The sequence below is a fragment of the Pseudorca crassidens genome, chromosome 8 (genome assembly GCF_039906515.1).
Source record: "Pseudorca crassidens isolate mPseCra1 chromosome 8, mPseCra1.hap1, whole genome shotgun sequence".
NCBI classification, from domain to species: Eukaryota; Metazoa; Chordata; class Mammalia; order Artiodactyla; family Delphinidae; genus Pseudorca; species Pseudorca crassidens.
In genome coordinates, this window is record NC_090303.1 from 24,783,402 (window position 1) to 24,927,580 (window position 144,179).

Below are 144,179 nucleotides of genomic sequence, written 5' to 3' on the forward strand. Positions count from 1 at the left end.
CTTCATTTCTTGTCATTCTTTTTTCTTCATGCTGTTCCATGGCAGTGAATTCCACCTTTCTGTCTTCCAGGTCACTTACCCTTTCTTCTACCTCAGTTATTCTGCTATTGATTCCTTCTAGTGTCTTTTTCATTTCAGGTGTTGTATTGTTCATCTGTTTGTTTGTTCTTTAATTCTTCTAGGTGTTCTTTAATTCTTCTAGGACTTTGTTAAACATTTCTTGCATCTTCTCAATATTTGCCTCCATTCTTTTTCCAAGGTCCTGGATCATCTTCACTATCATTATTCTGAATTTTTTTTTTCTGAAGCTTGCCTATCTCCACTTCATCTAGTTGTTTTTCTGGGCTTCTATCTTGTTCCTTCCTCTGGTACATAGCCCTCTGCCTCTTCATCTTGTCTATCTTTCTGGGAATGTGGTTTTTGTCCACAGGCTGCAAGATTGTAGTTCTTCTTGCTTCTGCTGTCTGCCCTCTGGTTGAAGAGGCTATCTAAGAGGCTTGTGCTAGTTCCCTGATGGGAGGGACTGGTGGTAGGTAGATCTGGGTGTTGCTCTGGTGGGCAGAGCTCAATAAAACTTATTCTGCTTGTCTGCTTATGGTTGGGGCTGGGTTCCCTCCCTGTTGGTTGTTTGGCTTAAGGCGACACAACACTGGAGCCTACCCGGCACTTTGCTGGGGCTAATGGCAGACTCTGAGAGGGCTCAGGCCAAGGACTACTTTCCAGAACTTCTGCTGCCAGTGTCCTTGTCCTCATGGTGAGCCACAGCCACCCTCTGTCTTTGCAGGAGATCCTCCAACACTAGCATGTAGGTCTGGTTCAGTCTCCTCTTGGGTCACTGTTCCTTCCCCTGGGTCCCAGTGTGCATACCACTTTGTGTGTGTCCTCCAAGAGTGGAGTCTCTGTTTACCCCAGTCCTCTCCAAGTCCTGGAATCGAATACTGCTAGCCTTTAAAGTTTGATTCTCTAGGAATTCCTCCTCCTGTTGCCTGACCTCCAGGTTGGGAAACCTGACGTGGAGCTCAGAACCTTTACTCCAGTGGGTGGACTTCTGTGGTATAAGTGTTCTCCAGTTTGTGAGTCACCCACCCAGTAGTTACGGGATTTGATTTTATTGTTATTGCACTCCTCCTACCATCTCACTGTGGTGTTTGCTTTGTTTTTGAATGTGGGGTATCTTTTTTGCTGAGTTTCAGTGTCTTGCTGTTGATTATTGTTCAGCAGTTAGTTGTGATTCCAGTGCTCTCACAAGAGGGAGTCCAAATTCACAAAGCTTTATACCTATGTTTTCTTCTAAGAGTTTTGAAGATGCAAGAAGCATTCTTATATTTGGACATTTGACCCTTTTTAAGTTAATTTTTTACATATGATGTGAAGGAGAGAGACCCCTTTATTCTTTTGGTTGTGGGTATTTCATTGTCCTGCCGCCTTTTGTTGAAAAGATTATTTTTCCTTATTTAATTTTCTTCTCTTCTTTGTCAAAAATTGAGTCTTTAGAAATTTGGAGGCATTGATATATTATTGTAGATTCTAGTATAAACCTTGAGAATTCCCACGCCACTTTTATATTTTATATTTGGTTATTTTTCCCCTTGCAGAAACTTCTGAAATATATATAAATATTAAATGTTTTGAAATTTTACTATCAGTGCTTTGGTGTAGGAAATTTTATATTCCTTATGCAAGGCCTTTATTCTGACATTCAAGCATGGGGCAGTTTTATCTGCAAATCTTTGACACACCTCCGGGAGAGAGGTAGGGCTCTGTGTCTCATCTGCGTGAATATGGGCTAGGTTTAGTCACTTGTTTATAACCAATAGCTGCATTGGAAATGATGTGTGACCTTCCAAGGTTATGCCACAAAAGGTGATGGATCTTCTGTATTTCATGCTGAAGCACTCAGACTGGTGGCTTAAGCCACCAGGTAAGAAATCTCATTACCTTGTTACTTCCATTGTGTGTGAGGCCTCTCCACCTGGAGAGGCCAGATGTAGTTCATATGGACTCAGCTGAGGTCACAGGTGTTAAGCCAGCACCAGTCGCCAGATATATGCATGAAAGTGGCTCCAAATGATTCCAGCACACCACCGTTCAGTCACCCCAAGCCATCAGGTGTTCCCCAGGAGAGGGTCCAGGAACTGTGGAAAAGAGACAGGCCATTCTCCCTGTTCCTGTCGAAACTCATAATCCCTGAAGCTATGAGCATGATTAAACGGTTATTTAAAGCAGCTAAATGCTAGGGTATTTTGTTGGCAATAGTATCCAGAACATAAATCTTTCAATTCTGGAGAATAATAATTTCTTCCCTTTCTTCTCTCTTTCTGAAACTCTTTTTAGTTGGACGTTGGCCCACCTGGAATGATCCTCTAATTTTCTTACCAGTTTTTCTCCAATGATATGTTGCTTTGTCTTTTTTTTTTTTTGGTGGTGGTGGTGGTGGTTTTCCATCTGTGTGCTTGTGTATAGGGAGATTTTCCCTATATTTGTCAGAACTTTTTGTTGAATTTTTAAAATATCTGCTATCTTACTAATTTGCAACAGCTTTTTCCTGTTCTTTTCTGCCTTTTTACTATGTCTTCATTTTTTTGCCTTCGTATATTATTCTATGTTCCTTTTCTGAGGATATTAATTTTGGAATTTTTATATCCTGTCTGGCTTCCTCAATTTCTTTTCTTCTGCTTGTTCAGTTTGGTCCTTTTTTTTTTTTTTTTTTCCCCCAGGTTGGAAGCATACTTCATTGTCCTGCTGACCCTTGGCTGTCTGTTTATATTTGAGTGAATTTGAAGCTACATGCGCATAGTAGTGTTTGCTGACTTCTGGGCTTCCAGTTAGATAATGTTTTTATTTGGGTACCACCTAATCCCTATATTCATATATCACATTTTCTGGGGCCATTCCATTTTCCTAGAGAAGAATCTATGACCTCCTGCCTATAGAACAGTTTCAGGTAGTGTCCACTTTGCTGGAGCTCATACTAGAAATGGTCTAGGAATGGGGCCCTTAACGGTTTCACCATTGAATTAGTTCCCCTAATTTTAGCCTCTTACCTCTTGTTACTCTCCTATTTCTCCTACACTAGTCGAGAAACTCTGATTCAGTTATTCTGTACAATGGAACCTTTGGGTCTTTGGGGGTCATTGGAGGAATGTAGTCATTTGAAGACCAGATCTGGAGACTACATTAATGTAGAATTTCAGTAAATCTCCTTTTATCTACTCCATATCTCACATTACCTTTTTCAATATGCACTCCTAGGATCTATGAAAAAATTACACCCTTTTTGCCAGGACGTTCCTCTAAAGGGGCCCAGGTTTTAGCTATCTCTGCTCTAAAATGTCAGTTTCCCACTTATCTGCATGCTTTCAATCTTCCAAGATGTGTTGAAATTTCTCATCTCTATTGTTGCCGTTTCTTCCCTCTTTCTGATAGTTGTGTTATATATATATATATATATATATATATAAAATATTTTTATTCTTGTTTTACTAGCATTTGGCAATAAATAGTTTTAGCCATGTTTAAAATTTTACAATTAAAAAAATAAATAAATTAGATTTTAGAACAGAGCACGTTATATAGTAGTAATGATTGTTTATAGTAATATAAATATATATTTAATATAATGGAACTTCTGTGACATCTAGAACTGTACTGTACCATCTGTAGGTGCTTTTATTTTCTTTGCACCATATTCTTTGGAAAAATATAATGTACATATTTCTCTAAATCACATTTCATGTTTTAAATCACATATTTATTACAGAATATGTGGAGGTAGGTTTTAATGTTTTCTAGAGAGGTTGGAATCTAGCAGTTGATAAAGGAGGAATTGGGCAGTTGTTTCAGCCACAGTGCTTTGCGCATGACTAGCCAATTAATTACATTATTTTCTTTCTACAGTACACTTGGGGAATTTATTTAGATCTACTCTCAGAGCTGACTTCCCAAGAGGATGCAAGTCAATTATGGTTCGAGTTCTTCCTGTCTCATTAGTTATTTGAATAATAATATATTTGAATGACGGCCCAGGAGACTAGAGTTAGGAACTGCTTGTTTCAGTCCCAAATGAGTTGCTTAGTCTGATAATCCTAAGTGTCCATTATTAGTTCAAGCTGTGCTATATGATTGACTCTGGGATATTCTACTGACTTCCAGAAAAACTGGTGGGGTATATAGCTTTATATGCTTTTTAATATATAAAGATCCAATTGTACTAGACATCTGTAGCTTGGCAAATTACTTTTCAAGTCACCAAAACTGCTTCTAAATCGAGATCTAAATAGTGTGTCAGTTTTGCTTATTTTCCACTTATTAAAAAAAGTAAGTTAGTATTGTGTTCTAAAAGAGTTAAGTTTTTAATATTTTTAAAAAATGGCTGTGTAACTGTAACCAAAAATAACACCCAGTGCAAAATTACGTTATTTTACTCTCATGGTCAGCCATCCCTTGATGCATAGAGTGTAAATAAGATGTGGACCGATCTATAAAATTCCACAAATGATCATAACCTTGGTCATTATTTAAGAAAAATTATTATTATGAACTCTTTTCCAAATGTTTAAAAAAATAAGAGCAAAGTATTATAAATACAGTATGATTGAAGTAAGAATATATAAAGGAAAAACATAAATCACGTGATAACAATGAACGACGGTCCCAGAAAAAATGATTGTTCTTTTACAAGTTTTATTTTTAAGTGTCTGTGTATGTGAAACTAAAAATATCGGTTAGCCTTTGAGCTAATCTTTATAACAATCTAGGGACCGTCAGATAGAAGGTCAAAACCCAGCACTGCTGCTCAGACCTGAAGGAAAAGGTATTTCCTGTGTGATTAGTGCTTCACTTTGATAATGTATTTAGCTGATCTGAAGTGTCATTCCTTACTTGTGGTAACAACTCATCTCTCATCCTATGAAAATACTGATCCTAACTATTTGGAACATTAATGTTTTTTTCTTAGAAACCTCAGAATTTACAGGTAACATGAGCATGATTGTTCTCTAATTCTATGGAAATTCTGTTTTATTATTAAACCCTTCCTCTTTTCTATTAATACAAAACCTTCTCTTACATAGACAGTAATACTAGAAAGGCCTGGATTTCTTACAAGGATTTCTTCTTACTTTTTGTCCACAGATTTCATACATGTTTTATATATGTTATGTACATTTTCTTACAGAGTATCTCATATTGACTGTATATTTGATTTTATGACTTGATAGATTGCTCCATGAACGTGAAATGACTACATTATAGGTGAGGCAAAAATTTATATTGGCTTCTCTGTAGATACGTAAGGATCACCACATAAGAGGTTACCTGTGGTGACTAACATTGATCAGCAAAAAACCAAGGAATTTAACATGCAGTTTTGCATATTCAGTGACCAAATGAAAACCTAACTTCAATGCACACATCTCATTTTAGGCATAAAGCTCCCAACTAAAATGGAGATAAGATTACTTAATAAAGGATTATCATCATCCTTCTATGATGAAATATATTTAACTCATCTTCCTGGTTGCCTGCCTTGGGGGATAATATATGTAAGCAAATTGGGCTTACTACAACTATTATTTAAAAATGAAGAAACTTTCCTAATAAATGTCTTAAGTAGATACCTAATAGTAAACATCCCAACATAGCAGATAGCCCTTCTCCACTAATCTGTTTCTTTTCATAGTTGGAAAACAAAGATCTTGATCTATGGAACTGAATGTGTTCTCATGTTAATATAAGGATCTAACTATTTTCATTAAGGAAAAAAAATTGCCTTATGTATTATTCCTGGACTTCTGCTCACTTGAGTACTCTGAAAGCATGCTGCATATTCTTCAAAGTATGATGACAATTCTTTTAAATTGGACTAGACAGTTGCTATGAACTGTCCCTGCAAAATTTATATGTTAAAGCCCTAACACGTAATGTGACTGTATTAAAGATAGGGTCTTTAGGACATAATTAAGGTTAAACGAGGTCATAAGAGTGAGGTATTGATCTGATAGGACTGTGGCCTTAGAAGGCAGCTGTCTGCAAGCCAGAAAGACAGTTGTCACCAGAAGCTGAACACTGTCAGACCTTGATTTTGGACTTTCCAGTGTCTTTAACTCTGAGAAAATAAATGTCTGTTTAAGGTACTCAGTCTACATTTTCTTTAGGTAGCCCAAGCTGACTAACACAGCAGTTTGTAATTAATGTGCTTTGATAGAAGGGCTCCTGGCATATTGAACAAGCTGCACCCCAGATTTTAAAACAAACTGATTACTTATGAATTGTATTTAATTGGACAATAGCCTCAGGCAAAAATCAACACATTTTCTTAGAATTATAAGACAAAAAAATATTTTATAATGTCACTGCTTATTTAACAAAGGCTCTAAAATACTACACTTACTTTATGTATGTCTACAAGAATCTTGTAATACTTGTAACAGCAGTTACAAATCCTAAGTTTGATAGTATATAATACTAAAGATACCTTCTATTTATTGAGCACTTATTATGTTGTAGGAGACATACTTACATTACATTATTTAAACCTCACAGTATACATTAGATACTGTTATTTTTCCCATTTCACAAATGATGAAATTGACCACAGGCCTGTAAATAATGAGAATACCGGGGTTTCACTGGATGCTGTTAATGTTTCATTAAACTTGGATGCTGTTAATGCTTCATTAAACCATGATACCCAATGGTACACTTTCACCATATATATATATATATATATATATATATATATGCCATGTAGAATGTCTATGGGACAAGGCACCCCTGAAAAGATGCTGGCAATATCATGCCGGTTTTCTCTTTTCTCTTTTTTGTAGATGCTTTTTAGAAAAATTTCCTTTCATGAGCACATTTCTTAATTCAGACAGAGAAAAAAATTGACCACGATAAGAGCTTCTTCATTTACAATCACTTTTCAGTCTTGCATCCTTGAGCTTATACTCAGGATTAGTTTTATTGAATTCTTATGTCATCTCTTGAAAAGGCTAAACCTACTTTTTACATGTTGAATCTTTCTAATTTATTCTCAGAGTAACCATATTTTCAATTTCGAAAGTACCTTATTCTTTACCTATAGAGAAAAAGCAAAAATAATAATAATTAAAAAAAAACAGGGAGAGGTCCATCTGTGTCTCCCTATTTCAGGCAATATACAGAATGAATCAAATATTTCCCCTTTTCTTAGATTCTATCTTTCTCCATTGGTCTAGGCCCACAGAAAGTTTCTGAAAAGTTATGGAAGCCACTGAATAGGTACACCAATGACCTATAGAAATGCTTATCAGGATAACCTCCTGTCTATCCAGGTTCCCCTAGACCATCAAAATGAAGGGAGGGAGATGAGTCACGCACCAAGAAAATTTTCCCATGGACCCAAGAAAAAGGAGGACCAACTTGCTAATAAATACATTAGCAGGTAGCAAATGTTGAAATGGTAGCACTTTCCTGTGCTTCCTGCCATGAACATCTACTAGGAGGATCAGTGCCACCTGATCCCTCTGTATCCAGACATCAGTGTCTTAATCAAAACAGGCTGTTAACACATTTCTCCAAGTCTAATATTTATGTATGTCATAGAACAGACATTAAACAAATAAAAACAAAAGCTCATTATATAAGGAAATAGATGTATAGCATCCAATGATAAAACATCTACGTCGAGGGAATAATTTTCTCTATGAGAAAAAGCCTGTTATTGTTAAGGGCTGGTTATTACAAGGACTTGTGGAAACCATTCCTTGAAAGGATAGGATATCCGTTTAGAGATTTAGAGCAGTAGCTGCATGGACAGCTGAGTCTGAGGAGGCTTCCCAGTTCCCTGACTTGTGGTGTGGACTTTATCCATATGCCTAACGCATGGCCATAATCACTGTGACTATCATAAAACAATTTATTTAAAACATTGGGAGAAAAAATAAATATGGAAAGTTGAAGTAAATTAACAAATGGAAAGCAGATAGTAAAAAGGGATGAAAACTGAGAAATAGGTACAAATAATAAAAGCGTATTTAAAGAAGTAATATGTGATTTAAAAATGAAAGAACTGGAATCAAAAAATAAAAATTTATTTGTAAAAAATAGAAATACATTAATACAATATAAAGAATGCTGGAAGATAAAAAGTTTATAATGTATAAAAATAAAACATCTCACAGAATGTTGTAAACATACAAATAGTTTGGATTGTAGAATGAGAGTAAAAATTAAGACCTAAAAATATTGAGTGTAGGTTAATTTTTAAAAAATTAAATTAGGACAATAAACATGGCCAAGAAAGACTGCAAGAAAAAAGTTAATGATGATTAGACAACTAGATAATGAAATTTAAAAGTTGTACAAAAACCAAATGAAATGTCATAAATCAAGAGAATAACTAAAGGCATATCAAGGTATTAATCTAAATTCCAGCAAAGTGTGGAGGCTTGCCAGTGTTCTGATATGGATCAACAAACACAATGGCATGAGTTTAGTTTGGCAGTCAAAAAATTACAGCAAAAATTAATCAGCCTATGAAGAGAGAAACAAGTCTACACCTGTCTCAGTACACTTAGCAGTCTATATTTGAGAGATTAGCATTTTGGACTACATAGAAAAACATTATGAACTGTTTCTAATAGGTGGAAGGGAAAACATTTCCATTTTAGTATAAGCTGAAGTACTTATGTATGATTATCCAAGTCAAGATAAGCTCTTAGTTTGGGCATATTTCTCTGTGAATCTGTTTTGGAATCCAAGAATAACCTTTAAGAAACAGAATAATGAACTCTATGAATCAGATAGTTCAGCAATTTTACTAAGCGGTGGCCTTTTAAAGTCTGTTTGGTGTTGATACTGGTGTGATGCCCTTTTCTGGATAAAGAATAAGTAGACCTGCTTGGTGATTTTTGAATTCCATATTTAGCCTTCCTTTGGTTTGGAGTTCACTAGTGGAGCATGATGTGGCAAATAGCCCTGAGACGGTAGGGTAATGAGGCTGCGTGAGCTAGTGATGCCTACGTTCGTTTCTCCATACAAAAGAGAGTTGAAACCAGAGAGAAAGCAAAGGGAACAGTAGGTTGAGTTACAGGGGAAGCAGCTTAGGGATATTGGGAAGGGCAGAAGATGAGAAGATGTCTGAAAGATGAGATGCCTAGATCTAAGAACTGTAATTGGGAAACTTTAATATTGTCCTATAAAAGTAGAAAGGTTGTAAATTAAGATGCTTTTTCTTACACCTTACTTGTCCCCTCAAAGACAAGTCCCTTAGAGAGACATCAGTGAGGACCGAGTTTGGCTCCGGCATCATCCTTGTTTCCCTTGGCTCAGGTCAGCTGAGGGTGCGCTCTCTCCTGTGCTCCTGGCTCAGTGTTCTCTTAGTGTCCAACACCCCTGAGGCACCAGGAACCCACACATGACCACCTTCTCTGCTCCCTTTAAAGCATCCTGTGCTAAACCTTTTAGCTCCATTCAGATTGGCAATCTCATATTGAATCTGACGTCAGCTGGATCTGAAAAGAAAGCAATTAGATTATACTATCTGATACCCAAAGTATGAATAGCTGATAACCCACACTCACTTCTAAATCCTTCGAGAAAAATTTGAATTTTAAAATAAGACACTTTAACCTCAATAAATATTCAGTTGATGATAATTCAGTCACTATGAGAAAGTGAAGAAAGGGAAGGAAATAAAGGGGACAGTGAGAAACCTTGGGGGGGAGGGGGCATATTTAATGATTTCTCTAAGACTTACGATATAATTTGGGGTTTGGACATAAAGTACATAACCATTCTTGAAACACTGGTATTTGCTAATTAGTGCCTGATCACGTTTCCTGTGATTGTGCCCACTTTTGCATATATTAATTCATGTAATGTTTTAGGCACAAGATTTGTCTTGGTTATTTACTTGATGAAATTTCTGGTGTTTATTTGGCAACACAAATTATAAGCATAATCCTTGTCATGCTCCAGTTTCTTTCCAGGCCATGATAATTGAATTTCTGTTCATTAGAGTAGTGAGTTTTTGTTTTTGGTAGAACACGTTCTATTTTGTTGAAAGGACAGCTATAAACAGAGGCGAAATGACCTCTGTAGATAAAAAAACAAAAATCAACAGAGCTACCAGCACAGTCAGAAAGAGATCTGCTTATATATCTTCCATTGACTAAAGGTTATGACGTACAGGTATTTAATACACGTATTTATTCCTTGTCTTTTCCATGACCTTGAACGTCTCCCATTAAATTATGAAGAAGCTGTGTGTAGGTAGCAGAACTGTGCTATGGAGCTTTGTATGTTTTTTGCTGGCATTTCTTGTCCTCCAAGTTTCTCTTCTTTTGCTGTCTGTAAAGGCACAGTCTAGAGTGTCAAGTCCAAGGAAAGTGCCAAAAAGTTGGGAAGTAGCCATTTTCTGAGTTTGAAGTACATTTGGGAAAAAATGCCCTGTAGAGAAAAAGTGAGACTGGGCAAACAGATAATGGAAGCAGTCTGAAGAGAGTCCCAGCAGCAGAGAGCTGTAGATTCAAAGTGAACAGTGCACATTTCCCACGTGGTTCTTTGTTTCTGCGAGTATATCAGAGAAAATAAAGAAGATGAATCGCTGACTCTGACAGACTTGGGCCTGAATTCTAATTCTGGTCCTTATTCAAATGTGAATTTGGATGAGTAATTTTTAACTCTCTATGGCTTGATTTCCTAATGTGTAAAAATAGGGTTAAATATGTCTACTCTGTTAATTTTACATTGTGTCTGGAAGAATCAAAAAGATAGTAGATGTGAAACTTCTTTATGCTATTAACCTATTTAAGACCAAGGTTGTCATTCCTTCGTAGAATTTCTCTCAAAAAACAAATTTTAATAGCAATAATATTTAAATTAATAAATGTTCATACTTGACAGTATAGTTTTCTATATCAATAGGAACTGCCAACTCAAGCATAAATGATACATAATAGAATATTCATTTTAGTAATAATTCAATAAATATGATTTACTGAATCCATTTGGTAGATTAATATATGGTCATTCAGTTAATGAAATAGCATGCTTTTACTAACAAGGAGTATTTTACAAATATAATTTATAAAAATAGTTTGCAGAAAAATACATGTTGTCATTATGGACTGAATGTTTGTGTCCCCCCAAAATTCATATGTCGAAGCCCTAACCCCCAATGTGGTGGAATTTGGAGATGGGGTCTTTGGGAGGTAATCAGGCTTAGATGAGGTCATGAGGGTGGGTGGGGTCCTCATGAGGGGATTCGTGCCCTTTAAGAAGAGATGTCAGAGAGCTTGCTCTCTCTCTCTCTCCCCATGGGTGCCGGAAGAGGAGGTCATGAGGAGCCCTTAGGGAGATGATGGCTACCTACAAGCCAAGAGAAGAGGCCTCAGAACAAAACCTAACTTGCAGGCACCTTGATCTTAGACTTTCCATCCTCCAGGTGTGAAAAATAAATTTCTATTGTTGAAGCCACCTAGTCCATGGTGTTTCGTTATGGCAGCCTGAGCTAAGATAGTTATATAAACCTATTTTGTTAAAAATCCTGATATGTGTATAAGGGAAGAAAATGAAAGAAGAGGCAGCAAACACTTAACAACAGTAAGCACTGGAATTTAAAATTCGGGGCTTCTCAGGTTTCACTGTATAAATTTGTACGTTATCTAACCGTTTTTTAATGTGTGTGTATTATACTTGTGATTTGAAAAAAAAAAACAAAGATTCTTTTATCTAAAAAGTAAATAATAATTAAAATTTTAGGAGGAACACTTGAGTTTAGCGTCAAAAGGACTGATATTATTCCTGATCATGGTACTTACTAAGCACAAACCTTAGGCAAGCTTTCTGCTTACTCAAGCTTTCTAAACCTCAATCTCTTCATTTGTAAACTATGTATAGCAATGTTTGCCCTACCCAAGATCTGGAAATTTTGTTGGGGGAAAATGGAGATAAAGCATAGGAAAACTTTGAGAAACCATAAAAATACTTTTCGTATGCACAGTATATCATAAGTAACTTTGTCATTAAATACATTAAGAAAATATATTTCTGAATAAGAAGGAAAGAGAAAAATATTTAGACATAAGAACTTCAAGAATCAGCAATATACAAAGATGCTTTTTAAAAAAAGTTAATCATATGAAAGGGAGTGAAAATTGAAACTGTTACCGTCACCAACCATATATGGGAAAAAAGAGCACTTCTCCTGTTACTCTGAGATGTCACATATTTCCAGTGATACGGTTCCTATCTTTTTTTTTTTAATTTTGGAATTTTATTTTATTTCACAGCAGGTTCTTATTAGTCATCCATTTTATACACATCAGTATATACATGTCAATCACAATCGCCCAATTCAGCACACCACGACCACCCCCCAGCCACTTCCCACCCTTGGTGTCCATATGTTTGTTCTCTACATCTCTCAACTTCTGCCCTGCAAACTGGTTCATCTGTACCATTTTTCTAGGTTCCACATACATGCTTTAATATACGATATTTGTTTTTCTCTTTCTGACTTACTTTACTCTGTATGACAGTCTCTAGATCCATCCACTTCTCAACAAATGACTCAGTTTCATTCCTTTTTGTGGCTGAGTAATATTCCATTGTATATATGTACCACATCTTCTTTATCCATTCGTCTGTCGATGTGCATTTAGGTTGCTTCCATGTCCTGGCTATTGTAAATAGTGCTGCAATGAACATTAGGGTGCATGTGTCTTTTTGAATTATGGTTTTCTCTGGGTATATGCCCAGTAGTGGGATGGCTGGATCATATGGTAATTCTATTTTTAGTTTTTTAAGGAACCCTCCATACTGTTCTCCATAGTGGCTGTATCAATTTACATTCCCACCAGCAGTGCAAGAGGGTTCCCTTTTCTCCACACCCTCTCCAGCATTTGTTGTTTGTAGATTTTCTGATGACGCCCATTCTAACTGGTGTGAGGTGATACCTCATTGTAGTTCTGATCTGCATTTCTCTAATAATCAGTGATGTTGAGCAGCTTTTCATGTGCTTCTTGGCCATCTGTATGTCTTCTTTGCAGAAATGTCTATTTAGGTCTTCTGCCCATTTTGGATTAGGTTGTTTGTTTCTTTAATATTGAGCTGCATGAGCTGTTTATATGTTTTGGAGATTAATCCTTTGTCCATTGATTCATTTGTGAATATTTCCTCCCATTGTGAAGGTTGTCTTTTCGTCTTGTTTATGGTTTACTTTGCTGTGCAAAAGCTTTTAAGTTTCATTAGGTCTCATTTGTTTGTTTTTATTTCCATTATTCTAGGAGGTGGAGAAAAAAGATCTCGCTGTGATTTATGTCAGAGTGTTCTTCCTGTGTTTTCCTCTAAGAGTTTTATAGTGTCTGGTCTTACATTTAGGTCTCTAATCCATTTTGAGTTTATTTTTGTGTATGGTGTTATGGAGTGTTCTAATTTCATTCTTTTACATGTAGCTGTCCAGTTTTCCCAGAACCACTTATTGAAGAGACTGTCTTTTCTCCACTGTATATCCTTGCCTCCTTTGTCATAGATTAGTTGACCATAGGTGCGTGGGTTTATCTCCGGGCTTTCTATCTTGTTCCATTGATCCATGTTTCTGTTTTTGTGCCAGTACCATATTGTCTTGATTACTGTAGCTTTATAGTATAGTCTGAAGTCAGGGAGCCTGATTCCTCCAGCTCCGTTTTTTTCCATCAAGACCGCGTTGGCTATTTGGGGTCTTTTGTGTCTCCATACAAATTTTAAGATTTTTTGTTCTAGTTCCATAAAAAATGCCATTGGTAATTTGAAAAGGATTGCATTGAATCTGTAGATTGCTTGGGTAGTATAGTCATTTTCACAATATTGACTCTTCCAATCCAAGAACATGGTATATCTCTCCATCTGTTGGTATCATCTTTAATTTCTTTCATCAGTGTTATACAGTTTTCTGCATACAGGTCTTTTGTCTCCCTAGGTAGGTTTATTCCTAGGTATTTTATTCTTTTCATTGCAGTGGTATATGAGTATTGCTATTCCAGCTTTCTTTTGATTTCCATTTTGCAAGGAATATCTTTTTCCATCTCCTCAGTTTCAGTCTGTATGTGTCCCTAGGTCTAAAGTGGGTCTCTTGTAGACAGCCTATATATATGGGTCTTGTTTTTGTATCCATTCACCAAGCCTGTGTCTTTTGGTTGGAGCATTTAATCCATTCACATTTAAAGTAATTATCAGCATGTAAGTTCCTATGAGCATTTTCTTAATTGTTTTGGGTTTATTTTTGGAGGTCCTTTTCTTCTCTTGTGTTTCCCACTTAGAGCATTTCCTTTAGCAATTTTTTGTAGAGCTGGTTTGGTGGTGCTGAATTCTCTTCACTTTTGCTTGTCTGTAAAGCTTTTGATTTCTCCATCGAATCTGAATGAGATCCTTGCCAGGTAGGGTAATCTTGGCTGTAGGTTCTTCCCTTTCATCACTTTAAGTATATCATGCCACTCCCTTCTGGCTTGTAGAGTTTCTGCTGAGAAATCAGCTGTTAACCCTATGGGTGTTCCTTTGTATATTATTTGTCATTTTTCCCTTGCTGCTTTCAATAATTTTTCTGTGTCTTTAATTTTTGCCAATTTGATTACTGTGTGTCTTGGCATGTTTCTCCTTGTGTTTATCCTGTATGGGACTTGCTGCACTTCCTGGACTTGGGTGGCTATTTCCTTTCCCATGCTAGGGAAGTTGTCGACTATAATCTCTTCAAATATTTTCTTGGGTCCTTTCTCTCTCTCTTCTCCTTCTGGGACCCCGATAATGCACATGTTGTTGCATTTAATGTTGTCCCAGAGGTCTCTTAGGCTGTCTTCATTTCTTTTCATTCTTTTTTCTTCATTCTGTTCCGCAGCAGTGAATTCCACCATTCTGTCTTCCAGGTCACTTATCCGTTCTTCTGCCTCAGTTATTCTGCTATTGTTTCCTTCTAGTGTAGTTTTCATTTCAGTTATTGTATTGTCCATCTCTGTTTGTTTGTTCTTTAATTCTTCTAGGTCTTTCTTGCATCTTCTAGATCTTTGCCTCCATTCTTTTTCCGAGGTCCTGGATCATCTTCACTATCATTATTCTGAATTCTTTTTCTGGAAGGTTGCTTATCTCCACTTCATTAATTGCCTATCTCCACTTCATTAATTAATTTGCTTAATTTAATTCATTTAACAGGGTTTATCCTGTTCCTTCATCTGGTATATAGCCCTCTGCCTTTTCATCTTGTCTATCTTTCTGTGAATGTGGTTTTTTTCCCCACAGGCTGCAGGATTGTAGTTCTTCTTGCTTCTGCTGTCTGCCCTCTGGTGGATGAAGCTATCTAAGAAGCTTGTGGAAGTTTCCTGATGGGAGGGACTGGTGGTGGGTAGAGGTGACTGTTTCTCTGGTGGGCACAGCTCAGTAAAACTTTAATCCGCTTGACCGCTGATGGGTGGAGCTGGTTTCCCTCCCTGGTGGTTGTTTGGCCTGAGGCAACCCAACACTGGAGCCTACCTGGGCTCTTTGGTGGGGCTAATGGCAGGCTCTGGGAGGGCTCATGCCAAGGAGTACCTCCCAGAACCTCTGCTGCCAGTGTCCCCATCCCCATGGTGAGCTACCGCCACCCAGCGCCTCCGCAGGAGACCCCCCAACACCGGCAGGTGCGTCTGGTTCAGTCGCCCCTGGGTTCACTGCTCCTTCCCCTGAGTCCAGATGCGCACACTACTTTCTCTGTGCCCTCCAAGAGTAGAGTCTCTGTTTCCCCCAGTCCAGTCGAAGTCCTGCAGTCAGAACCCACTAGGCTTCAACATCTGATTCTCTAAGAATTCCTCCTCCCGTTGCCAGACCCCCAGGTTTGGAAGCCTGACGTGGGGCTCAGAACCTTCCCTCCAGTGGGTGGACTTGCGTGGTAGAAGTGTTCTCCAGTCTGTGAGTCACCCACCCAGCAGTTATGGGATTTGATTTTACTGTGATTGCACCCCTCCTACTGTCTCATTGTGGCTTCTCCTTTGTCTTTGGATGTGGGGTATCTTTTTTGGTGAGTTCCAGTGTCTTCCTGTCGATGACTGTCCGGCAGCTAGTTGTGATTCTGGTGTTCTCACAAGAGGGAGTGAGAGCACGTCCTTCTACCCCACCATCTTATTGTTAATCTTTTTTTTTTTTTTTAAGATAAGTTATTCTCTGTCTGCTAAGCTTGTCTTACTTTCTCCTTTTGAATCTCTGTGCATTTCAGTCTTTCAATGTGTATTTCAAGAAACAGAGTTAACATTCTTAGTTCTAATCTGATTAGATTGATCAAGATCTGTGAATCCTCATCACATTCAATAATTCAATAGGATCAAGTAACAGAAAACAATACTCTCAATTTTCCTATGAAATGTAATATGTGCATTAAAAAATCCAGAAAACCCCAGACCTGTTCTCTCTATCTTGAGTGATGCTGAATTAACTTGGGCAGTGGGTATAGTAAGATACTAAAAACAAGCTAAGTTTGATGCCGATCAGCTTCACTGTGTGTTTGACAGATAATTCACTCTAAAAAAGTGGCCCCGTTTTCCTGTCACTTACCTTTATTTTATTGCAGGAGCAAAAAGCTTGGTGAAACAAAGGTCATACGTGGCATTAAAAAAAAAAAATCCTGACGTTGCTTCCTCAGAGGACAAATTCTTTGCAGAATAACTGGCATCCGCAGCTAAAAATAATCTGTCCTTGGTATCATCTTTTTCTCAACAACTAGATACATCACCTTGTTGGAAGACATATGGATACTCCATATGTATGTAGTCATAGACATCCAAAAAGTCATATTTTCCATTTGCAAATTAGAAGGATTGAAAATTTAGCAATAAAGAAAACTCAAGGTTACAGGCTTTGAGTTGTCACTGCAGATTGAAAAAAATTATGCAGTGTTTCCACATTAAGTAGAATGAATCTGGTATTCTATTAGTTTCCTTAGTCTGTGCTTTTTTAGAAAACAGTAAATAAAGATAGAATTCTCTCTCTAGGTTCAAAGACTGCCTAATTAACTAGATAAGAAGAAATAGATACATAAAACACAGGAAGATGTGATAATGGGATTAATTCAGAAACACTTTCAAAAGAAAAATGCTTTCTTCTAAGGAAAAACAAGGTTCTAAAAGGTCTCTTGGATACTTATTGGTGATTTATTTGTGTGTGTATTTAACTTCAGTAGCTTTATTGAGACATAATTCACATACCAAACAAGTCACCTATGTAAAGAATACACTACGGTATTTTTAGAATATTCACATGATTGTGCAGCCATTACCACGATCTAATTTTAGTATATTTTCTTCTCTCCTAAAAGAAGCTATGGACTCATTAGCAGTTAATCAGCTCTCGCATTCCCCAACCCTGATCAACTGTTAATGTGCATTCTGTCTCCATAGATTTGCTGAGTCTAGATATGTCATACGTAAGGAATGATGTGTGGTCTTTTGTGACTGACTTCTTTCACTTAGCGTAATGTTTTCAATGTGTGTCTATATTGTTGCATGTATCAGTACTTCCGTTCTTTTTATTGTGAAATAATACTCCATTGTATGGATTTCATATTTTATTTTCATATTACCATTATATGGTATCGTATTTTATTTATCCATTCATCAGTTGTTGGATATTTGGGTTGTTTATACTTTTCAGCTGTTATGAATAATGCTGGTGTGACCATATATGTTCCAGTTTTTGTGTGAATGCATGTTTTCTCTTGGGTATGCAAGTAGGAGTAGAATTGTTGAGTTATATGATATGTGTGATGAAATATTGCTGGGAATGATGGATTTGAGACGCATTCACGGAGGGATGATGAGTGATAAGAGAATATGAAAATAAAGATAAGATCATTCACATTACAGAGCAAAAAGGAAAGAGGCAAAATGCTGATCCAGGGGCACGTCCACAATTCAGCAGTCAATGGGTTGGCGAAATTGAAGAAGGGAGTAAAACAGAGCTGTGTCCTGAAACTGAAGAAGAAACCATGTCAGTGCTACAAATAGTTCATGCAGAGCAAGAATAGGGGTACGGATACTTGGATACTCCATGTGGCAAAAAGGAGATCAAACATTGGTGACCTTGCAGAGAAGAGTTTTGGTAGGTTGTGAAAAGTAGTACCGTACAACGAAGGTTTAAGGAGTAACAGGGAGGTGGCCAATGTAGAGTAAGATTTAGTAATTTTGATTTGAAAGGGAAGCCTGTGATAAGGTTATAGGTCAGAGTAGGAAAGCATGTTTATAATTGGAGAAGAAAACTCAGTGCAAAGAAAAGAAACGCTAAGAGAGGGAATTGTTAATGGAGAAAAGCAGCAAGTGAGGTGATAGAGCATAAGACAAAGAATACGAGTGTAGGGTGGAACCTTTGACAGAGGAAACACCTTTCTAATTGATAGATGCTGAGGTAGGGAGGGAAGTTGCTTTTGGAGAAACTTTTTAGTTGCAGAAAATGCGTAGGTCAGTAAATGATTGTCATTCTTCGGCATTTATTAAGCATGTATTTTTTCTCAGAAACTCTGTTAGGTGCTTTATGCGTGGAAGTTAATTCTCACAGCTATGTTATGCAGTAACATTATTAATCACAGTTTACAGATGATAAAACTGAGTTTTAGCATGTAGGATCAGATCACAGAACAATGAAGGTATGATTTAGACCCAGGCTTGTATAACTCTGCTTCTCACAAGTATATCAGTATATCTATTACGTTGGCCTTAATCTTTTCCATAAATTGGAAGACGCTATCAATTGCTGGCGTTTTGAGTGTGATGTGTGTTTGACTAGATACATGGCCTGTTTTACTGACTAGGAATATAAATCTAGAGTGGACATGAAATATGAAAGCTTAAGTAAGCGTTCTGATTCCTAAATGTCTATTGTTACCGAACCCAGGTTTGGCAGTTTGTTGCTCATAAGCCAGTAATTGGAGAGGCAAGTGTCAGTAGAAAAAGAAGAAGGTGCTTTAGTTAGGAAAGCTAGCAATCTGGGAGAAGGTGGACTCATGTCCAGAGGCCAACTCCAAAGGTTCTGCTCAACCAGGACAGTTTTTAAAGGGAAAAATGGGCGTTGGGGTGACAGAGAATCTCAGCGAATCATCAAGGCAGGAGGTTGGGTTCTGCATCATCCTCCAGTGAGTGCACACGGGCTGACTCTTTATTCAGATGTTACATTGCCCACATGATCTGCCTTCAGGATTACTAAAGGAGCTGTTGGGAGTAGAGAGCTAGTCATTTTTTAACGGCTTAATTCTTCGTTGTTCTTTTTATCTAGGAAAAGAATCAACAGGTTAGGCAAAGCGTGGTGTGCATTCAGGGGAGCGTAAGTCAGGAGTTAGTTTCAATTGCTTAGTGACCTCATTCCTATAATTAGGTTCTTTTAAAGTTAGAGGGGAACAGAAGTGGGCAAACAGGGAAGGAGCAAAAGATCTGCTTTCACTGTCTTTTTCAGAGGTGAGAAAACAATGATATGTAGGCTTCTTGAGGCAGTATGCCATTCCTGAATACACAGCTTTGCCCTTCTCCGGTAGGGGGCAGCACACAGCAACACACAGACATTCACTGTCCCGGCAAGCAAACATTACATGTAAGACAAAGAAAGACCTTTGAAGAGCCCACTGTACAAAGGTAGTGAAAAACTGAACCTATAACAATAAGGTCCTACTTGAGAAGGCAGTTTGTGACATACATAGATTAGCGTTTTGCTCCTTATTATATTATATATTCATGAGTTAAAAGAGCTGTGTTGTCCATTCTGTTTGAAAGTCATGAAAAAGCTTCTTAGAAATAGAACTGATTATAAATAATCTCAAGGTCAAAAAAATTTTAATTTAATATCGAACATAAACATAAATTCTTAAATCAGAATAATAACAGAAATTTTACAAAATAAATGCTTGGAAGTTGATGCATTTAAGATTTTCCAGCACCTAAAATTTTGGGTTATGAGTAAGAAAGTAATATCAGTTACTGCCTGTAAGAAAGAGAACATGATACTACTCCAAGATGGCATTTACTTCAGTATTTAGAAGGCCACCTGAATAGTTGGGTTTTTGTTATAAGTATGACATATCCTTTGTTTGCTATTTTATTAATTGGGTTCAAATCTGCTATTTCATCAGATGCTTTGTTTTAAAAAATTGTTTTTTGAGTTTGATGGTATAATTATTAAATGTACAGAAGAAAGATCGTGATTGTTTGCTTAGGACACAGACAGGAATTTTAGAAACAGAAGAGAAATTCAAACCACCTAGTGAGTAAGCTTTTTCATTAAAGATAAAGAAATACTATGTTTCAAGGCAATCTTTTATATTTACCTTAATAAACACACAATTTTATTTTATTTTTATTTGTTTGTTTTTTTTTGGCTGTGTTGGGTCTTTGTTGCTGCCTGCGGGCTTTCTCTAGTTGTGGTGAGCAGGGGCTACTCTTTGTTGCAGTGTGCGGGCTTCTCATTGCGGTGGCTTCTCTTGTTGTGGAGCACGGGCTCTAGGCGTGCAGGCTTCAGTTGTTGTGGCAGGAGGGCTCAGTAGTTGTGGCTCGCGGGCTCTAGAGCGCAGGCTCAGTAGTTGTGGCGCACGGGCTTAGTTGCTCTGCGGAATGTGGGATCTTCCCAGACCAGGGCTCGAACCTGTGTCCCCTGCTTAGGCAGGTGGATTCCCAACCACTGCGCTACCAGGGAAGTCCACAGAATTTTAAAATACATTAATTCTAGCTTTTGCTTGTTCAGAGAGCTAACTGTAGGAAATAAACTAAAATTTTCTGAGCAACCTAGTAGGAACTTTGTGTACATTATATCATTTAATTAATATTATTTTACAGCTGAAGAAAAAAAGAGGCTTTAATAGATTATGTACTTTACCCAGTGTCACATAGCTGGTAAAGCTAGGCTTCAAACACAGGCCTAACTCTAGATCTCATGATCTTTCCAAACACCACCTACCTCATTCCCAGGATCCCACAAATAAAAGTGTTTGAATCCACCGTATAGACTGATATCTCATGCGTTAATGGATCCTAAAAAGAATTGAGACCAAGATGGCTCGAAAGAAGCAATAACAAAGTAGATTGCCTTCCCAAAGTGTCCTTTTCTACTCTTGTATAAGTTTACTTCAGAAGACATTCCCCAAATCTACAAGTGAGGATGGGGTACGAGGAGGTCTATATACAGATAGTAAATATCACCCAGAAAAATGCTGAAAGAGCACTGCCCTGAAGGAAAAACCTCTTTTTTCTTTTTTTTTTTTTTTTTTGCGGTATGTGGGCCTCTCACTGTTGTGGCCTCTCCCATTGCGGAGCACAGGCTCTGGACGCGCAGGCTCAGCGGCCATGGCTCACGGGGCTAGCCGCTCCGCGGCATGGGGAATCTTCCCGGACCGGGGCACGAACCCGTGTCCCCTGCATCGGCAGGCAGACTCTCAACCACTGCGCCACCAGGGAAGCCCTGGGGTTACATTTTTGAAGGCACTGTTTGCCTTTGAGGGATTCTCAGTAAAGAAGAGAAAGGGAAAAGGGAGATCTGGCCTTAATTTAATCATCTGAAGATTTTTTTTTTTCCCCTTAAATATCCACATGAGATAGTTTCCTTGGAGTGTATCAGACAAGGTGTGGGGTTCAAGGTGGCGAGTGGAAGAGAATTTAAAATGTTAGCGACCCCTTTCCCTGTCTCCCCTGTTTTTCAGGGAAATTTCAAACATGATAATAGTATTGAACTTTCTTGGCATGTTCTTAGTCAAACTACATAGCCTCAGATTTTCTCAGGAAGAGTTAACTTCATTATCAACAGTGTGAAAATATCTGTCATTTTAAAGCCTTTCCCCCAAAAAACACAGGTATATGAGGAATGACAGACATATAAGGAAAGCCTCTGGAGCATTTAGATCTACTTGAGTTTCCAAGGCTCAGGTATAGACTTAGCAAAATCCTGAGAGCAAGGGTGCATTTTATTTGAGTAATACTACTTCAGATTTCTTCTACTTTGAAGAAGCACATCGTGAGTTAAAACATGCTACGAGCTATTTAAGAGGGTAGCATAATCACTCTATTCCTTTTAAGACTTACTTCCCCATAGCCTAATTTATTTTATAGTTTGTCAGCCGTTCATAAAGCTCTTCTCATTTGATAACCTCTTACTATGTATTCAGCCATAAGCTCTCTTTGTATTATTCATATTGAATCAAATGGCTGCTTTCCATGTTATGAAAAATTCTTCATTGTGGATTTGGGTATGGTCTGTTTGTCTAGAGGCTTCCAATTGGCTCATGGGTACTGGACATTTATTTGTTCTCTTAAGAGTAATCCCCTACTCCTCTCTTAGGTTTTCAATTAGAGCTGTTAAAAAAGCTTTGTTTTTTCTTTACCCTTTAATTTCTTTTGCTTTGTTCCAGTAGACAAACCATATGCTTATTTCTCAAGCTGTTAGAATGGTACATATTCAGTGAATCCCACGTCTCTATACATGACCCTGGCCAGGGTCACTTTGCTTCAAACTGATTTGTCACATTTGCATGCATCCTACATGTCCAGTTTCTGCATTTTTCTTTTCTCCGGTTTTGTAATTGCTCTCATCCTCTCTTGCACAGGAAGACCCCGTCATATTAATTGAAAGCAATCTTCTACTAGGATCAGCTATGCCAGTGTGTATAGGGAAAGTCTCCTAGATAAAAACGGAATCAGACTCTTCATCCAAAGTTAGAGAAGGTGGATGATTCGTAAAGCCTTGGTCGGCCTGCACCTGTCACAAACTGAAAGGCATGTTAGTAACTGTGAAATTTTTACTCAAAGTAAAGGGACGATAGACAACGTCACAAACTTTCCAATTGTTAGGAATATAATTACATCCTGCATTCTTTTTAATATGGTAAACATTTTTAATCTGATTGAGACTGTTTACTTCTGTTCAAACATACCCTCCCACAAAAATTGTAATTTAGAGTTCAAAACATAATCATTAAGTTTTTAAATATCTGTAATCAAATCAAATGTACTTCAGGTTAAAGAATTTAAATATGTTTCACATACAGTTTGTCTTAAACTGAGTTTCTCAGAGAGCAGACCCTCAAAGAAAGGATTCATTGTAGGTGATGAATTCGGGAAGTGGTCCTGGGGAGCAGGAATGAGAGATAGGAGAAGTGAGAACTTTTCTTTTTTTTTTTTTGGTGTATATATTCTCAGTCTTTTTATTGTTTTCTATAAATATATTTGTACACTTAGGGATTACAAAAATAGAATTGTAGTGTACTTGCTATTGCATATTCCTGCTTTTTTCACTTAATGAAGTATCGTGTAGTATTCCATCATATTGATGTCCCATAGTTTAATGAATTCTTTGCAATTAGATTTAGACAGTTTGCTTTTCCCTGTTACAGATTTTTGAGGAGCTCTCTCTCCAGAGAGGACAAATGCAGAAAGCATTATCAATAAGCTGCTGATGTCCTTTGATGGTACTTGGCCCTGTGGGTGTGTTAAGTGCCCTGACTTCCTGGTTGCACTTGTCTGAATGCCCATTGGGCTCCTGAGGGTGTCCCCACGCCACAGGATTGGAGGAGGCCCTGGTCGGGGAAAGCATGCTGCATGGCCCAGACTAGGCACTGTAGGGAATCACTGGAGTAACGCTGTTGAAACACGGGCTGAAGTAAGAGAGAAGGCCAAGAGATGTGGGGAGGGGTGATGCCTAGCCATTCATGTAAATGTCAGTATTAGTGTTAGCAGATAATAGAGTTTAATAGCTATTTGCCTAAAATGTAAATGCTAGAAGGTAGAATTGCTAGTGATTACAATATAAGCTAGTTTGTAGGAACTCCATAAATTCAATTAGTCGAATGCCAACAAACTCAAGGCCACCAGGTTCAGTCTCTGCCATTCTCCTGCTTTTTCTCAAAATGTGAGTCAAATGTCAGGTGGTTCAAAAAATACTGATTCCTTAACATTTAATTTATTATACAAGTAATATTGTAATGACGTTAGTGAGATTTCAGCTGGTGCAGAAATTGAACCACCTTACCAGATCTCCTAAATCGTTAGATATAGCCTTTTAGTCTTTATACTAGCACGTTTTACCATACTTGTATTAGTGTTAGGAGTTATTTTTAAATTGTTGTTGAATTAACAGCTGATACTAATTCTTGATATATTACACCTTGTTGCTTTACATTTCACACCTTTGAATATTACTGAAAAAAATTTGACTTTCCTCATTGTATTAGCTCCTTATTCCTAAAGATAACAACAAAATTAGTGACTTGAAACAGTACAATTTTATTATCTTAAAATTTCTCTGGATCAGGAGTCCAAGTATTGGTGAGATGGCTTTTCTACTCAGTGTCTCACCAGGTTGAAATCAAGGTACTGGTCAGGATTCCAATCTCATCTAAGGCTTGGGGTGTTGTATTGCAAACTCAGATAGTTTTGGGCAGAATTCAGTCCCTAATGGCTGTGTGACTGAGGTCCTTGATTTCTTGCTGGCTGTCAGCTCCTAGAGACCATAGATCCCTGACCCACCCATAGGTCCCCTCACAATGCTGTAATTCACTTCATCTTTGGGGCCCACAGGAGAGCTCACCTGATGAGGACAGGCCCACCCAGTATACTATCCTTTCTGATCAACTCAAAATCTAATCACAGGAGTGAGAGCCCATCATATTCACAGTCTTTCTCACACTTGAAGGGAGGAGATTTTACAAGATGTGTACACCAGTGGGCGGGAATCTTGGGGCCATCTTAGATTTCCACCTACTACACTGAGCTAACTTTGGGGCATAAAATAATGTATTGACTAGGCACAATATCTAGGTCAGTAGATTAATGTTTCAAGTAAGGTGGAAGACAAACAGAATTATATTAAAAATAAGCAAAGAAACATTCCAACCTGTTACATGAATGTTAAGGATAATTGCCTTATGTTTCACATAAACTTGAAATGTCTTAAAATGTTGAATAAAAGTTGCCAAAGAACTACCCATTTTCATTCACTGAAAACCATATTGATGTTAGATATGCTTGTCCAGATAATTACTTTAAAGTACAACTTAAAGTACAAGAGCAATAGCAACATTGTAAAAACTTCAGAAAAATGAGAAAAGAAAAAGAATTCCTCCTAACGTCAACCCCAGGCCCCTCCGCCTTGTCTTCCTGACCTCCCTGACTTGCCTGGATGACTTGCTCAGGATGTTCATCCTCACCTACTATCCCCATTGCTCCCCCGCCGCTGTCCTCTGCCAGCACATTCATTCACTTTTTCTCTAATAGCATCCCTTTGACTGCAGCTTATTACCCATATCAATTCCTGCCACTTCTCATTATGCTGCATGTATATGGAGTCCCTTCTGTCTTCCACCTGTTACCTTGTGTCATTTCAGAGGCTTTTCAATGTGTTTTTTTTTTCGATACGCGGGGCTCTCATTGCTGTGGCCTCTCCCGTTGCGGAACACAGGCTCCGGACGCGCAGGCTCAGCGGCCATGGCCCACGGGCCCAGCCGCTCCGCGGCGTGTGGGATCTTCCCAGACCGGGGCACGAACCCGTGTCCCCTGCATCGGCAGGCGGACTCTCAACCACTGTGCCACCAGGGAAGCCCTTCAATGTGGTTTTTATGTATGAATCCTCTAGGTCATGTCCATTGTGATTTTATATTGATATAAGTGAAAAAATCTTATATTACTTTTTCCTTGTGAATTAACTGAAGTAGACATAGGTCTTGGTGGCTTCTGATACAACTTGGATACTTTCTTTTGATTAACAAAGTCACCACTTCTGTGTTTCTTAGAAGGCTACAATCAGAATAGTAACAACCAGCATTTATCTGTTTAATATTCCCTAGGCGCTGTGCTATGTGCCTTATATACATTACTTACTTCTTACATCAACTCATTGAATTAGGAAATCATTATCATCACCACCTTTATAGACTAAATGCTTGTGTCTGCCTAAAATCCACATGTTGAAATCCGATCCCCCAATGTGATGGTAGTAGGAGGTGAGGTGGTTGGTAGGTGATTAGGTCATGATCCTCCTCTTGGAACACTCAAGACTGGTATTAGCGCTGCTTCCTGCTGACGTGTGAGGACTCAGTGAGAAGACAAGCTTCTAGGAACTAGGAAATTTGCTCTCATGGGACGCCAAGTTTGCTGGCACCTTGATCCTGGATGTCCCAGCCTCCAGGACTATGAGAATAAATTCTGTTCCTTATAAGCCACCCAATTTGTGGTATTCTTTTATAGAAGCATGACAGGACTAACACCTTAAGGACAGAATCTGAAGCTCAGAGTTGAAGTCACATAGCAAATAGCAGCGCTGGAGTTTGTACTCAGATTCTGAGTCTTTCATTTGAACTTGAGCTCTTACAGTCCTAAGCACTAGGCTGAGTTGGCTACAGTCACTTGGCATGTTGCCTTCAAAAGCTGCGGTCTGGGAGTGTGAGGGAGGGAGTAGGTAACAGGGTTTCTCTCACTCCCAGACCGCAGGCGTCTATGGTTCCCTCTCAGCGTTCCAGTGAATGTAGGTGCCTCTCCTGCAGAAAGTTGTGATTTATTCACTGGAAGCACAATCTCATTAAAGTTTTTCTCCTTTTCTTATTTATGTCATGTTCTATTAATCAATAGTGTATTAAAATCCTGTGCCTTTATAGTGCTGCTGTCAATTTTTTTCTTCTGGAATCATTGCTTCCACCTTAGAAACTTTCTAATTTTATATCAGAAAATAAATGAGAGTGTGTAGAGCCATTCCTTTTGCTCCTACGTACTTTGTTAGATCACCTGCTTCTAGTTTAGGTTTGTTTGAGACCTCAAAGGTGTATTACTCACACAAAGGAAAGCAAATACATGCATGTTAAATCCATGATTTTCCATCATCCTTTGGTAAATTGGCTCTAAGATTTTTTTCTCCCTTGCCATTCTTCTCCTCCTCCAGATATGTATGCTTATTTTTCCTTTTTGATTTACAAGCTCAAGGGTGTGAGTGGAAATTATATCTCCACTCCCACATGTGGAATGTGTTTGCCCATCCCTCCTATTAACATGGGAAGTCATGAAAGTAAATTATAAATGTATAGTTTTTTCACATGTATAAATTTATAAGGAGTTATTTAACTTAACTCCTTAAGTTAAAAAGATTATAAGGTACAGTATGAGAAAAATTATTTAAAAACCAACCTTTTACTCTCTCAGTAAATAATGATAGGCATGTTGTTGTACATCACTTGAACTAACCTACCTTCAGTTTGTAGGTTTTTATAAATGCTTGGAATGAAGTAGCACATTAAGTATCTATTTTAAAGTAATGTGATGATAATGATTATGAAGTTTAGAGGAATATGTCTTCATGATTCAACCTAATCTGAATTGCTATTTAAATGTTGATTTTCTCAACAATATTTTGTAAGATTCCTGTTCATTTTTACATGTAGTTTCTGAGTGAAAACTGGTGTTAAAAACAAAATTCAACTGAGTAAATTTTAAAGATCTTATTGGCTTTATTCAGTGATTCATGACTCAGGCAGCATTCAATCTAGCACAGAGAAAGTTGTACAAAATGAAAGACTTTCACAGGCAGAAAGTAGGAGGAACAAGGAAGTTATAGTAGGCAAAAAAGCAGGTTGCTTATTACAAGGTTACTTTCCCTTAGGGTATGGTTGGGTGTACCAGGCAGATGACTTCACTAGTGCTGGCCAGGTGATTTCTGATTGACTAGTTTAAGGTTCCATTTCTGGGGAAGCTGAAACTGTAACTAAGTTAAGTCCCAGTTTGGTGAAATGGGGCTTAACATAAGTGACTCCATTTTGAGCCTATAGTCTTCTTTTTAACACTGGATAAAAGACATCATGAACATGAGTCAAATTCAGCTGATAATCATTGAGATCTACAGTGATCAGGAAATGTAATAAGCAATTTGGACTCACTATCTCATTCCACTTTCATTGACACCTTCACATAAGGATGAGTCTTCCCTTTCAGTTGAGCAAACTAAGTTTTAAAAAGTTATATTATTTACTGAAGTTTAGATTAGCTAAATAATAGAACTAGGGTGGATCTTCTCCTGAAATTAAGTCACGTGTTCATCTGGGCAGAGGGGAAAGAGGTTCAGAGTACTAGAGACCGTTTCAACCTGCTGAAGGATGAGATGGGATCACTGAAGTCTTGGTAGAGGGTGTGTGTTAGAACAACATTACTAGCTTTGGTGATAGAGAGGTGCATGGTTTATTTAATAGAAAAGAAATGTGAAAGGAAATTAAAAGAGTGAGTAAGAAAGTAAACATGATGTTTTTATTGGGCAATATTGTATTTGAAATCAGCATTGCCTTATCTTTCCTCTTTATGGTCAAACATCTAAAAAAAAAAAAAAAGACTCATTACTTACTGTCACCATCTATGCGTGCATTCCCTAACCCATAACTATCTGACTTTGCCAAATGTCACTTTGCCAAAATGTCATCAGTCACACCAGCGTCCCTAAATGCAATGGATACTTACAACTATTGATTGTTTTTTTCCATTTTTGAAAAATTCTCCCACGTTGTCTTATTCCTGCACACTCCCTGGTCTGAATCCTACTTCTTTTATTTTCCTTTCCTTTTCAGTGTCCTTCACAATCTCCTCCTCTTTGCCAAAAAGCTTCTGCAGTTCTTGAAGGCTATATCCCAAGCTCTTTTTTCTGCCTACTCCATATTCTTAATCTCATTCGTACTCACAGTTTCTATTACTACCTTTTCCTTGATGATTCACAAATGACTCTCTCTAGTCCATAGTTCTCCTCTATCCTCTGGATCAGAATTTCTAATTACCTACTCTACAGGGATATCTTCAGCGCCCCTCAAATTCATCATGTTCAAAATCATTTTCATCTATTCCCTCTTCCTTCCTCAAACCTGGTGGTCTTCTACTGTTCCCTACCTCAGTAAGTCACCACCATCCCTGAAATTTCCTCCCCTTTCCTACCCACTAGCCCCTACCATATCTGACGGTGATGAATTAATCACCAAGGTCTGTTGGTTTGGCCTCCAGAATACATGATAACTCTGTCTGTCCTTTTATTCTCCATCTCTGTTGTCTGAGTTTAGGTTGTTGTTATCTCCTTCTGGAACATTTTGAATAGCTGCCCACTCACCTGTACAAATCGAGTCTTCCTTCCTCTAGTCATTTTTCCAGAGCACAACCAAGTTGGTCTTTTCAAATTGCAAATCTTATCATGCCGTTCTATTTCTGAACACTTGTGTTTAAAATAAAGACAAAAATCCTTGACGTATCTTATCATCCTGTGTAGTCTGATCTTTTTAGCCTTTTCCCCCCTTCCTCTTAGACCTCCAGCCACCACAGTCTTTTACATGCACATGATTTCTCTTACCCCAGGGCCTTTCCAGTGGCCTGGAAGAGTTTTCTTCCTCCCTTCGTCTCATTACTGCTTCCTTATCCTCAGTTCAAGTTTATTTAGTAAGCAAAAACTTCCCGGCCCCTCTGACTAGATCACTATTTGCATGCTATGTGCCAATGAGGTCTTATTCACTGCTTTCATAACATATGCTGCATTTTATACTTACAATGTTATTAGTTTGTGTAGTGGCATTCTCCCTCCTAAAGTAGAAGTTCCATGAAGGCAGGACTCGTGCTTGTTTTTGCTCACTATTGTAGCTCCCTAATTTGACACAATGCCTATTCTTTAATAGGTGGATAATATATATTTACTAAGTAAATGAATGAGTAACTGAATGAGTTAGTAAATGCAAGATTGGAGATCCTACCTTTGTTATCTGATTCTTCTTGAGATACATAGCTTATCTGCCTTACTAGAATAGTCTGTTTGAAAGTGGACACTAATCTTATCCACTCACACTTCCCTCATATGTCTAAGTTGGAATATAGTAAGTGCTTCATTACCATTTAAATTGAAAAAATACAAGTGACAATAAAACTAAATTCAAATCAGTGTTGTATTTTTGATGTTTTAAGCCATGTTTCCCCTACTGCCTATTCATAACTATCACAAATGCTTGGGTGTTTTTCAAAGCAACAGAATCAGAATATGAATCCGTGAATCTATATTTTTAAAGGATCAAGTTTGGTGTTAGCAAGAAGAGTTTGTGAAACATCAATTTAATACAGGTAATATATTTATATTTATAATAGACAAAGTGATAAGGAAAAACCAATGACATCATGCAGACATGTCTTAAGGAAAAACTATATTCTTCCTATTTCCCTTTCTTTCTTCCATCTATATGTTAATATTGATGTAGTCCAAAATCAGAGTCAAGTTTATTTACAATAGACTTAAAAATCTTTCCTTTTTTCTTTTCCTGCCTCATAAGGACACTTTGGATTTCTGACCAGTTTTTTGCTAAGGGCAGGAACATCTTTGTCCTGTGTGATAAAGAAATTGTTACTTGTGTCTTGACGTCAGAGATAGGCTAGTTAAAGTTAGATGCTGAACATGTGGTTGTACCTAATAATGTGTAATTTATCCTAATTTACAATGATGTCTCATACATTTTACTGTGTATTGGGAAGTCTCAACCTACCTGTTAACATTTTTCTAGGTTCAACTGTGTGGGCTAAATCATCTGGAAAATAGCTAGGTTGAGAAAGCCATGTTAAGATTATTCCAACGGTGTTTTAGTGAAAAATTAGTGTCAAGGAAGAGTTGTATTCAGATGAATGACCTCATATTGATTTTATGCAAAGGAACAAGTGGTTTCCTAGGGAAGAGAGAGAGGATCTTCTCTTTGATTCATCATTTTACAATGGTAACAAATAAGATTAATGACATTCTAATGGTTCCAATTTTGGAACAATTAAGATTTCTGCCAGGGTAGGATTTGTGTTTCAGCATTACAATTTCATAACTTAAAAGACGGTGCTCAATTCACTTTGGAGAGTCAGGATGAAAGTCAAGTCCCTGGAGAACTCCCAGGGCTTCTCCTTATCCAGTTCTTTTTGTTTTTTAAAGAAAATTACTGCACCAAATAGTACCTGAGCTCCATTCAGAAAAAAGCAGTGCTGGCTCCTAGCATAAAACCATTATCCACAAGATGACCTCACCAGGCACAGGACATTGCTCCCTCTCCTGCAACCTGGACTTTGTCAGTCATCAAAACTGCCTTTTACTGTGCTGAATTCCGTTTTCCATGTGCATGATCTAAAGGCATACAAATAGCACCCTTGTTTCATTGAAACTGAATGTGTACTCTCATCACCGTATGCTGAACAGAACTGAAAACCAGGAAGTAAGGAGAAAAGGCTTTTGTCCCAAAAACCTATCACAAAGTCTGTGCAGTAATGCTATCTCTGTAAATTTATAACCCAATATTTCCCAAAACGCTAGTAGCTGCAGAAATAAGGGTTCCAAAAAGGAGTTCTTATACTGTGTCTCCATCTCAAAGATATACAGCGTTAAAGAAATGTTTAACTTAATTTAACTTTTGTCGACTGAAAGGAAAACACACAATGTCAGAGCTGTGTTTTGAGTGTCAGTTTCATTCAGGGAGCTTACTGAGGACTATAGCTGGGGAAACAGTCTCTCGGATAGCTCTGATGAACTGCTCAGAAGAGATAAGAGAGGAGCCAATATCTGATTAAATTTTGGGCTAGGAAATACATGCAGTCAAGCATACATCTTGGTTAAATAAATGACTGCCAATAACAAAGAACAGATAGCTCAGCTTAATAATTGTAGTGCTTTTCTGTGATGTATGGGAAGATGGAAGAATCCAGGGTCATTGAAATACTTCTGGAGATACGCATCTTAACTATCTGGGGGGCCCGTTTATCCAAAGCACAGGGTACTTCCTCCTGTTTTCTTCATCCTGAAATCTGCAGTGGGTTGCAGCTTAACCCTTGTGTAGCTGGATGATGAGTGATACTCTATGTGCTTTTTGTTTACACCTTGTATGTCAAAAATGTGTTTGACAAAGCTAATCCCTCACTTTTGCTGAAGTTGTCCAATGTGGGAAATTCTGTTCTGTTAATTTGCAAGTATCTTGGTGACAGAGGCCTCATATTGAACTTTAAGGATTCTGCAGTAACTTTCAAATTTCCTATGCATGGTAGATGTTTGTTGAAAAATTGAATAAATAAATGAATAGGTTAGTGTAGGGATGGACATATAGATGGAAGGATGAACAAGTAAATAAATTAATAAAAATAATTCTTAGGCCTAACACAATGAATGCAATTATTAAAAATAGTTTTTTTTTTTTTTTTTTTTTTTTTGCGGTACACGGGCCTCTCACTGTTGTGGCCTCTCCCGTTGCGGAGCATAGGCTCCGGACGCGCAGGCTCAGCGGCCATGGCTCATGGGCCCAGCCACTCCGCGGCATGTGGGATCTTCCCGTACCGGGGCACGAACCCGTGTCCTCTGCATCGGCAGGTGGACTCTCAACCACTGCGCCACCAGGGAAGCCCCCGTGAATACTCTTGATATTTCTCTATACAACTTCACAACTGCGTGTTAACTTTTCTGCTCCCTCTGCTAATAACCAGTCATCTCTAACATCTATCAGGCACTCTTGTGAGCACTCCACACATACTATCTCGTTTATTCCTGGGATCTGGCCTGTAGCTGTTGTTATTTTCCTCACCGTATGGACGTGGATACTGAGGAGTTAACGACCTTACTCCAGCTGTGCAGCTAATCAGTGGCAGAACCAAGATATCAGCCCAGATGACTAAGAATCCTTAGGCGGCGTTGTTCTTCTCTGTTTATATTCTGTCACACTAGAGAGCAGGCTTCTCTTGCATGTTTTTCTTTAAAGGCAAGCACTTTTTATCCTGGTGACTCATATCATCTTCTCACATATATGAGTCCCTACGATAATGAATAACATGAAACCCACATGCCTACATTGTAATTCAGAGTATCATTGCATTACAATATAGTAATTACTGTTCATCATAATGGTTATGGGACATTAAGGAAAGGGTAAAATATGTTGAATATAGTCTACCTCAGAAGACAAATAGTTTATAATACACTTGAACTATTCATTATGGTTTAAAATACCAGGGTTTGAAAGGAGCAAATCCTTTACTAGTTGGAAAGCATCCTGTTTAGTAAGAAGTCTCCCATGTAGACAGATGATCAGAAATAAATGCCCTTTGAGTTCTAGACTGCACAGTTTTATCGTATACTGCTTACACAACTTAGGTAACAGAACACTTTTCTTCAAAATTCATGCTCAGCTATACTATTCTTCTTGCCACTCCTTGTTGGTATAGTAATAAGATATGACACCACGTGGGTTACTTGATGCAGTGATTGAGAACTGCAGCATGTTTTTAATACAGCTCTAACATCCTTAGTCAGCTGATGGCTGGAGATTAATGTCACAATTAGTATGTGGATGCTTGATATGCCAACCTCCTGGGTTTAGAATACTTGTAAAATGCTGTGGGCTCAGCTGGGCATTTTGTTGTCAGAGCTCACAAAGGTAATGTAAACAGACATCTGACGGGCCTCTGCTGAGATGGGGTTTGAAGGTAGGCATCCCATGGAGTAAGACGTGGTTTAATTTAGAAAAGAAAAAAGACTTTCAACGTGAAAATATTATTTTCAGAACGTAGGTATCACGACACGTTTTGTACACTGTTACGTGATCATCAGAAAGTCAAATTGTGTGTATTCACCATTCACATGGTGTGAGTGTAATAGATTGCAAGCTGGTTGTAATTTCATCTGGTCATTATGCATGAGGGAAAATTTGCCTCTTCAGATCTTTTTAAAAATTGACACTGTCGCTAGTTATATTTTTAGAATTGAAACACAACTGAGAGATAGCACAGACTAGTCCATGGACGGTAGAAATTCGTTGAATCTTTAAGCTTTTTCAATGTTGTCATCAAAGTGTCACGAATTGTATAGGAAAAATGTACAGTCCCCATCTGGTGGACTTAAATTTCTGAGTTCAAGAAGGACTGGTAGGTTTCATTAGTTTAAAAAACACTTTAAAACCTGTATTTAGGGCTTCCCTGGTAGAGCAGTGGTTAAGAATATGCCTGCCAATGCAGGGGACACGGGTTCAAGCCCTGGCCCGGGAAGATCCCACATGCCGCGGAGCAACTAAGCCCGTGCGCCTAGAGCCCACGCTCCACAACAAGAGAAGCCACCACAATGAGAAGCCCACACACTGCAATGAAGAGTAGCCCCCGCTCGCCACAACTAGACAAAGCCCACGCACAGCAACAAAGACCAATGCAGCCAAAAATAAATAAATTTATAAAAAGAAACAAAAACTATATTTAGCAAATGTATGTTAGGTCTTCATGAAGCATGAGGTGTTGAGGGCAATTGTATTCAGCAACTTGACTCCGTAATTTACAGCCAAAAAAAAAAAAGATTTGAGACTTGCTAGATTTGCTGGGTTTATAAATTTAAGGAAGGTTATTAGAAGAAATCTAAAAACTTTATGATTTTCCCTGTTATACATACACACATATACACCCATGTGATTAATGGAAATTACCTAATACCTAAATCTGTATCAAAGATCACAATTACCTCATCAAGATTGTGTTTATTGCCTTCCCACTGAAATCTATCACCAATATTCTTATACATCTCAATGAAGGTAATATTTTTTATGTAAACATATTTTAAAATGTGAGAAATTTTAAAGAAAACAATATATTCAGATTATGGAAAACATACAAATAAGAGTTCCACTATTATCTACTTACATTTATAGGCATTAAAGGGTCATTAATTTATTGACTAATTCTCCAAGTTACATTGCAAGTTTTGAAGTGTAAGCATTTTGAAGAGCTGTAATAGAACTTTGATCAAGTATGTTTTGTAATCTTCTGGAGTGTTCCAGGTAGGGGTTATTTGTAGTACAGAGGGAACTGGCTTTAAAAGGTACTGATACTTCGATGAAAATATGATTTGTTGGTGAAGTGGTGGCGTACAGAGAAAGTTCAGAGTCTGTCCTGTTAAGGGGATAAAAGTTGCTTTTGAAAGACTTGAAGAGACTTAACAACAAAAAAGAATATCAAAATATCAGCAGTAAATTTAAACCTTCTAATTATTGTAAAAAAAATCATAAAAAGTTATGAAGCAAAATGTTTAAAGATTCTGAACCTTAATCCTTTTATTGTTGGGTGTTGCTCTTCTAAGGGTAGTGCTTTGTAGGATGTAATTCTACCTTTACAAAAATTAGATAAAAGAAATGCTCACATTTTAGGCTTATTTTTTTATACAAATGGACTAATTATTACAGGCCTTTGTGATGTGCTGCTGTTCATTATCCAAAACCTCAAAAAAATCCATATGACTTGTATATCTGCCCTGGATCAAAAATCTCATTTCAAACCTCTGGGACATTTAAATGCGTCTCTGTTTACAGAGGCATCAGGCTGGCAGCAAAGCCAAGACTGGTGTTGTTTTCTTTCAGACGTCTTTAGGGTTGGACTAGCTATAACTTCTTCGAATAGTGGTGGGTTTGAGTTCTTCTCCAGAAGCTTGTTTATTCCTATTGATACTAATAGGATGTGGCAAATGGCTTTGGGGAAACAGATTGCTGACATACTTATGTAGCCTTATTTGGAATATAATATTAGTGTATAAGATTTACCAATTGGAAATTTTGCCAAATGCATTCAAGATTTTTTGCAAGTCTGAATTGAGTAGAAACAAATGATGTCCTTTTATTCATGTTACATCATTTTCTTTAGACATTTTTATTATTTCTTTCTATCCTACTAGGAACATTTAGAGTTGGAAACTTTAAAACACACACACACACACACACACACACACACACACACACAGAGTAATAGAGCATACACACAACTATCCCTATCCTAAAGTAGATTGTCTGCTTTTTGTAGTCTTCCCAGGGGCTGAAATGAATTTACTTGACTTCCTTATCATGATAAGGTTTACAAAGAAGGAGGTGCAGGGTGGTCAATAGGACAGACAGGTAACCAAGACGTGGCAGGTGAGGAGAGAATTTCCGAAAATAATCAAAGTCTAAAGGTTGATTTAATCAGTCAATGAATCAGAAGGAAGAATGTTCTAAGAGGGAGCACATTTGCAAGTGGATTGAGATAGAAGAATGGCAAAAGACGGGCCAGAGAGGTAAAAAGGTACCAGATCATGGAGAACATGTAAACAGGCAGGTGGACTTCATGACACTGGAGAGCCATGGCAGCCTTTGAAGTCATGTAATGTAATTGTTCTGCATTTCAGAAAGGTCATCCTGTCAGTTGGATGGAAAACAGATGGGAAGTGGCAAGAATGGATGGTGGGCGGACAGTTTAAGGAGCTGTGCCAGGAATCTCTGCAAGAGAGAGACTTGAAGTAGACAAGGGGTAGTGATGATGGAAAAAAAGCAAATAGTTAAAGAAATATTTAGGATGCAGCCCCATAGGCCTTGTTGAATAATTTGAGATGGGTAACAGGTGAAAGAAAAGAAGGGTAAAACCTGAGGTCTGGACTAAACAACTGAGAGATCACAGGAGGGGGGATAGATTTTTTGAGATTAGTTAAACTTATTAAATCATGAGTTTAATTTTTTAATGTTATTTTATTAGTCTGTATATGTCCCCAGAGGCAGTTAAAATGTACATCCAGGGATCAGGAGACTGAAGCTGCCTAAAGAAAAATGAAGATGTGTAAGTACTTTGGATTTCTAATAGAGGATATGTGGAGTAAGAAGACAAGATGGTCTAGATAAGTGTCTTCAGTAAAAGTAACGTTTACAGGAAAATCAGAGGAGTTTGAGAAGAAGCAAGAGAGAAGGGAGAAGGATCAGGGAAATATGGCATTCTGGAAGCTGAAAGAAAAGCAACTTTCTAGGAGAACCCGGTGAACAATCATTGGTGTATTGGTTTAATTCACAAATATTCTTTAAGTTCCCACTTTGCATCAAACACAACTATGGAAAACCCACATATGGGCTCCACCCTCAGGGAACTAACGGTAAAGTGCAGAAACAAATACACATCAAACAAGCACACACATAAATATTTCATTGTAAATGTCAGTAAGTTATAAAGAGTAAATTTATTATAAACAGCTATAAAAGGATGTAGCCTGTGATCTTGTGTCTGTAAGGTCTGGGAAACCCCTGTCTCAAGACATGAACACAGACTTAAAATTTGAAGAATAGGGCTTCCCTGGTGGCACAGTGGTTGAGAGTCCGCCTGCCGATGCAGGGGACACGGGTTCGTGCCCCGGTCCGGGAAGATCCCACACGCCACGGAGCGGCTGCGCCCGTGAGCCATGGCCACTGAGCCTGCGCGTCTGGAGCCTGTGCTCCGCAACGGGAGAGGCCACAACAGTGAGAGGCCTGCGTACCACAAAAAAAAAAAAAAAAAAAATTTGAAGAATACGTAGGAGCCAGTAGGGCCTGGAGTGGGAGAGGGGCAGTCCTGACAATAAAACAGCGAGAGCAAAGGACGTACTGAGTGAGGGACCAGGGCCATGTGCCCTGAGCACTAGGACTTATCCTGAAACTATATTTTAGCATGAGAATGATCTAAGCTTTTAGGAACTTTAAAAAAGTAAAACTTAGGCAACCAACCATGCAGGGAGGGCAGACCTAGCTAGACAGCAATATTGGAGTTTAGAACTTGTCTGTTTCAGGTAGAGAGGTCATTGTGGGGAATGTGACCTTATTGCTTATTAATTTATTAAATACTTATTAATTCCATTACATGTGTGAGATACTATTGGGAAGGATGGGTGCCATATTATTTTTAAAAATTATCTTTATCATTATTATTGTTTTGATTTGAGGTATAATTTATATGTTCGTCCATTTCAAGTATGTAATTCAATGTGTGGTAACTTTATAAGTTGTTACATTAGTCTTTAATAATTTTTTTACGTTAATCAGTGCAGTTTTCCTCCCTTGGATGGCAAGGGATGATCTACCTGACTGCACTAGGAAATGTTCTTGTGAATCCTTAACTAGGGGCAGTGCTAGGTGCTAGATTCTTCTTCCCAGGAATAAATAACACTTCTGGCCCTCAACTGAACACTGAAAAGAGAAAGAAGTCACAGGTTTTACTAAGTCACATTTTAAGTGTTAATTAAAAATCCTTTACACATCATTCCTCTTCCTGTTTTCATTTTCTTTTAATTCTCAGTTAAGACAGGCTTACTCTGGTATCAGGATTCAAAGATGTGGCTGACTCAGAAGCTCAGGCCGGATTGGCTCGTGGGAATTGTTTACTCTGTTCATCTATAGATAAGAAAAGTAGCCACCTGGAAAAAATTCAGTGTTCGATGTCGCACACAGGGACAATTGGTGATAGAACTGAGATTTAAATGCAAGTTCTCAAGCACAGCCCAGGGTTTCCTACAGTGACCGTGTCACCTTTCTTGGGGGAAAATGTAGTTCAGGGGGACTCGTGCCACAGATTCACAGTGAAATACCTGACGAGGAAGTTGCTGTTGGAATCTCTGAGTTTAATGAAGAGAGGCCACAACAGTGAGAGGCCCGTGTACCACAAAAAAACCCCCAAAAAACCCCCCAAAAAACAAACAAAAAACAATTGTACTATTACTAACGAAAAACGTGTTGGCAGTGGCAGTGCTGATGATAGCAAAATGTCACAGAGCACTCCTGTTCCTCTTGATGTGGTGGAGTGGCGGTTACAGAAAAAGGTGCAATAAACAGAATAATGGAATGGCTAATATTATAGCAGAATGGAATTTTACTCTGATTTACTGAAAAGATACACATTAATAGGCATCTACTTGATAACTATTCACAGAACATAAATGGTAGGCATCAAATTATTCTTTCACTGTAAGCTAATCAAGATTTTAGACACAATGCAGATGAATGGAAAACACACACTTTACAAAATTAATGGTTACTTAGATTTCAATAACAGTTTCAAAATGGCAGACAATAAAAGCACGCAGAGACTAAATATCTGTATAATATCAAACAAATTTGGAGCTGTTTTAGTAGTGGTTTCTCACAAATTTGACTAAGATAGTGCAATTATAATTATCATGTTGTACTGAGCTGGAAGCACAAAATGAGCTATGATTCTTAATAGGATTTTATTATCTGTTTCATTAATGTTATCGATCATCCAAATTCATTATGTTTGCAACATTTGTGTAGGAAAAAACACATGATGTAAGTGTGCCCCCAATGGCTATGGACTAGTTTGTAAAAATATAGAAAAGATCCAAATGTTTCAAATAAGGGCCTTAGCTGGTTATATTCTCCAGTGAATCCTGGCTCTATCTCAGGCAGAGGGTTCTCGCTCCTATTTTTAAAGTTATTCCAAATTAGAGGATTCACAATTTCTCCTATAGTTTTTACAAAGAATTTATTTTTAGCAGATACACGTTAACCAACGCTTCTACCTCTGATTCTGATGTAACAGTGAAAACACGTAAATCAACACAAAAGATTTATTTTTTCCTCATATACATGGTGTTTGATTATGTTAAGCCGGACTAATTCTCTGCAAGTACTTAAAAATACGTTTTGTGTTTAGAATAGGATATTGGATGAAGCAAGAAAATGTGTATTAGGACAGGCTCATAGCCTGAAAAAGTAGTTTGCCCATTTGTGTGATACACATGAAAACTATTTGTTTATAAATGTTGTTAATCAGTAGGATATTAGATATCTATAAGGTATGTTGTAGATTCCTCAGAATCTGAAACCCCCTTTCCATAGAGCATCTTCATAGAGTTGCCAACTTTTTGTATTTTGACACAAAGACATTGCCCAGTTAATACTCTTCTTCATTTAACTCTAGCCACTAGTCCCAAGATGCAAACACTTAACTTGATCAGTTCATGCTTCTGGAAAAACTCTGCAAGAACTAGTTGTTAGTGACCCCATTAGATGTAAGTCTGCACTAGATCTCTGAGGTAGTTCAGTGTGTCTACAATTGGGCAAATCTTAGAAAATAATGAGTTAGGATTAAAAATCTAAGGCAAGGATTGTGAAACATTCTCAGTCAGGAAGAGAAGCTTCAAATAAGAGAAAAGGAAAATATCAGTATCATCACATTTGACCTTTGAATGACAAAGACTATTTCCTTGAGATACTATGAAAGAACACCACTAACTGTATAGTAAAAAGGTTGAATTTTCAATTGAAACAGATATATATAGATATATATATATATATATATATATATATATATTTTTTTTTTTTTTTGCGGTACTCGGGCCTCTCACTGTTGGGGCCTCTCCCGTTGCAGAGCACAGGCTCCGGACGTGCAGGCTCAGCGGCCATGGCTCACGGGCCCAGCCGCTCCGCGGCATGTGGGATCTTCCCGGACCAGGGCACGAACCCGTGTCCCCTGCATAAGCAGACAGACTCTCAACCACTGCACCACCAGGGAAGCCCTGAAACAGATTTTTTTTTTAACATCTTTATTGGAGTATAATTGCTTTACTACACTTTTGTGTTACTTTCTGGTGTATAACGAAGTGAATCAGTTATACATATACATATATCCCCATATCCCCTCCCTCTTGCGTCTCCCTCCCACCCTCCCTATCCCACTCCTCAAGGTGGTCGCAAAGCACTGAGCTGATCTCCCTGTGCTATGCGACTGCTTCCCACTAGCTATTTTACATTTGGTAGTGTATATATGTCCATGCCATTCTCTCACTTCATCCCAGCTTACCCATCCCCCTCCCCGTGTCCTCAGGTCCATTCACTACGTCTGTGTCTTTATTCCTGTCCTGCCCCGAGGTTCATTAGAACCTCTTTTTTTTTTTTTTTTTTTTAGATTCCATATATATGTGTTAGCATACGGTATTTGTTTTTTCTCTTTCTGACTTACTTCACTCTGTAGGACAGGCTCTAGGTCCCTCCACCTCACTACAAATAACTCAATTTCGTTTCTTTTTATGGCTAAGTATATCCCATTGTATATATATGCCACATCTTTTTTATCCATTCATCTGTGGATGGACGTGTAGGTTGGTTCCATGATCTGGCTATTGTAAATAGTGCTGCAATGAATACTGTGGTACGTAATTCTTTTTGAATTATGGTTTTCTCAGGGTATATGACCAGTACGAGGATTGCTGGGTCATATGGTAATTCTATTTTTAGTTTCTTAAGGAACCTCCATACTGTTCTCCATAGTGGCTGTATCAATTTACATTCCCACCAACAGGGCAAGAGGGTTCCCTTTTCTCCACATGCTCTCCAGCATTTATTGTTTTTGGATTTTTTGATGATGGCCATTCTGACCGATGTGAGGTGCTACCTCATTGTAGTTTTGATTTGCATTTCTCTAATGATTAGTGATGTTGAGTGTCCTTCCTGTGTTTGTTGGCAATCTGTATATCTGCTTTGGAGAAATGTCTATTTAGATCTTCTGCCCATTTTTGGATTGGGTTGTTTGTTTTTTTTGATATTGAGCTGCATGAGCTGCTTGTATATTTTGGAGATTAATCCTTTGTCAGTTGCTTCGTTGGCAAATATTTTCTCCCATTCTGAGGGTTGTCTTTTCATTTTTTATGGTTTCCTTTGCTGTGCAAAAGCTATTAAGTTTCATTAGGTCCCATTTGTTTATTTTTGTTTTTACTTCCATTTCTCTAGGAGGTGGGTCAGAAAGGATCTTGCTGTGATTTATGTCACAGAGTATTCTACCTATCTTTTCCTCTAAGAGTTTCATAGTGTCTGGCCTAACATTTAGGTCTTTAATCCATTTTTGTGTATGGTGTTAGGTAGTGTTTTAATTTCATTCTTTTACACATAGCTGTCCAGTTGTCCCAGTACCACTTATAGAAGAGGCTGTTTTTTCTCCATTGTATACTCTTGCCTCCTTTGTCAAAGATAAATTGACCATAGGTGCGTGGGTTTATCTCTGGGCTTTCTATCCTGTTCCATTGATCTATATTTCTGGTTTTGTGCCAGTACCATACTGTCTGGATTACTGTAGTTTTGTAGTATAGTCTGAAGTCTAGGAGCCTGATTCCTCCAGCTCCATTTTTCTTTCCCAAGATTGCTTTGACTATTTGGGGTCTTTTGTTTTTCCATACAAATTGTGAAATTTTTTGTTCTAATTCTGTGAAAAATGTTATTAGTAATTAGATAGGGATTGCATTGAATCTGTAGATTGCTTTGTGTGCTATAGTCATTTTCACAATGTTGATTCTTCCAATCCAAGAACATGGTATATCTCTCCATCTGCTTGTATCATGTTTAATTTCTTTCATCAGTGTCTTATAGTTTTCTGCATACAGGTCTTTTGTCTCCTTGGGTAGGTTTATTCCTAGGTATTTTATTATTTTAGTTGCAGTGGTAAATGGGAGTGTTTCCTTAATTTCTCTTTCACATTTTCATCATTAGTGGATAGGAATGCAAGAGATTTCTGTACATTTTGTATCCTGCTGTCTACCAAATTTGTTTCATCTAGTAGTTTTCTAGTGGCATCTTTAGTATTCTCTATGTATAGTATTATGTCATCTGCAAACAGTGAAAGTTTTAATTCTTTTCTGATTTGGATTCCTTTTATTTCTTTTTCTTTTGTGATTGCTGTGGCTAAAACTTCCAAAACTATGTTGAATAAAAGGGGTGAGAGTGGGCAACCATGTCTTTTTCCTGATCTTAGAGGAAATGGTTTCAGTTTTTCACCATTGAGAACAATGTTGGCTGTGGTTTTGTCATATATGGACTTGATTACGTTGAGGTAGATTCCGTCTATGCCTATTTTATGGAGAGTTTTTATCATAAATGCGTGTTGAATTTGGTCAAAAGCTTTTTCTGCATCTATTGAGATTATCATATGGTTTTTCTCCTTCAATTTGTTAATATGGTTTATCACATTGATTGATTTGTGTATATTGAAGAATCCTTGCATTCCTGGGATAAACCCCACTTGATCACAGTGTATGATCCTTTTAATGTGCTGTTGGATTCTGTTTGCTAGTATTGTGTTGAGGATTTTTGCATCTGTATTCATCAGTGATACTGGTCTCTAATTTTCTTTTTTAGTAGTATAGTTGTTTGGTTTTGGTATCAGGGTGAAGGTGAGCTCGTAGAATGAGTTTGGGAGTGTTCTTTCCTCTGAAATTTCTTGGAAGAGTTTGAGAAGGATGGGTGTTAGTTCTTCTCTAAATGTTTGACGGAATTCACCTGTGAAGCCATCTGGTCCTGGACTTTCGTTTTTTGGAAAGATTTTTAATCACACTTTCAATTTCATTATTTGTGATTGGTCTGTTCATATTTTCTGTTTCTTCCTGGTTCAATCTTGGAAGGTTATATCTTTCTAAGAATTTGTCCATTTCTTCCAGGTTGTCCATTTTATTGGCATACAGTTGCTTGTAATAATCTCTCATGATTTTTGTATTTCTGCAGTGTCAGTTACTTCTCCTTTTTCATTTCTAATTCTGTTGTTTTGAGTCTTCTCCCTTTTTTTCTTGATGAGTCTGACTAATGGTTTATCAATTTGGTTTGTCTTCTCAAAGAAGCAGTTTTTAGTTTTATATTGATCTTTGCTACTGTTTCTTTAATTTCTTTTTCATTTATTTCTTATCTGATCTTTATTTCCTTCTGCAAACTTTGGGGTTATTTTGTTCTTTCTCTAATTGCTTTAGGTGTAAGGTTAGCTTGTTTATTTGAGATGTTTCTTGTTTCTTGAGGTAGGATTGTATTGCTATAAACTTCCCTTTTAGAACTGCTCTTGCTGCATCCCATAGGTTTTGGGTCGTCATGTTTTCATTGTCATTGGTTTCTAGGTTATTTTTGATTTCCTCTTTGATTTATTCAGTGATCTCTTGGTTATTAAGTAATGTATTGTTTAGCCTCCATGTGTTTGTATTTTGTACAGTTTTTTTCCTGTAATTGATACCTAGTCTCACAGTGTTGTGGTCGGAGAAGATACTTGATATGATTTAAATTTTGTTAAACTTACCGAGGCTTGATTTGTGACCAAAGATATGGTCTATCCTGTAGAATGTTCCATGAGCACTTGACAGGAAAGTGTATTCTGTCCTATAAATATCAATTAAGTCCATCTTGTTTAATGTGTCATTTAAAGCTTGTGTTTTATTTGTTTTCATTTTGGATGATCTGTCCATTGGTGAAAGTGGGGTGTTAAAGTTCCTTACTATGATTGTGTTACTGTCGATTCCCCCTTTTGTCGCTGTTAGCATTTGCCTTATGTATTGAGGTGCTCCTATGTTGGGTGCATATTTACAATTGTCCTGTCTTCTTCTTGGATTGATCCCTTCATCATTATATAGTGTCCTTCTTTGTCTCTTGTAATAGTCTCTATTTTAAAGTCTATTTTCTCTGATATGAGTATTGCTACTCCAGCTTTCTTTTGATTTCCATTTTCATGTAATATCTTTTTCCATCCCCTCGCTTTCAGTCTGTATGTGTCCCTAGGTCTGAAGTGGTTCTCTTGTAGACAGCATATGTATGGGTCTTGTTTTTGTAGGCATTCAGCCAGTCTGTGTCTTTTGGTTGGAGCATTTAATCCATGTACATTTAAGGTAGTTATTGATATGTATGTTCCTATTACCATTTTCTTAATTGTTTTGGTTTTGTTATTGTAGGTCTTTTCCTTCCCTTGTGTTTCCTGCCTAGAGAATTTCCTTTAGCGTTTGTTGTAAAGCTGGTTTGGTGGTGCTGAATTCTCTTAGCTTTTACTTGTCTGTAAAGGTTTTAATTTCGCTGTTGAATCTGAATAGATCCTTGCTGGGTAGAGTAATCTTGGTTTTAAGTTTTTCCCTTTCATCACTTTAAATATGTCCTGCCACTACCTTCTAGCTTGCAGAGTTTCTGCTGAAAAATCAGCTGTTAACCTTATGGGGATTCCCTTGTATGTTATTTGTTGCTTTTCTCTTGCTGCTTTTAATATTTTTTCTTTGTATTTAATTTTTGACAGTTTGACTAATATGTGGCTCAGCGTGTTTCTCTTTGGGTTTATCCTGTATGGTACTCTCTGTCCTTCCTGGACTTGATCGACTATTTCCTTTCCCATGTTAGGAAAGTTCAACTATAATCTCTTCAGATATTTTCTCAGAGCCTTTCTTTTTCTCTTCTTCTTCTTGGACCCCTATAATTTGAATATCTTGGTGCATTTAGTGTTGTCCCAGAGGTCTCTGAGACTGTCTTTAATTCTTTTCATTCTTCTTTCTTTATTCTGCTCCCTGGCAGTTATTTCCACCATTTTATCTTCCAGGTCACTTATCTGTTCTTCTGCCTCAGTTATTCTGTTATTGATTTCTTCCAGAGTATTTTTAATTTCAGTAATTGTGTTGTTCATCACTGTTTGTTTGCTCTTTAGTCCTTGTAGATCCTTGTTAAATGTTTCTTGTATTTTCTGCATTCTCTTTCTAAGATTTTGGATCATCTTTACTGTCATTACTCTGAATTCTTTTTCAGGTAGGTTGCCTATTTCATCTTCATTTATTTGGTCTTGTAGGTTTTTACCTTGCTCCTTCATCTGTAACAAATTTTTTTGTCACTTTATTTTGATGTGTGGTGCTGTATTTCTGTCTTACTGGTTGTTTGGCCTGAGATATGCAGCACTGGAGTTTGCAGGCAGTTGGATAGAGCTGGGTCCTTGGTGCTGAGATGAGGACCTCTGGGAGGCCTCACTCTGATTGATATTCCCTGGGGTCTGAGTTTTTTTTTAGTCCAGTGGTTTGGACTCAGAGTTCCCACCACAGGAGCTTGGGCCTGACCTACAACCTGGGAACCAAGATCCTTCAAACTTTGTGGCACAGTAAAAAACAAAACAAAAAAACGAAAAGCAGTACAGTATCAAAGAATAAAAAACAAAAAATAAAATTAGAAAGATAAAGAATATATTAGGAAAAATAAAACTATAATTGAAACAACTGCAACAAGGTCAAATAAAGCTACGACAGAAAAAAGAAAAGAAAAAAAGGGTGGGAAGAGAGCAAGCCAAAAGGAGAGATCACTAACAAAGTATAAAGAATAAAATAAACTTAGAAAAATATTTGTTAGGAAAAATAAAAATATAAAAGAATCAGCAACACTGAATCAGCAAAGTAAAACAGACTGCCAATCTAAAAGAGGAAAAAAGAAAAAAAAAAGCCTTGGCTGTGGGTTGGGGGGCAGCGTAACTTAGGCAGGAGTGGGGTTTGATGTGGTGTGGGACCTAGGTGAGTTGGGGGGGTGATGTTTGAGCATAGTGCGGGGCCTAGGCGGGGCCACGTGGAAGCATGGGGTGGGGCCTCTGCTTAGGACCTGCGCAGATGGGGAAAGGAGGGCCTCTGGAGTGTGGGGTTCCAGAGTTTGGAGGTAGGGCCCTGAGTGAGGGTGTGTGGGCGGGGTTTAGGCCCGCTCATTGGAGGGGGTCTCTGAGTGTAGAGGTAGGGCTCTGGGTGGGGGTGTAGGGGTGGGGCTTGGGGTCTGCGCAGCAGGAGGGAGGCTCCAGGGCAGAGGATTAGGCCTGGGAGCCCAACAGGCTCCCTGATGCCTATGTGGACAGGGAAAGCGCTGGCCCCGTTCCCTTCCGTTCCTTCATGCGTCTCCCCCAGGGTCTCCCCTGTCGCTGCTGCCACTGGACTGCTAACCGTGGATGGGTCTGGGTGTAGAAACTCTTTCCCTTCCCCAGCCACCCCTCAGCGGTGCTGGTCCCAGAGGTCCGGCCTTTACTTTTGCTCCCCCTTCCCTCCCTCCCACTCCCTCAGGACCTGCTGGCTGGAGGGGGCCTAGGTGGGCAGAGGCTCAGGCCTGGGATCTCAACAAGTTCCTGGGGGTCCAAGTGGGCAGGGGAAACCTGGCCATGCTCCCGTTTGAGCCTCTGCCCTCCCAATGGTCCCCCCACCATCCCCCTTTGGGGGTGGGATCCCTTCCCCTCCCCCTCCCCCAGCTGCCCCTCAGGGGTGCCAGTCCCGTCCCACCTCCACTTCTCCTCCCCCCTCACTCCCCATGCCCCACATACTATCTGGTCACTGGGGGTTCCTCCCATCCCCTTAGGTGCCCTAGTTGTGAGGAGACGCACATTTTGCGTCCTCCTAGTACGCCATCTTGACTCCACCCCCAGAAACAGATGCTTTGATTCTCACCAACTTTAACGTTTCTGGTCTCAGGGTGAGTTTCTTCCAGCTGAAGTGTATCTTCCCATATTTCCCATTTTGCTGCTTTCTTTAATTAACCCAAAATGCTGTGTATCCACTCCAACCCCTTTTTTATTAAAACATTTAAAAAGTAAAATCAGAAATAGACTCAATTTTTAAGGAGTGCAATCATTAAAGAAATAATGGAAACATTTATTTTATATTTTCCAACTAAAAATTTCTCTTAAAGTTGTCGTTTAGCATAGCAACTATTTTTGATTGTGAAGAAAAGTTTTTTAAAGTTCAATTTTAGGATTGGAAGGAATTGAACAGGTTTTTTTAAAATAAATAATCCAAACTGATCTCTAAATTTAGTTTGGTAATTTAACATTGTTTAAAGTTCTCAGAGAACAATATTCATAAATACATACTGATGCCTGTTAATTTTTGCAAAGATTGAAATGAGTTATATTTTTTTAAAAGACCATTTCTGACCTCACCCTTTCTACCTATGTTATCTAAAAGAGGAACCCTAAAGGTAAGTCAGAGTCAAAATCTAAGTTATAATAGTAGTATTTCAAAAAATATTCTTTTCTGGAACATTCTTTTCACACTGTTAGAGAAAACAGATTAAAGTAAAGCAGGAGAACAAAAACAAAGCAATGGATGAAAGGACAGAATTTCTAATCTTAATTTAAGGTCTCAAAGCATTGACTAGCTCCTAGCAAAATGTTGGGTTGTTGTCCTATAGATAATGGATCTTAGCCAGAAAAATTTACTGAATACCTGAACTAAATATTTTCTCATACACTTTTTGTCTCTGCTATCTTAGGCTCCTTAATAACTTATATTTTGCAAAGAAATTTCAAATTAATTGTTCTTACTATAGTAACGTTTTTATTTGATTGTATTTGTTAATAACTCCTCGTGTTTTTGAAAATAAAGCCAGAAACACTCTAGTCAAGGTTACTGATCGAATAATGATCATTCTTGCATGATTAGAATGGAAATGTGTTACAGAACAGTGAAGTAGTGACACTGAGACAGGGCTACCTAAATCCGCCTGAGCTACAGATTCGCAAATTGCTTAATTTATGTTCCTTTCTTCTCATCTAGTTACACTAACCTAATTAGCTCTCTTTTCAAAGAAGTTACAGATCTTAAGCACTGATCTCCTATTCTGATCTATATATCACCTTCTGCAAGTGGAGAGAGTAAATGATATCACACATGCTTAACAAGTATATGTTGTAAATAGTGCACACTTTAAAAAAGAAAAAGTCATCTTTTCTGTTTATAAATAATGATTTTGTTTGTAAAGCACCAAATTAGCTTTTAAAGAGTAGGCTTTGACCACTAGCATCTGGTGTAACGTTTAGACAGCACAATACACTACTAACAAGAGGTTCAATGTTTCTCTTTTAAAAAAGTCTCCTAATTACTCACTCTTACTTCCTACTTCTTATTCACAAAGCTAAAACACACTAGTGCTAAGACATTGAATTATTTTTTTCTCTTGAGGTCTCGATTTATTGTCCCCAAACCATCAATTACAATAACGTTCCATGCTGCTCTGGAACAAAATGTAGGAAACAAGTACTCCATTGAGGACTTCGTTCAGCCTGAGCAGCCTTACACTGTGTTCTTGACCACACGTGGTCCCCTGTTTTCAGTCAGATTGGTACAAAAATATATCATTGGAATCCTCAATTCTAAAGGTAAATTCAGCATTAATGAGTTTTTTCTAAGGAAAAGTAGCAAATAAAAATTGGATGCATATGAAATTTCCATCAACAGATACATGTATAGTGAACATTGCATTTGCAGGTGGCTGAATAGGAGCAGTCAATAAAATAAACACCAGTAAAACACCACATGTATCATCTTTGAATAGTTTCTACAGTTACAGGCATGGTTACATTATCAGCAAAAATGAAGGCCTCTCAATGTCTGGCCAGTGGAAGTAATATGGAACACCTTGCTTTTTTTCCATTGCTCTGTCATTAAAAATAGGCCACAGTGCAGAATTTACTTCCAAGCAAATTCAGTGTCACTGATACGTACAGTTATAGTGTTACCAAAATGTATCAGTTTTCAGAACTGAGGACATCAAAGACACCCCAATCCTCAATATTTCAGAGAAATCAAAACTCATCCACACGCAGGTGACAATACATTAAAATTTTTGTGTGAAAAATGTTGCCTTACAACACTAGTTATACAAGTTAATATCTGTTAAAACTAAACACACAGCACCTTTTATATGTTGAAGAGTATACATCAGCAAGAGTGGAAGAAAAAAGGATTGATTAGAAGAGCACACAGTCTTTCAGATTCTCTTTATTATATCTGTAACAGCGTCAAACACGAACTTGACATTTTGAGTATCTGTAGCACAGGTCATGTGGGAATAAATTTCCTTATCTTTTTTTAAATCCAGGTCTAGAAACTGGTTCTTGATGTAGTTCCTTGCCTCTTCAAATGTATTTGGACCTTGTTAAAAAAAAATTAAAGAAGTAAACTTTAACTGCATTTAAAAAGCATCAAATTATAAGTAATATCAATAAGTTTTAGGATTTTCCTTTGCTATTTGATGTTCTCAGGATTGAAAAATCAAAATGGCAGTGTTAATTATCAGAGGTTTACACAACAAGTTCCTGGGAACTATGTGCTGGGAACTATGTGCTGGGAACTATGCTTACCTCCCTGGGGGCTTCAGGTGGCTAAAATGTAACCTCTGCGTCAGAAAGCTCACAGTAGAGTAGAAACACTAATATATTTATATAACAAAGTGAGTGAGTAAAAAAACCCATATGTATGTCAAAGATTATGCATGTAAATGTGTGCATGGGTTGGGTGCATGGGTATTAATATGAACTAAAAGAAGAAAAGAATGGAAATTATAGATGCATGGACTACATAATGAGGTGTTATTTGAGCTGGACCTTGAGGGATAGCTAGGAGAGACGAAAAACTGTGTGAATGAAAGCCAAAAAGTGAGAGGCACTTATTGTATGATTTCAGCTCTTTGACATTCTCGGAAGGGCAAAACTACAGAAACAGTAAAAAGATAATGGTTTCAAGGGTTGAGGGCAGCGAAGACGTGGACCACAGGCATTTTTTAGGGCAGTGAAACTATTTTGTATAATGCTGTAATGGTGGGTACATTGACATGACTTTGGCATAACCCATTGAATTGTGGAACACAAAGAGTTAACCCTAACCTGAAATACAGACTTCAGTTAAATGTATCAATATCTGTTCATCAGTTGTAGCAAATGTACCACACCCCTTCCAGATGTTTATAATAGGGGAAATTGTGAGAGCTGGCCAGAGAGGGAGTATGTAGAAACTTTTTTCTGTTTATTATTTTCATAAACTAAAAATTGCTCTGAGAAATAAAGATGATTACTTAAAAGAAAACATACAGCCCTGAATTATGATTCTATATTTAATCGGTAACTTTCAGTACAGAAGCATGATTATATTCAATCATATAATAAATATGTAAACATAATGTTTACAAATAAGAAAAATATAAGTACTCATTATAGATGAGCACAAACAGCTACTTTGACACAATTCAACACCCCTGGCACATCTGGGCTAGCCACATATCTAAGTGGTGAAATTGGGTTTATATTTGTGTTTAAATCATAAATATTTCCATCTTACACAATTTCATTAACAACAGGGCATATAACTATTTACCAAAAAAAAAAAAAAAAGTCTCCAAAAGAAACACAACCCTTTTAGAGAAACTGACATTTATATTCATTGGCTAAGAGGGTCAGTACTAAAACTCTAGGAGTTAGGAAAATTGGAAAAATAGATGTCACTCTTCTCATTCATTCAAGCTATTCCTCCGGAAACTTAATTCTGACTTTGAAGAGCCACTGAGGTCTAGTACAACATTACAAGGTTTCATTAGGAAATGTATTAAAAAACGCCAATTTGGAATATAATGTACACTCCTATTATAATGTTTAAGATAATATGGTTTGCAATGTCATTATACATTACACAGAGTAACAGCCCTGGTCTATCTAACGACCTCCCCTTCATTCATTAGAGCTTTGCTTTAATGCAGGCAGTGTAGAGAGGGTTTCCTCTTTATTTGTAAGATTCTTCCCAGGTTGGATCATATACATGACTCAGAAAAGTATCATAAGCCTCAATCTCCTAAATATTACACATCAAAATCCAGATAGAAAAAATGTATCTCTATACACAATTTTACTACTATGGAAGTAAAAGGAAAGTATCTTACCAGTGTACTCTGGAAAGCAGATACCAAGATGCCCTTTGGTTACTTTTTCTTGAAAGAGATCTTTTTTATTGAGAAACAGGACAATGGAGGTGGTTGCAAAGTACTTGTGATTACAGATACTGTTGAACAGGTGAAGGCTTTCATGCATTCTGTTCTGTTAGGTATAAAAGATGAAAATGTGTAGGATTGTTATTTGCAAGAAATTAATGGTGGGCATTATGAACAAGGATGTAGAAGTAACATCTGTCTTTGGAAGGTCTTAACTGCGTTGGGAAATGGGGTATTCATATTGGAAAGCGCAACTGCTTATTTTTTACCTTGACCGTGTTTTCCTTTTAGACTTACCACTTCTTCATCTTCCACCAAGAGCATATCATAGGCACTGACTGCAGCACAAAATATAATTCATGTAACTCCTTCAAGGAGGGAATCCATTTCTTTCTCTCAGATCTCTGTCCACCTGCATCAAGCATTCTTTAAAAAAACAAAAATAACAGAATAAAGAATCATACAAATATCTTCCAAAATTTACATTAAGATGAACATTTGGACTTATAACTGAATGCTCCCATCTGTTTAAAAGGTAGTCTTTCAGTTTTGACTGTTTATAAAGTAAGGCTTGTTTGACCAATTTGCAGCTCAAGGACTAGAGAAAAAGAGAACATTTATTTACTGGTTTTGGTATTCATGCAGCCTGGAGCAAAATAATTCACATACTGACTTTGAGCAACTGGAAAATTTACAGCAGTTTAGAGTTTTAGTAAGACATCTATTGGTCTTAGGGATTTTGATCAAAGTCTATGCATATTCTTAAATATCCAGAGCCCACAAGAAGATTGGAAGCTACCATAGTTCTGATACTATGATTCTTCCCTCGTCTCTTAGCTCCTCTTACCTCCATTCATTCATTCAGTTATCATTTGTGTTCTATGTACTAGACACTGTGCTAGGCCTACCAACACAAGGATAAAAGGACATGGTCACTCTGTCCCCTATAAGCTGGGTAACCTTGGGCAAGTTACTTAACCTCTCTGTACCTTAGGTTCCTGATGAATAAATGATAATTGCAGTACCTATATTGTGAGGTTGCTTTAATGATTGAGTAAATACAGCATTTGTCTCAAGTGTTAAAAGCTTACAACATCATTTGAACTCCTTTCTGTAAGGTTCTTGGACTTTTCCTAACATAAAGTAAGGGAATTAACTTTTTGTCCATGTTTTCACAATTTATCTATGTATTCCCTGTGTGTTGTCACTTGCTATTGTGTATGGTGGTTTTTTTCCATATACTTTTATTTTTCTATAATTTTATTTATAAATGTTCTTTTCTCCTTTACGGCTTCTGAAGTTTGAATTGTTACTAAAATTGCCTTTCCCACTTAAAAAAAAAGGACTGGTCAGTATCTTCAAAGAGCTTGCAGTCTTGTAAAGAGAAAAATACATTATTACAATATTATGTAATATTCTAATATATAAGGTAAAATGTGAGCCCAGAGGAAGATTTACATCAGCCTGAGGGACCGTGTAACAGTTCCTTTAATATAAATCTACCTTTTTGCTATCTCAGGACTTTTGCGTAATCCATCTCCTTTCCACGTGACACAGTTCCTTTCTTCCTTCCATAAGGCTGCTGCTTTCCCAACTTTCAGGTCTTAATGTCAATATCTCCTTCACAAGTAACCACCTTGAATGTCCATGTAAATTCTTAACTCTTTTTATTGCCCATTTCCTTTCTATTGTATCACTCTCTTTATTTCTTTTATAGTAACTGCCACAATCAATAAATAAGTGGTTTATTTTTTCACATGTTTAATAGCTATCATCGCCCTAATAGAATAGTAGCCTCATGAGGGCAGGGACCTTATCTATATTAGTGATGCCTATATTCCCAGTACCAGGCACCGTGCCTGACACATAATAGACATTCAATAAATACTTGCAAATAAATGAATAGAATCCATGTTAATGGAATGGAGGGAGGAGTTTTACATAAAGTGCATGTACAAGTCATCAAGGAACATGGCATGCTTGGGGCAAATAATTATATTTTTGGAAATGTGAAGATTAAGGTAAAAACACTGAGGTATATGGCCTGATACTTATTCATTTATTCAGCAAATATTTGTTTATTGAGCATTTATTATATTTCAGGTACCAGAGATGATTCAGTCTTGAGAACCTTGTAAGTGGATGATGGTGGTGTTTATGTGTGTGTGTGTTTGCGTGTGGTGTGTGAATACACTTTAGGATATCAGTATCTGATAGGAAGTGTGGAGGGTGGGTTGTAATTTGAAATGGAGTGATCAGAAACTGCAGAAGATGATAGTTGTGTAAAAAGAATAGAGGCAGCAAGGGCAAAAGTTTTGAGCAGGCAGGAGTAAGCCTGAGGTTTTAGGCCAGAAATAGATTTACTATGTCTTTTACATTACATGAGAAGATTAGTTTTTATATTGTAGTCAATGGGGATCTATAGGAGATTTGGGGGTAGAGAATTAACGTTTGTTTGTTTTTGTTTGCTTATTGTTATGGTAAGTCACTTTGATCTGAGTTCAGAAGATAGATTTGATGAGGAAGAGACCAGAGGCAAAGGAAAAATTATGGGGCTTTCATAATAGCTTAATCCTAAGATATTAAGTACCAGGGAACATCCTAGCTGTACAGAGATTTCAAAGGTAATAACTATATTGGGATATTAAATGTCAACCAGCTGATTTACTGAAGATAATGAAAAGTACAACACATTGTAGTGTTAGTACTTTACCTTTCACATACCCAAATGGAGAACAGATACATAGAACTAAAATTCCTCAAATATATATGTGTACCAATGCAAAATCACTCCATTCAATAGTAGATTGAAAGAGCAGTTGCTCACAATATTGAAAACAACCTTTAGGAATTCAGTCGTTGTGTGGTTTGGAAATTTAAATTCAGTGACAATAAAGCCTATTTTAAGTGCTGCTAATTACCAAATCCTCTGCAGTTTCAGACTTGTGATAAAAGTGGAGGAAGAGGACGGTATTGACTTTAGGTTATATTATATAAAAATTAGCCAACAAATTTAATTTTTAAAATTCAGTAAGCATTCTTATGGAAGCAAGGATAATAAATATGCATTCAGACTTTTAAACTTTTAGCCAACAATTATTTAAACTTCACCCTAAACTTATAAGATAGGTACAATTATTATTCCTGTTTTTTCATGAGCCCTTTAAGCAACTTGCCCGAGGTTTATTAATTCAACTGATATTTGAGGCTGCTGTGTACCAGGTGCCGTGATAGCTTCTTTGTGTATGATAGTGACTCTGTGAACGTTGTTAAGCTTTGTTGTGAAGCTTGTTAAGTCTACTTAATTAGATTAGAGGTGTCTAACTAGTACTACATAGTGTCTACTGTTAGCTCTCAAACCCTCACCAAGTAGATTGGAATTATCTTTGTTAGGGAGTCTTCTTTCCCCAGGTCAGATAGTAACTCTTTGTGTTATCGAACAGGTGACTGGGCAAAAGTTGAGAACTTTCCCCTTCCCAATGGTTTTGTTGCATTCTTTATTTATTTTTTTGGAGTTTTTAAACTTTTTATTTTATTTTTAAAATTTTTTTAAACATCTTTATTGGGATATAATTGCTTTACAATGGTGCGTTAGTTTCTGCTTTATAACAAAGTGAATCATTGTTGCATTCCTTAAGTGGACCATCTAGCTATCTCCTGAGTTTGATAATTCAGCTTCTCTGTAGCCTGCTGTTGATATTAACACCTATGTGTAAGAGATGGCTATTCTCCTCTTCAGTCAAATATACACAGTTGGTAAGGGGTATAAGTTATGTAATATGACCTTTAGCTTACTGTTCTGTCAACACATCTTACAGCCTCTAATAAACATGTTTAAATATGCTTAGCTCTCTCCCAAGGAAGGGAGGACAAAGTTTACTCAGTCTTTGGGTTTTATTCATGTTGGTAAAACGGCTTCTGAAAGTCTATCTTAGATTGCATGCTAATAATCCTCTCATTTTATGACTCACTTGATAAATAGTTTTTTTTTCTTTATTTTCTGTGCAGATTGACGTTAGGACATAGGTCCAGGGAGCATTGACCAGGTTTCTCTAATGCCGTCTGCTATTATTGAACTGAAATGCTCATTAGCAAATCAGACCAGTGGCTGGAGTTTTGCTTTTATATTGATTCTCCTGGATATTACGTTAGGTCTAAGAAAGGTTACATTTTGTCTTGCTGCTGTTGTAGTAATTTGTTTTTTATACTTCTCTTTTCATGTTTAGCTCTTCATCTAAATTTTAATTTGGGGCTTATTTTAGAGGCGTTAAGGCATTATAACGACTGAAAAAATTTGGAGATTCCCAAAGTGGAGCATGGAAGAAATGCAAATATACACTCCACCATAACTATTCTGAGAAAAACAGTAATAGAAATCAGAGGAAAGCCTGTATACTTGCTGACTGAATATCTGGATTGGTCAAATCTACTGGGATAATTAATGAGGTGAATGGATATGTGATATAGCTTGAATAACCTTAATTCCCTGAGTAGTTAAGATAACTAGAGCTTTAGAGACTTTAAATGGAACTTGTAATTCTCATTTTGGAAAGGTTTTATTTATTTATTTACTTATGTATGTATGTAATACATGTTTCCTTAAGTCTGATATTTAAGTAAGGATTCTTAAATAGTAAAGAAAACGGGTTTAAATGCCTGAAATGTATGATGTAACTAAAAATTCACAGGCTAGGCTTTTAAGCGACAAATGAACATCAATTATTTGTTAAACTGCCCATGATATTTATATATTGCAAGCCATCAGAGTTTTATGGATTTATATTAAACAGTTGACTAAACAGTTGGGTTTTATAGTCCATTTTAAACAGTTGGGAAAGTTACTGAGTTTTATTAGTTTACGTTAAACAGTTGGCTAAATATTTGGCCACACCAGATTATTTACATTTCATATCAGAAGAGACTATTATGGAATAATATGCCCTTTATAGTGTTGGCAAACTCATTGAATAGTCTAGGATACCTAAAAATTAATAATGTTACTGCAGCTAATTTATTTGTGAGATGTCTTTGCTCATCCTATAAGCATGTGACTCTCTTGGAAAATAACGATTTCTGACATCATTTATATATTTGAGCACAGAAAAATAGGATCTAATCTGAGTAGAAATTTATTTTAAACTATTCTGTTGAATGGGATTTATTCAACATATTTGACTATATCAGCAATGGTATAACTTTTTAATTTTTTTATTGAAGTATAGTTGACATATAAAATTATATTATTTCAGGTGTACAGCACAGTGATTCAACTTTTATATGCATTATAAATTGATCAGCACAATAAGTCTAGGTATAAAATCCTAAGGTGGCTACGTATGTCAGGGCCAACAGGTAGATCTGTGTCACCACTACACAGCCACAGCAAAATGGCTTAACCAAGTCTTGCCCTGGTACCCAGTTCTGAAAATAGATTAGGGCAGATGCTTGCAGATAAAAAGTATATGCACAGAGGTCATTCTAAATCCCTTAATTGCTTTTTATTAAAAACAGAATCAAAAGGATTTACAACCACAAGGGAAGCTGGGTCTCTAGACTCCCGTAATTGTTAATACCATCATATATTTCCTACTAAATGTGTGTGTGTAACTTAAAATACCCACTAGATAATTCTCTGATTATTGAATAATATAATTTTTAAAGTCATCAAAGTAAATTCTATCATGAGAATAAATTAGACATCATCTTATATAGCTTATAATTTTGGTAATATTAACCATGAACATACCTGAAACAAAGGTATAGTTATACATGAGTTACTGCTCTGTGAGATCTAATAGAGAACAACAAAGCTAAGTTGGGATATAGCTGCTGGGTAGACAACCAGACTCACTGCTAAGCTGTCTCATACTCCCACAGGAATGAACATAGTGCACATGATTCAACTTGAAATTCAAAACAATTATGATTCATTTCATATCATGGATCCACTAAACACTGTTGCAAATAGTTATATAACAGGTACAAAACCTAAAGCTCTATGTTGTAATGGTTGCTGACCTCTTTTCCCTAGCTTCCGTATAGTTTTATGTCCTTTCAGTTCTATTTTTTAATCATAAAGCAATTAGGAAGAAAGGACTTCTCTATAACTGATAAATCCTTGTAAATATGTAAGTTCCTTGCCCTGCAGAATTATTTTATAGCAATAAAAGGGCTCACGTTTGCTTTGCATTTTCTGTTTACTTAGTAACTTCTGTAAGGAGAATTAATTTTACCAGTTTGACAGTTGGAGTTCTGGTTTGATAAGAGCTCTAAGGAAATTTGCATTAAATTAGGTGATACATGAGGATGATACAGTACTTGGACAGAGAGCATTTTTTCATTTCGATGTTCCTGTTTAAAATTCTATAGTTCTTGAATTTAATATGTAAATTAAGTCTTTAGTTTTAAATAGTCTTAGGATGATTTATGCTATGTGAATACAAATCAGTGCTAATGTGAGTACCTGGGCACTTACTGAAACGAAGTTGGAAGGTACCTTATTTTTTTACAATTCCTATTTTGAAATACTATGAAATGTTACACTGCAAAAGCCTGTGTGCTTTAGGATAAACCTATTTAACACTTGAAAAAAAGTGATTTAGCTGTGAGAATTTATTAAGGGATTAATATATCTCAATTGCTGTGACTGAACTTAAAAATGTATTTAAATGATTAAAATAGTTCCTTAAAAGTACGTATAGCTGTGTTTTTTGTTTTATAGTAAAATTTAAGTATTTTCAAAATTTTATTGTTTAAATATTTGTTTTTAGAGAAATTCTCCACATTCTCTTCCTCATAGACAGTGCCTTTAATAACACACCCTCTTAAGCCAGAGAGAAAGCAAAACCTATTAAGAAAACAAAAGAGCTCAAAACCTGTTTTAGTGGGTGCGAAAGAGGTAATAGTTGCATAGTATAGAAAATGTTATGTCAAAATAAGTCTTAACTGAGCTTCACAATCCAATTCACAAGCATCTTACATTTTAGCATCAATACTGTAATAGAGAATTAGCAAGACCTTTCTCATTCCTTCATAAGGGCCGGTGATACATGAAAGTAGAATAGATCACTTATACAACTTAAAATGCTTTACAAAATTAACCAAAGACTTATAAAAGGACAGGAAAATGATGATACACCAATGAAAGTCTAGCATCCTAATGCAAATGCTGTATAATATTCAAAAAATTGTTTTAAAAAATGTATGAATATGATATTGGTACTGAGTGAACTTGATGTTTCAGGAAATGAACATGATTTTCTGAGGTTTTGTGTGTTCATTGGCAATCGTCGCATCTAGCCTCGTTTTAGAAGCACAGAGTGGTGAAGTACCACAGAGCCCTGCCAACTGAGAGATACCTCCCCAGTAGACTGTCCTTTTATTCCCCCTTCCCTCTTCTCTTTGAAAGGAATTGTGAATGACCAACAACACTGGAGGAAGCACTTACTGTACAGAAAAGGAATGGTTTCCAGCCCAATTTACCTTACAGCCCATCAGTGATAAGCAGTGTAAGAAGTGTGATATTTGAAGTTAGGAAGATATGCATTTTAATCACATTTCTAGCACTTCTGTGTATGGTCTTGGGGAAACCTTTTACTTTGTTTTAGCCTCCATTTCTTGACCGTTTATCCTACGTAAGGATAGCAATGCCCATTCATCGTGTTACAGTAAGGGTGTGAAGGTAGTGTTCATAGGTGCCTGGCATAGTACATTTATTCCTCCAGCCAGGATTGACTGTGTGCCTGCTCTGGGTTGGTCAGTGTGATAATCACAGGAGTTGTAAGCAAATACGGCCCCTGGCCTTCTGGAGCTCAGAGCACATGACGCAGAAACAGAATCAAAAAGAACAAACTGATAAAGAAACAAGGCAATTTCATATATTGGTATGTTTAAAAAGAGAAAAATAGTGTGATATTATCAATTGTGTAATGAATGGTACTGGCTCACATTGGCGAGGCTAGAAAGAACTGCTTGTTCGTATTTCTTCCCAGCTCTACATTTAGTGACATAATGTTGGTAGGTTGAAATTGGCTATTGTCAGGGTGTTTGCACCTGGGGACTCATCAAGGGCCAAAAATCAGGCTGCCCTCCCTCCCCCCACTCCTGAGAGCTTGTTCTTATGTGCTTACCCACACTTCACAGGGTATAGTAGTGACAGGGATATTAAGGGATGGTTAGTAGATAGGATGGTCAAGGCTCCATGAGGAGACAGCCTTTGATTTGGAAGCTTAATGGTAAGAAGAGGCCAGTCTTTGCAGAGATCCAGGGTCAGAGCATTTTAGGCAAGGAGAGCAGTAGGTGTGAAGACTCTAAGGCTTGGAATGTTCAAGGAATAGATGGATTAAAAAGATAATTCATGCTAGTGACTATTTCTGACAAGATACTAAATTGGTTGATGTTGTAGAGAATGACCAGGATTGGGTCATTCTAGGTGTTCAGTGTACGGCATTAAGTGTTAAAATTGGCTTATTATGATCCAGACAGTCTAGGATCCAGAAAATTCCATTAACTTATGTAAGGTAAGCGAACACCAAGTTATAACTCTGTGCTGGTACTTCATTTCAAATAATCTTCACAACAACCTCATGAGGCAAGTAAAGAAAAAGTAGCTTTATTCCTCAAAAACTGCTGCTAATTAATGGAGAACCTGGGATTGGGACCTTGGTAGGATTAGCCCCAAGGCCTACACTCAGCTTCTAGTCTGTGTTTCAGTGAGAAATTTGGAGAGGAGAAAGGAGAGTAAGAGAGAAAAGTGAGTGTGCCACAAATGCATGGACAGGCTTAGGAGGGGCAGAGAGGAGGAATTGGACTTGGGTTCTCAAAGGAAAACTCTGAAAACTGGACCAAAGATCACGAGTCTGGAGAAAGTAGTTGCTAAAGAGGAACTGTACCACAGTGATGACAAGCCCAAAGACAAACAGCTTACATTTGCCAAGAGAGATGTCCATCCCAGTCTTTGCAGTTCCTTTATCCTGGTTTGATCTTTGGTTCATCTTTCAGAAAATTAACTATTTGTGGGCCTGAAAATGAGGGGTAAATTTTGAAGGGCTTTGTTCCATATTAACTTGAAAATATCCTGGCCATCCATGTAATAACTATTCTAATGAGATATTATGTGTCAGTAGTTTTAATACTTAAAAAATATTAAACTTTGATCCCAGTGAAACAAATTTCCCTCATAAATGGATACAAATAATTCATATCACATTTTTTTCATTTTTTATACTTTAAAAAAATATTCCCATTATCTCATACATGAATGACTGAACTATGTTCTTACTGACTTTTTTCATTACCAAGGGGTACATCTAAAACATGGTTTTAATGTTGAATATTCCATCTCATCCGCAATCATAGGGAGAAGTACTTAAGTGTCAAGGGACATTTTCTAACACTATTGTATGGATTTCGACTTCTCGGTATAGTAAATGAGTAATTTTACAATAGAATTTCTAGGAGTGTCTTGATAATGCAACAGCAATGAAAATAATGGACTCATCTTTATACCCAAACCGTGCTTATAAAATAGGCTTTGTTATTCCAATAAATAGCGTCACATTCAAATAATTCTCAATTATTTTCATTTTTTTTAAACTAAGAAAACAAATTAAGAATATTTCAAGCAAATGGGAGAGTAGGAAGGCACAGGAAATATGATCCCTGGCACCTCTTGGTTAAATGTTATTTTAAATATATTTCCTTTTTTTTTCAAAGTAGGATATCAGTTTCAACTACGAGGAAAATAAAATCTAGCTCCCACCTAGTCAAGACAGAGTCTTTTTTTTTTTTTTTTTGCGGTACGCGGGCCTCTCACTGCTGCGGCCTCTCCCGTTGAGGAGCACAGGCTCCGGACGCGCAGGCTCAGCAGCCATGGCTCATGGGCCCAGCCGCTCCGCGGCATGTGGGATCTTCCCGGACCGGGGTGCGAACCCCTGTCCCCTGCATCGGCAGGCGGACTCCCAACCGCTGCGCCACCAGGGAAGCCTGACAGGCATTTTTACTGGAGGGAAAGGATGAGGCTCAGGGTGAGGGTTGGCATGTAGAGCTACAGGAGGGCAATGAAAGATAGTGGTACTGAAAGTACCTGAGGCCTAGTGAGCATGCCCAAGGACTCACTGCACTTGACCATGGGTTAGAGTTCTTCTCCATGAAGAAATATTGTGTCTGATGCATATTTCTGTTGAGAGTTCAAAGAGACATTGGATCATACCTGAAATGCAAGTCTTTAACAGGAGAATTGAGTTCCAGTGATTCTAGTTGTTTTCACTTGAGAATGTGGAACATCTTGCTCATTTGGGACATAGCCAGGAACTGCTCTTCTGTCCAAATCGTTCAGGTAGCTAATAAGAAAAACAAACAAAATAGCATATATAATTTTAACTTTGTACTAGAAGATATCAGTATTGAGTACAAATGAATTTTTAGTTTAGAGCCCATTAAAATTATGAAACTCCAGACTGGTGCTTTTCCAACGCTGCTCCTCAGAATTACAAGAACATGGTGGCTGGAGTGTTGCAGAGCACTGGGTGTGACACACAGCTGACCTGTGGGACCTTTTTTTTTTAAAGGCAACTGGATGAATGCTGCCTTAGCTTGTATTTTATAAGGACGATGTGATGGATTCACTGGCGTCTGAATAGACATTTGAGAAGAAAGCTCTCCTTATAGGACTTAGATCATCCCCCAGAATGCTACCTTGTAATGATGGTTACTAGACTAGTCTCAAAAGGCTGTTGTTTGTATGTAGACACTTCAAATTTTAAGAGAGAGACTAGTTTTAATATCATAATTTGATGGTGGTTGTGTTGTGTCTCCTGGATTGTTTAGTTTAAGAACCGGAATGGTTTTCATTAAGAACCATGACTATATCTGGTTAGCTCAGTAACAGAAGAAACTTTTGACTTTCTTGCTGGTTCATGCTGGAACTAGTTCATGAAATTGCTGACCCGCTCCCAAATCACACTCCTGGGGATAGAAAGCTGAATTTCCACACTGTATCCTCTCCAACCTCTTTGCTTCCATCAGTGCCTCAGTGTGTCCTTCACTCTTCACCGGAGGCCATACTTAAAAACCCTACTGTTACCAGGAGAAATACTGTCCTCCTCCTGCCCACAGGATCTCTCACAGGTGGTGAGAGGCAGGAGTGAATCCGATTAAGCTGTGTGGTCTAGAAAAGTCTGTTAGATTAGAGGAAACAAACTGTTCTTAGCGTCATCCTTCAAACCAGATCATGTCTTTGGACTAAAACAAACTATCACTGCTTTAAAAAGTTGAAAATCACTTATTATACACTTTTGATACTAAGGCTTTAGGAGCTTAGCAATATGGCTATTTCTATAAAATTGTTAAATAGAGATAGCAATAGCCTGGTAAGGTTTTTATGACAAAATTGCCCATTATACTGAACCAAGTTTATACATATAACCTAAATAGGAAGATCATAATGGGCATGTATCCATCTAGACAGAATTTGAGAGGTATAATCTAACTGAATATTAGTTATTGCTCAACAGTTGACGTTTTCAGGGAATAAGCTTAAGGGCTGTTATGCGTGAGCGCCTAGCACAATGCCTTGAAAGCCAATGCTACTTTATTTTATTTTTTTAATAAATTCAACAGCAATATAGATAATTTATTCTTGGAGGAACTTTCTGATTTTAAGCTGAAATAAACTAAGAATTGCCAAGTGCCTCAAAGGGATTTTGGCCAAGGACCAATAGACAGTCACATTTCAGAAACACATATATGTATAATGTGAAAATTTATCACCATATTTTATTCTAATAAAGTTTAATTTTATTAAAAAAGACAAAGATAGAAATATCAGAAGAAAGTATTGGAAAAATGTTCTAGTTTATCTCTTTTCGATTTTTGAAGCCAGGTCCTTGGTGAATTTCCTGTTAACTCAGGGCTGCATATGTGGTAGTATACTACTGGTTAGCTCATGCAGGAGCAAAAACCAAACCAAACCGAACCAAACAAAAACATACCTGCCATGATAGAGATTAAATTCATTTTAATGATAGCTGAATGAATGCTTTGGTAAAGACACATTTTAATGTACTTTTATTTGCATGCATAAATGATCTCAAGCAAAGCAGAAGCAGTAGCAGAGTGACAAATTTGCATTTAAGATGTTCATTTTAATAAACAAATATAGAATTTGGGTGCTCAAGCCTGTGGTCTAAAACAAACCAGAGGCCCTGAATACATCCAGCTCAAATCACTTAAAAAATATCTGATTCTTTTTCTAATCATATAAAAATAGTATTCTCCTAGTAAAGTCCATGTTGAATCTTAAAACGTGGAGTTTAAGTCACACACTGGACAGCCCAATCAGCAAACCATGAAGTATTAATTAAAATTTTTCCCACTCTCATGACCCTTTTCTTTCAGTTTGCTAGTACTGATTAGGGGAGAGGTGTTACGTAGCCAACAAACAACATTCTCTGATTAGGACTCACCTCTTTGCTGGCCTCAACTTAAAGGGATGCTAGGTTTGAGAGAATAACAGATATCTCACTTTCACACAAAAAAATGGATGGATGGATGGACGGGTGGATGAATAAATAGAAGGAAGGAAAGAAAGGAAAAGGAGGGGAGGTAGAAAGGAAGAGAGGAGAAGGAAAAGAAAGACCCCTGCCCTATATAATGCATATGAAATAAAATGGATGTGTTATCAATCTGATAGTGTATTTAGTTTTAAAACGTGAATGTAATTAAGTATTTGAAAGAAAAAAATCGGCTGTTAATTTTTGGAAGAAAGCAATGGCCATTTAACTATTTTTCTTAGCAGGCTTTTACTTAATCTTCCTTTTAAGAATCGCTAAGGGAAAAGAAAGTTAACATTTAAATTTTTAAATTTTAAATGAAAACTTTCTTTTTCCTGTCGTTATTCTACAGCTCTTTGCAAATCGATGTGGGTGGTTAAAAATCATTACATTACTGGCGAGGTTCACAAAAATGGATGCAGATAGATACTGTGTAGATTTGTTAAACTTGAAGAACAGACAGATGCTTCTAATATGAATCTGAAATGTGATAGTCCCAGTGTAAAATATATTTTATGTGTCAAAACAAAGAAAAAAGCTAAAATTAAAGATTAGAAAGTCTAGGAAAAACAATAAAATGTCATTCTATTTGCCCATTTTGGGTATACAATGTGTAAAATTTTTTGTTATCAAAGAGCAAAGAATTTGGTAAACATAATGATAATATAATTGCAAATACAAGTTACATTATTTTAAGGGAAAATGTTTAACCAGTAATGTGTATCTGAAACTAAATGTATGAATTACAAGTGTTGAACTATCCTTCTCTTCTTCTCTCCCCAGAACATTGCTAAGCAACATTTTATGAGAATATTCCATAATTCAGTTTCTGATGCCTTTATCAATGATTCATATCAAAAAGCAATGTTTTATACTATAGCTTAGTATTAAAACATTGTTGATGTAATCACAGGACGATATCCATTCTCTAGGTCATCAGAGAGATAAGAGCAGGACTTTCCTCCAAGGGCAACATGTCCATTGGATTTTGGAATTTAAAATGAAAACGAATGAGCAATCACAGAAGACTGTTGTTATGTTTTCCTAGAACTTATATGGTTTGTTTTCTCTCCATAATCCTCCTACTCGTTATGCTTAAAAATCTGAAGCATCATGCACGTCTTACTGTTCTGTCCTCAAATAATCTTCCATTTGTTTAACTTTTACTTAACTGCTTTTTAAAGTACTGCTAGCATGTTCTGTTGGGAGCCTCAGAAGAACTGCTATTTTTACCCTTTTACACATTCATATGCATGGACAGAAATATAGAATAAGTATTTACATTATATTTACATGCATGTGCACATGTGCTTATAAGCATGTAACCATGGGACAGGTCAAGGACCACTTACTAAAATGGAAATTTAAAATCATTTTGATAATGAAATTATAAACATTGTTACAACATCCTAATTTCCTTATGGCTAAAAGTTGTGAAAATTATATAATCTTGCTTGAGACTCAAAAAGAATCCCACAATATACAAATGTTTTTCAAATCAATACATAACTTTCTTCTAAAATGCTATATCATGCCCATCGAACCAATGGAGCCAAAGCATGTATCATTAATAAGGTTATTTTAGAAGATGATTTTAGTAACTTGAATAGAGATGAAGTGAATAGCCCAAGACCTCAGTGTGCATGTTACCAGTCTGTGTTCATGCTGAACTTAGTGTGTAAGGATTAAATCTTTTTATTTGGGAGAAAATATTTACAACATATATCTTCTCAGACATATAGGTTCAAAATTAGTTATTTAAAATGCTCCTGTGGTTATGTTTTTTACATCTTATTTACATCATCATGATCTTTTTTTCTTTCTCTTCACTTGCTTTTTAGTATGATAAAATGTAAAGCCATTTACTTTCATCATTTGTGATTACAAATGTAGAGCATACAGAGTTATACAATTCTTAAATGTAAATGTTTCAGCTACAGTTCCTATCAAACCGCATTCACTTGCTAAGCTGCTGAGTCATTGACCTGATATTCAGATGCCCTTTCAAAGCAGGCCTGAATTCCTGGATCTCTCCACAGTCGTTTTATTACCTCAGCCAATGCAGGCATCATGCTGCCATCTTCCAGGGTATTTGTTATCGCATAAAGTTGTCTTTGGTCTTTCTATAGCATTGTTTTTGTGAGAAGGATAAAAATACGTTGTTATTTGGGATCACATATTCATTTTCTTCCAATAGAGCATTTCAATTTGTTGATTCTTATTTCATTCAGTAATAATTTTATTGAGCATCTAGTCACTATATTTTCAGGTTAATACATTAGAACTCAAGTTCCGTATAAGGATTGGCTCATGTCCAGAAAAGTTTTTCATTGCAAAAACTGTGAACTATTACGTGGAGAAATTAGGATATTTTGGTATATATCACTGACTTCTAAATGTGATGTAAAAAGGGATAACAATATTTTAGTGTGAGTCCACTGAGCTTCTAGACAACCAAAATGCTAGTGTCAAAGGGTAATGAACCTGATCTCGTCAGACACATTGTCTTCCTTTGATTATGGCCATATATTTTCCAGGAAACAAAAATACCAAGTAAGAATTAGAGTAAAAAAGGAAATTAAAACTCAGTACTCTAAAATTATAGTTTAAAAAATGTATTGATGTATAGTATTATTTGCGATCATGTACCTCTTTGTAATCATAAAAATTAGCAATGGTAAACTTTTTTAAAAAATTAATTTTATTTTTGACTGCGTTGAGTCTTCGTTGCTGCAAGCGGGCTTTCTCTAGTTTCAGCGAGTGGGGGCTACTCTTCGTTGCGATGCGCGGGCTTCTCATTGCGGTGGCTTCTTCTGTTGCAGAGCGCAGCCTCTAGGCGAGCAGGCTTCAGTAGTTGCAGCGCACGGGCTCAGAAGTTGTGGTGCATGGGCTTAGTTGCTCTGTGACATGTGGGATCTTCCCGGACCAGGGCTCAAAGCTGTGTCCCCTGCACCTGCATTAGCAGGCAGATTCTCAGCCACTGTGTCACCAGGGAAGCCCAGCAATGGTAAACATTTTGATCCACCCAGTTTTTGAACATCCTTGTGTGTTGTCACTTGCGTGCCTTTGGGGCAAATCGATAGGGCAGAGTTGAGACTTCATTAGGAAAAGAGATGGGATGGAAGTAAAGTAAAAAGAGGAAAAGGAGAAAAGAAAAAGCAAGCATTGTGTTACTCCTGATGGGATATTTGGAAGTGACAAGGGCAGAAGGAAATAAAAGTTTGAGTAAATAATGTAGTCCACAGTTTACTTAAACTAATAATCAAAAACTGGTTTATGACAAAAATTTTTGTTTAAGAATCTGGATTTCAGACTAATTCAGTTATTGACCATGATGCTAGACCAAGCAAATGAAGAAATCTGGGCTCAAATCTTGGTTGTCAGACTCCAAAGCTCATGCTCTTTCTTGCTCAAACTCTTTTGAGTGCATATTATTATAACGACTCACATGACATTTAGCACTTGTAATATTTTAAATAATCCTGACAACAGTAGTCACATAGACACAATATTTTCTCCGTCTTACAAATGACGAATCTAAAACTTGGAGGTAAATTTGCCAAATCAATGAAGACAATAAGCATTGAAGAGTCAAACCCAAACGTATTTTCTGCAAAATCAGGTGGATACCAGTGAAGTATGTCCAATAAGAACCTGATGACTTTCTGATATAATTCAGTTTATTATTATTTGAAATCTATGACAGGTTTCTGTCACCATTTTACTAAAAATCTGCTCTTTGCATGAAGAACTAAGGGTATAGCTCTCATTGTTAAAGAGAGGCTCTGTTGAGACTAAAAACCTTACTTCATCTTTCTTCAATCGGATTTTATTGCCAAACCAAACTGATCAGATGACCACTAGGCCCCAAACTTTAACTGGCCCAAATCAAGGGCTTTGATCCTATTTTATTGCATCAACAAAAGGTGAACTTTAAAATCCTTCTTCCCGATTAGTTTGATGTGATAGGAAAGTGCAAATTAGTGAAATATGATCCAGTCACTTTGCTGGCATCATCCTATTTGCTTCCTTCCACACTAAAGTGTGATTTAGGACAAACGATGCAGCGCAACAGCTGCTCAAACAGTATTGTCCCTAAAGGGAAAAAAATCACATGCCTTGTAAGCTTTACAAAACAAGCTATTATATACTCTTTCATTCTTTTAAATAGTCACCATTTTTAATTTACATATACTTTATTCGTCGAGGTATCAAGAATATAGTCTCACCATGAGCATTTAAATGTCCTGAAGTCCTCTTTGATCATCATTTATTATTAGCTTCCCCAAGGGCAAGCCATCCTGTCAGTTTGGTTTTGTCTTTCAAGACCTTTTATATTTTAGTGCACTGCATGCACAGGTAAAGTTGACGGTAGTGATTTTCAAACCAGGCTGCACATTGTAAACATGTGGGGTACTTTTAAAAAAATGTCAATACCAGGACCCCAACCCAAACAAAATGAGTGAATCTCCAGGTGTCACGGTCTGCAAAGGTAGCTTTAAAAATCTCCCAGGTGTCTCAGATGTGCAGCCTGAGTTGAGAATACCTGGCAACGTATTTTTTTTAACCATAAATAATATCGTATTAGACATACTGCAATTCAATGCTTGAAGTTCTTCTACAGTTATCAAAGGGTTGATGATAATTAAAGAGTCCAAATTGATATTGTTTAAGGGATTGGGCCCACCAATGAAATTTGAATTTTTGAAATACATCACACCAAAATTAACAGCTATTATGAACAGTCTTCTATATAACAGCCAAGTTGATTGAACATCAAACTCCTACCTATTATCTTCCAGAGTTAAAAAAAAAAAACAAAAAAACTCCAGTAATTTCCCGTCAAACTCAGAATAAAGTTCCAAATTCCTTACTGTGGCTCACAAGGCTCTACATTTTTAGCCACGTCTTCCTTTCTAATTTTATTTCCTGCCTCCCCCTTACCCCTGCACTTTTGTCCCTCTTTCCTCAAGACACACTGGACTCCTTACTATTCCTTGAACTCTCCAAGCCCCCATTTCAGAGATTTTGAGAATGGCTAATCTCTTCGTGTGTTTGCTGTGGCTCACTTCCTACTTCATTGAAATCTTCCCAAATCTTCATCTCTTCCCAAATACCACCTCCTCAAGAATGCCTTCCCTACCACCCTTTCTTTCATTCTTTTATCACTTTCTAGCCCCTTAACCTCCTTGATTTTTCTTCATAGCACTTATTGCTACCTATATAGTACACAGTACTTTATATCTTTTATATTACACTATAAGCATATGAAGGCAGAGATTTTATTGTTTTGTTCATTTCTATATCCTTAAAACCAAGAACAGAACCTAACACATAGTACATGTCCCTGAAATATTGTTGAATGGATGAATCAGTAAAATGAATATACTAATTAGCTCAGACCTTATGTTCTAGAGAAATTTTAAGGAATGTCTAATAATTTTCCAAAAGTTTCAAATAATTCACAGTGGGTATGAGTGGCATCCTAAAGAAATTTTTTTTCCCTATCATGTATTTGGAAAAGCTTGGGAATTATGGTGGTTCTAGAATAGCTCATTCTCTTAATGTTGGATAGTTCTAGAATTATGTTGCATAGAAAGTGAAATACATGTTTCCTCAACAAGTTACTCAGACTTTCTTCATCAACATTAGTGACCTCAGATGATCCTAGAACCTTGTGGAACTCATTCTGAACCCTAGAATCATATTTCAAAATGTTGCAGAAAAAAATATTGATATATCAATGGAAGGAAAGGATATCATAGCCTAATAATTTGCAGAACTGTCAGGTTCAGAATACCAAGTTTTAACTATAGAATTTTCAGAGCCTTTGCTTACAAATACTGTTGGTAAATTTCCAGTAAGTTGTTATAGTACATATGTATCCCAAACTTATTTGATTACAGAACTTTTATCATAGAACATCTTGAGGAATCAGTGTTCTTTAGTTGAAATTATAGGATTCACTTCATAGCGTGCTATGTCAAAGATGGTCACAACACCCAAAATGTGTAATTAAAGTGTTGTTAATTTTCAGCATCCTTTTATGTTGGTCTAGTGATCGCTTTAGATGCTCTAAAATAGGATATAGGAATATTCAGAGAGAGTAAATGCCTTTATTATTTCCCCCTCTTGTTTCTTCAACTTTACCCTCTTTAAAGTTATATACTCATGAAATGAGTTTATCAAACATTAAACCAAAAGAAACAAGAATGACCCCCCTTTAGCTGTATTCCCCTTCAACTACAGATTCTCTCTCTCTCATACTCTTCAGCGATAGTTCTTTAAACTCTGTTCTCATATCTGCTCATTTCTGAACACACTTCATTGGAGTCTGCATTCACAACTTTTCTGAAACCTCTCCCATAATCTCTACATTATCAAATCCATTAGATTCTTTTAAATATACTACCTTCTGGACCTCTTCAGACCTTTCAATTTAGATCACCTTCCTTTGGAGCACTTCACTCAGATTCCATGATTCCATATTCTCCTGGTTTTCTTCTTACTGTTCCATCATTTTCTCCAAAGTTCCCTATTCCTCTCAAATGACCGGAAACTGTTGGAGTTTTTCAACATTGTTACCTAAGTCTCCATTCTCCTTAGTGCCCTTCTCTTCTCAATCTGAGCACTTGATCTCTTCCATCCCATCCCCTTCCTTAATGTAAATTATATGCCTTAGTGTAAGCGTATGGCAGTAACACTGAGACTTAAGTCTCTAACCAAATATCCCCTTTGAACTTCAAATGCACATTTTCAACTGTTCATACATGTGGATAGCTCGCAGAATTACAAACTCAACATTTCCAAAGGGAAATTTATTAGTTCTGCCCCATCCTCATTAGTACAATCTTCCCTTTCTCAGTAATTCTCTCTGCACATGACGAGGATTTAGCTCCATAGCCAGCTGTGCTGCTCTTTTGAAATAGCTCATGCTTTGTAATTACTTGTTCAACACCAGACTTTCTTCTCTAGAGGGCAAATACTATTTCCATCTCATTTACTGCCGATTCCTCAGTATATTCCTAGTGTCCAGTCAGATGTCTGCCATATCAATAATAGTTTGATGAAAAAAAACTTTTTCAAATGGTATTGGATGTGTAGACTTCAATACATAAGTGTTAATGAGCCTCCATTCAATGCGATTATTGGAAAGTAAAAATACCTAATATTTACTGGGAGCTTAACGTTCTTCAATACTTTGTGTTTATGTGGGTTTCTTATGGTTTTGCTTCCTCCTGTAATAGTCATGGTAATTTAATGATGAAAGCACTAACACTGTGTGGATGAAAAATCTGAAACCTAAGTAACTTGTCCAGACTTACAGAACCAGTGACTAATAAAGCTCATGTATATTTTCGGTTAGGATACTTTCTGTCTTTGAATGGCAAACTGTGTGATGATGTACAAACTGTATAAAATAAATTGAAATATATAAACTGTATAAGTAAATTGAAAGCTAAATTGAAAGCCATAGGACACCAGATCTCTGAAAGCCACACATAAGCAAAGTGCTTAGCAATGATCTGTTGAATTAAACAGTTTAAGCCAGGTAGAGAGTGTATTAATCTTAAAATCAAATACTGAAGAATGTGATTGAAACTGCTATCATCTACGTTAATTGAAATCAAAATATGAGCTATATAGTACCTGCCAACTGTGATGCTTGAGGACATAAGTACTGCTAAGGAGTTATGTCAATTACTTAGTGCTGCTTAAGTTACTCTGTTGACACCATTTAATGTAGGGTTTGAATAAATGACATTCATTTCTATTTTCTAGTTAGCATAATGGCAGCCATGTACAGAGTCTATTTCCACTCCACCTGCGTGCCAGATCATTAAGACTCTTAACCAACACATTTCAGGTATTTAGTGATGACTGGCATCACTGATTTGCAAACATTGGGCTGCATGAAACAAAAAATATATTTAAGTAGCAGTGGGCAAGGTAGTGATGCAAATAAATGCAATATTACACATGCAAATTCAAACATTGCTAAATCATCCTCAAAGGATTGCAGAAGGAAAACCTGTTTGAGGAACTATTATTGCTTAGAAGGGAGAAAATAAAAGAAATAATCCTAATTGTTAAAAATCCTTGTATAGGGAAAAGCACTATAGCGGAAGCCGGGAGAAGCGGGTTTTGCCCTAAACTCTGCCTATTTAATGCAGGTCAACTTCCTAATCTTCTCTGGCCCTTCGTTTTTGTTTACATCTTTAAATAAGGGGATTATACTTGGTTGTCTCTTAAGGGTCAGTCATTAGCTTTTTACTTAGCAAGGTTATTTCTTTTCAAGAGAAAGATTTCAATATTCCGAGGACAAAGATATACACAGAGTTCTGAAACTTTTTGTGGTGTTTATAACATGACGTCTAGAGGAGATGAAGTAATTTAACATAACATTCACATCTTGTCCTATCACTTAAGACACACTGGAAAATAGGAGTGCCTACTTTCTATTTATAACAGTAACGAAGGCATCCTCTTTAATGGCGGTAATTACCCTCTGTTAAATCCATTGTCGCTGTTCCATGGTGTGTACCTGCCGCTGAGTTCTCAAAGTTGAAATGCCTAGACATTTAATTTGGCTGAACTCTTCTTTCCCTTCCACTCATTCAAACAGAACTCAAAGTTTTACCACTAGTTTTGGAATACACACCTATTGAAAGTTAAGGTCTTTGTGTATGCTAATTACTTTTTTGCATAATATGTTCTTGTTGCTTTCTGTTTTTTTTCTTACTGCTTTCAAAAGTGCTTGTGTGTTCATTAGGCATCATTTGAATGACATATTACTAAGGATTTGCGTTGCATCCATACACATAGAGGCTTTAGCATAGGGGGAAAAAACAACACAAATGCCTCCCAAGATATTAGAACCTTCAAATACAAGAACTCTTAGTGAAAGGAGTAAAGGCAGTACCTATACCTATTATTTATTGTTTTTAATATTTGATTGCCAATAATGGCTGTATTTCCACTTCAAAAATGGCCATGTTTGTCCTGCTGTAGCAAGCAATTAAATAAATAAGTGAATAAAATAGTCAATTAAAGGCTGTAGAAAAAAAATAGTAAAATGTCTTTATGGATAGATCAGGAATAAGTTCATTAAAGAAATCCCAGTTCTCTGTCAAAAATTGAAATTAGAATATTACTTTAATTAGTAAATTTAAATGGCAATTATAAATAAACCTGGCATCTAGGTTTTCTTCCTGGAACAGATTCTGATCGCTATACTTTTCTCATAGGATGAGGAAATACCTTTCACCAAGCAAATTGACAAAAGCACAGTTAACAAAATCCAGTTGTAGTGGGACTTAAGCAATATTGCTTTTTAAGGGCTGCAATTGATGTGAGACAGAGCTCTCTACCTGGAAGTTCATTCCTAGATCTGTTCAAATTAATAAGTATTTACTGGGCATTTTCAGTAACATATTTCATGCACTGAAGAGAATGAATGAATTATAAAAGTCCCTCCTCCCTAAAAACAGACTAGTGCACCATTGCCCCATACAGTAGCCACCAGATACGTCAATTAAAATTAAGTAAAATTAAAAGTTTAGTTCCTCAATCACACTAGCCACATATGGAGAGCACAGGTGTAACATTCCTGTCACCACAGAAAGTTCTACTGGAGAGTAGTAGATTACAGGAAGATAGGGCATGAAATTCTATTTTTGTACAGTGTGATAATGTTTAGCAAAAATACTGGCAGGTGGTATGATGAACTAGAAAAAGTGATCAACTCTATTGGGAGTGGTTGTAAGCGATCAGGGAGACTGCCTGGCAGCAGTGATGATCAGCTGATTTTTCAAGGATAAATAGTTATTTCCAGAGAGTCAAAAGGAAAATGAACATTTTAGGCAGAAGGATCTGTGTGACCAAATAGATGCTGACAATTATCAAGCTTTCAGTATGTGCCAAACATTGTTTTAAGTGCTTTCTATGTCTTATTTCTTACAGTAAGCCTTCATTTAAAGTAGGTAAAATTATCACCTACATTTTACAGGTAAGAAACATAGGCATAGATATCCTATGACTTAAGTCACTATCCCTGACTTAAAATGTTAGTGTGTAGTACAGCTGTTCAACAAACACAGTCTGCTTTTAGAGCCTGTGATCTTAGCCACTAAGCTGTATTGCCACCCATAGCATGCTAGTGCACAGAACTATTTTAGTCCAACATTTCTGAAGCAGGAAGTAGGAAGGGGGAAATTGTGGGATGTTAGGATGAAGAGATAGGCAAGAGCTGGATTCTGAACTGTTGATTTACCACGTCGAGGAGCTTCATCTTGATAGTGTAGGTGAACCATTCAATTTATGAAGGAGATACAATCATTTTTTCAGGGATCGGTTGGTGGCAGTGTGGATAATGCAGTGGAAGGAAGAGACGGGGAAGTAGAAACAGCACAGCAAGATGCCGTTATTAATCCAGGTCAGAAATGCTGAGGTTTTGAACTCAGGCAGTGACAGTAGAGTTAAGTGACATGTTGGGAAACATACCTTACGCAGATGTAGCATAACTTGGTAAGAGAGTGAGGGGTCAATATAACTACACCTAGATTTATTTCTTTAGAGGCTGTGATTTCTTTAGTTGCTGTGATTCATTGTAGGGGACTACAGGCCAGATGGGCAGGTAAGTTTAATGTTGTTTATTCTGATTTAGACCTATCCACAGAATATAGAGCTAGATATTATCTGCTTCCCTAGTTCAGACAAAGTGTCTGAGTTTGGAAGAAATATTCTGGTACAGTCCCCTTGAAGATGATTGTGAAAATCAGTGGACTTCGGCGATTTTCATGTGATGAAGCCGTAGAGTAAGCAGACAAGAGGGCCTGATACAGTAGAGACACCAACAATGAAGATGTAGTCAAAGAATCGCGGAGGATAGTAGAGTTTGGAGGTGAACTGGGAAAGGGAGTGAACCTAGAAGCCAGGGTAAAGTTTTAGGAGGGAAAAACTCAATGAAGTCAAGTGGAATTAAAATAAGGACTCATCACTTCCTAAAAAATGGCAATTAGGAAATCATAACTGACATTTATAAGGGCAATTTCTGTGACGTGCCAGAGGCAAGAGCAATGGAAATGGTTGAAGGACAGATGGAAAGTGGAAGAAGAGAGCTAGTGTTCACTGTGCTTTTTTTTTTTAACATCTTTATTGGAGTATAATTGCTTTAAAATGGTGTGTTAGTTTGTGCTTTATAACAAAGTGAATCAGTTATACATATACATATGTTCCCATATCTCTTCCCTCTTGCATCTCCCTCCTTCTGACCCTCCCTATCCCACCCCTCTAGGTGTTCACAAAGCACCGAGCTGATTTCCCTGTGCTATGCTGCTGCTTCCCACTAGCTATCTATTTTACGTTGGGTAGTGTATATATGTCCATGCCACTCTCTCACTTTGTCACAGCTTACCCTTCCCCCTCCCCATATCCTCAAGTCCATTCTCTACTAGGTCTGTGTCTTACCCCTAGGTTCTTCATGACATTTTTTTTTTCTTAAATTCCATATATATGTGTTAGCATACGGTATTTGTCTTTCTCTTTCTGACTTACTTCACTCTGTATGACAGACTCTAGGTCCATCCACCTCATTACAAATAGCTCAATTTCATTTCTTTTTATGGCTGAGTAATATTCCATTGTATATATGTGCCACATCTTCTTTATCCATTCATCCGATGATGGACACTTAGGTTGTTTCCATCTCCGGGCTATTGTAAATAGAGCTGCAATGAACATTTTGGTACATGACTCTTTTTGAATTATGGTTTTCTCAGGGTATATGCCCAGTAGTGGGATTGCTGGGTCATATGGTAGTTCTATTTGTAGTTTTTTAAGGAGCCTCCATACTGTTCTCCATAGTGGCTGTACCAATTCACATTCCCACCAGCAGTGCAAGAGTGTTCCCTTTTCTTCACACCCTCTCCAGCATTTATTGTTTCTAGATTTTTTTGATGATGGCCATTCTGACTGGTGTGAGATATTATCTCATTGTAGTTTTGATTTGCATTTCTCTAATGATTAATGATGTTGAGCATTCTTTCATGTGTTTGTTGGCAGTCTGTAGATCTTCTTTGGAGAAATGTCTATTTAGGTCTTCTGCCCGTTTTTGGATTGGGTTGTTTGTTTTTTTGTTATTGAGCTGCATGAGCTGCTTATAAATTTTGGAGATTAATCCTTTGTCAGTTGCTTCATTTGCAAATATTTTCTCCCATTCTAAGGGTTGTCTTTTGGTCTTCTTTATGGTTTCCTTTGCTGTGCGAAAGCTTTGGAGTTTCATTAGGTCCCATTTGTTTATTTTTGTTTTTATTTCCATTTCTCTAGGAGGTGGGTCAAAAAGGATCTTGCTGTGATTTATGTCATAGAGTGTTCTGCCTATGTTTTCCTCTAAGAGTTTGATACTTTCTGGCCTTACACTTAGGTCTTTAATCCATTTTGAGCTTATTTTTGTGTATGGTGTTAGGGAGTGATCTAATCTCATACTTTTACATGTAGCTGTCCAGTTTTCCTAGCACCACTTATTGAAGAGGCTGTCCTTTCTGCACTATACATTCCTGCCTCCTTTAACAAAGATAAGGTGACGATAGGTGTGTGGGTTTATCTCTGGGCTTTCTATCCTGTTTCATTGATCTATCTGTTTTTGTGCCAGTACCATACTGTGTTGATTACTGTAGCTTTGTAGTATAGTCTGAAGTCAGGGAACCTGATTCCTTCAGCTCCGTTTTTCATTCTCAAGATTGCTTTGGCTATTCGGGGTCTTTTGTGTTTCCATACAAATTGTGAACATTTTTGTTCTAGTTCTGTGAAAAATGCCATTGGTAGTTTGATAGGGATTGCATTGAATCTGTAGATTGCTTTGGGTAGTAGAGTCATTGTCACAATGTTGATTCTTCCAATCCAAGAACATGGTATATCTCTCCATCCATTTGTATCATCTTTAATTTCTTTCATCAGTGTCTTATAATTTTCTGCATACAGGTCTTTCATCTCCTTAGGTAGGTTTATTCCTAGATATTTTATTCTTTTTGTTGCAGTGGTAAATGGGAGTGTTTTCTTGATTTCACTTTCAGATTTTTCATCATTAGTGTATAAGAATGCAAGAGATTTCTGTGCATTAATTTTGTATCCTGCTACTTTACCAAATTCATTAATTAGCTCTAGTAGTTTTCTGGTAGCATCTTTAGGATTCTCTCTGTATAGTGTCATGTCATCTGCATACAGTGACAGCTTTACTTCTTCTTTTCCGATTTGGATTCCTTTTATTTCCTTTTCTTCTCTGATTGCTGTGGCTAAAACTTCCAAAACTATGTTGAATAAGAGTGGTGAGACTGGGCAACCTTATCTTGTTCCTGGTCTTAGTGGAAATGCTTTCAGTTTTTCACCATTGAGGATGATGTTGGCTGTGGGTTTGTCATATATGGCCTTTATTATGTTGAGGAAAGTTCCCTCTATGCCTACTTTCTGCAGGGTTTTTATCATAAATGGATGTTGAATTTTGTCAAATGCTTTCTCTGCATTTATTGAGATGATCATATGGTTTTTCTCCTTCAGTTTGTTAATATGGTGTATCACATTGATTGATTTGAGTATATTGAAGAATCCTTGCATTCCTGGAATAAACCCCACTTGATGATGGTGCATGATCCTTTTAACGTGCTGTTGGATTCTGTTTGCTAGTATTTTGTTGAGGATTTTTCATCTATGTTCATCAGTGATATTGGCCTGTAGTTTACTTTCTTGTGACATCTTTGTCTGCTTTTGGTATCAGGGTGATGCTGGCCTCGTAGAATGAGTTTTGGAGTGTTCCTCCCTCTGCTACATTTTCGAAGAGTTTGAGGATAGGTGTTAGCTCTTCTCTAAATGTTTGATAGAATTCGCCTGTGAAGCCATCTGGTCCTGGGCTTTTGTTTGTTGGAAGGTTTTTAATCACAGTTTCAATTTCAGTGCTTGTGATTGGTCTGTTCATATTTTCTATTTCTTCCTGATTCAGTCTTGGCACGTTGTGCATTTCTAAGAATTTGTCCATTTCTTCCAGGTTGTCCATTTTATTGGCATAGATTTGCTTGTAGTAATCTCTCATAATCTTTTGTATTTCTGCAGTGTCAGTTGTTACTTCTTTTTCATTTCTGATTCTATTGGTTTGAGTCTTCTCCCTTTTTTTCTTGATGAGTCTGGCTAATGGTTTATCAATTTTGTTTATCTTCTCAAAGAACCAGCTTTTAGTTTTATTGATCTTTGCTATCGTTTCCTTCTTTTCTTTTTCATTTATTTCTGATCTGATTTTTATGATTTCTTTCCTTCTAACTTTGGGGGTTTTTTGTTCTTCTTTCTCTAATTGCTTTAGGTGCAAGGTTAGGTTGTTTATTCGAGATGTTTCCTGTTTCTTAAGGTAGGATTGTATTGCTTTAAACTTCCCTCTTAGAACTGCTTTTTCTGCATCCCATAGGTTTTGGGTCGTCGTGTCTCCATTGTCATTTGTTTCTAGGTATTTTTTGATTTCCTCTTTGATTTCTTTGGTGATCACTTCGTCATTAAGTAGTGTCTTGTTTAGCCTCCATGTTTTTGTATTATGTACAGATCTTTTCCTGTAATTGATATCTAGTCTCATAGTATTGTGGTCAGAAAAGATAGTTGATAGAATTTAAATTTTCTTAAATTTACCAAGGCTTGATTTGTGACCCAAGATACGATCTATCCTGGAGAATATTCCCTGAACACTTGAGAAAAATATTTATTCTGTTGTTTTTGGATGGAATGTCCTATAAATATCAATTAAGTCCATCTTGTTTAATGTATCATTTAAAGCTTGTGTTTCCTTATTTATTTCCATTTTGGATGATCTGTCCATTGGTGAAAGTGGGGTGTTAAAGTCCCCTACTATGAATGCGTTACTGTCAATTTCCCCTTTTATGGCTGTTAGTATTTGCCTTATGTATTGAGGTTCTCCTATGTTGGGTGCATAAATATTTACAATTGTTATATCTTCTTTTGGGATCGATCCCTTGATCATTATGTAGTGTCCTTCTTTGTCTCTTCTAATAGTCTTTATTTTAAAGTCTCTTTTGTGTGATATGATAATTGCTACTCCAGCTTTCTTTTGATTTCCATTTTCATGGAATAACTTTTTCCATCCCCTCACTTTCAGTCTGTATGTGTCTCTAGGTCTGAAGTGGGTCTCTTGTAGACAACATATATATAGGTCTTGTTTTTGTATCCAATCAGCCAATCTGTGTCTTTTGGTGGAAGCATTTAGTCCATTTGTATTTAAGGTAATTATCGATATGTATGTTCCTATTACCATTTTCTTAATTGTTTTGGGTTCGTTATTGTAGGTCTTTTCCTTCTCTTGTGTTTCTTGCCTAGAGAATTTCCTTTAGCATTTGTTGTAAAGCTGGTTTGGTGGTGCTGAACTCTCTCAGCTTTTGCTTGTCTGTAAAGGTTTTAATTTCTCCATCAAATCCGAATGAGATCCTTGCTGGGTAGAGTAATCTTGGTTGCAGCTTTTTTCCTTCATCACTTTAAATATGTCCTGCCAGTCCCTTCTGGCTTGCAGAGTTTCTGCTGAAAGATCAGCTGTTAACCTTATGGGGATTCCCTTGTGTGTTATTTGTTGTTTTTCCCTTGCTGCTTTTAATATGTTTTCTTTGTATTTAATTTTTGACAGTTTGATTAATATGGGTCTTGGTGTATTTCTCCTTGGATTTATCCTGTATGGGACTCTCTGTGCTTCCTGGACTTGATTAACTATTTCCTTTCCCATATTAGGGAAGTTTTCAGCTATAATCTCTTCAAATATTTTCTCAGTCCCTTTCTTTTTCTCTTCTGGGACCCCGTACTTCGAATGTTGGTGCATTTAATGTTGTCCCAGAGGTCTCTGAGACTGTCCTCAGTTCTTTTCATTCTTTTTTCTTTATTGTGCTCTGCAGTAGTTATTTCAACTATTTTATCTTCCAGGTCACTTATCCGTTTTTCTGCCTCAGTTATTCTGCTATTGATCCCATCTAGAGTATTTTTAATTTCATTTTTTGTGTTGTTCATCGTTGCTTGTTTCATCTTTCATTCTTCTAGATCCTTGTTAAATGTTTCTTGCATTTTCTCTATTTCCAAGATTTTGGATCATCTTTACTAGCATTATTCTGAATTCTTTTTCAGGTAGACTGCCTATTTCCTCTTCATTTGTTAGGTCTGGTGGCTTTTTACCTTGCTTCTTCATCTGCTGTGTGCTTTTCTGTCTTCTCATTTTGCTTATCTTACTGTGTTTGGGGTCTCCTTTTTGCAGGCTGCAGGTTCGTAGTTCCTGTTGTTTTTGGTGTCTGTCCCCAGTGGCTAAAGTTGGTTCAGTGGGTTGTGTAGGCTTCCTGGTGGAGGGGACTAGTGCCTGTGTTCTGGTGAATGAAGGTGGATTTTGTCTTTCTGGTGGGCAGGTCCATGTCTGGTGGTGTGTTTTGGGGTGTCTGTGGCCTTATTATGATTTTAGGCAGCCTCTCTGCTAATGGGTGGGGTTGTGTTCCTGTCTTGCTAGTTGTTTGGCATAGGGTGTCCAGCACTGTAGCTTGCTGGTCGTTGAGTGAAGTTGGGTGCTGGTGTTGAGATGGAGATCTCTGGGAGATTTTCGCTGTTTGATATTATGTGGAACTGGGAGGTCTCTTGTGGAGCAGTGACCTAAAGTTGGTTCTCCCACCTCAGAGGCACAGCACTGACTCCTGGCTGCAGCACCAAGAGCCTTTCATCCACATGGCTCAGAATAAAGGAGAGAAAAAGTAGAAAGGAAAGAAAGCAAGAGAAAGAAACAGAGAAAGAAAGAAAAGAAGGAAGGAAGGAGGGAGGGACGCAGGAAGGAAAGAAAGAAAGAAGATAAAGTAAGATAAAATAAAATAAAGTTATTAAAATAAAAAATAATTGTTAAGAAAAAAAAATTTTTTTAAAGAAAAAAACCCAAAAAGTGGATGGATACAACCCTAGGACAAATGGTGGAAGCAAAGCTATACAGACAAAATCTCACACAGAAGCATACACATACACACTCACAAAAAGAGGAAAAGGGGAAAAAATCATAAATCTTGCTCCCAAAGTCCACCTCCTCAGTTTGGGATGATTCGTTGTCTATTCAGGTATTCCACAGATGCAGGGTACATCAAGTTGATTGTGGAGATTTAATCCGCTGTTCCTGAGGCTGCTGGGAGAGATTTCCCTTTCTCTTCTTTGTTTGCACAGTTCCAGGGGCTCAGCTTTGGATTTGGCCCTGCCTCTGCGTGTAGGTCGCTGGAGGGTGTCTGTTCGCTCAGACAGGACAGGGTTAAAGGAGCAGCTGCTTCGGGGCCTCTGACTCACTCAGGCCGGGGCGGGCGGGCGGGGGGTGGGGGGGGGGAGGGCGGGGCACGGAGTGCGGGGCAGGCCTGCGGCGGCGGAGGCCAGCGTGACGTTGCACCAGGCTGAGGCGCGCCGTGCGTTCTCCCGGGGAAGTTGTCCCTGGATCCCGGGACCCTGGCGGTGGTGGGCTGCACAGGCTCCCCGGAAGCGGTGTGTGGATAGTGACCTGTGCTCGCACACAGTCTTCTTGGTGGCGGCAGCAGCAGCCTTAGCGTCTCATGCCCGTCTCTGGGGTCCGCGCTGTTAGCCCCGGCTCGCGCCCGTCTCTGGAGCTCCTTTAAGCAGCGCTCTTAATCCCCTCTCCTCGCGCACCAGGAAACAAAGAGGGAAGAAAAAGTCTCTTGCCTCTGCGGCAGGTCCAGACTTTTCCCCAGACTCCCTCCCGGCTAGCCGTGGCGCACTAACCCCTTCAGGCTGTGTTCATGCCACCAACCCCAGTCCTCTCCTATCGCTCTGACCGAAGCCCAGCCTCAGCTCCCAGCCCCGCCCGTCCCTGCGGGTGAGTAGACAAGCCTCTCGGGCTGGTGAGTGCCGGTCGGCACCGATCCTCTGTGCGGGAATCTCTCTGCTTTGCCTTCTGCACCCCTGTTGCTGTGCTCTCCGCCGCGGCTCCGAAGCTTCCCCCTCCGCCACCCGCAGTCTCCGCCCGCGAAGGGGCTTCTTAGTGTGTGCAAACTTTTCCTCCTTCACAGCTCCCTCCCAGAGGTGCAGGTTCCGTCCCTATTCTTTTGTCTCTGTTTATTCTTTTTTCTTTTGCCCTACCCAGGTATGTGGGGACTTTCTTACCTTTTGGGAGGTCTGAGGTCTTCTGCCAGCGTTCAGTAGGTGTTCTGTAGGAGTTGTTCCACATGTAGATGTATTTCTGGTGTATCTGTGGGGAGAAAGGTGATCTCCGTGTCTTACTCTTCCGCCATCTTCCCCGGTGATCCCCAGACCTACTTTAAAACAAAGAGATTAAGTCTCCTGACTCGCATATTAATGCTATAATGTTGCTTTCTTTTTTTAAAAAATTATTTTATTTATTTATTTTTGGCTGTGTTGGGTCTTCACTGCTGCACATGGGCTTTCTCTAGTTGCGGCAAGCGGGGACTAGTCTTCGTTGCGGTGCGCGGGCTTCTCATTACAGTGGCTTCTCTTGTTGCGGACCATGGGCTCTAGGCATGTGGGCTTCAGTAATTATGACACATGAGCTCAGTAGTTGTGGCTCGTGGGCTCTAGAATGCAGGCTCAGTAGTTGTAGTGCATGGGCTTAGTTGCTCCACAGCATGTGGGATCTTCCTGGACCAGGGCTCGAACCCTTGTCCCCTCCATTGGCAGGTGGATTCTTAACCACTGCGCCACCAGGAAAGCCCTGTTGCTTTCTTTTTAGGTATGCACTGGTAATGTCAATATCAAAATGATATCAAGACATAAGTTATTTTAAAATCACTTACTTTAAATTAATATGGAAGAAGTGAACTTTCATAGACATATGGGTTTGCAGTGTCTGCTTGTCATCTGTTGGTGGACTGTTGGCATAAAAGATTTTTAGGGTAACCCTTTTTGAAGCAACTTGATTTTATTACATTCACTATTCCTCTTTCTCATTGAGCAACAACAAACTTACCTGTCTCTTCCACATTACAACCCTTCAAATAGGCTAGACAGAGAGTAGAAGAATGTAATAAGCAAACTCATGCTTTGGAATTAAATAAAAGTGAGCGTGTACTCATTGCTGACTTTGCATGTCTTGATCAAAATTAATTTCTGAGAGTATCCTCTTTCATAAACTTGGCTTATTAATATCTACCTCTTAGGGTTTGGGTAGATTATCATATAAAGTACCTGGTGCATACTCTAACTTACAGTGAGCTCTCAACATTCTCTATTATTTGAAGCATGCCGCACCTTTTTTCCAAGAGACTTTTCAAGTATAATATGTTCCACTCCTTTAACCCTTTCTGGTGGAACATGAGTTTTAGATTCCTTACCCTCTGAACCACACTCCATGCAAGAGCCTATGTCCTTTTGAAACACTGTCCTACTGAAAATGGTGCCATAGTATCAGGTGATTTTATTGAGAGCACTGATATTCTGATGTAGAAAGATAGGGGTGCAACATAGGACTGCCTCAATCCTGGTACTTATTTCTAAATAGAACACTTTTCTTAATAGAGACCATGATTAGTTTGCCTCTTTTCTTCTTCTTTTCTTTTTTGTTTGTTGGGGGTTTTTTGTAGCTTTATTACTTTTTTTTTTAACCTATATTGAGCTTGTAGCAGTTAATTTGTTGCTACGTTTTTCACATCACATCTTAGTAAACAGATTCTCCCACATACTACATGTGTATACTGCATGAGTATAGTTGATTTTGAGCCTCAGTTGAAGATATCTGTTAAATTCCATTTTGCTCATTTGGGCCAAGCATTTCTGCTAGTTGAGATCACTTGGAATATTGACTTTCCTGTCACTATATCCTTCCAAATCCTGAATCTTACTCAAGTGTGGAATGTTGCCTTATCTATCTTTACCCAAATCCCTGATAAGAGCATTGAAGAGGAGAAGGTCAAGGGCAGGAAATTGTCAGACCCATTCATCATCATAAGTCCTTGTTCACTATCTGTAGTTAATGATGCTAAATGTTCCCCATTAAATATGACAGTTACTGCAGGTTTTTGTACATACTATTTATCCTGTTTAAGGAATTGCCTTCTATTCCTAGTGTGATAAAAGTTTTTATCTGGAATGGATAAAAAGAAGTTTATTTAGTGTGTGTGTGTGTGTGTGTGTGTGTGCGCGCGCGCGTGCGTGTATCTCCTGTCATAATCGTCATCTTTCTACTTTGATAATATGAATATATTAATCTTCTAATAGTATTTCAACAAGGCATTCTTGAGATAACATCCTTCCCACCTCTAGCTCTTTTTTTTTTTTTTTTAGTACATCTTATACATTGTTGGAATCAGTTTGCTAATATTTTGGTTTGGTTTTTGGATCTCTGTCAAGGAGATTGGCCAAATTTTGTTGTCAAGGTTATCAAATAATGCATTGAGAAGAATTTCCTAAAAAAGTTTATGTGATTTTAAAGTGATATGCTCATGAGATATCTCATAGAATTCATTTGTAAGGAAATGTACATGAATTTACAGATACATTTGTATATTTCTTTTGCCAAAAAAATGCACTTATTTTTCCTAAATTTTAATTTTAATAATCTTATAAACCTATGGAAGTTTGAGAAAATATTAGAAACATATTTTATACCTTTTATACCCTTCACCTTACCAAACACTTTGTCATTTGTCTTGTTTCATATATATATAAAAATTTACACAACACATGTGTATGTGTGTATATAGCTATATATATACACATATTTATGCTTTGATTTGCTGAACCTCTTGAAAGCAGTCAGACACTTCACCCATAATACTTCAGAATGTGTCTCATAAGAATAGGCCATTTTCCCAGAAAACCAGAATACTATTTTCACGATTGAGATGTATAAATCCAAAATGTTATCTAATATATACTCCATATTCAAATTTATCTGATTGTTCCAAATATTCCACGCATTTCATATGTCTTGGGCCCATGATCCAATCAAGGCTTACACATTTCCTTTGGATATTATGCTGTAATATCTAAACTCTTAATTTAGAATATTTCCCTTGTTATATTGTTGTTGTTATTTTGTTTTCATGACATTGGCATTTTTCTAAAGCCTAGGACAATTTATTATAAAATGTTCAATATTCTACATTTGATGGTTAGATCTAGTGTAAATATTTTAGCATAAATATGATATAAGCAATATTGTCTTTTTTCAGTGAATCACATCAGTAGTCATATGGTGTCAGATATATTTCTATTACTATTAGTATGTCCAAGTACCTGTTTCTGTGATACAGTAATGATAAGCATTATGAAACTGTAAAATATGTCATCACCCAAACAAGCATATTTCATTTGTGAGAAAGAATGTTGTGGCTGTGTAATCTTTTCTTTCTAATGAAATTTTATTTAAATACTTTCAATTTTATACTTGCTCTAAAAATATCTGATAATATTATATTTAAAACATTATTTACATAAGCCTTCTTAGATTTTGAAGTATTTTAACAGATATGTGATCTTTCTTATCTTTTTAATATACTTTTTAGACTAAAAAAGGGGGAGAAAACCCTGAAATATAGAATTCTGTGATTTTTTTCCCACACAGGCCTGCTTTAAATAGAAACATAGATGATAGATAGATAGAAAGATGGATTGATAGATAGAATTTATCTAAGTGTTCCTTAATTGTGGGAGTGCTTATGCACACACATTTTGTATAAATTAATGCTTCAAAAAAAAGGCCTTGGTTAATTATACAGTGTGTAAAGGTTGGCCTTTACACACTGTATATCTGGGAAAGGGAGAACAGAGGATTGAATATATCAAATTGACAGCTCTCACTTGAGTTTATCCCTCCTGCTTTCCAGACCCATATATTCATCTATTTAATAGATATCTCAACTTGATTGTTCTAGAAACATCACAAATTTGAATGTCTCAAATTAGTACTCCTTTCATTTCTTCCCTAACCTAAACTTTGTCCTCTCTTTCACATACCGATGAATAAAATAATCACTATTCCCAATTCTGCTCTTAATCATTCCTCTTATTTAACAATCACAGGCAGTCAAGTCACCAAGTTCTATTGATTTTTGTCTTTTAATGTCCTTCAAATCTCACTTTCAAACTTATAATTTCTGCCTTAATTTACAGTCTCATCAAGTGTTTGCAAGGAAGTGACAATTTCCTAAATGGTCTACCTACCTTAACCACCCTCATGAAATCTTTGTTTTATAATAGAGCCAGGATAGTCTTTGACAAAAAATCCAAGTATTATTATTCTCATTTACATTATTAAAACCTATCAAAATCTTGATTGACTTAAAAAACAAACTCCTGTCATCCACCAGAGGGCAGACAGCAGAAACAAGAAGAACTACAGTCCTGCAGCCTGTGTAACAAAAACCACATTCACAGAAAGATAGACAAGATGAAAAGGCAGAGGGCTATATACCAGATGAAGGAACAAGATAAAACCGTAGAAAAACAACTAAATGAAGTGGAGATAGGCAACGTTCCAGAAAAAGAATTCAGAATAATGATAGTGAAGATGATCCAGGACCTTGGAAAAAGAATGGAGGCAAAGATTGAGAAGATGCAAGAAATGTTTAAAAAAGATCTAGAAGAATTAAAGAACAAAAATAGATGAACAATACAATAACTGAAATGAAAAATACACTAGAAGGAATCAATAGTGGTATAACTGAAGCAGAAGAACAGATAAGTGACCTGGAAGAAACAATGGTGGAATTCACTGCTGTGGAACAGAATAAAGAAAAAAGAATGAAAAGAAATGAAAACAGCCTAAGAGACCTCTGGGACAACATTAAATGCAACAACATTCGCAATATAGGGGCCCCAGAATGAGAAGAGAGAGAGAAAGGACCTGAGAAAATATTTGAAGAGACTGTAGTCGAAAAACTTCCCTAACATGGGAAAGGAAATAGCCACCCAAGTCCAGGAAGCACAGCGAGTCCCCTACAGGATAAATCCGAGGAGAAACATGCCAAGACATATAGTAATCAAATTGGCAAAAATTGAAGACAAAGAAAAATTATTGAAAGCAGCAAGGGAAAAACGACAAATAACACTCAAGGGAACTCCCATTAGGTTAACAGCAGATTTCTCAGCAGTAACTCTACAAACCAGGAGTGGCATGATAAACTTAAAATGATGAAAGGGAAGAACCTACAGCCAAGATTACTCTACCCAGCAAGGATCTAATTCAGATTTGATGGAGAAATCAGAAGCTTTACAGACAAGCAAAAGCTAAGAGAGTTCAGCACTACCACCAAACCAGCTCTACAACAAAAACTAAAGGAACTTCTCTAAGTGGGAAACACAAGAGAAGAAAAGGACCTACAAAAACAAACTGAAAACAATTAAGAAAATGGTAATAGGAACATACATATCAATAATTACCTTAAATGTGAATGGATTAAATGCTCCAATGAAAAGACAGAGGCTTGCTAAATGTATACAAAAACAAGACCCATATATATGCTGTCCACAAGAGACCCACTTCAGACCTAGGGACACATACAGACTGAAAGTGAGGGGATAGAAAAAGATATTCCATGCAAATGGAATTCAAAAGAAAGCTGGAGTAGCAATACTCAGATAAAATAGACTTTAAAATAAAAAATGTTACAAGAGACAAGGAAGGACACTACATAATGATCAAGGGATCAATCCAAGAAGAAGATATAACAATTATAGGTATATATGCACCCAACATAGGAGCACCTCAATACATAAGGCAACTGATAACAGCTATAAAAGAGGAAATCAACAGTAACACAATGATAGTGGGAGACTTTAACACCTCACTAACACCAATAGACAGATCATCCAAACAAGGAAACACAAGCTTTAAAAGGTACAGTAGATCAGATAGATTTAACTGATATTTATAGGACATTCCATCAAAAACAGCAGATTACACTTTCTTCTCCAGTGTACACAGAACATTCTCCATGAAGATCACATTTTGGGTCACAAATCAAGCCTTAGTAAATTTAAGAAAATTGAAATCATATCAAGCATCTTATCTGACCACAACACTATGAGATTAGAAATGAATTACAGGGGAAAAAACGTAAAAAACACAAACACATGGTGGCTAAACAATACATTACTAAATAACCAAGAGATCACTGAAGAAATCAAAGAGGAAATCAAAAAATAGCTAGAGACAAATGACAATGAAAACACGACGATCCAAAACCTATGGGATGCAGCAAAAGCAGTTCTAAGAGGGAAGTTTATAGCTATACAAGCCTACCTCAGGAGCAAGAAAAATTTCAAATAAACAATGTAACATTACACATAAAGGAACTAGAGAAAGAAGAACAGACAAAACCCGAAGTTAGCAGAAGGCAAGAAATCATAAAGATCAGAGCAGAAATAAATGAAATAGAAACAAAGATAACAATAGCAAAGATCAATAAAGCTAAAAGCTAGTTCTTTGAGAAGATAAACAAAATTGATAAAGCATTAGCCAGACTCATCAAGAAAAAGAGGGAGAGGACTCAAATCCATAAAATTAGAAATGAAAAAGGAGAAGTTATAACAGACGCCACAGAAATACAAAGTATCCTAAGAGACTACTAAAAGCAAATCTATGCCAATAAAATGGATAACCTGGAAGAAATGGACAAATTCTTAGAAAGATATAACCTTCTAAGACTGAACCAGGAAGAAATACAAAATATGAACAGAACAATCACAAGTAATGAAATTGAAACTGTGATTAAAAATCTTTCAACAAACAAAAGTCCAGGACCTGATGGCTTCACAGGTGAATACTATCAAACATTTAGAGAAGAGCTAACACCCATCCTTCTCAAACTCTTCCAGTAAATTGCAGGCGAACGAACACTCCCACCCTCATTCTATGAGGCCATCATTACCCTGATACCAAAACCAGAGAAAGATACTACAAAATAAGAAAATTACAGACCAATATCACTGACGAATATAGATGCAAAAATCCTCAACAAGATACTAGCAAACAGAATGCAACAACACATTAAAATGATCATCCACCATGATCAAGTGGGATTTATCCCAGGGATGCAAGGATTCTTCAATATATGCGAATCAATCAATGTGATACACCATATTAACAAATTGAAGAATAAAAACCATATGATCATCTCAACAGATGCAGAAAAAGCTTTTGACAAAATTCAACACCCATTTATGATAAAAAGTCTCTAGAAAGTGGGCATAGAGGAAACCTACCTCAAAATAATAAAGGCCAGATGTGACAAATCCACAGCAAACATCATTCTCCATGGTGAAAACTGAAAGCATTTGCTCTAAGATGAGGAACAAGACAAGAATGGCAACTCTCACCACTATTATTCAGCAGTTTTGGAAGTCCTAGCTGTGGCAATCAGAGAAGAAAAAGAAATAAAAGGAAGCCAAATTGGAAAGGAAGAAGTAAAACTGTCACTGTTTGCAGATGACATGATACTATACATACAGAATCCTAAAGTGGCCACCAGAAAACTACAAGAGCTAATCAATGAATATGGTAAAGTTGTAGGATACAAAATTAATGCACAGAAATCTCTTGCATTCCTATACACTAATGATGAAAAATCTGAAAGAGAAATTAAGGAAACGCTCCCATTTACCACTGCAACAAAAAGAATAAAATGCCTAGGAATAAACCTATCAGGGAGACAAAAGGCCTGTATGCAGAAAACTATAAGATACTGATGAAAGAAATCAAAGAAGATACCAACAGATGGAGAGATATACCATGTTCTTGGATTGCAAGAATCAATATTGTGAAAATGACTATACTACCCAAAGCAATCTACAGATTCAATGCAATCCCTATCAAATTACCAATGGCATTTTTTACAGAACTAGGACAAAAAAAATCTTAAAATTGTATGAAGACACAAAAGACCCTGAATAGCCAAAGCAGTCTTGCAGGGAAAAAATGGAGCTGTTGGAATCAGACTCCCTGACTACAGACTATACTATAAAGCAACAGTAATCAAGATAATATGGTACTGGCACAAAAACAGAAATATAGAGCAATGGAACAGGATAGAAAGCCCAGAGATAAACCCACACACCTGTGGTCAACTAACCTATGACAAAGGAGGCAAGGATATACAGTGGAGAAAGATAGCTTCTTCAATAAGTGTTGCTGGGAAAACTGGACAGCTATATGTAAAAGAATTAAATTAAAACACCCCTTAACACCATACACAGAAGTAAATTCAAAATGGATTAGAGACCTAAATATAAGACCAGGAACTGTAAAACTCTTAGAGGAAAACATAGGAAGAACACTCTTTGATAGCAAGGTATTTTTTGATCCACCTCCTAGAGTAATGGAAATAAAAATAAAAATAAACAAATGGGAGCTAATGAAACTTAAAAGCTTTTGCACAGCAAAGGAAACCATAAACAAGATGAAAAAGGCAACCTTCAGAATGGGGGAAAATATTTGCAAATCAATCATCGAACAAAGGATTAATCTCCAAAATATATAAACAGCTCAGGCAGCTCAATATTAAAAAAACAACCCAATCCAAAAATGGGCAGAGGACCTAAATAGATATTTCTCCAAAGAAGACATACAAATGGCCAAGAAGCCCATGAAAAGCTGCTCAACATCACTAATTATTAGAGAAATGCAAATCAAAACTACAATGAGGTATCACCTCACACCAGTTAGAATGGGCTTCATCAGAAAATCTACAAACAACAAATGCTGAAGAGGGTGTGGAGAAAAGGGAACCCTCTTACCCTGTTCTTGGGAATGTAAACTGATACAGCCACTATGGAGAACAGTATGGAGGTTCCTTAAAAAACTAAAAATAGAATTACCATATGATCCAGCAGTCCCACTACTGGGCATATACCCAGAGAAAACCATAATTCAAAAATACGCATGCACCCCAATGTTCATTGCAGCACTATTTACAGTAGCAGGTCATGGAAGCAACCTAAATGCCCATCGACGAATGAATAAAGAAGATGTGGTATATATATACAATGGAATATTACTCAGCCATAAAAAGTAACTAACTTGAGTCATTTGTGGAGACGTGGATGCACCTAGAGACTGTCATACAGAGTGGAGTAAGTCAAAAAGCAAATATCGTATATTAATGCATATATGTGGAACCTAGAAAATGGTACATATGAACTGGTTTGCAGAGCAGGAATTGAGACACAGATGTAGAAAACAAACGTATGGACACCAAGGGAGGAAAGAGGCGGGGTTAGAGGTGGTGGTGTGATGAACTGGGAGTTTGGTATTGACATGTATACACTGATGTGTATAAAATGGATGACTAATAAGAAAAAATAAATTAATGAAAAATAAATATTAAAAAAAAAAGAGGACTTCCGTGGTGGTGCAGTGGTTGAGAGTCAGCCTGCCGATGCAGGGGACATGAGTTCGTGCCCCGGTCTGGGAAGATCCCATATGCCGCGGAGTGGCTGGGCCCGTGAGCCATGGCTGCTGAGCCTGTGTGTCTGAAGCCTGTGCTCTGCAATGGGAGAGGCCACAACAGTGAGAGACCCGCGTACCGCAAAAAAAAAAGGAAATTGAATACAAGAAGAAAGAAAAGTGTAGATTTCCATGTTCAATGATCTAATATTATCCTTAGCTCTGGTTATATGTGAACATATATATGAATTAAAAAAAAAGACAACTCAAAAAAAACCCAAACTCCTTATGAGATGGCTCTTTTTCAGCTCTATTTTCAAATACCAAATGTATGTCTGTGGTTTAGTCACCATGACCAACATACAGAGATATTTTAGGTTCTGACTCTGTCATTCTTCCATGCATTATGCATGCATGCTTTCCCGTGCTAAGCTGTTGGAATTCAAGAAGAGCAAAAGCATACATGCTCTCTGTTTTCATAGAACTTAGAATGCAGAGAGTAATTTAAAACTGACAAAGATAAAAAGAAAAGGGTGGAAAGAGTGTGGAGAAAAGGGAACCCTCTTGCACTGTTGCTGGGAATGTAAATTGATACAGCCACTCTGGAGAACAGTATGGAGTTTCCTTTAAAAACTAAAAATAGGATTACCATATGACCCAGCAATCCCACTACTGGGCATATACCCTGAGAAATCCATAATTCAAAAAGAGGCATGTACCAAAATGTTCATTGCAGCTCTATTTACAATAGCCTGGAGATGGAAACAACCTAAGTGTCCATCATCGGATGAATGGATAAAGAAGATGTGGCACATATATACAATGGGATATTACTCAGCCATAAAAAGAAACAAAATTGAGTTATTTGCAGTGAAGTGAATGGACCTAGGGACTGTCATACAGAGTGAAGTAAGTCAGAAAGAGAAAAACAAATACTGTATGCTAATGCATATGTATATGGAATCTAAAAAAACAAAAAGGTTCTTAAGAACCTATGGGAAGGACAGGAATAAAGACACAGACGTAGAGAATGGACTTGAGGACACGGGTAGGGGGAAGGGTAAGCTGGGACGAAGTGAGAGAGTGGCATGGACATATATATACTACCAAATGTAAAATAGGTAGCTAATGGAAAGCAGCCGCATTGCACAGGGAGATCAGCTCAGTGCTTTGTGTTCACCTAGAGGGGTGGGATAGGGCGGGTGGGAGGAAGATGCAAGAGGGAGGAGAAATGGGGATAAATGTATATGTATAGCTGATTTACTTTGTTATAAAGCGGAAACTAACACACCATTGTAAAGCAGTTATACTCCAATAAAGATGTTTATAAAAAGAAAGGAAAGGTTCAGTTCTCCTGTAAACTCATTTGTCATCTTATAAATTGAATTACCTTAATTAGTTCTCATTTTCTTCTCTATATAATGAAAATACTATTTCATAGGGGTTCCTCATAGATTGAAAACAATAACAGAAGTAGTGGAGAAAAGAGAAATGTGAGACCCATTCTATCAGAGAAGAGCTAAAACTAAACTTTGTAACAGGCTTTGGACAATGGATAGAGAATGATTACAAAGAAAGGAGCTAAAGAAGATTGAAATATCATGTTGATCTAATGGGAAAGAATATAATGAGGGATCTCATTTAAAACATAAAAGTTTGAAGATGATTGGAAACAAGATAAACTTGGAAAATAATTTTGAGGTCTCCCAAAGTATACAATCAGGTTATTGATAAATAACGGAAATTTGCAAATATGGATCAAGAAATTGGACAAATTGTAGTCATTCTTGTAGAAGTGATAGTTAGGTCCTGATATGAGGTCCCTGAGAGAGTACAGATTGAAAAACACAAAGGCCCAAGGACAAATTTTGGTGAGTGAAACCACTCACAAATGGAGAGAAAGGAAGCAAGCTTCGGTGAAGTGGGGAGTAAAGGGATATAAAAAATGAGAAGGTATTTCAGTGTTACAGGAGTTAAAAAAGAAGAGAGATTCAGGTATTGAGGTCTCAGTTTTGTGAATTTGCAGGTTATCAGGAATCTGTGAGAGATCATTTTTTAGTAGAGAAAAGGATATACAAGTTGCTTTTCAGTTAACTGAAGGGAATGTAGAGAGTATAGAAATAGAAGCAGTGACCATAGACTATTTCTATAAGCATTTCAATATAATAACATTTTAAAAGATAACTCTATAAGGTGAATTCAAAGGGAGTCAAAGAAAAGAGTAAAAGCTTTTTAGGCAAATGGAGAGAAATATCATATGCCAAGGGGAAGGAGCTAGCAGAGAAGAATTTTGAAAATGGCAAAGAGATAAAATAATTCATAAAGCAAAATTCTTAATACAGAAGGGGATAGAATTTTTAGCATAAAGGCTGAAGTTAGCTTTAAATTAAAAATGGAATACCACCAATTCCTTAAAATTAGTTGAAGCAGAAGAGAATAAATGAAAGTTAATGAGTTTGGAGATGATGAGTTTGGAGAGATGAGTGATGTAAATTCTTACACACGGGTGGTCATCTAGGGTGAGGTGGGAAGAGAGGAAGTTCTAGAAGAAAATGATGTTGGAAATGTAGAAAGAGCTGCCTTTTGGAATATTTTAGTAGAAAAGTAGGAATAAGTAAAACAATTATTAGCCCAGCTAAAGCTAAAAACAGGAGGTTGTCAGCCAGGAAGCTGACAATGATAAATCGTTTTATTCTAAAACATCTGGGAATGAAGGAAATTAGGAGTTTACACTGGAACCAGGATGAGCACTGAGGGCTGAAAAGATGTTAAATAACATCACTTTGGAGGAAATCGGTTGGGAACAGTGTATTAAAACAATAATAAATGGAGAACATTGAGGAATTATCCCGGTTTGGGGTTGTGAATGCCAGTTAAGGTAGAAGATTAAGGGGACAGAATATTTCAGAGTTTTAGGAGGCGCACAGGTATAATGGCTGACTTTGAAGGAAAATATATGAAATTAAAGAACAAATTCAGTAACTGTGAACAAGTATGAGATAGTCAAGAATCCCATGCTGGTCAGAGAGTGAAATTTCCAGATACCTTAAAAGAGGAGCAATTCTAAATAGCAAATTTGTTCTATTTGAATATAAAATATTGAGGCAGGAATTAAACCTTCGAGTTCTACCTTATTAGCATCAGAATCTAGTAGAGAGAATGGAGATTTTCATATCTTGATTAATTTCACGCTCAGTTTCTCCTTGAATTCTGCTTCCTTAGGTGCAAATTCTACATTGATGTATTTGGAGGAAACTTAAATAAGGAGATGGATTCTGAATTTGAATCTAAATCTTAACTGTAAGTATATTTTATTTTATGTAAAATATATCATGGAGCCTTTACACCATCAAATGTTTCACTACCCTCTTTCCTTTCTAACACAATGGAGGGGTAAACGATTTTCGTTAACTGCTCATGTTGCTTATATGAATGTTTTTATAGGTACAGTATTGCTCTTGAGTCAATAATTCAGGTTTGAATAAAACGAATATGAAAATGTTCTGTGATATAACTAGAGAGGTTCTGTTAAATTATAGTTAATGAGAGCTATTCTCAGCAAGACAGGATGTTTAATCTCATTAACAAATACCATCATTTGGCTAAATATGAAGTGCCTTAATGAATGGTTTGCATCTTTTATGTGAGAGACTTATGAGCCTATGGTTAATGTGTCCTGATTATTTGAGATAAATTAATCTAAAACAAACAACCAAATATCTGCAAAACATTCGTCTAGGTGCTTTTTTCCTATTAGAAAAAAGAGACGTTGTAAAAAGCTATTTGATGCTGCCAGCTGCCTTCTTTATAAATAAATACAACTGCAACTATTTGGCTTTTCCTCTGGAACTTTCAAATTGTTATGGTGCAGATAGTTCATTGCTTTGAGACGATTTGAAATTCTCCAAGTAGACCTTTTCTTCCTGTTTTCTCTCCATTTACTCTAAAGCAATTTTAAACATTTGTATTAAAAATATTTGTGCACCTACAAGATTGATATCTTTAGAAACAAAATAAAATATTGTAAAATATTTTAAAACAAAAATGTATTGATATTACAGAAAGGAAAGAATGACTTTAATTTAAAGAAATGGAAACCTTATTCAGAAATAAGTTCTACATGTTGTTCACAAGGTTCTTATCACTAGTGATGAGAAAGAATTTTTTTTTCTTTCTAATTCTGCTAATTCTTCTTTGCAAGTTTTAAGTGTAACGTAATTATTCCAGGGGATCTGTGTATATGATCACATCCACAGACAGGCATTGACTCTACTGGTGTAATAGAAATTCAAAACAGAGCTTCTTACACTTGTTGAATTTATACTCTAGCCAGTGACTCAGGAACACCTCCAGTTTTCTGCATCCACTCATTCATATATAGAAATACTTCTTAAAAATAAAGACCTATTTAAACAAATACAATATAAATAACAACTTTGATATGAATCTTATGTCCTCTTTCTTCCTGATGTACATAAGAGGAAGAAAACCTGTATACATTTACTGACATTCAATTTATTTCAGATCTAGGAATCTGTTATACAGTAAGAGTAAACCACGTTTGTCTAGATTTTTACAGTTCAGCAAATGCTTTGACACCCATCATTTCTCTGAGGTTATGTGTCTAGCTGAGGTCATTCAGAGAAGTGAAAAAAGCATAACACTTGATGAAAATATTAACAAATCAATTTTACCTCAAATGGCTTAAAAACATATTCTACTCTATCAGAATTGTAAATTGTATTCTCTCCACTCTGCCAGGTGGATAAACCTATTTAGCAAATTCTGCTTTGCAAGTTTTATTTTATCAGTTATTTTCTAACAGGCTTTTACATAGTGTCAGAATTATTATAATTCTCCTACTGTCATACTAAAACAACGGAACATCTTCTAAAACATCCACTTGTTGAATAAGTGGGCCAATTTGGAAAATTTGATGTTGATTAGTAAGTAAATATAAACATATTTAAAGTAGATTGAGAAATTTTAGACTCTGTCCAGGTTCATGTTTCTAAGAGCCAGATGACTAGAATAATATTTTTAAATGATAAAACTCAGCTGGCACCATTAAAAAAATGATAGTGTGATGCTTACAAGATAGCACATAAAAAATAAAAAATAAATGGTTTTAGAACTAAAGGAATAGAACAGCAGTGATGAACAGTCCATGACAATGTTGGGGATCACTGGCTAAAAGCTCGTTACAATATCATAACTAAAAATTGTAGAGTGAATGAGGCAAGGTTTCAGATATGAAGAAAGAACGAAACTAATTTTTTCTCTATACTTCACAGCTTTGAATCTAACTAGCTCATGTGATAGAAATTTGTAAAAGTAAAAAAAAAAAGTAATGTAAATAAATAAATTTGAACTGAAATTTTTTCTTTTTTTTTTTCTTTTTTTTTTTTTGCGGTACGCGGGCCTCTCACTGTTGTGGCCTCTCCCGTTGCGGAGCACAGGCTCAGCAGCCATGGCTCACGGGCCCAGCCGCTCCGCAGCATGTGGGATCTTCCCAGACCGGGGCACGAACCCGTGTCCCCTGCATTGGCAGGCGGACTCTCAACCACTGCGCCACCAGGGAAGCCCTGAACTGAAATTTGAAATAATAAATATAAGGAAAGGGGACAGGAAAAACAGAAACATGATCCACATTGATTTCACAATGAAATGCCATGTATTTCTTTTGAGTAGAATACAAGTTTAATCAAACATTTGTAAATTAAGATTTTAAAAAAAGTAACATAGGAAGCTTACAAAAGAGAACAGCTTATTCATTAATATTTGTTTTTCTTATTAAAATGCACTCTTCCTGGGGCACCTTTACAGGCTAATTTTTTTTTTTTAAGTATGTGACATTATTGTCTTGATAGCAGTTATCAAATGAGCCAGGAATGTATGTCATCTCCAGTGTTTCCTAGAAGCCTGCTTCTAGGAACAGATTTTGCATCTCTTCTATAATTTTACTGAATGTCTGAAAGGTACAATAAAAGGGAATCTGTCTGCAAAGTGATCCTTTAGTTGTAAAGTGCACTTTGGTGTAGATAGCTCTTCAGATTAAGTGAAACCTTGTATTCAGTAATACCAAATGGTACATCTACTTTACAGCACATGTTAAATTTGGAAAGTTGTGTTAAAGCACCTAGAAATCTGTTGGTTAACAAGAGGATCAACATAAAGAATGAATTCTGTTGAAACTGTTTTTCAGATTTTTAATTTTTATAAAAATAGAGCTAGACTCAGGGACTGATTACTACCAACGCTTACCTGGTTAGTCCCACATGACGTCCGCTCACTGATAAACTTAAAAACAGTTGTTCAGACCAGACTGATGAGTGAGAATCATTGTCTCAATGATGGGAGAAGTTAGACAGATTTCATTAGTGAGGGGATTTGAGGGTAGGAAGGTTTTGTTTAGTTCCACTGAATGCTTTTATGATATCTTAATGACGCCAAATTGAATATAAAGATTATAGGTTAGAGAATTTGCTTTCAATTCAAAACATGAGAATTGAAGCAGAGTTGTTACAAAGCTTTATGGTTTTGAACTTGGACAACTTAATCATTAGATATAGAACTCATATAGAGTCCAGAAGGGAAAATATAGTCAAGTGTTTGGACATCGAAATGTGAAAAGCTAAAGAGAATTTGATTCATTTTCTGTAAATAAGATGTGACAGAAAAGTTCAGGGACATATTGTTGGAACCAGATGAATCCAAGCTTATTGTATGGTAACATTGGGAACGAATTTGTGCAATTGTCATTGTTTTAGGAAAGTTAAAGATGTAATAATACCATTAAGATTCTTTGATATCTTTTTTATTTTTTATTTAATTTATTTTTGGCTGTGTTGGGTCTTCATTGCTGCGCGTGGGCTCTCTCTAGTTGCGGTGAGCCGGGGGCTACTCTTACATTTCTTATAAAATGTTACCCTTTCCTCTTTATCTAGCCCACCACTTTAACCTAAAAATAATTGGTATATTGAAAATGTCTATTCTTTTGAAATTTTCTTCAAACATAGGGATTCTTAATGTAGTGTATCATTATTCCTGTGCCATTGTTCTTAGTACAAGAAGGACACAGAATGCATTTGCAGGAATGCTTGGTTTTCCCTCTCATCTTTTGTTTTCTCTGTGCCCCCGTATTACTTTGACTCTTGATCAAAGCCTCGGAGAATACTCTGGAGTGTTAGGGGAGGTCTGTTTTCTGGTTTCGTAAGGGCTGACCCCTACATCTTTCCAAATTATCAACCTTTCTTGGTGGTTACTTGCAAGTGCTGTGGGCAAGTGTGAGGCTTCAGGACTTGGGCATAAAGGGAGAAAACGTTTCCTTTCCTTGGAGGAGCAAGTGCTGGGAATGCTATAGTTCGTTTCTGAGATTCTCTTGCTACTGGGAGCAAATTAGACACAGTAAAGGGACACACAGACACACACACATACACACAAATGAGAGCATTTTGTTGTGTGAAAGATTCACAATTCTGAAATAAAATGAAGTCCTTTTGTGTATAACTAAGAGTAGGAGAAACATACAGCTATGATTAAAGCTGTTTTGTATTCTTTTCATAGGTCTTTATGTTATTTCAAAAATATATTTATCTTCTAGTGACTATAACATGTTAAAAATTTTTAGAAAAATGTGTGGCATCTAGATTATTTTCATTCTTTCAATTCATTAAACATTTATTAAGTTTATAGTTGTGGTAAAATATTGTGCTGAATTTTGAGGGAATAAAAGAGAGAAGAGATGTAACTCCTGACCTGAATGAATATTTAAATATCCCAAAAGGATTTAAATGGAGTATTTTTCAATCATACAGACAATATTACAGGCAGTATTCAGAAGCCTAAATAATATTATTAGTATAATTTAAAGTACTTTATCATTACTCTCCAAATAACTTGAGACTAATTGGTTTTAACAGTACAAGTAATTAAATAACATATTAGTGTAGATATCAAACAACTCAACATATTTTCAAACAAAATGACATAAATCTTTATAACTTGTAATTAAAGGGTTGTTTTCCATATAAAAAGTTGGTATTCACGAAATGACTAGGGTACAATAAAATAATAAATGTGTATGAGATTTTTAAAAAAATAATAAAAGATTATTGACATAGAGAAATTGAAACATCTAGTAAATATTTGTCTCTGTGCTTAACAAAAGACATGTAATAAAATGCTAAACAAACAAGTAAATATTTATAGAGCACACAGAGTCACGTTCCAAACACATTTTGATAATAAATCTCCCGTATGGTAATACCCTTGAAATTAAAGTTTGAGAAAAGTAAATAAATCACAATTGAAAAAAAATCAGGGTTTTAAAGGCAAAAGAAAAAAAAAGCTATTACCTAATAACAGCAACTTTACAGTTCTTGCATCTCGCTCAGCATCTTCCTGAAGCTTTTTCTCCAGTTCTTTTGATCTTTTGCCTAACTCCTTGCTCTCTGAACTAATTCCACTTCCCATCTTGTAGTGTTTGATACTTGTCAGTTTATTTGCTCAAAGTTTTTGAAACGTAGAGCACAGCTCTGGTTTGGACATAGGATGTAAAAGCAATGCTCTGCTGAAATACCCAATAGCCCATTCCCTCATTTTCTAAGACTCTGCTTTGACTAAGGAGATGCTTTCTAGCTGTCACCTGATCAAAGGGTAAAAACCATACAACGCTATGGCAGCTAAAGAGAAAATTCTTTATGCTTTCAGATTAAATGATTACTTCTGACGCATCTTCAAACCTACTCTTCTTCCTTACAGAATAGCATACAATAATGTAGAAAGTTGTCAAAATCTGTACACTAAAAATAATCTGAAATGAACAGTTCAAATAGAATGTTTCTCACTAATAAGCAATCTTTATTACATGATTTAAAGTTATAATTACTAATGAACAAGCTTGTGTCTTGTTTTTAGATATATGAGTCTTGAAATTCTTCATAATCACTCTAATATCACTATCAGAATATTTATATCGAATCACGCAAATTTATAGCCTTGCTACGCTTAGATTATGACTCAAAATGACTGAGACTTAGTATCTGTCAGCCAACTAGAAAACAGCTTTTTATTTAAAAAACGGAAATAAATACATGCAGTTCTTACATCTGTACACATTGCTGTGTTGCCAAACATAGAATTCAACACACAGTGCCCTTAAATTACTTATTTTCGTCTCTTAGGATCGATTTCTATAAATTGAGCTTTTACTGCTTGTGAGAAAGTCAATCCATCAACATTAATTGAGGATCCGCTTGGTGTAGACACTGAAATGTGTTTGATTCAAGCAATACATTAACTCTTTGGGGCCATTAAGCAACAGCTGCTGTGCTGGAAGGACTTTGATTGATTTGGTACTGAGGGAATAAAAAGCAATATTCTTTGTAACCGTAGGTCATTTGGTTTCTCCTGAAAAGTAAGAACAGTAAATACACCTAAATATGTTCCAAGCCTTTTGACTACCCCAATAGATGCCATGTCCTTCTTGATGAGCTGCAAGCTTGGGGACAGAGATTCTGTTGTATAATTTTTTGTTCATATGAAGCATAAAGTGCTTAGGTAGGCAAGTGATGTTTTCCTTATAAACAGAGTTGGCTACCTGTGGCAGCAGGCAAATCTCTCAGTGCACATTTTGGGACTTGTGAACACGCCTAACTGGGAAATGTTAGAATATAGTCAGTCCATCAGCATGTTGGTGCTGTTCTTGTGGTACCATGGGCAAAGTCTGAACAGGTGGATTTTTGCATATTCATAGAACAAGGAACTAGGCTGTCCAATTCAATACATAGTCCTGCTTTGTTTACTTTTTCACATACAATGTTAGGCTGTCAATACATAAGTGTAGTCAAAACTTTCTGGATTTCATCCATCCAAAGCCATTTTATGATAGTGTAAGGATGTGGAAAGGTAGGTATGTGAGGGTCCATGCAAATCATGTGGTGTTGCTTTTAGAATGCAAAGGGCCTGCCCCAAGGGAACAAGATTTGCAATGACTGCTTTATTTATACTCATCCACGAACACAGAGTCTATGCTAACTGCAACACAAGATCACAAACGTTAAAATCTTTTATTTATTTTTCTTATGAATTTATTTTATTTATTTATTTTTGGCTGCATTGGGTCTTCCTTGCTGCGCGCAGGCTTTCTCTAGTTGCGGCAGGCGGGGGCTACTCCTAGTTGCAGTGCGCAGGCTTCTCACTGCAGTGTCTTCTCTTGTTGCGGAGCACAGGTTCTAGGTACACGGGCTTCAGTAGTTGGAGCACACGGGCTCAGTAGTTGTGGCTCGCGGGCTCTAGAGTGCAGGCTCAGTAGTTGTGGCGCACGAGCTTAGTTGCTCTGCGGCGTGTGGGGTCTTCTTGGACCAGGGCTTGAACCCGTGTCCCTGGCATTGGCAGGCGGATTCTCAACCACTGCGCCACCAGGGAAGCCCCCGTTAAAATCTTTTTGCCTTTTGTTTTTACGTAAAAACTGAATGTAAAGTACCTTGAATATAAAAGACTCTTGTATGTTCCATAGCAATTATGAACGGATAAGGTACTTCGTATAATTGCATTCAGGTAAATATACCCCATAGCTTTTTGGTGGGGACATACCCTGGCTTTGAAAGGGTATGTGTTTTAGTAGGACTTCCTAAGTGGGTTACTGACGAAAACAGACCAGCTCTTTCAGGAGTAGAGTTGTGCATTTTCTGCACTGTATAAAATTATGAATTTCCACTTTTCTGTGTAACCCAGAATGTTTAGTCATCAACTTTATGAGATTATTATGTGATTTTTTTCATCAGTGACTAAAATAATTTTGACATAAAATTCAAGATGTGTCTATATTTAAGGGAGGGAGGCTGGAGAAAGCCAGAGAAAAGAGAAAGGCTTCTTTCCCATCCCTTTCTCCTGGGTGCCTGGGACACAACTTCAATAATGACTTGAGGTTAATACAGCTATTAATCCATGATGCTTCACTTGGGATTATGGCTTTCTGGACCCAAGAAAATGATGACAATAAAACAGTAAATTCTGCTAGAGTGAGCACAACATCTTATTAGCTTGCATGTCCTCCACAGTATTTGGCACAGTGCTAACCAGAGGAAATGTTCAAAAATTATTTCTTTTTAAAAAATTGATAGAGACCTGGGGCCTTTTTGGTATGTGCTCTGCTGAGGTGACAGTATGGTTAGCATTTCCTTCCAAGGTTCAACGTCATAGTGGGTCTATCTCAACAGCCTAGAAATTTTAGAGTGACTCAAAAAATCAACAAAAAAGCCCAGTTTTAGTCAGAAGTTATGTCAATATCTATTGATACAATGACAACTGTTAGCCCAATATTTACCCCCTTTTTTTTTTCTCAGCCTTAAAAATAACACCAGCACACTCCCTTTCTATTGTTCAACCTTGCTCCATAGTGAGGGAAAATTGATAGACAATGTCAATAGGAAAAGGTAACTAAATTCGATGTTTTTGTTCAAGGAAAACTGTGGCCATAAATTTTGTTCTTTAAAACAGAAACATAAAGCTATTCAAGACCATATCATGTTAGAGTTTTATATATTGACCAGCTAAAAAAGGCAGATTACTTTGTGTACACACATATACACACACAGATACACACGTATGTGCATGCCCAACCCAAACACACACACAAAGCAAAACACACTGTTGGAGCATCATGGTCTTTTAAAATAGTCATTCAAAAATGACTTCTAAGAACATTGTTGCCTTTAAAAAAAAAAATCACAAACCTGATCGTCAGCATCTTCTTTGGGCAACAGGCTGTGCAAGAAAGAAAATTGAGGAGGTAAAATACTAAGAGTGAGTCCTCAGTGCTAAAGGTCACTGAAATACTGCAAGTTTATATGGTGTCATAATTTTTCCTCTGTCTGTTTTGGATCAGGTTCTCTGAATCTTCAGACTGGGACATTAGCCTTTAAACAGTTTGAATAATCACCATTTTACATTTATATTTCAGCATCGAGCTTGAGATAACGTTGTGATTATTTACCATTTGCTTTTAGTATTGAGATGTCAACCTACGTTTTTAGAGATGTCTCTTTTGCCGGTATTACCAGATCTAAAATAGTCATCAAGCTGGATTTCCCCTGAGATTGTGACATGTGGCTGACATCAATAAGTGGCTTCAGTGGCTCAGCTCGTTCTGAAAATTGTCAAATCAGGTTGCCATCTGTATTATTTATTTATTTTCCATATCTAATAGGAGGTGTTGACTTCAGGCATTGGGTCCCTGGGTGGTTTGAGTCCTGGCTCCCTTAGCGATGACCTTTATCCTTGTGTATTCCCATGACATTTGAGGCAAACTATCCCTTCTTTGCTAATTGTACTCAGATGTGCACTTCCGGGAGCTCTGTGCATGGTATTTCCTCCAGAGAGCTCATGTCTTTGGGGACTTCCTGAGAGCAGTCTTTCCATCTTGAGGGAATAGGGCAAAACTTGGTGTTTCAAGTTAGCACATTCAGATGGTGCAATAAGTTTACAGTGCCAGCCTTAAGCAGCTCTTATATCTTAAGAGGTAGTGCAAATACATATTTTTATTCATTGCAGTTGATTTCTACCTTTATTTTGCTACATACTCCTCTTTATGGATTAGGATGTAATTATATACAATGATTATTGGAAATAAAAAATGTTACAAGCCTGACTGACAAAGTAGATAATTATTTCCTGTGGGACCTCTTCCTGTCCCAAATTCTGTCTTTTAAAAAAAAAAAAAACCTTTTATATTTCTTTAATGCAACATTTCCACTACATACTCGCTTAATCTTACTCCTCAGTAACTTCAGTCCTGATGATTTGCAACCACCTCTTATTTAGCTTTCCTGATTCTAGTCTCTACCCTATCCCAGTCTAACCTGTCTGCTTGTGCCATGTTAAATTACCTCAAACTCAAGTTTCATCATACTACTTTTCGTGTTGAAAAAGAACTTCTTATTTATCACTGTCTCCTATATTAATCCTACCACCATGCACTCAGTGATATAGTCAGCACCACCCAACTCTCCAAATGTACTTCCCATGACTTCTCATAACACATTCTCTATTAGAGCTGGGCTTTTACCTGCTTCCTAATTAGGTGTCCCAACTTAGCTTTCACTCATGCTTTTTTTTCTCACTAGGAATATCTTGATCTTCCATGGCTGACTTTTTCTCATATAATCATCCTTTAAGAGAGAACCTAATCTGTATATTCTCCAATATGCTTCACATCTACTGTCCCCCATTAGGTGATTCTTTACTTTTCAAATCCCTAAGAGGAATCTGTTGCCGATCAGTTTGTCCATCCTCATTAACTAGGCAGAGTATTTTGCAGTGACCATGCCCTCTGGTACCTCTCTTCTGTTTGTAAGCTCCAAACTGAGAGTACATAGAAGAAAATCTTGTTTATTGAAATAATTAGTAAATAGTGAGTGATCAGTAGATATATGCTGTTTGACAACTCTTTGCTCCATCTTGGAAATGCATGATTCTCCTTCCCAAATGATTGCAAATGTGAAATATTACCTCTAGAATGGCAGGGATTCATTTGTTCAACAATTGATATATTTAACATTGTTAAGTACCAGGCATGGGAGATTCAGCAGTAAACAAATTAGATGCCTCCTCTCACAGAGCTCAAATTCTAGTGTGTGAGTGCACAGGGGGGTTCACACAGACAATAAACACACTAAATATTTCAAGGATATAGAATTATAGATGGTGACAACTGTTTAAAAAAGAAAACAGAGAATGGACATAAGGACTATGGGGGTGGTGGTAAGGATGAGCGATTCGAATTTTATGTAATACATCCAAGAAAGACCAAACTGAAAAGGTAACTGTTTTAGGTCAAGTTCCATAAAAACTGACTTTTATATGAAAAAGGCATGCAGAAAGTTGACTGGAAAGTGTTCTTTGGAGTACTCCATGTAAGTGAGTGAAGGAAGCAATATTGGCAAAAGGAGAAATTGGAGTGCAGTGGAGTTGCAACAGGGAACTTAGCCAACCCTCTGGGGAACTTCAAAGCTGAGATGGTCCTTCATATTTATACTGAAATGGAGCACAAAGACTGGGGCACTCCACTCCATTTAAGGACCATGACAGCTGGGGACTGGGTGGGGCAGTAAAAGAGGCTCCCATCTGACGTTCCTCACCAAGCTAACTCTTACTGTACAAGCCAGAGAAAGCAAAATGGGGAGTCTGCCATGTATATTCATTCCAACTGTGATATACACTCATTACAATTATACATTCAGGGAATTGAGAAATAATTACTGGCTGGGTCTGTGAATCCACTGGGCCCACTGTGACATTTATGTGGTCCAGGATACACTTATTACCTGGTTCCCATATGTCTCCACTCTAACATGAGGGCCGCAATGCTACTGCTGGTCCCCACGTATCAAAGTCCAATCAGACCTCCTAGGATTTGTTTAGTGAATATTCATTCTATACATTTGTCATGGTGTTGAAGATTTCTCCTTCATGAGGATCTTTCAGTATCTGGGATCTAGCTCTGAGAAATAGCTCAGTTCTGGAAACAGAATAAGAGAGCAAGACATTTTTTGACATTATCCCTCTAATAATTATCCTTGACTCTTGGGGTTGTTTAAATTCAGCAGTACTCATATGGCCCGTTCACTTATTTTGGTCTTAAGAACACTCTGTTCTATTAACTATTTCCATAGGTCTCTGCATATCAGGCTCTGCTGGCTGCCACTCTGACCTTTACTCTCTTTATAATATTATACCTGCTTTAGTGCTCATAATTAAACGCTGGTACCTGGCTTCTATTATTTTGGGGTCTTATAATGCCCATTGCTTTGAGGAAACCTAGGTCTGTAATTGCATTTTCTTTCATCAATCCCTGCCTATAGAGAACCATCTCAATAATGCTGAAATTCCTCCTCCCACTAGTGCATTCCTTACTATTTTAATACATGGAAATCTGTTTGATCATTTCCTAAAGTCTGATTATTTTTCCAATCTAGGAAGCCAACTTCTCTGAGCCTTTTGTTGCCTTCCTCTACCATTTTCCCTGGGACAACACTATATCTAGGCTTCTAAGAGCCATCTTAGAAAATATGTTGGTACTGTTTCCTAGGGTGTCGGCATCCTGTATCATAGGAAAGTGCTTCTGTATGATACTTCTCCTTTATCCAACTTTATGTTCCACCTTCCTTTGATCTAGCACCCTTAACATCCAAATATATATAGGTATGTATATAAATATATACTCACCTAGCTCCTGCAAGTACATGTTGGATAGTTTCTGGAGCTCTTTTGGCTTGTGGGCTCTTTCTTCTGGTAGCAGGTCCAGAACTTCCCTGGTCAGATTATGTCATAAGTAGATTATAGTCATTAACCTGGTCTCCTGAAGCAGTGGGTATAGATCTTCATTAGATTGAATATTACCTTATAAGACAAAGGACTCTGCATTGTCTTCATGCAAGAGGGGGTGTTATTTTTAAAAGGGAATTGTGTGACACTTTCGCCAGCTCAGAAGGTCCAAGTAGAATCTAAGGATTCAAGACTTTTTGATGCATCAACTCAGGCATCACTATTCTAATTATCTAGGTCCCATTCCTTTCCATGAAGACCTTGACTTTGGTGTTACAGTCTCGCCAAGGTTGAAAATTCAATCTTCTGTTGTACTCTCCTGTCTTTATAATTAAGTCCTATGCCTGATCATTACTTTTTCCACCTTCATCTCTACAGGAGATCCTCTGACTTTTGGACTTTGCATTAAGTTTCTGATTAATCACCCTTGGCCTTCCATTGTCATTTTTCAGTGAATTAATAGCTCCCAGCAACAGCCATGATGCTACCATCCTTATAATTTCTACTTGCCCTAACTCTTTCAAACACTGAGATTTTTCTTACTTATATATCGTCTCTCACTGATCTCCAATCTCAGATTACTACCAGTGAAATTTTTTAAAAACTTAACTGCTATTGCAAGCCGGGGGCTATCAGTCATAAACCTACCACCAGTAATGGGGCCCTAATTGCCCAGCTGGCTGAAGGTTGAGAGTGGGTGGTGGGTAATCTAATTCCAATATCCATTTACAGTCTGCTTCTAAGGGACCACTCCTGGTGCCAACTCTCTCAGATTACGTTTCCTGGAAACAGAATCTGAGGCAGATTTGCATGAAGAAGAGGGGTGGAGAACACCTTTGGCAGATACACCTGTATGGAAGGAGGGAGGCAGAGCTTGGCAGTAGGAAAGGGTGAACTATATACAGTTGTAACAAGGGCTTCAACTGATCCTTTGGGGAGTCTGTAACTGGAATGATTCTTCAAAGTTGTACTTGAGAAGGGAGATTAACGTTTATACTCCAAAGTTGCCAGTCATTGGATGAGGGTTGCTTTCAGGTGAGAGTTATAGCCTTGGGCAAGGCAGCTCCTTTTGGTCAAGGACCCCTCCCTGGAGAGGTACTCAGCTGCCAACACTGCCGGTAGCTGGAAGAACAAGTGTCTCAGTCGTGAAAGGAGCTCTTAGTGGTGCAGCAGAATGTTCACTTCAGTAACATTTGGGCAAAGACATCAAAGAGATGAGGAATGAAAAACACAGACATCTAGAGAAAGACAAATGTGAGCGAAGGGAATAGTAATTGTGAAGGCTTTGAGGCAGGCATTGGCCTAGTGTGATTGAAGAATCACAGGGAACCAGGGTGGCTGGAGTAGAGTGAGTGCAGGGACAGTAGTAGAAGAAGAAAAGAGTGAGTGAGCATAGGGTCGGTCCTTCAGATTATTGAGGGACTCCTAAATTAGCTCAGGACTTAACCCTGTGAGAGTTTGGAAAACACTGCAGGGATTTGAGCAGGGGAATAAATGGATAGAACCAACATGTTCACGGGAGAATTATGGATGACATGTTGAAAATTAGGAAAATTTCGCAGTAGTCCGGGTAAAAGGCAATGTGATTTAGGCTGGATTGTTGCCATGGTAACAAATGGACAGATTTCAGACACATTTTACAGGTAGAACTGGCAGGGTTTGAGATGCAGTGTTTAAGAGAAAGAAAGGGGCTTGAGTAATTTTAAGAATGGAGTTTCTACATATTGAGATGAGGAATACTATGGAACAAGCAGATTCGGAGGAGAAAGATCAGGAGCTCAGTTTTGAATATCATATTTGAAAAATTATTAGCCGCATTAAGTGTTCAAGCAGGCTACCCATACATGCATTTCAGTGTCAGAATTTTGGCTAGAATATAACTTTTTAAATTGAGGTATAGTTAATTTACAATGTTGTGTTTGTTTCAAGTGTACAGCAAAGTGATACAATTATACATACATACATATATGCATGTATTCTTTTTCAGATAATTTTCCATGATAAGTTATTAGAAGATATTGAGTGTAGTTCCCTGTGCTATACAGTAGGTCTTTGCTGTTTACCTATTTTATATATAGTAGTGTGTATAGGTTAATCCCATACTCCTAATTTATCCCTCCCCCTATCCCCCTATAGCTTTCCCCATTGATAACCATAAGTTTGTTTTCTTTGTCTGGGAATCTGTTTCTGTTTTGAAAATAAGTTGGTTTGTATCATTTTTTTCAGATTCCACATATAAGTAATATCATATGAGGGCTAGAATGTAATTTGAAAGTCATCAGCAGATAATGACATTTAAAGCTACAAAAGTAGATGAAATAATCAAGGGAACATGTAAAGAGAGAAAAGAGGTTCAGGGACTGTGTCCAAGGTCATTTAAAGAAGTCTGAGAAGTTGCTGCTAATGTGGAAGGAGAAGAGTCTGGAGAATAGATTGTCCTCCTAGAAGCCACGGGAAGAAAGGGTCTTAAGAAAATGGAGTGACTAACTCTGTCAAAAGCTACTGACTGGTCAAGTAAAAAATATACTGAGAATTAATCATTGAGTCTGATAAGGCCTACATCTAACATTTCCAGGGCCAGAGTATCATTCAAAGCATGTGTACTAGACATCTAAATATTTGTGTTATAAATCAAGCTTACAAACTTAAAAATTCCTTCCTCTTACTTAAAAAAGTAACTTGATAATGCTGTGAAAAGACACGTTCAAATTTAACACAGTTTGCCTCCTTTTCATTAGTGAAATATGAAAGTGTAACGATCCTACCCCCCTTCTCTACCCACTATCCACTCAGTGCTCTGCCACGAGAATTCTTGCACAGGCAAGCCCTGGCCAAGCTCTGTTAACAGTCGACAGACAGGCTGCCTTTTGGCAATCCCTTTTGTCAAGCCCTCTGGCGTAGGGATAAGTATGTCAGTGGTGTTATCTACTCCCGAGTGGTCAGACTCACAGAAGAGGCCCATGCAGAACCTGAAGTGGGTTTAAGTGATCTTAGCAAGAAATTATGGGGTTCTGGTTGCCTGGAGTGTGGGCTACAAGAGGAGTGTAGGCTCCAGGTGGGCATTTCCCCTTGGCCCCTGAACTCCTTGCTCCACTGGGGAGAAGCTCAGCCTGTGAAGGGCCAGAGCAGGAATTTCCAAGTTGCAGGGCCCAGGGAAGTGTCCCCTGTTGACTGATTCTAGAGGTGATACAGAATTTAGAAACATTGTCCTGGATAATAGTGGTTTCAAGGCATTGTCAAGAGTGGAAAAACAACCCAAAAGAACAAAAAAAGGGGGGGAGGGGAGAAAGAGTAGAGACTGCAATGGACATTGCTTTCAAGGTGCTTTCCTGTACAGGAAATGAGAGGACTAGCATGGTAACTGGTAGGGGAAGTTGATCAAAAAAGGCTGCTTTAATCTTGAGAGAGAAAAATGGAGCTGGTGGAATCAGGCGCCCTGACTTCAGGCTATACTACAAAGCTACAGCAATAAAGACAGTATGGTACTGACACAAAAAAAGAAATATAGATCAATGGAACAGGATAGAAAGCCCAGAGATAAACCCATGCACGTATGGTCACCTTATCTTTGATAAAGGAGGCAAGAATATACAGTGGAGAAAAGACAGCCTCTTCAATAAGTGGTGCTGGGAAAACGGGACAGCCACATGTAAAATAATGAAATTAGAACACTTCCTAACACCATACACAAAAAAAACTCGAAATGGATTAAAGACCTAAATGTAAGGCCAGACACTATAAAACTCTTAGAGGAAAACATAGGAAGAACACTCTTTGACATAAATCACAGCAAGATCCTTTTTGACCCACCTCCTAGAGAAATGGGAATAAAAACAAAACTACAGTGGGACCTAATGAAACTTAAAAGCTTTTGCACAGCAAAGGAAACCATAAACACGATGAAAAGACAACCCTCAGAATGGGAGAAAATATTTGCCAATGAAGCAACTGGCAAAGGATTAATCCCTCAAATATACAAGGGACTCATGCAGCTCAATATCAAAAAAACAAAAAAAAACCCAATCCAAAAATGGGCAGAAGACCTAAATAGACATTTCTCCAAAGAAGATATACAGATTGCCAACAAACACATGAAAGAATGCTCCACATCACTAATCATTAGAGAAATGCAAATCGAAAGTACAATGAGGTATCACCTCACACCAGTCAGAATGGCCATCATCAAAAAATCTACAAACAATAAATGCTGGAGAGGGTGTGGAGAAAAGGGAACCCTCTTGCCCTGTTGGTGGGAATGTAAATTGATACAGCCACTATGGAGAACAGTATGGAGGTTCATTAAAAACTAAAAATAGAATTACCATATGACCCAGCAGTCCCACTACTGGGCATATACTGTGAGAAAACCATAATTCAAAAAGAGTCATGTACCACAATGTTCATTGCAGCTCTATTTACAATAGCCAGGACATGGAAGCAACCTAAGTGTCCATCAAGAGATGAATGGTTAAAGAAGATGTGGCACATATATACAATTGGAATATTAGCCATAAAAAGAAACGAAATTGAGTTATTTGTAATGAGGTGGATGAACCTAGAGTCTGTCATACAGAATGAAGTAAGTCAGAAAGAGAAAAACATACCGTATGCTAACACATATATATGGAATCTAAAAAAAAAAAAAAGGTTCTGAAGAACCTAGGGGCAGGACAGGGATAAAGACGCAGACGTAGAGAATGGACTTCAGGACATGGGGAGGGGGAAGGATAAGCTGGGATGAAGTGAGAGAGTAGCATTGACATATATACACTACCAAATGTAAACTAGATAGCTAGTGGGAAGCAGCCGCATAGCACAGGGAGAGTGGCTCAGTGCTTTGTGACCACCTAGAGGGGTAGGATAGGGAGGGTGGGAGGAAGACACAAGAGGAAGGGGATATGGGGATATATGTATATGTATAGCTAATTCACTTTGTCATACAGCAGAAACTAATACACCATTGTAAAGCAATCATACGCCAATAAAGATGTTTAAAAAAAAGAGGCTGGGGCTTCCCTGGTGGCGCAGTGGTTGAGAGTCCGCCTGCCGATGCAGGGGACGCGGGTTCGTGCCCTGGTCTGGAGCGGCTGGGCCCGTGAGCCATGGCCGCTGAGCCTGTGCGTCCGGAGCCTGTGCTCCACAACGGGAGAGGCCACAGCAGTGAGAGGCCCGCGTACTGCAAAAAAAAAAAAAAAAAAGGCTGCTTTTGGTCCATCTGTGTCGTACAGAGTGAAGTAGGTCAGAAAGAGAAAAATATCGTATATTAACGCATATATGTTGAATTTAGAAAAATGGTACAGATGAACCTATTCGCAGGGCAGGAATAGAGATGCAGATGTAGAGAAATGATGTGAGGACACAGGGCAGGGGGAAGGGAGGGATGAATTGGGACATTGGGATTGACGTATGTACACTACCATGTGTAAAACGGATAGCTTAGCTAGTGGGAACCTGCTGTATAGTGCAGGGAGCTCAGCTCGGTGCTCTTTGGTGACCTAGGTGGGAGGATTGGGGCAGAGGGGGTGGGAGGGAGGTCCAAGAGGGAGGGGATATAGGTATACATATAGCTGATTCACTTTGTTGTACAGTAGAAAATAACACAACATTATAAAGCAACTATACCCCAATTTAAAAAAAAGATGGTTTTGTATATGCTGATGAGAAAGACACAGTGGAGAGGAAAAATGTTAAAATTTGATAGCACATAATAGAGAAGGGATGGTATTGTTAAAGTGATATCCTTGAGTAGGTGATGAGGAATGGGATGTAGTGCACCGTGGATGGTTGTTTTCTATTAGAACACCAGACAGTTCATTCACAGTAACAAGAGAGAAGGAAAAGTAAAGAAATACAGAAGCAGTTAGAGGTTAGGTGTGATGGTGGAAGGGTTTAAATGTCTCCTCTGGTTGCTTCTATTTTCTCAGTGAAATAGCAAGAGTGGGAACATGTGTTGGAGATATAAGAAAAAAAGAAAAAGAATAAAATAGTGACCTACTTCCTTATCAGCTCTTATTTAAATAACTCCTTGTATCAGTCGTGCAACCCCACCCATCCGCCTCTACCAACGATGTCTCAACAGCCATTCACGTTCGCCAAATCATCCAATCCTTTTTCTCTTAGGAGTTGTCCTTGAATTCTTTGCAGATTTGGAGATTGCTAACCACTCATTCCTCTGAAGCCTCTCTCACTAGGGCTTTCATGCTAGGGCTATTCTCCTTTTCTACCATTGTCTTCGCTAAAGTCTTCCTCTCTTACTCATTTCTAAAGCCAGGTTTTTTTCATGTTTCTGTCTTTTAAATCCCCTGTTCCTTCTCCAGGCAATCGCGTTTCCTCTTTAGGGTTCCACGATCACGAGATGAAGCTGTTTACCCCAAATGTTTACCTCCACATAGACCACCCCCACTTCAGTTTGTGGCTAGTCCTACAGCACTTCAAAGTTAAAGTATTTGAAAGTGAACTCACTGTAGTTCCTGATGAGCCCTCCCCATTCCCCTGGGCAACAGCATAATTCTCTTCATCCCTCACACTTGAAATCTGAGCCATTTCTGATTCTTCCTTTCTTCCTATGTTTAATATAGTTCAATGGCACTCAAAAGCGCTTTCAAGGGCTTCCCTGATGGCGCAGTGGTTGAGAGTCTGCCTGCCGATGCAGGGGACACGGGTTCGTGTCCCGGTCCGGGAAGATCCCACATGCCGCGGAGCAGCTGGGCCCGTGAGCCATGGCCGCTGAGCCTGCGCGTCCAGAGCCTGTGCTCCGCAACGGGAGAGGCCACAGCAGTGAGAGGCCCGCGTACCACGGAAAAAAAAAAAAAAAAAAAAAAAAAAGATTATAAAAGCGCTTTCAAATCCTTTTCTCCCTTTCCACTTCCTTTGCCAACTCCCTTATCCAGACACATAGTTCCCTCTCTCTCCCTGATTATTGGAGCAGTCCCTTAAAGAATCTTACTTCCTCTTTTCTTTTAATGACACGCTTATTCAATCTGGCATCATGGGGCTGGAAGATTTATATTCCCAAGGAGCAAGTGGCAACGTCTCTTATGACACATCCATTGTTTAAATTTAAGACAAACTTTTAAGCCTACGCTAGTTGATCTCAATCCACCGTTCTCCTAAATTTTACATTTCTTTCCTATGTTTATTCTAAATCCGAATCAAAAGGAATCACGTCCTATTTCCCACACATTTTGTGAAACTTCATGCCTTTCATCATTAACCTTGGGCTGTTCTTGTTGCCACATAGCCCTTTCTCAACTTAAAAAATATGTTAATGCCGAATTCCAACACAACTGCATCGAGTACTTTCAACTCCATCCTAACTTGAAAGTAATATTCTGTGAAAAATACAAAAGTTTACTGGCACCACTTTTATAGTACTAATTGAACTTACTGCAATTTATTTAAATTAGCCAACTTCTTACTCATACTAATTGACGTGCTGTAGGCTTTGGAAACAGAAATCTGAAATACTGTATGTTATTGGTACTTTAGTCAGAACTCTTCTGCAGTGAAAGGAAATGTTCCGTATCTGCACAGCCCAGTTCAGCGTCCGCTAGCTGCGTGTGGCTAGTGAACACTTGAAGTGTGGCTAGTACAACTAAGGAACTAAGTTTTATATTTTATTTAATTTTAATCATTTTTATTTAAATAACTGCAAGTGGCTTTTCGATATTACATGTTTGGCCTGCATACGGACTCTAAGATTTCCTGGGGTACCTCCCTCTGCAAAATCCATTCATCCCACCCCGTGCAAACTCTTGCTGTGAACGCTGCTTTAAGATTCAGACGTCACCCAGCCATTGCAGAACTTCACTGTATGTACCAACTTTGGCCCCCTTTCTATGACTCACGCTACGTGAATCCTAATCTGGTTATTTCCTCCTTTTCCCATACCACGTGAAGCACGTGAAAGCCTGAAAGCAGTCACAAAAACGCTAACCCCGTTCCTGTATTTTCACTCTTGTTGTCATTTCTATATTCTACCCACATATGGGTTAGAGAGACATTACTGTCTGCTTGATGCGAGCAGGAAGAGAAATGAACCTGTTCCAATGACTGTGTATTTATCTCGCCCTTCATTGTGCTAGCTAAAGAATAAGTTCACGTCTTCATTGAATTATCCTTTCCCTGGCAAATCGTCAAGTGATTTCTCTGCCTATTCAACCCTACTTACATTTCTACCGAAGTTCTGAACTGTAGTCACAATGAAAAATGATACTCTTTAAGAATATAAAATATAGTTAGGGCAACACTACAGCTATACATGAAAAGAGAACTATGGTACATGAGGTTTATAGTTAATGTCAAAAGAATTGTACACACACACACACGATTTAAGGAGTTCAGAGGAGAGACCTATGGTTTTTACATGCTTTTATATATAAGAAATGTGATATGAAGAAGTTATGATTTTAGCTATACTTTTAATTATAGATAAAATTTAAAAGAAAAGGCATTCAGAACACAGTGTAGAATACTGAAAGGACATGTAATTTGTAGGCAGACATGCCATTTTCTTAGTAATTGTGTCATCTTGTATAAATTCCTTAGTATTTAAGGACTGAGAGGCTTAGAGTTGTTTTTCTTCAGTTTTAATTTTTTTATTGAAGTATAGTTGATTTACAGTGTTGTGTTAATTTCTGCTGTGAGGTGAAGTGATTCAGTTATACATATATATATACATTCTTTTTAAAAATATTCTTTCCTTTATGGTTTATCATAGGATACTGAATATAGTTCTCTGTGCTATACAGTAGGATCTTGTTGTTTATCCATTCTATATGTAAAAGCTTACATGTGCTAACCCCAAATTCCCACTCCATTCCTCTCCCAACCCCCTCCCCCTTGGCAACCGCCAGTCTGTTCTCTAGGTCCATGAGTCTGTTTCTGTTTCATGGGTAGGTTCATTTGTGTCAATTTTAGATTCCACATGTAAGTGATATACCATATGGTATTTGTCTTTCTCCTTCTGACTTACTTCACTTAGTATGATCATCTCTGTTTGCATCCTTGTTGCTGCAAATGGCATTCTTTCATTCTTTTTATGGCTGAGTAGTATTCCATTGTATACATATATACCACATCTTCTTTACCCATTCATCTGTCAGTGGACATTTAGGTTGTTTCCATGTTTGGGCTATTGGGAATAGTGCTGCTATGAATGTAGGAGTGCGTGCATCTTTTCAAATTATAGTTTTGTCTGGATGTATGTCCAAGAGTAGGATTGCTGGATAATGTGATAATTCTATTTTTACTTTTCTGAGGAACCTCCACACTGTTTTCCACAGTGGCTGCATTCCCACCAACAGTGTAGGAGATTTGCCTTTTCTCCACACCCTCTCCAGCATTTGTTATTTGTAGAATTTTTCATGATGGCCATTCTGACCAGTGTGAGGTGGTACCTCGTTGTAGTTTTGATTTGCATTTCTCTAATAATTAATGATGTTGAACATCTTTTTCATGTGCCTATTGGCCATCTGTATTTCTTCTTTGGAGAAATGTCTGTTTAGATCTTCTGCCCATTTTTCATTTGGGTTGTTTTTTGTTTACAATGTTCTTTTGAAGATTATAAATAATGTCTGTAAAACTCCAAACATGGTTCCTGGAGGATCATAGGAATTCAGTACCGAGTAGCATTTATGGCTTTTCCAGATGAAGCAAATTGCATGTCCTGAGAACCAGAGGCAGGAATCCCTACAGACACAGGTAAGTTTAAGAGACAGCATGGTGAGTTGCCATGAACAGATCAGTTTGGCTCAAGGACTGTGTGTATTTGGGAAAAATGGGAGATATACTTAGAAAAATAGATTGAAACAAGATGGTGAAGGGAATTATATTCCAAGGTAGAAAGTTTACTATAAAGCTTGGAAGGAGCCAATAAATATTTTTGAGTAAGGGAGTAGCCAAGTAGAAGTGATGTCTTAAGAATGTAAACCCACCAGTACCATGTCAGCTGGCTTGGAAGAAAGAGAATAGAAATAGATGATCAAGTCAGGAGTCTATTACAGTAATTAAAACATTAGAAAATAAGGATGAGAATTAGGGTATTAAATGTGGAAAAGTAATTTTAAAATAATATGCAAACATAAGAACTACTATCTAGAAAAAGCTAATAGATGCTTGATGAAAAGAGGAGCATAAAATGGAAACTCGATGCAGTGAAAGGAATACCTTTTCTTGGAGTGAGAGAGTTGTGCTCAAAAACCTGCCTTCCGCAGAGTGTCTGGGCCCGTGAGCCGTGGCTGCTGAGCCTGCGTGTCCAGAGGCTGTGCTCCACAACAGGAGAGGCCGCAACAGTGAGAGGCCCGCATACCACAAAAATAATAATAATAATATTATTATTATTATATAATAATAAATAATAATCATTTCTCTAATGATTAGTGATGTTGAGCATCCTTTCATGTCTTTGTTGGCAATCTCTATATCTTCTTTGGAGAAATGTCTATTGAGGTCTTCTGCCCATTTTTGGATTGAGTTGTTTGTTCTTCTAATATTGAGCTGCATGAGCTGCTTGTAAATTTTGGAGATTAATCCTTTGTAATTTGCTTTGTCTGCAAATGTTTTCTCCCATTCTGAGGGTTGTCTTTTCATCTTGTTTATAGTTTCCTTTGCTGTGCAAAAGCTTTGAAGTTTCATTAGGTCCTATTTGTTTATTTTTGATTTTATTTCCATTACTCTAGGAGGTGGGTCAAAAAAGACCTTACTGTGATTTATGTCAAAGGTTGTTCTTCCTTCATTTTCCTCTAAGAGTTTTATAGTGTTTGAAAGCCTTACATTTACGTCTTTAACCCATTTTGAGTTTATTTTTGTGTACCGTGTTAGGGAGTGTTCTAATCTCATTCTTTTACATGTAGCTGTCCAGTTTCCCAGCACCACTTATTGAAGAGACTCTCTTTTCTGCATTGTATATCCTTGCCCCCTTTGTCATAGATTAGTTGACCATAGGTGCGTGGGTTTATCTTTGGGCTTTCTATCCTGTTCCATTGATCTGTATTTCTGTTTTTGTGCCAGTACAATATTGTCTTGATTACTGTAAGTTTGTAGTATAGTCTGAAGTCAGCGAGCCTGATTCCTCCAGCTCCATTTTTTTCCCCTCGAGATTGCTTTGGGTATTCTGAGTCTTTGGTGTCTCCATAGAAATTTTAAGATTTTTTGTTCTAGTTCTGTGAAAAATGCCATTGGTAATTTGATAGGGATTGCACTGAATCTGTAGATTGCTTTGGGTAGTATAGTCATTTCCACAACATTGATTCTTCCAATCCAAGAACATGGTATATCTCTCCATCTGTTTGTGTCATTTTTGATTTCTTTCATCAGTGTCTTATAGTTTTCTGCATACAGGTCTTTTACCTCCCTAGATTGGTTTATTCCTAGGTATTTTATTCTTTTTGTTGCAGTGGTGAATGGGAGTGTTTCATTAATTTCTCTTTCTGATCTTTCCTTGATAGTGTATAGGAATGCAAGAGATTTCTGTTTATTAATTTTGTATCCTGAAACTTTACCAAATTCATTGATTAGGTCTAGTAGTTTTCTGGTGGCATCTTTAGGATTATCTACGTGTGGTATCATGTAATCTGCAAACAGTGACAGTTTTACTTCTTCTTTTCCAATTTGGATTCCTTTTATTTCTTTTTCCTCTCTGATTGCCATGGCTGGGACTTCCAAAACTATGTTGAACAATAGTGGTGAGAGTGGACATCCCTGTCTTGTTCCTGACCTTAGAGGAAATGCTTTCAGTTTTTCGCCACTGAGAATGATGTTGGCTGTGGGTTTGTCATATATGGCCTTTATTATGTTGAGGTAGGTTCCCTCTATATCCACATTCTGGAGAGTTTTTTTCATATATGGGTGTTGAATTTTGTCGAAAGCTTTTTCTGCATCTGTTGAGATGATCATATGGTTTTTATACTTCAGTTTGTTAATATGGTGTATCACATTGATTGATTTGTGCATATTGAAGAATCCTTGAATCCCTGGGATGAATCCCACTTGATCATGGTGTATGATCCTTTTAATGTGCTGTTGTCTTCTGTTTGCTAGTATTTTGTTGAGGATTTTTGCATCTATATTCATCAGTGATATTGGCCTGTAATTTTCTTTTTTTGTAATATCTTTTTCTGGTTTTGGTATCAGGGTGATGGTGGCCTCATAGAATGAGGTTGGGAGTGTTCCTTCCTCTGCAATTTTTGGGAAGAGTTTCAGAAGGATGGGTGTTAGCTCTTCTCTAAATGTTTGATGGAATTAACCTGTGAAGCCATCTGGTCCTGGACTTTTGTTTGTTGGAAGATTTTTAATCACAGTTTCAATTTCATTACTTGTGATTGGTCTGTTCAGATTTTCTGTTTCTTCCTCGTTTAGTCTTGCAAGGTTATATCTCTCTAAGGATTTGTCCATTTCTTCCATGTTGTCCATTTTATTGGCAAAGAGTTGTTTATAGTAGTCTCTTAGGATGATTTGTATTTCTATGGTGTCCATTGTCACTTCTCCTTTTTCATTTCTATCTTTAATAATTTGAGTCCTCTCCTTCTTTTTCTTGATGAGTCTGGCTAAAAGTTCATCAATTTGGTTTATCTTCTCAGAGAACCAGCTTTTAGTTAAATTCATCTTTGTTTTCTTTATTTCTGTATCATTTATTTCTGGTCTTATCTTTATGATTTCTTTCCTTCTACTAACTTTGGGTTTTGTTTGTTCATCTTTCTCTAGTTCCTTTAGGTTTAAGGTGAGATTGTTTATTCTAGATTTTTCTTGTTTCTTGGGGTAGGATTGTATTGGTATAAACTTCCCTCTTAGAACTGCTTTTGTTGCATCCCGTACGTTTTGGATTGTGGTGTTTTCATTGTCATTTGTCTCTAGTATTTTTTTGTTTCCTCTTTGATTTCTTCAGTGATCTGTTGGTTATTTAGTAATGTATTGTTTAGCCTCCGTGTGTTTGTGTTTTTTACGTTTTTTCCCCTGTAATTGATTTCCAATCTCATAACGTTGTGGTCAGAAAAGATGCTTGATGTGATTTCAACTTTCTTAAATTCACTGAGGCTTGATTTGTGATCCAAGATGTGATCTATCCTGGACAATGTTCCATGTGCACTTGAGAAGAAAGTGTAATCTGCTGTGTTCAGATGGAATGTCCTCTAAATAACAATTAAATCTATCTGGTCTGTTGTGTCATTTAAAGCTTGTGTTTCCCTGTTAATTTTCTGTCTGGATGATCTGTCCATTGGTGTAATTGAGGTGTTAAAGTCCCCCACTATTACTGTGTTACTGTCAATTTCCTCTTTTATAGGTGTTAGCAGTTGCCTTATGTATTGAGGTGCTGCTATGTTGGATGCATATATATTTATAATTGTTATATCTTCTTCTTGGTTTGATCCCTTGATCATTATGTAGTGTCCTTCCTTGTCTCTTGTAACATTCTTTATTTTAAAGTCTATTTTATCAGATATGAATATTGTTACTCCAGGTTTCTTTTGATTTCCATTTGCATGGAGTATCTTTTTCCATCCCCTCACTTTCACTCTGTATGTGTCCCTAGGTCTGAAGTGGGTCTCTTGTAGACAGCATATGTACCGGTCTTGTTTTTGTAACAATTCATCGAGCCTGTGTCTTTTGGTTTGGAGCATTTAATCCATTCACGTTTGAGGTAATTATTGATATGTATGTTCCTTTTACCAGTTTCTTATTTGTTTTGGGTTTGTTTCTGTTGGTCGTTTTCTTCTCTTGTATTTCCCACTTAAAGAAGTTCCTTTAGCATTTGTTGTAGAGCTGGTTTGGTGGTGCTGAATTCTCTTCACTTTTGCTTGTCTGTAAAGCTTTTGATTTCTCCATCGAATCTGAATGAGATCCTTGCCGGGTTCTTCCCTTTCATCACTTCAGATATACTGTGCCACTCCCTTCTGGCTTGTAGAGTTTCTGCTGAGAAATCAGCTGTTAACCTTATGGGAATTCCTTTGTATCTTATTTGTCATTTCTCCCTTGCTGCTTTCAGTAACTTTTCTTTGTGCTTAATTTTTGCCAATTTGATTACTGTGTGTCTCAGCATGTTTCTCCTTGGGTTTATCTTGTATGGGACTCTCTGTGCTTCCTGGACTTGGGTGGCTATTTCCTTTCCCATGTTAGGGAAGTTTTTGACTATTATCACTTCAAATATTTTCTCGGGTCCTTTCTGTCTCTCTTCTCATTCTGGAACCCTTATAATGTGAATGTTGTTGTGTTTAATGTTGTCCCAGAGGTCTCTTAGCTGTCTTCATTTCTTGTCATTCCTTTTTCTTTATTCTGTTCCGTGGCAGTGAATTCCATCATTCTGTCTTCCAGGTCAGTTATCCATTCTTCTGCCTCAGTTATTCTGCTACTGATTCTTTCTAGTCTGTTTTTCATTTCAGTTATTACATTGTTCATCTGTTTGTTTGTTCTTTAATTCTTCTCGGTCTTTGTTAAACATTTCTTGCATCTTCTCAACCTTTGCCTCCATTCTTTTTCTGAGGTCCTGGATCATCTTCACTATCATTATTCTGAAATCTTTTTTTGTAAGGTTTTCTATCTCCACTTCATTTCATTGTTTTTCTGGGGTTTTATCTTGTTTCTTCATCTGATACAAAGTCCTCTGCCTTTTCGTCTTGTCTGTCATTCTGTGAATGTGGTTTTCATTCCACAGGCTGCAGGATTGTAGTTCTTGCTTCTGCATTCTGCCCTCTGGTGGATGAGGCTATCTAAGAGGCTTGTGCAAGTTTCCTGATGGGAGGGACTGGTGGTGCGTAGAGCTGGCTGTTACTCTGGTGGACAGAGCTCAGTAAAACTTTAATCTGCTTGTCTGCTGATGGGTGGGGCTGAGTTCCCTCCCTGTTGGTTGTTTGGCCTGAGGTCACCCAGCACTTGTAGCTACAGGTTCTTTGGTGGGACTAATGGTGGACTCTGGGAGGGCTCACACCAAGGAGTATTTCTCAGAACTTCTGCTGCCAGTGTCCTTGTCCCACAGCAACCCTCTGTCTCTGCAGGAGACCCTCCAACACTAGCATATAGGTCTGGTTCAGTCTCCTATGCAGTCACTGCTCCTTCCCCTGGTCCCGATGTGCACACTGCTTTGTGTGTGCCCTCCAAGCGTGGAGTCTCTGTTTCACCAAGTCCTGCAATCAAATCCCAGTAGCCTTCAAAGTCTGATTCTCTAGGAATTCCTCCTCCCGTTGGCAGGCCCCCAGGTTGGGAAGCCTGCCGTGGGGCTCAGAACCTTCCCTCCAGTGGGTGGACTTCTGTGGTGTAAGTGTTCTCCAGTTTGTGAGTCACCCACCCAGCAGTTATGGCATTTGATTTTATTTTGATTGTGCCCCTCCTACCATCTCATTGTGGCTTCTGCTTTGTCTTTGTATATGGGGCATCTCTTTTGGTGAGTTCCAGTGTCTTCCTGTCAATGATTGTTCAGGAGTTCATTGTGATTATGCTGCTCTCGCGAGAGGGAGTGTGAGCACATGTCCTCGTACTCCACCATCTTCCATAAGAATTATTAATCAAGGCAACATCAGAAAGGGTCAAGGAAAACTATCCTTCTGTGACTTACGAATACATCTTTTCTTCTGTTAAAGAGGATGCATATATTTCTTTTTTTTTTTAAGAAGATGTTGGGGGTAGGAGTTTATTAATTAGTTTATTTATTTTTGCTGTGTTGGGTCTTCATTTCTGTGCAAGGGCTTTCTCTAGTTGTGGCAAGTGGGGGCCACTCTTCATCGCGGTGCACGGGCCTCTCACTGTCGCGGCCTCTCTTGTTGCGGAGCACAGGCTCCAGACGCGCAGGCTCAGTACTTGTGGCTCACGGGCCTAGTTGCTCCGCGGCATGTGGGATCCTCCCAGACCAGGGCTCGAACCCATGTCCCCTGCATTAGCAGACAGATTCTCAACCACTGCGCCACCAGGGAAGCCCCAGATGCATATATTTCTTAATCCTCATTTTATTCACTTATTTCAAAATCCTCCAGAGATTTTTTTTTCTCTAATTAAGTTGAAGGGTAAGTGGTAGTGGAAGCCACCCAATTCCATTATAATTATTCCCACAGTCTTGCTTAGGAAAGGTTTACTCTCTTGGAGGCAGTGTAAGTATAGAGGAGGATACGGGGCATCAATGGATTGATAAGAATCTCTAAAAGAATTTACCTCCTTGATTACATCTGCACTTTGCCTAGAGCCTGATTTTGAGGCTTTCTACCTACTGACTCATCTTGACAACCAGCCAAAAGGAATTTCAAGGCACACACAGGATGTGTGGCGGCTCATTCAGCCTTTTCTGCACTCAGGAGAAACCATTTCCATGCACAAAGTTATTCGGGTTAAAGTCCCACCTAGAAAAGTGCATGGAGTAGAAAATTTGGGGATTTAAAATTTTTGAAAACTTATTATGTTGTCCTGAGGCTCTCTAATCCTTATTTGAACCTCCCCTGCCCCACCTCCTCCTGTCTCCCCATAGACCCCGAAAATTTACTGCTTCCTCCTCAGTTTCCTGGAGGACAAACTATGGAAATCGGGAACTTACCTAGAAGATCTTTCTGAGCCGGGGACATGTTTTATTTATCCTTTTATTTTTGTCTCCCTTAGAGTACCTGAGGCATAGAAGACCCTTAGAACTTATGTATTGATTTTCTGACTGCTGTACTGACTAAACGTCTGTGTAAATGAAAGAAAAGCAGTGAATAATCATATTTATCAATACAGATACTTTACTACCTTCCTTGCCCTTCCTCTATTCTTTCAAGTTATTTTAAGAGGACGGTCATTGTAATTAGCTTATTCTTCATTATATTTTGCCTTTTTAAAAATACTTCTTAACACTGTTTTGGTTTATAGCCTGCTAGACTTGTTATTTTAAAGACCTCAAATTTAAGATGAAAACAAAACAACATGTAAAACTAGTGTGCCTTTGTAAATATTTGAAACCAATATATTTGTTTTTTTCTTGTTTTCTCTCCTTTTGTTTGTGTTTTGGAAACACTAAGCCCAAAGAACGCACAATTTGTTCAGATCAAGGAGGTATTCCTCAGAGGGAATATAGTCTTCTTTCTTGTGGTTCTTTATCTTTTCCTATAAGGCTTTCAAAAAGGTAACGTCAAGAACCTGTTATCCTTAACGACAATTGGGCAAATGCTTTATTTTGCCTGCTGTCTCATACCAGTTCTATGACTCTGTGATAATAAGAAGAAATTAAAGGAGTAAAAATATACCTGTCAGAGGTACAAAAAATAAAAAAGAAAGTGAAAAGGAAGTAGTAAGCAAAATGGAACTCAAAGAGAGTAAGCAAAATGCAAATACAGAGTAATGTAAAGTAGGATATTAATAAATTATTGACATAAAAATCGGAGAAAAGTATGGGAGTTTATGAAATCTGGGTGAAAACAGAATCTGGGAATTTCATGGTGGGTGATATGTAGAGATTATATAATAAAAAGTTTTTATGTCATGAAATAGAGCCCTGGATATTTTTCTCAAAGTAATTCCGCCAGTTCAGGGCCAAGACAAAGTTACGGTACAGTTTTTTCTGCTTGAAGCCATTAAAAAAGTTATTCATGTTATTAATATAAACTCTTTGAGAACAGAGATTTTTATCTGCTTCATTGTGGTGTCTCTACGGTCAAAAACAATGCCTGTCGATATTAGGCACTCAACTAGTATTTGTGGGACACATGAATGTGTACTGAATACATTGATTCATTAAGACAATTTTTGAAGGGTTTGTGAGATAGCTTCTATGTTAATAAGGTCCAAGATATGTAAGCCCTGAAATATTTGATATTATTTTCTTAAATACTCTTGAAATTTTAGTAAATAGGTGGAATTATATGTAACTACTGATATTTGAACATTTTTCACCTATAGAGATAGCAATTTCGTGTTTCAATTGAAAAATCACTGACATAAATTCAATAATGTATCATTCTAAGACTATGAAAAAATAATAATTGTATATAGTGTTGGAAAAATAATATATCAGCTATGTTAATGATCTCTGATAATGGCAGAAAGGTTATTTATCTGATTAGGCTGGATGATTTAGGAAGAATCGTCCTGGAAGCTTGTTAAAATGTACATTTCTGAGTCCCTACCAATTGAGGTTCTGGACTAGAAAATCAAGCCTAAACTCTTCAGCCTGGCATTCAAGGCCCTCTGAATCAGGTCGTAGCTCTCGTGTGGTGACCATCACCAACTCTTCAGCAGCTCTCTGCTACCCTCTTCACTCTCAGTCACACGTCTTTGCCGTCTGCTCTCTCTATGTAGAATGCTGCACTAGTTGGTCAAATTAATACATTTCCTGACCATTTCTTCACAGATTTACTTAACTGTTTGTTTATTGTCTGTCTCCCTCAGTAGCCAGTAAAATCCCCAGTGGCAGGACCATTCACCAGCATTTACCAAGACCTTGGGAAATTTCTCTGGTAACTAGAATGTGATCAATGAATATTTGTGATATCTATAGTTGAGTGGCATGTGTACACTTTCCTATAGTACAAGGCATAATGCCATAAATATGAAATACAACTATACCAGCCATGCAGTAAGACTGCAGTGGGTGGGTTTATTAGTTCTCCTGGGATTGGGGAGTAGTTTTTGGAATGGCTTCATCAAATTGATGGCAAGTCAGAGTTCCATTTATGATTGAAGGCTAGGGATTTTCTCCATAGGCAAGGACCGACTGGGGGTCTTAGTTCTCTCTGTCTCTCTCTCTTTCTCTAGCTCTCGCTCTTTTTCTTGCTCTCCCTCAAAATGGCACATGTCGTAAGTATTTTTTCATTAATTTCTCATCTGTTGTTTTTTACTATCTACTCCTTATCATAGTTTGAGTATCTTAATTAGTGGCTTTGTCTTTTGTTTAACTGGTTTATTGTTATACTATGAGTGTTTCTCTCTTTCATAGTGAATTCCTATTATTTTTGTATAATTCTGTTGGTATTTGTGCTCAGTGTAAAAGGGAGTTGGCTTTTGGAAGCATTCCAGAAACTTTGACCTATGATTTACAACATTTACTTAATGAGACAAAAGAAAACAAACAAAAGAACATTTTTGAACATCCCCAGAGACTTTCCCCATTAACATACAATTTTAGATTGTTTCAGTTCCTGCTATTGGCAGTCTTAGGAACTGCAAGTTCACACAGTGCCTTCAAATTTACATGAGAAGGCAATGAGAACATATGGGAACAAAGTTCTGTTTTTCATATTCTCCACTTTAACCTTTCCCTTTAAAATTAAGTCAGCATGAGAGGAAATAAACACTTTTTGTCTCCATTGTACAATGGGAGTGATATCCTCCTCCATTTCCCCAATTATAATCAGGTTCCAGATGGCTGCCTTAACATGCGAATTTTCAATCAGGTTGACTCCAAAGAGCAGTTTAGCAAGTATTTTTACCAGGTGGAGGCGAACTGTTTCTACGATTGGAGCCAAAGGGCCAAATAGTAATCCAAAACTGTTCACAGACTTACAACTCAAATTTGGAGCAAGATATCTTGTGTTAAAGAACTATTTGACATTTCACCTGAGAAACGAAAAACAATTATGAGAAGACAACTTAGAATTGATGCAGCACTATGTAGCTGTCAAAAAAACTGGGACTTGTTTTGCAAAATATTTTATGAACAATTATCAAGATGTACAAGTTAAAGGGGAAGTAGAAAGAATGATTAAAAACCACTGCTTTTTCTGAGCTATTTCTCCTGCTTCATGGAAGAAGAAAAGAAAGAAAAAAGTGCTTGTGAAAATCCATAGATCTAAGAATTTTACCCATTTTTGTTTTTATAAAAGGGAAACCAAAAAGCATTAAATATCAACTGCTTCAGCCTGGTCATATGTGAAATGGAATTGCATAGATAGATATTTATTCCCTGTAGTGTTCACACTTAATGATTTGACATTTTATTGACTTCAGAATTAAAAACCAAAATTCTCAGTCTTAAACCTTAGAGGGGAAAAATATTCTAAATCTGAAGTTTTACCTTTCCACAATGGTTATACTATTTTATTGAATAACTGAGTCTCTCTCTCTCTCTCTTTTAAGGAAGACTTGACAAATTTATATCAACTTCTAATTCATTAACTCCTCAGGTAGATATCATTATAGTTTTCCTTAATTACTTGTTGAGATATTTCCTTTCTATCAAATATTTTTGTTACGGGTTACATTCTCTTTCTAGATAGTTTCAGCAATTACGAAACTTTGTCATTTAAGAAACTGGTTTTTTCCCCCACAATATAAGATACGTTGGTGATATTTTAAGTAGCAATGATTTTTGTTTATTGAGCTCCATTTGTGTATGAAACATTGGGGCAAGAAATGTGCACATGTTATCTCTAATTTATTAGCATTTTCTCATGTATAACAGAGGGTAGTAATGGTGTTTACCTCTTTGTGCTGTTGTGAAGAGCTGGTAAATGAAAGCACTTAGAATAATGCTGGCCACATGGTAATATCTGTATGTGTTAAGTATTATTTAATATAATACCTATAAGATATAATGTTTATATTTACATGTTACCTAATAGAATTGTCCCATAAGGTTAATATTTAAATGTTGACAAAATTGAAGCTTAGGAGTTTAAGTAACTGGCCCAATTTTAAGAAGTATAGAAGACAAAATTTCGAACTCCAAAGCCCAAGTTTGTAAGCTCCCTCTCCTGAAGTTGCTTCAGTATTTCCCACACCACATGGAGTTCCCAGTGTATGGAATATAAATGTGAGGGAGAACTGAGACTTAGCACACGTGCCAAGTTATAGAGGTGCCTACCATGTTTATGGGAGAAGCACTTGCCTGAATTCTGCTCTACACATGGGGTCTTTCATTCCATTTTGTGTTTACTGGATGCTACTCCTTTTTTCAAGTCCTACTTTTGTCTTAGGTTTGTTACCTTCTGGCTCTCCCTCTGATTCCATCTTTCATCTCCATGCTAAGAGGAGGAAGGTTACTCTAGTTTAAAGTAAAACCATCCAATCTTTCCTAGTGAAAATCAGAAAGTTTTTCCCCAGCAGCTTCTCAGTAATCTGTAGGCATGGCACATTTGTCTCAATTAGTCCCAAAGACTTTCTTAATTTTAGTTTGCAGTTTTTAATGGTGGCTAGGAATATCTCAAATGACTCTGAAAGGATTAAGGTAGGCTCTCTTAAGTGACTGTGTGGATTTGTATTGAAGAAATGCATTTTTTGGTGAATATGATGCTAGAACCAAACAACGTGATTGCTGTGAGGAAGGAAAGCTTATCTCTCCATAAAAAAAAAAGTCTGACAGAAAATAATTTCATTTCCTTTTTTGATGTATCACATGATCTTTGTAAAAGCAAAACCAGATGGAAATAAAGATGTTTTAGGCAAGAATCCATAAGTCAGGAAGAAATTGAGAGGGGGAACTACTTTGAGATTTCATTTTCATCTTTGCTAGTATACATATACATGCTTATCTAGGTCAAGAGACCCCTGTGCCTCTTTAATTTATGAATTATAAACATGTAATTACTGGGGTAAAAGTCAAGAAGAAAAGTCATCCTGCAACTTCCTGCCTTTCAGTCAGTAGTATAGGCAGAGCTTCCATCACTGTTCCTGTCTCTCAGTGTTAGCCTTCATCCTAATGACCCAGAGGTAACCTTTCCTGATTATAAGATTTTCCAGCAAGAATAAATCAATTAGAATTTCTCCTGCAGAGTTGCTGTGGAAATTGGGACTACTTACAATGATATTTCTCAAGATACTACTCTAAAATTGTTACTTTGAATAGTTGCATGCTTTAAATCTGGCTGAGTAATTTATCAGGACATAGAACTTACATTTATAATTTATGAGACATCCAGAAAATATAGTAAGGTTTCTGTTTTTCTTGCTTTTACTATCTCTGGGCTGCAAATCCTTGAATGAAGGTAGCTGTCACGGCATGTCTAACTTGAGAATAACTGAAGGAGTCAAAATTATCTGTTGAGAATGACTAAACACTTAGTGTGAAGTAAGATATTTGAGAACTAACTTAGGAATACTTATCATGCATACTGAGAAACTGGAAAGTTCTAACAACTTCCAGGTGCTCATCTCTCAATGATAACATTTATTTATGAGACTAAATATATTCTTATATACTTAGTAATTCATTCCTTTTTTGATGAATCAGTATCTCTTCTGTTTAGCCAATTTCCACATCTCTAAAAAACATTTTCTGTTTTGCTTAATTTACCAAATGTTATGACCTTTAATTTTCCTCTTATGACTCAGAATCCTATGACATGCACAAGTTTGAACATGTAATATGTGTGTCTATGGAGGGTGGGGATAAATAAATGTTGATTTCACTTGACTGAAACTCAGGTTCAAGTCTTAATAGATACGTTTTGGATGTAAAAAATGATCTGGTAGGGAATGATCCTAATCATCAGAATTTTTTTGATCATCTAAAAAATTGTCAGTAATTTATGGGGAATTTTAATTTTCTTTTCCAAATTTTTCACTAGTTTATAATGTTGAAAATATTTATTTAAAGTGTTTTATTGTTGCTTTTGCTGTTTATTTGTTTTATTTTTCTTCACTAATTTTTTATGAAGCCAGTTCTACTCACCAAATACATGTACTAGATACATATCTCTCTTTTTAATTCAATTAAAGTATGCGAGACATTAGGTGCTATGGACTGAATGTGTCCTACCAAAATTCAATATGTAGAAGCATTAATTCCCAATGTGTTGGTATTTAGTGATGGGACCTTGGGGAGGTAATTAGGTTTAGATGAGATCATGAGGGCAGAGCCCCTGTGATGGGATTAATACCCTTAAAAGAAGATGGAGGGACCAGAGCTTGTTTTCCTTGCAAGAAGGGAGCTGTCTATAAACCAGGAAGAGAGGCCTCACCAAGAACCTGACCATGCTGATCTTGACTTCCAGCATCCAAAACTGTGAGAAATAACTGTTGTTTAAACCACCCAGTCTGTGATATTTTTATAGCATTATGAACTAAGATATTAGGGTTTATCTCCTGAGTGTTCTTTTTTTGAGTTGTTTATATTGTATGCATAGATGAGTGAGGTGTGCACTAAGCCCACATGGAACTTACAACCTAGAGCAGAAATCAGAATACATATACCAGCTGCTACAATACAAACTGAAAATTAAGTGATAGTATGAGAGCCACATCCCATCTGCCATATAAAGAAGAAAAGAAAAGAAAAGAGAAAGAATATTTCCAGCTTGAGGAGTTGTTTTACCCTTGAGGAACAAATTAGATTAAAATTTTTTTTTTAACATTTATTATCAAAATTTCAAAATTAGGGCTTCCCTGGTGGCGCAGTGGTTGAGAGTCCGCCTGCCGATGCAGGGGACGCGGGTTCGTGCCCCGGTCCAGGAAGATCCCACATGCCGCGGAGCGGCTGGGCCCGTGAGCCATGGCCGCTGAGCCTGCGCGTCCGGAGCCTGTGCTCCGCAACGGGAGAGGCTACAGCAGTGGGAGGCCCGCGTACCGGAAAAAAAAAAAAAAAATTTCAAAATTATGGAAATGAGAAAGGACAGTGTAGTGAAACCTATATACCCAATCCCTTCGATTCAACTGTTATTAACATTTTGCCATATTTGCTTCAAAAAATTAGATTTTGATGGTGGAAAAGCCAGGGTAGACATTTTAGTTAAAAGAAACTTTATAAAGAAAAGCACTGGAGTAAAGTCACTCAGGGATTGCTTAAGAAGAAGACATAAGAGGATAAGGGACAAAAGAGAAACCAAGGTTATCATATAATTTGCATTTGGATCATATGAACATCAAGCTCAAGAACATGTGTAATGGGATGCTGGGGAGAGAAGGGGTCTAACTTCTTTTGTGTAAAGCCCTATGCTGCATGTTCTCATCTGTATTATTTTATATAAGATGTTCTGAACTTTTTCTGTAGATAACGGAGATTTTTTTTTCTTCAGAGGTACTATTTGGAAAGAATTTCTAACGTGTTGAGTTGAATGGCTTTCAGGGAAGAAAGAATGGAAGCATGGAGGTCAGTTTAGAGGGCTAGGTATGTGAGTACTAATGAAAGAAAACTGAGTACAGGACACGGCGAAGGACAAGGAGCACATTTGCTAATACAATTTTAGTTAACTTTCAAGGATGTGGCAACTGACTTGGTGTGGATCATGAAGGGAAAGAAGAGGCAGAATTAAGAAGGGAATAATAATAAGCTGATATTTAATGAAAACTTACTCTGTGTCAAGCACAATGCTAAATATCTTAAATTATATGTTTGTGATTCTCAAAGTCACATGCCATTGGTTTTCCTAGTTTTGAAAAGAAGAAATTGAGGCAGAAAGAAGTTAGAACACTTTTATGGATAAAAAGAACTTGCAAGTAGAGGACTATCTTGCAAGTCCAGTCCTATAGTTTGATTCTACAAGCTCTCACTTTTCTACTTTACCTCCCTAAAATGCAGTTACAAGGAGATTTTGAGTCTTAATGAAGGAAAAAGGGATGATGCTATTAATAATGACAATAGGAAAAACTAGCCACGGAGAATGATAATGAGTTTGGTTTGGATACTGAAGCAGAAACTCGGGCTGTCATGTCCATTTTCCTCTCCTTCCACAATCAATTTCCTTGCAATTTTTAACTATTACTTGGTTGTCTAGAGTAAAGAATACATTTTCCAGCTTCTCTTGCAAACAGGTGTTGAAATGTGACAAAATTCAGGCCAGTAGGAAGTAAATGAAATGCTACGTTTAGTTTCCAAGAAATGTCATTAAGGAACAAATTTATGCTTCTCTTCCACCCCTTCACCCTGATAGATGGAAGGCAGGGGCCATGGCTGAAGCTTCAGCAGGAATTCTGAAAGATTTATTGTTCGGGTCATGAGACCGGAAGCCACAACCAAACATTAATAAGATAGAAGTCTCCTGGATCCCTGCTACTGTGATATTAGAGGGAGAATAAACTTGTTTAAATTATGATCACTCTAGTATTTTTCCCATGTGAAAAGCATAATCTTGTCCTACCAGATACAAACATACTGATTTTGATTTATGTTACTTCCTCATTCTTTTTTCCTATTGTGTAAAAGTAATAAGTACCTTCAATGTCTAAATGCCTGTATTTTTATTTACATGTTGTTCTCATTTACCATCTTAGACACACTGAATTGCTATTTTTAGCAATGTGGTTTTGGTTAATATTCCTTTCTTCTGTGAAAACATTTTGTGTAGCTGGAAAGAACTTAGAAGTCAGATATGATTTAGGGCTAAATCTCACCTATGCCATATATTAGCTATATATTCGTGAAAAATTCCTCAATCTTGCCGAAAATTATTTTTCTCAGCTGTAAAAACAAAGATAAGAATATCTGCCACAAAATTTGCTGTATAGATTAAATAAACTAATATATAGAAAATGTTAAGTAAAAACTTAGTTGTCCTCTAGTTCATGAACAGTGCCTGGCACACAATGAGTGATATTTGTTGAGTGAATTCTAGTTTTACAGATGGAAACCCCCAAATAAATGTAGTCCAAGTATTGAACTGAAAACCATATTGTGAAAACTCTGGTCAAGAAAGGCTGAGGAGCTATTACCGTTTTTTTTTTCCTCTTAGAGTTGACTGTTAACAGAATGCCTTATGTAACTTTTTTTTTTTAACATCTTTATTGGGTATAATTGCTTTACAATGGTCTTATGTAACTTTTGATTTAAATTTTTATGAAAGAAAAGAGTTCACAGAGAAGTAAGTTCCTGGATGAAAAAGGGCTTAAATTTGCATGTCAATTTCTCAAAATTTACAGAGTACTTAGGTAATACAAAAGTAATGCGAACATTTGATTTTCATAACATATAGTATCCCTTAATTCTGATTCTTAGTTGAACTCTGGTGACCTAGTCATATAAATTTACGAACTATTCATATGAATTTATCACATTTAAAAGGCAGTAGATGCTAATATTAGAATTGTTTATATAATTATTATCATCATCAAATAAATACTACTACTAATAAATGCATAAATATGGTAATAGTTGGAAAACCTTCAGTGAAAAAGAAATGTTTCTAGAATCAGTCAGGAGTTTTATATGGAGCATCTTCTTTGGTTATCAAATGAATGTTTGAGTTCCAAGAAAATTGTGGGAACCTTAAGAAAATATGTGTCTCTTTAGAATGAACTGTTAAGCATCTATCTAGTCCTTATGGGGCTTTGGCTTGTTCCAAGTTACTTCCCTAAATAACTGATAAATGTATAATATAAGATAAATAATTGAAGAAGGGTCTATGTAGTCTGGAATTCAAGGAGAATTTTGGTGTGGGAAAGAAGGGTTTAAGCACAAAAACAGGAAGGGGAATGACTTACTAAGGAATGGCACACCTCAGTGTTGGGAATTATGGATTGGATCTACCTTTGATGTTTTGGGAGATGCAGTTATAGATACGCATATCTTTAAATGACTTGAGTTTTTGGAGTGCGTTCCGTTGAATGTGGCACTTGGTGGAGTTGGAGATAGTGCTTGGCCTGTTATTTATGTCACCTGGTGGTTGTAATATGAAAAGGCTTTCAATTTTTATTTCCTAATAAGTGTCGTTCTAACTGGATATAAAGAGATAATGGAGATATTGAGACGATCCGACTCTTTGGCTCAGATATGCATCTGAAACTGTGTGAAGCAGTCATTCTGGGTGACACAATGTTGGTGTATTAGATGCAGGAACTCTGGAGCTAAGCATAAAGTAGTGATTGATTCTTAGTAACTAATCTCAAACTGGGGCATGTATGTTTTGTATGCATTCCGAATATCCTTTGGAAGAGGAAAAGTAAAAGTACAATAAAAGATGAAATCATGAGGATGCTTATAGGTATAGTTATGCTTCTTCCTTGTTCTGAAATAGAAGGTAGGCTCATTTAGATGGAGACCAGGTCTGGTTTATTCCTAGCCTTAGGACAGCAGTTATTTATTAAATGAATACAAGTGGAGAATTTAAATGACCATCCCACATTATGCTAAAACAATCTCTCCTTTTGAGTGTGTGTGTTTGTATGCATATATTATAGACTACAAGTGAGAGTTCATATATATGTATATATGTCATATATATACAAATATGTCATAAAATGTGTATATGTGTATATATATGCAAGATAATAATAGTAATGATAATTATAGTTAACATGTGTTAAACTTTTATTATGTTCTAGACACAGTGCTAGTCACTGAAGTGTTCTGTTTAAGAATAACATAATTCCATTAACTATAAAATTTCTATAAACATTGATTGTACTATTAGGAAAATGAATATGAATAAAATATCGAATGGTTAGTGGTAGTGCAAAATATAAACCCACATATATTTGACTTCAGAGACAATGCTCTTAAGCAGTGTGTGTACATTTGTAAAGATGTCTAAAAGATCGGATGGACAAGTATGCTTTTACTGACTTTTTTACTGAATTAAGTATAATTCACTTCTAACAAAATGTTTAAAAATGTTTTCACTTCTATATGCAGTCTCATATACATGCACAGAATAAAGAAAATGCTATTCCAGTTATATCATTCTCTTATTTTTAAGATGATAGTCTAAAGTGGTAAAGTGAACCAGTGAAGCTAGTTAATTGTGAATGTATTCACAGTAAACTATATTATTACTTGCTCTTTTTGAATAAAGCAGGAATCTGATTCATAGTGGTATTCATTACCTACATCTATATAAGCACAAAACAGAATACTATTGATATATAGAACATAATTATATAAATTATGAAATCAGAATTATTTTTATCTCTACTCTTTTTATTGGTTTGGAATCACAGGTTTGACCTCTGGATAAGCCTTTAGTCTGTGAACCTCTTTGCAGGTTCCTCATCTCTTAGCCTGGACATTCTCCAGAGCTCTCTCATGTCCTGGACTCTACTCAACGTTGGCAGCCTTCTAAGTCACCTGATAAATTCGTTGGAGCAGTATTCTCAAATGTCATATATGCTGCTTCCGAAATCCAAATAGACTAACCAAACTATGTACTTCTTTCTTAGAGGTAGCATATACAAGGTATAATAACCTGCTCTTTTCCTTTGAGGGGATATCCTAAAAATCACCAGGCTCCTAAGACCCTTTCTGATGATCTGGCCCATGAATCTTGGTAGGTTTATCTTCCACCCTCTAGTTCAAAAGTGTGTAACAAGGCCATCCAGAGTACTTGGGCTTTATATTCACCAGTTCCAATTTGTATGTCATTTTCTATATATATATAGAACCAGAGTGACATTGTGCAGAATATGAAGCATCCTGTGTGCTGTATTACAACAGAGAGCAAGCACTTTAACAAAGCCTAGGACCATGACTGTAAATGCTTATTGATGCCATTCCCATGTAAAGGCAGACTGATTTTTAAAATTCTCTTTATTGATGGGGATGGAAAAAATATATTTGTGAGATCAATGGATACATACTAAGTGCTGTAGGTAGCGTTGATGTGTTCCAGTAAAAATAACACATCCACATTGCAGCTGTAAACGGAGCCACTTTAGTAAGTCCAAGGTATTCCATTGTCATCCATGTGGTTTTTGCAAAATACGGCTGTAATGTATGACAGTAGAGAAGGACCAGGTTAATAACGACATATTTTTGTTTTGTTTGAGGAAATATTCTGAAGACACTCGTTAATGCATATTCCGTTTGTCCTCTTTGGTGCTTTATTTCCCTTGGAATTGATGGGAATAACAAAAATAAAGAGAATTCCAGGCCCCAATTATCCTTAACTATTTTTGGCTGGATAATCCATTTTTTCTATGTTTAGGATAGATTGTTTCCAGCTGAGTCACAAGATTATTTCAAATGGAAGTAATCTATCCTAAACATAGATATTCTATTAACTAGCTCAGAGCTTTTAGCATCTGGCTGTGGACATGTTATGTTTTTTTGTTTGTTTTTTCCAGTATCTCTGCTGCACATTTACCCAAGTAAACAGAATTTGCAAGCATTGGTCCAGCCATCTGAACTTTTAGTAAACTCCACAGCTGATTTTTGCACTATTGGGTTGAAAACTTGTTAAAGTCAATTAAGTTTCTCTTTGTCTTAAACCATCTCTTTCAAAGCTCTATTTAGATTATATTTTTCTGCTTTACTCATGCTCACGAGATGTATATTGAGATGATGGCCTAGGACCTAAGAAAATACTATACATCTCAATTAACTAATTATTCTTATTTTTAAATAATTATGGGGCTTCTCTGGTGGCGCTGTGGTTGAGAGTCCGCCTGCCGATGCAGGGGACACGGGTTCGTGCCCTGGTCCGGGAAGATCCCACATGCCGCGGAGCGGCTGGGCCCGTGAGCCATGGCCGCTGAGCCTGCGTGTCCGGAGCCTGTGCTCTGCAACGAGAGAGGCAAATAGTGAGAGGCCTGCGCACCGCCAAAAAAAAAAAAGGAAAAAAAATTCATAAATAATTATGGTCTCTCTTTCTAGGACTCTGTGGCCTTCAGTTCCTGGTGTTCGTTATCTTATGTAATGGACTTTTTTCCAAATTTCATTCTTAGAATCTAAGTTCATATGGGAAAAATAAATAACTCTTATGGAGGGTTTGGATTATATCGACTCTGTATTGGTAAGTTATGGCTCTTTAGGCTTTTTCTTCCTTGTACACTTTTATTCATTTATTTAAAAAAAATTTTATTGGTATTATAGTTGATTTAAAATGTTGTGTTAGTTTCAGGTGTACAGCAAAGTGAATCTGTTATACATATACATATATCCACTCTTTTTTAGATTCTTCTCCCATATAGGCTCTTATATAGTATTGAGTAGACTTCCCTGTGCTATATACAGTAGGTCCTTGTACACTTTTAAATATTACAGGGGTGGCCATAGAACTATTTGAAGTTTGAAAATATGAGTCTCTTGATATATGAAGTTGTTGTTGTTTTTGTTGATCCTTAGGATCCTAGCATGGAAACTGAAAAACAGAGAAAACTCTTCATGTGTTCTGTGTTAGGGCAATCTGAATATATTCACATTACTCAATACGACCTAATGCTTTTAGAACCCTTGGTTTTAGTCCTTTTCTAAAAATTTTGTTTCTTTACTTTTAAGTAATATTTGCAAATGTTTAAAGATATAGAACCTCTAAAAAGAAAGAGTGCAATCTATGTCCCATTTCTGCCTGGCCCCAGTCCCATTTTTCTGAAATAACCTCTTTAAGCTATTTCTAGTTTTAGTTTTCATTGCAGTTCCTCCACAATTGTACGTGCAGTGAGCATAATGTTGTGGCTAAAAGTGTAGAGTCTGGGTTCAAATCCTTGCTTCACCACTTATTAGCTGGATGAGCTTTGGCTTATTAACCTTCAGTGCCTCTGTAAAATAGAGATGGAAGTATCAACTTTATAAGTTGTAATACATTGAAGTATCTTAGAATAGTGTATGGCATGTAATATCATCTATTCTTTATTTTTGAATTTTATTTATTTTTTTTATACAGCAGGTTTTTAATAGTTACCCATTTCATACATATTAGTGTGTATATGTCAATCCCAATCTCCCAGTTCATCACACCACCCCCTACCGCTTTCCCCCCTTGGGGTCCATACGTTTGTTCTCTACATCTGTGTCTCAATTTCTGCCCTGCAAACCAGTTCATCTGTACTATTTTTCTAGGTTCCATATATATGCGTTAATACACAATATTTGTTTTTCTCTTTCTGACTTACTTCACCCTGTATGACAGTCTCTAGATTCATCCATGTCTCTGCAAATGATCCAATTTCGTTCCTTCTCATGGCTGAGTAATATTTCATTGTATATACATACCACATCTTCTTTATCCATTCATGTGTCGATGGGCATTTTAGGTTGCTTCCATGACCTGGCTATTGTAAATAGGGCTTCAATGAACATTGGGGTGCATGTGTTTTTTTGAATTATGGTTTTCTCTGGGTATATGTCCAGTAGTGGAATTGCTAAATCATATGGTAATTCTATTTTTAGTTTTTTTAAGGAACCTCCATACTGTTCTCCATAGTGGCTGTATCAATTTACATTCCCACCAACAGTGCAAGAGGGTTCCCTTTTCTCCGCACCCTCTCCAGCATTTGTTGTTTCTAGATTTTCTAATGATGCCAATTCTAACTGGTGTGAGGTAATACCTCATTGTAGTTTTGATTTCCATTTCTCTAATAATTAGTGATGTTGAGCAGCTTTCCATGTGCCTCTTGGCCATCTGTATGTCTTCTTTGGAGAAATGTCTATTTAGGTCTTGTGCTCATTTTTGGATGGGGTTGTTTGTTTTTTTAATATTGAGCTGCATGAGCTGCTTGTAAATTTTGGAGATTAATCCTTTGTCAGTTGTTTCATTTGCAACTATTTTCTCCCATTCTGAGCATTGTCTTTTCGTCTTGTTTTGGTTTCGTTTGCTGTGCAAAAGCTTTGAACTTTCATTAGGTCCCATTTGTTTATTTTTGTTTTTATTTCCATTACTCTAGGAGGTGGATCAAAAAAGATCTTGCTGTGATTTATGTCAAAGAGTGTTCTTCCTATGTTTTCCTCTAACAGTTTTATAGTGTCCAGTCTTACATTTAGGTCTCGAATCCATTTTGAGTTTATTTTTGTGTATGGTGTTAGGGAGTGTTCTAATATCATTCTTTTACATGTAGCTGTCCAGTTTTCCCAGCACCACTTATTGAAGAGACTCTCTTTTCTGCATTGTATATCCTTGCCCCCTTTGTCATAGATTATTTGACCATAGGTGCGTGGGTTTATCTCTGAGCTTTCTATCCTAGTCCATTGATCTATATTTCTCTTTTTGTGCCAGTACCATATTGTCTTGATTCCTGTAGCTTTGTAGTATAGTCTGAAGTCACAGAGCCTGCTTCCTCCAACTCCATATTTTTCCCCCAAGACTGCTTTGGCCATTTGGGGTCTTTTGTGTTTCCATACAAATTGTGAATTTTTTTGTTCTAGTTCTGTGAAAAATGCCAGTGGTAGTTTGATAGGGATTGCATTGAATCTGTAGATTGCTTTGGGTAGTAGACTGATTTTCACAATGTTGATTCTTCCAATCCAAGGACATGGTATATTTCTCAATTTGTTTGTATCATTTTTAATTTCTTTCATCAGTTTCTTATGGTTTTCTGCATTCAGGTCTTTTGTGTCCCTAGATAGGTTTATTCCTAGGTATTTTATTCTGTTTGTTGCAATGGTAAATGGGAGTGTTTGCTTAATTTCTCTTGAAGATTTTTCATCATTAGTGTATAGGAATGCAAGAGATTTCTGTGCATTAATATTGGATCCTGCAACTTTACCAAATTCATTGATTAGGTCTAGTAGTTTTCTGGAGGCCTCTTTAGCATTCTCTATGTATAGTATCATGTCATCTGCAAACAGTGACAGTTTTACTTCTTCTTTTCCAATTTGGATTCCTTTTATTTCTTTTTCTTCTCTGATTGCCATGGCTAGGACTTCCAAAACTATGTTGAATAATAGTGGTGAGAGTGGCCATCCTTGTCTTCTTCCTGATCTTAGAGGAAATGCATTCAGTTTTTCACCATTGAGAGTGATGTTTGCTGTGGGTTTTGTCATATATGGTGTTTATTATGTTGAGGTAGGTTCCCTCTATGCCTACTTTCTGGAGAGTTTTTGTAATAAATGGGTGTTGAATTTTGTCAAAAGCTTTTTCTGCATCTATTGAGATGATCATATGGTTTTTATTCTTCAATTTGTTAATATGGTGTATCACGTTGATTGATTTGCATATATTGAAGAATCCTTGCATCCTTGGGATAAACCCCACTTGATCATGGTGTATGATCCTTTTAATGTGTTGTTGGATTCTGTTTGCTAGTATTTTGTTGAGGATATTTGTATCTATATTCATCAGGGATATTGGTCTGTAATTTTCTTTTTTTGTAGTATCTTTGTCTGGTTTTGGTATCAGGGTGATGGTGGCCTCATAGAATGAGGTTGGGAGTGTTCCTTCCCCTGCATTTTTGGGGAAGAGCTTGAGAAGGATGGGTGTTAGCTCTTCTCTAATGTTGGAGAGAATTCACCTGTGAAGTGAGCGGGTCCTGGACTTTTTGTTTGTTGGAAGTTTTTAAATCACAATATCAATTTCATTACTTGTGATTGGTCTGTTCAGATTTTCTATTTCTTCATGGTTCCGTCTTGGAAGGGTATACTTTTCTAAGAATTTGTCCATTTCTTCCAGGTTGTCCATTTTATTGTCATAGAGTCACTTGTTTTAGTCTCTCAGGATACTTTGTATTTCTGTGGTGTCTGTTGTAACTTCTCCTTTTTCATTTCTAATTTTATTGATTTGAGTCCTCTCCCTCTTTTTCTAGAGTCTGGCTAATGGTTTATCAATTTTTTTTATCTTCTGAAAGAACCAACTTTTAGTTTTATTGACCTTTGCTCTTGTTTGCTTTGTTTCTATTTCATTTACTTCTGCTCCGATCTTTATGATTTCTTTCCCTCTGCTAACTTTGGGTTTTGTTTTTTCTTCTTTCTCTAGTTCCTTTAGGTGTAAGGTGAGATTGTTTATTTGAGATTTTTCTTCTTTCTTGGGGTAGGATCATATTGCTATAAAATTCCCTCTTAGAACTGCTTTTGCTGCATCCCATAGGTTTGGGATCGTCATGTTTTCATTGTCATTTGTCTCTAGGTATTTTTTGATTTCCTCTCTGATTTCTTCAGTTATCTCTTGGTTATTTAGTAACGTATTGTTTAGCCTCCATGTGTTTGTGTGTTTTACGTTTTTTTCCCTGTATTTGATTTCTAATCTCATAGCGTTGTGGTCAGAAAAGATGCTTGATATGATTTCAGTTTTCTTAAATTCACCAAGCCTTGATTTGTGACCCAAGATGTGATCTATCCTGGAGAATGTTCCGTGCACACTTGAGAAGAAAGTGTAATCTGCTGTTTTTGGATGGAATGTCCTATAAATATCAATTAAACCTGTGTGGACTGTTGTGTCATTTAAAGCTTGTGTTTCCTTATTAATTTTCTCTTTGGATGATCTGTCCATTGGTGTAAGTGAGGTGTTAAAGTCCCCCACTATTTTTGTGTTACTGTCGATTTCCTCGTTTATAGCCGTTAGCAGTTTCTTTATGTATTGAGGTGCTTCTATGTTGGATGCATATATATTTATAATTGTTATATCTTCTTCTTGGATTGATCCCTTGATCATTATGTAGTGTCCTTCCTTGTCTCTTATAACATTTTTTGTTTTAAAGTCTATTTCATCTCATATGAGTATTGCTACTCCAGCTTTCTTTTGATTTCCATTTGCATGGAATATCTTTTTTCCATCCCCTTACTTTCAGTCTGTATGTGTCCCTAGGTATGAAGTGGGTCTCTTGTAGACAGCATATATATGGGTCTTGTTTTTGTATCCATTCAGCAAGCCTCTGTCTTTTCATTAGAGCATTTAATCCATTCTAGTTTAAGGTAATTATCGATATGTATATTCCTATTACCATTTTCCTAATTGTTCTGGGTTTGTTTTTGTGGTCCTTTTCTTCTATTGTGTTTCCCACTTAGAGAATTCCTTTAGCATTTGTTGTAGAGCTGGCGGTAATGAATTCTCTTAGCTTTTGCTTGTCTGTAAAGCTTTTGGTTTCTCCAACGAATATGAATGAGATCCTTGCTGGGTAGAGTAATCTTGGTTGTAGGTTCTTCCCTTTCATTACTTTAACTATATCGTGCCACTCCCTTCTGGCTTGTAGAGTTTCTGCTGAGAAATCAGCTGTTATCCTTATGGGAGTTCCCTTGTATGTTGTCATTTTTCCCTTGCTGCTTTCAATAATTTTTGTCTTTAATTTTTGCCAATTTGATTACTATGTGTCTCAGCGTGTTTCTCCTTGGGTTTATCCTGTATGGGACTCTGTGCTTCCTGGACTTGGGTGACTATTTCGTTTCCCATGTTAGGGAAATTTTCGACTATAACCTCTTCAAATATTTTCTTGGGTCCTTTCTCTCTCCTCCTTCTGGGACCCCTATAATGCACATGTTGTAGAGTTTAATGTTGTCCAAGTGATCTCCTAGACTGTCTTCATTTATTTTCATTCTTTTTTCTTTATTCTGTTCCACAGCAGTGAATTCCACCATTCTGTCTTCCAGGTCACTTATCTGTTTTTCTGCCTCAGTTATTCTGCCATTGATTCCTTCTAGTGTATTTTTCATTTCAGTTATTGTATTGCTCATCTCTGTTTGTTTGTTCTTTAATTCTTCTAGGTCTTTGTTAAACATTTTTTGCATCTTCTTGATCTTTCCTCCATTCTTTTTCTGAAGTCCTGGATCATCTTCACTATCATTATTCTGAATTCATTTTCTGGAAGGTTGCCTATCTCCACTTCATTTAGTTGTTTTTCCTGGGTTTTATTTTGTTCTTTCATCTGGTACATAGCCCTCTGCCTTTTCATATTGTCTGTCTTTCTGTGAATGTGTTTTTTTCCCCACAAACTGCAGGATTGTAGTTCTTCTTGCTTCTGCTGTCTGCCCTCTGGTGGATGAGGCTATCTAAGAGGCTTGTGTAAGTTGCCTGCTGGGAGGGACTGGTGGTGGGTAGAGCTGACTCTTGCTCTGGTGGGCAGAGCTCAGTAAACTTTAATCTGTTTCTCTGCTCGTGGGTGGGACTGGGTTCCCTCCCTGTTGGTTGTTTGGCCTGAGGCAACCCAACACTGTAGCCTACCTGGGCTCTTTGGTGAGGCTAATGACAGTCTCCGGGAGGGCTCACACCAAGGAGTACCTCCCAGAACCTCCGCTGCCAGTGTCCCTGTCCCCATGGTGAGCTATAGCCACCCCCACCTCCGCAGGAGACCCTCCAGCACTAGTAGGTAGGTCTGGTTCAGTCTCTTATGCGGTAACTGCTCCTTCTCCTGAGTCCCAATGCACACACTACTTTGTGTGTGCCCTCCAAGAGTGGAGTCTTTGTTTCCCCCAGTCATGTTGAAGTCCTGCAATCAAATCCCACTAGCCTTCAAAGTCTGATTCTCTAGGAATTCCTCCTCCTGTTGCCAGACTCCCAGGTTGCGAAGCCTGAGTGGGATTCAGAACCTTCACTTCAGTGTGTGGACTTCTGTGGTATAAGTGTTCTCCAGTTTGTGAGTCACCCACCTAGCAGTTATGGGATTTGATTTTTTTGTGATTTCACCCCTCCTACCATCTCATTGTGACTTCTCCTTTGTCTTTGGATATGGGATATCTTTTTTGGTGAGTTCCAGAGTCTTCATGTCGATGATTGTTCAACAGTTAATTGTGATTCCAGTGCTCTCGCAAGAGGGAGTGACAGCATGTCCTTCTACTCCGCCATTTTGAACCAATTCAGGTCAGAAGTCCAGCACCGCCTGGCTAGGTTCTTTCCTCAGAGTATCACAAGGCTAAAATCAAGGTATAAGCCAAGCTGAGTTCTTGCGTGTGAGATCTGGGAAAAACCAATTCATTCTTGGAGCAGACAAAATTCACCTTCTTGCTATGGTAGGCCAAAGCCCTATTTCCTTGATTGCTATCAGCCAGAACCACTCTTAGCTCTTAGAGGCTGCCCACATTCCTTGCCATCCCATCTATTCTTAATACCTCCAAATTTCTAAATACTTTAGTTATATAACTAAAGTATATATATATATATAGTTATATATATATATAACTATATATATATAACTATATATTTAGTTATAAATATCTTAAATATTTTCTGTTGATGAGACAAAGATCTAACTCACAAAAACCAGTTTGTCTGGCTGCTCCTCTGCAACCATTTCTGTTTGTATTTTAGGGCATGACTTCCTTGTTTTTATTTCACCTTTCAGTGATTTTTTTTTAATCCCTTTAGCCTTTTTCAGATATGTGTTGGAATCTCCTGTACTCAGAGTTCTCCTTGCATTCATTTTATTAGTTTATACATTTATTATGTGTTTACTATTATTTGAGTGGAGTTTTGGAGGAAAGGAGGTAAACAGCATGAGCTTAGTTTGTCATATTGTAAGATTAGACAGCTTCTTGAGTTTAAAAATCATATGTATTAAGAAATCAAGAGGGATATAGAAGAAGGCTAAATGATAGGTACTTTCATGTAAATAGGAAAGACAGAAACTTGTGCAAAATTACTTTGAGTTACCTAATATTTCTGATACTTGATTTCCCATCTGGAAAATAAAGTGGATGAATAAGATGATTTCTAAGTTCCTTCCAACTTGAACATTTTATCCTTATATTGATTTTCTCTTATGCTGGCTTAATCTGTTTCAATAAAACATAATCTACACATACTGCCTTTCTGTTTGTATCCCCAGTATGTTCATGAGTGGACATGAGCAGTGAAATTTGATAGATATCATAGAACATTCTGCCACCCTTCATTAATGATCACCTTCTTTCAAGGTTAGCAATTAAAAGGAAAGAACTTATAAACCTTTTATCTTGATTCTTATTGAAATTTACACTCAGTAATGCCCATTTTAGTTAATGTAGTTGGGTAATACTTATTTGTGTATTTGGGGAACATATGCATAATTTGACCAAATAAATCTGGCAGACTGTTATGGTCTTCAGGAATGCTTACTTGTTCTCCAATGCCGAGTTTGTTAGCCCTTCAAAGGGAAACATCCAGGATTCATCATGATTTTTCCCGTTCCTCCATATTCAACATCTAATCAATTCATTAGCAAGTATGCTTTACTTCTAATACATATTTATCTAGTCTTTTCTTATCAACTACACCAATACCACCCT

The 144,179-nt window shown here is 37.3% G+C and overlaps 1 protein-coding gene across 1 annotated transcript; it reads right to left on the minus strand.

The window, feature by feature from the left end:
* Nucleotides 1–49,244: 49,244 nt before the first annotated feature.
* Nucleotides 49,245–99,673, minus strand: GNAT3 (G protein subunit alpha transducin 3). The gene is given in 10 exon segments (XM_067747635.1): nucleotides 49,245–49,279; nucleotides 49,282–49,428; nucleotides 51,206–51,359; nucleotides 51,551–51,633; nucleotides 51,636–51,679; nucleotides 61,464–61,483; nucleotides 61,485–61,593; nucleotides 65,770–65,927; nucleotides 83,688–83,791; nucleotides 99,556–99,673. Coding segments are annotated over 10 exon segments (972 nt in total).
* Nucleotides 99,674–144,179: the final 44,506 nt, after the last annotated feature.